Source organism: Mustelus asterias, chromosome 10 (assembly GCF_964213995.1).
Source record: "Mustelus asterias chromosome 10, sMusAst1.hap1.1, whole genome shotgun sequence".
Lineage (NCBI taxonomy): Eukaryota > Metazoa > Chordata > Chondrichthyes > Carcharhiniformes > Triakidae > Mustelus > Mustelus asterias.
The window spans coordinates 105017831-105135627 of NC_135810.1; the positions used below are offsets into that span (position 1 = coordinate 105017831).

At 41.6% G+C, this 117797-nt stretch overlaps 1 protein-coding gene across 1 annotated transcript; it reads right to left on the reverse strand.

Annotated features, from left to right (window-relative positions):
- Window positions 1–4268: 4268 nt before the first annotated feature.
- On the reverse strand, window positions 4269–117216 carry c2cd3 (C2 domain containing 3 centriole elongation regulator). The gene is made up of 33 exons (XM_078222361.1): window positions 116999–117216; window positions 112260–112529; window positions 106228–106385; window positions 98715–98944; window positions 96927–97108; window positions 93292–93427; window positions 89965–90120; window positions 89133–89280; window positions 86647–86825; window positions 83992–84201; window positions 79925–80040; window positions 79017–79135; window positions 70520–70654; window positions 65906–66409; window positions 64948–65099; window positions 60885–61128; window positions 59816–59993; window positions 57462–57645; window positions 55758–55927; window positions 55103–55238; window positions 45352–45620; window positions 44308–44400; window positions 42738–43346; window positions 41732–42052; window positions 28205–28343; window positions 25982–26046; window positions 25156–25358; window positions 24029–24156; window positions 23628–23759; window positions 20454–20665; window positions 17867–18923; window positions 16042–16150; window positions 4269–6498 (listed from the first exon to the last, which is right to left on the reverse strand). The coding sequence occupies exons 1-33, from the start codon at window positions 117045–117047 to the stop codon at window positions 6358–6360; spliced, it is 7134 nt and encodes a 2377-aa protein (XP_078078487.1). The 5' UTR covers window positions 117048–117216; the 3' UTR covers window positions 4269–6357.
- Between the last annotated feature and the right edge of the window lie 581 nt (window positions 117217–117797).

Below are 117797 nucleotides of genomic sequence, written 5' to 3' on the forward strand. Positions count from 1 at the left end.
CAAATTTTCGAATTCATTATCAAGGACATTATAGCGGAGCATTTAGAAAGCAGTGGCAGGATCAGACAGTCAGCATGGATTTATGAAGGGGAAATTATGCTTGACAAATCTGTTGGTATTCTTTGAAGATGTAACTAGTAGAGTTGACAAGGGGGAGCCAGTCGACATGGTATGTTTGGACTTTCAGAAAGCGTTTGACAAAGTTTCGCATAAGAAATTATAGTGCAAGATTAAAGCACATTCGATGGGGGGGCTATTGAGATGGATAGAAAACTAGTTGGCAGAGAGGAAACAAAGAGTAGGAATTAATGGGTGCTTTTCAAATTGGCAGGCAGTAACTAGTGGGGTGCCACAGGGATCAGTGCTGGGACCTCAGCTATTCACAATATATATTGACTTGGGTGAGGGAACAAAATGTAACATCTCTAAGTTTGCCGATGATACCAAGTTGGATGGGAGAGTGAACTGTGACGAGGATGCAGAGATCCTTCAGAATGATCTGGACAGGTTGAGTGAGTGAGCAAATCAATGACAGATGCAGTATAATTTGGATAAATGTGAGGCTATTCACTTTGGAAGAAAAAAACAAGGTGGCAGATTACTACCCGAATGGCTGTAAATTGGGAGAAGGGAGTGTGCAGCAGGACCTGGGTGTCCTTGTGCAGCAGTTGCTGAAGATAAGCATGCAGGTGCAGCAGGCGGTAAAGAAGGCAAATGGTATGCTGGCCTTCATTGCGAGAGGTTTTGAGAACAGGAGCAGGGATGTGTTGTTGCAATTATACAGGGCCTTGGTGAGGCCACACCTAGAATATTGTGTGCAGTTTTGGTCTCCTTTTCTGAGGAAGGATGTTCTTGCTCTCAAGGGAGTGCAGCGAAGGTTTACCAGGTTGATTACGGGGATGGCAGGACTGATGTATGAAACATTGACTAGGTTAGGATTGTTTTTGCTGGAGTTCAGATGAATGAGGGGGGATCTCATAGACACTTATAAAATTCTAACAGGATTAGAGAGGGTAGATGCAGGAAGGATGTTCCCGATGGTGGGGTGGTGTGTCCAGAACCAGGGGTCACAGTCTTACGATACAAGGTAGACCATTAAGGACAGAGATGAGGAGACATTTCTTCACTCAGAGTGATGAACCTGTGGAATTCATTACCACAGGAAGTATTGATGCCAAAACATTGAATGTATTCAAGAGGCGGCTGGATATAGCACTTGGGGCAAATGGGATCAAAGGTAATGAGGAGAAAGCAGGATTAGGCTATCGAGTTGGACAATCAGCCATGATCGTAATGAATGGTGGAGCAGGCTTGAAGGACCAAATGGCCTCCTCCTGCTCCTATCTTCTATGTGTCACACTACAAGCCCTACTAACAATCTTAAATTGGTCGCCAGCGTTTTTCTTAGCACAGTGAGGATAATTTAGCAAATTGCAGAATCATGTTGCTGTTTGATGTGATCCGTCAGTCTTTGGGACTTACAGCCTACACACCTAGCAGCACCCTAGCACTGAATCAAACAGCACTTGCTCCACATACAGTATAAATTGTTGATTTCTCCTTATGTTGGTATTCTTGATGAGTGCAAGATGGAAAGCTTTGATGTGTCTCTTTTCAGCAATACAAGTAAATTCTATTCATGCAGCAGAACACAGCGGACATTGAATTAAGGTGATTGGTGAAGGAAGTACCAATATTATGAGGAATAACTTTTTACACAGCGGTTAGGTCTTGCTCCCAGAAGTTCAAAATAGTCACACTTTTAGATTCAAAATGTTGGAGCTTTATTGAGAGTATTTTGTGCTGTTCCCCATGTGGTTGGTGGACTGATACATTCTTACTCTGTGCATGACTGCTGTGTGACAGTGAATGTGGCATTCCAGGATATATATTCACATAACAATTGGTTCCTATCTCTTTGCAAATATTATAGCAATATAACACCAACAATTGTTCAGGATTTACCACTCGCTGCCTAAGAATGTGGTGCAGTCAGATTCAACATTGACCTTCAAAAGACAATTGGATAATTATCTGAAGAGAAAAAAAATGCAGGGCTTTGGGAGGGAAGGTGGGTGGGGTGGGACAAGGCAAGTTGCTCTTGCAGAGAAATGGCAGGCCATGATGGGCCAAATGGCCTCCTTTTATGCTGTAACCATCTATGATCCTGAGATTCTAGTCAAACTAGTTTCTCCAAACTATAGCAAAGAGAATATACAACAATGTTTCTCAATTAAAACTTGTTGATTTTTCCAGCAGAATGGTGTATAGATACATTGTACAAATTGCGTGTCTAAAATTAATCCCAAACAGTGTGATCAAACATGATTGATGGGGGAAATTGTCCAACCATCTCCACTCTGGCTGGCAAGACTGCTGCCAGATTATACAGCCAGTTTTCCAGTGATATGGTAGAAAATGTCCAATAAAATATTTCCAATGTTTTCATCTGAATAGAAAATTGAACAAAAAATAACCAAACAAGAGTCAAAGTGAAAGAAAAATGAGTAATTGTGTGTGCGTGTAGGGGGGGGGGGGAGGGATTGGAAGAACAAAAATACAGAAGAGTAATAACTTTCGAACTCCAAAGAACAATATTGTTTGTGCATTTGATTTTGGGGATAACAGTGTGATTGAAGAGGTGACTTTTAAAATGAATGTGTGTATCAAAACCAGCATTATCTAGCATTGTTGAGCTTCTAATTAAGAGTCACAATCTGAAAAGAAGCGATTCCCAGAATACAACCCCACACTGCAGCTGCCATTGGGTAATATTGTGTGCTCCTGATTACAATCTTGATACGATGGAGGGCTATCAAATCTAGTCCTGCCTCTTCTCACAGCTCAAAAGAAATGGTACATCTCGACTGATCCCTTTTCATATGAAGCATGGAAACTGTATTCCCTTTCCTTTATTGAGTGATGGGGCAACCCTGGATACAGTGAGAGTGGGGTCAAGTAGTGGGTGGCCGTTTTAGATGAACTGAAGTTTATGGAGGTTGGAGGCTGGGAGGGAGAACAAGTGCAAAAGACAGTTTGTGAGCGACAAAGGACTGGAGAAAGGCTTCGCTGGTGCGATAGGGCAGAAACATCTGATGTCGTGAAGAAAAGTGAGATTTTGATGGTGGGTAATGCTCTTTGTCTCTTTAAGACAGCACAGCAGAAGGGAGTCACCTGACTTGAGGAACCAAGAGTAAGTGATCACACCACTGGGTGAAGTCCTCTCGGGGAGAATCAATCATCACAAAGACTGGAACACCACTCCAAGGCAGCCTGGGGCTGCAAACCCCTTCAATTGCAGGATTGATTCTTAAAATACTGCTTGCGGTATGCGGATGGTGAAACAACAGACAGAGCTAAAGTCTGCAGGATGGACAGAGGGAGAGTGCCTACTCAGGATTATTCTTTTTCTCAATCTTCTTCTATTCTCTCTGGCCTTGAGAAAGTTTAACACAAAGGAACTCAACACATGATTCCCCCCCCCTCAAAAACTGACCAGTTATCCAATAATTGTCATAGCAAGTCAATTCCAAGTTCATGCTTAGGCATGATTAGATTATGGCTGGAAGAGTGCCCTACTCAACCATGGTCCATTGTCAAAAGTGACTGTGTCTAATACAAGAACACAAGAAATAAGAGTGGGAGTGGATGCCATAAGGCTCATCATGCATGTTCCCTCCACCATTCAATATGATCTTGGGCTTCAGCTCAGCATTTCTGCCTGCTCCCCCAATCCCTTGGATGCCTCAGAGAAATGTACAAGACGGATCAACACATCCTCTGATTTCTCATTCAACTGGTTGTGGTAAAGCATCTCTTCTAAACACCCAAGATCAGAAACAAAAACAGATGACAGAAATCTGAACTGAAGATCAGAAATTCAACGAGGAACCGTACATGTCAATCTACATTTCACTATACTTGTTACAATGTCCTAGAGTGACAACAATTCATCATCCGTATGAATTAATTTGCTGCACCATTGAATTAATTTGCTGCACTATTGTAAAGATTGGGTACTCTTGCAAAATAAAGGGTGGAGCAATTAATTGCACAGGTTAAATAATAGACTTCAAAAATTGATGCCATCCAGTACAAACTTATTCGTCATTTGCCGTAGGCACAATAGGCATTGAAAATGTGATACTTGCAACACAAAGCCACACTTGTTATTTTACTGACATCATATCTCAAAAAGGAAACCAACAACAACAGCGAGAGGTTCTAAATGGTTTCACACAACCAGGTGAACTGTTACAAACAAGAAGTACCACAATGAAAAATAATTTATTACTGCACTGCAACATTTTTGTGAAAAACCACAGACATAATTCTGACTGATACAAAAGAATGTTAAAATTTAGTAGCTTACTTTACAAGATTTAAATAAGTTCATACAAATAAAAAATACATTAAAACAACATCAACAGAATGAAATCCTCCTATCCACGTACAGGAAAGTCTGTGCATTGCTGCCCTTTGATTTTTACTCTCTGTACTTTAAGACAGCATGCATTACCAGATGGGATTATCCAGCCGCGTTCACCCCGAGACTGGAAAATCCCAACAGAGGTCAACAGACCTTTCCATGGTCCACCCCTCGCCCGCTACGATTCCTGAGACAGGTGGAACGGGAAAATTCGCTCGCAAATCTTATTTAAAAGGAACCTGTTTACAGTTTATTACTAATGGTACAATTTGCTTTTTGTTAGCACTCCAAAACAACATTACCGAATGTGCATTTGAAAACTATCGAGTCATCTTTCCCTTTCCCCTATATAGTACTCAAATACCAAACAAGTACAGTACAGATTAATTTTAGCATGAGTGTGCATTGTTAAAAGTACGAGAAAGAGACATTCAAGTTGTTTAAGTGGGCTCAGAGGCCATGAGAGTAAGTAATCACTGTTATATTGGACCACTGAAGTGGGGTCAATGTAAAAAAGACAAACTAACTGGTATACGGGTTTGAATAAATTAGCGTCCATTTAAAATCTGGTCCATTTGTTCTTGTACCCTGGTTTTTATTGCAAATCAAACAGCAGTTTCGAAACTGCCTCCAGGACCAATATAATTGTATTGCAAAGTGGATGAGAACAATTATTCAATGCTGGTTTCTGTCCAGTCCATCCTGAAACTGGCAGACGTAATATGTTGAATAGTTTCATTTCTATATTATACACTGGACTAATACCAAAACACTTATTTCAATGTTGTGCCAACTTTGCCCACTGGTAAGTTTTTAAAAAAAATTCGAACATTTATAGAATCATAGAAACCCTACAGTGCAGAAGGAGGCCATTCGGCCCATCGAGTCTGCACCGACCACAATCCCACCCACATATTTAACCACTAATCCCTCTAACCTACGCATCCCAGGACTTTAAGGGGCAATTTTTAACCTGGCCAATCAACCTAACCCGCACATCTTTGGACTGTGGGAGGAAACCGGAGCACCCGGAGGAAACCCACGCAGACACGAGGAGAATGTGCAAACTCCACACAGACAGTGACCTGAGCCGGGAATTGAACCTGGGACCCTGGAGCTGTGAAGCAGCAGTGCTAACCACTGTGCTACCGTGCCGCCCTACCTATACATTTAGGTATACATGATCAGTATTTTTCATCCAGTTACTGAGATTTTTGCCAATTCATGAGTGGGATTGTTTTCAGTTCAAGCAGAAGAAGCCTGTACAGCTGAGGTCATGGACAACAACAAGTAAAATCTAATTGTCAAGCATTGTTAGAGGAGAATTGGTTTCTTCTGCGATTTGGCCTCTGATGCTGATTATGCGTGCCAGAACTATCATGATTTTTAAAAATTTACAAGTGGGTAATGAAATCATTGTATTGAAATAAGTATTGCCATTGTATTATGGCAGTGCTTTACAGAGAATGTAAAAAAAGACACTACTTTGCAGATGTATGCTGTGTGCTTTACACTGCCCCAATATCTTCTGTTCTGGACCGTTGTGCACATCATTTATACCGCTGTGCGACAAGGAGGATAACTTTCAATGGGTAATGTGGAAGATAGAAACTCAAGTTTGTATTTTTATCTCAAGTAGAATCTCTCCATACTCACATCCATGAGAAACGAGGACTGATGGACCACATGGGCTGAATAGACGTGTATTAATAGTACATAGGTGCAAATCAATTATGTATTTTCTTCCCAGGAGCAAAAAGGTATCAGTGGTAATAAACTTCATTGCATTTGTTGTTCAGGTCCTGGTAGTAAGCAGCCGGAGTCTACATGCAGCATTAACTGTCAGGGGCAATTTATGTGAACATTTCCAATTTTTGTTGCAAATTATGTTATTACTTCAAAAAGAATAACAACTGTAAAATACTTTTTCAGCTTTCTTCTACAAAGTGTCCTGCAAAAATCTTAGCAATTCTTTCAGTTTCTTCTTTAGGTAGTTCCGTTGATGCTAATCTTGGTCTTTGACGATTGCTGCGACGGGGACCAGTTCGAGTCAAACTTGAAACATCTCTCTGAAAAGGGAAATTTAGAAATATTTTTAAAGTGTGATTTCAAAACCCACAAGGGTGTTTTTCTTCTCTCTGCAATTCTCATTAATAAAATTACTGGAAAGCAAATCAAATTAACGCTTAGATCAAAGTCCACTGCAGCAATTCCACAATTACCAGCTAGAAATTTTCCATCCGTCAAAGGAGATCGAAGGCTGCCGAGTACAGAAGTGAAAAAACCTGGGCCAGAACCTTTTAATGGAAATATTAGTATGTTACGCCATCTCTGCTCTGCGGGTTAGTGTCTATTACACTCTATAATGTTAAGTGTTCTACTGAAGCAGGTCAATTAATGTCCCTCAGCTTCACATCGAGTTGTATGTGTTATACTGCTAATGATCAACTGGAAAAAGTTCTTCTGTCAATTTGACTCCACTCAATCTTCAGAGCACAAAGGCTAAAATCACTTCATCAGCAGCAATATTGGCTGGTCAGCCATCACTGCTTTGATCATCACCAAGACAGTTTCTGGGATGTGGTTATTGCTCCTTGGAACAAACACCACACAGCAACAGGTCAGTGTTGGTCAGCTTTGGAAACAAATGCTTTGAGCTTTGTCAAGGACATAACACTCTTACCCTGAAGAGGGTTATTTTACACAAACAGAGGGAATTGACAAGGGAGAATGTGAAAGAAATTGAAAGAAAAAAAAATCGTTCCAGCAATATTCTTTTGACAAATGAGCAGCTTCTCATCCTTCATATTCTGCTTTAATTCAGTTACAATATCTCTGAATTGCAAGGGAAGGGAAAGTTCAGAGGGAGTCTTATGATGAGATGTGCAGATGGTGAAAAGGTTTAAGTAGGGGGCAAGGCTTGGTAGGTAAATGGGTAAAGGTGCATTTTTGGCAGCAAAGAAGAAATTCCAGGAAGATTAACACAATTCCACAGATTGGGATCTAGGCTGCTGAAGGCGGAGCCTCTACCTCAGCCTTCAGCAGCCTAGATCCCAATCTGTGGAATTGTGTTAATCTTCCTGGAATTTCTTCTTTGCTGCCAAAAATGTACCTTTACCCATAAAAATAAGGGAAAATGCACTAAAGGCCACAGTCAGAGTAGTAGGGAGTTTATGGGGTTTTCTGACTGGAATAGGTTACAAAGGATAGGACTGGAAGAGTCATGGAGAGATTTAAACACGAGGATGAGAATTTTTAAGTTAAGAGGTTTCAGGGTTGGGAACCATTACAGGTGACTGAGGATAGAGGCGGCAATCATTGAGTCAAAGAGGTTTACAGCATGGAAACAGGCCTTCGGCCAACTTGTCCATGCTGCCCAGTTTTTAACCATTAAGCTGATCCCAATTGCCCGTGTTTGGCTCATATCTCTCTATACCAATCTTAACCATGCAACTGACTAAATGCTTTTTAAAAGACAAAATTGTACCTGCCTCTACCATGACCTCTGGCAACTTGTTCCAGACACTCGCCACCCTCTGTGTGAAACAAATTTCCCCTCTGGACCCTTTTGTATCTCTCCCCTCTCACCTTAAATCTATGCCCTCTAGTTTTAGACTCCCCTACCTTTGGGAAAAGGTGTTGACTACCTGACTTATCTTTGCCCCTCATTATTTTATAGACCTCTAGAAGATCCCCCCCAAGCCTCCTACGCTCCAGGGAAGGAAGTCCCAGTCTAGCCAGCCTCTTTTTATAACTCAGACCATTAAGGCCCAGTAGCAACCTAGTAAGTCTTTTCTGCACTCTTTCTAGTTTAATAATATCATTTCAATCATAAGGTGACCAGAACTGTACACAGTTCTGTACATCTTTGATCCAAGTTTCAGTCAAAGTCAGGATGTTAATGCAACTATCCACAATAAGATCACAGATTGAAAGGGTCTTGTGCCCAAGCGAATGGACATTTCAGACAAAAATGTGAAGAAGGGCTGTACTCATTCTTCTATTGATAGTGCCAAGGGGACAGTAATGATTGGGGCGAGTGGAACAGAAAGGTTTGATCCAACAGTAGGGGACAAGAGGATAGGTCTCCAAATATTACTATTTATTAGGATGCAGTAACAGGTAGTGAGATGCATCCATTGGAGCATATTGAGAGCATTATCAAGGGTAACAATATACTTGTTCAAGGTGATTCAAGCCTTGGAACAAAGAAAAGTACAGCATAGGAACAGGTCCTTCGGCCCTCCAAGCTTGTGCTGATCACGTCGCCCTAACTAAACTATAAAAAAAAACCTTCTGCCCTTACTTGGTCTGTATTCCACTATTCCCTCCCTATTCATGTACCCATCCAGATGCCTCTTAAATATTGCTAATGTGCCTGCTTCCACAACTATGCCTGAAAAACTTCTCCTGCGCATCTCCCTTAAACTTTCCCCCTCTCACCTTGAACCTGTGCCCCCTTGTAATTGACATTTCCACCCTGGGAAAAAACCTCTGACTATCCACCCTACCTATGCCTCTCAATTTTGTAGACCGCTATCAGGTCTCCCCTCAGCCTCTGTCTTTCCAGTGAAAACAATCCTAGTTTATTCAACCTTCCCTCATAATCAACACCCTTGAGACCAGGCAACATCCTGGTGAATCTTTTTTGCACTCTCTCCAAAGCTTCCAGATCCTCTTGGTAGTGTGGTGGCCAAAATTGCACGCAATACTCCAAATTGGCCTAACCAAGGTTTTACAGAGTTGCAACACGATTTGCTAACTCTTGTTCTCAATGCCTCGGCCAATGAAGGCAAGCATGCCATATATCTTCTTAATCACCTTGGAAACCCATGTTGCCACATTTCGGGAACTGTGGACCTGCACGCCCAGATCCCTTTGATGACAATAAGAGAGAAGGAAGACAGTGTTGTAATGAATTTGATTAGGTGTTGAGGGAGTAGGGTGGATGAAAAACATTTGAAAAAATGAATGGTTGCTTGACTGAGTGATAGAGTAGAGGGGACTTGGAGGTGAGAATAGTTATCGCCTGAGGGAGGCCAAAGAAAGACAGAAATTATTAATTGTTCTGGGCCTAGAATGCTAGTCAAACGTGCATGTGAATGGAAAGTAAATTAATTTTGAGTTCTAACAGAGATTAGGCAAGTCATGTAGCAGTGAAGTAACAGAGAACAGGAAGGAAAATGAGTTTAGACCATCATTTTCACAACTGACTTCCTCAGATTAGATAGGTTGATAAATCAGATGCAATACAAGTACATATATTTTGAACCACAGCACGCTCAGTCATTGCCCTCTGGAGCAAATTGCTGAGTACAAGGTTGTCACAATTGTTTAAAAGGAAACGTGATAAATTTCTGGGAAAGGAGAACTTTTGCAAATAAAGTTGGTGGTTAGTTGAGATTGCAACGAGTCATGGGTAGATGTGGTCTCTGGAGATTGCACGATTGGAGTTGAAGAGGAATTCCTAATTTTATTCTGAATTCGCCACTATTATTTCTTGTTTGAAGAGATAGTATTTTCACAGGAGGAGTAAATGGTATTTAAAGTTTCACCGTGAAGTAAATGGAGTGGGTTTAGTGAGGTAATAGCTGCTATTGAAAAAAGCTGATATTGGCTGAAGCATTTGCAACCAGCTTTAGTCAGAAGTGGTAGGTAGATGGTCATTCATATGTCCCCACCTTGCACATGCCAATATTCAGCCATTTAATTCTTCTGTGTGATATTAAGAAATAGTTGAGTGCATTGAAAACAAAGAGCTCGATTTTACCATTGCGTTGTGCCCGTTTTCGGGCGTGAAAACTTGGTAAAGTGGGGCGTGAGGCGAGTAGCGCGATCCGTGCCAACCTCCACGCCGGTTCCCCCTTTACCAAGACCCGAAAATGGCCGCCATTGGGACCGCACACGAAATGGGCACGATGGCCATTTAAATTGACCTTAACTGCACTTCCCCCTTTACCACTGCATTCACCCATCCAGAATCAATGCGAAACAGGCATGCTCCATACAAGTTCAATTTGGGTGGGGGAGGTGGGTCCGACAGCTCTCTGCTTGAGATCAGTGGGGGGGTGGAGGGGGGGAGGCTACAAACTGTAGCGAGGCCTGAAATCAAGGTTCTGAGAAATACAAACTGAGCATTGGTAAGAAGGTTATGTGAGAGCTTATGCTGCTTAATAGCATTGCTTTTTTTTGGTGACTCTTTCCATCAGTTTTGAGAATTGGCCAATTTAAATGGCTTTTGTGAACAGGTGATAACCGGACAATTGATGCCAGTGTTATAACGGTTCTGGAACAGCTTGGCTGGAGGAACAACTGGGAGCACAGGTCTTCAAGCACAACAGCCTGGCTGCTAATGCATGGAGACTGTGTGTTCAACGCACTCAGCTTGGGATTACCATCACCTTCAACTTTCTCTCCAAGTCACAACACCACCCTGACTCAAATTTAAAAAAAAAAGTACATGGAAATACAATAGTTATAACAGAGCAAAAGTGTGGGATAAATCAATACCTGTCTTATTTAATTTAATACTATGAAAATATACTTTTAATCTGCGAACACTGATAGAAATATGTGTATAATACAAATTCATGAAGCAATGTGGCCGTAACCCATATTTTTAATGCATTTCTCTTTCATTTCAATTAAATATCTTAAAATATTCAAATTATCAAGTGTGCATAATGAAGTCGCCTCAGAATAAAATTCAACGCTGGAAACATAATGGAAACCATTTTTAAACTGAAAAATCTCACTCATGTTTAGCTTGATATAGACTTACAGCTGAAGACGGGCACATATTTCTGTGGAATTTAAAATTATCTCAAGATTTACTCCAAGTAAACTCGATATGATTTAAGACTAATACTATTTATAACATTTACAATTTCATTTGACAAATAATGAATTACTAGCTTGCAGAACAGAAACTAGCAAGAGTCATCAGAAAACTGGGTTCTTTCCCTCCCCGATACGCCCGACTACCTTCCTGATCAGCTGACTTGCAAAAAAAAGTTTGGCTTCAACCAGCAGAACAGCTGATGACATCTTAGCCTTCAAAACAAGCATATCTGGCTGCAACTGGTTTTAATTATCAATGTGTGACCTTTATGCCTGTAAAGGCTACAAAGTGAAACCTGATTAACAGGATGTCTATCCTCAAATCATACGCAAACTCCATTTTCTGCCATAAATTAACTCAGCCACTTAAGCAATGAGGAGCAGTAACAGTTTCGCAAAAGAAAATACAGTTTACCTTCTAGCAGAGGGTAAGAATTGTACTGAACGGAGGAAGATAACTTGCTCTGCTGGTGAATAAATATTGCTTCTTTAAGACTATTCCACCCCCTCCCTCCACAAGTTCTTTTTTATGCTCAAGGCGCTTAGGTAGCAAATGGCAGGTGGTGATTAGACGTGGGGAGGGCTCATAAATCAACCTGTATCCTGTCCTTGTCCAATACCCACCAGGAATGGGAACCCTACTAATTCCTCTCCTTCCATAGTCCCCAACATATTCAACTTGGCAGTGATGCCAGATGTAGTGCATCAACTGTCACCTTGAACGGAATCAGCTATTTAGGAACAAGTTTGTGATTTGAATGGGGTATTTTTGTATTGGTTATTAGCACAAATATAATCTTCTGCACATTGTTCATGATTGCCAACAGAAATAGTTTTTTAAACTGCGAATGTCACAATCGTACTTTATTCATCGGTTCTTAGTGTAGCACGATGGAGTTACACACAGATTTTGATCATTAAAGCTTTATGCAAATTTAATAATCCCATGTACCTATAACTTCAGTAAGAAGTTTAACAACACCAGGTTAAAGTCCAACAGGTTTATTTGGTAGCAAAAGCCACACAAGCTTTCGGAGCTGCAAGCCCCTTCTTCAGGTGAGTGGGAATTCTGTTCACAAACAGAATTCTGTGTGTCTATACTCCTGATGGTTCTGCCATTTATTGTATAACTCCCCCCTACATTAGATCTACCAAAATGCATCACTTCGCATTTATCTGGATTAAATTCCATCTGCCATTTCTCCGCCCAATTTTCTAGCCATTCTATATCCTGCCGTATTCTCTGACAACGTTCATCACTATCTGCAACTCCAGCAATCTTTGTGTCGTCCGCAAACTTACTAATCAGACCAGCTACATCTTCTTCCAAATCATTTATATATATCACAAACAGCAGAGGTCCCAGTACAGAGCCCTGCGGAACACCACTAGTCACAGACCTCCAATCAGAAAAAGATCCCTCCACTGCTACCCTCTGTCTTCTATGGCCAAGCCAGTTCTGTACCCATCTAGCTAATTCACCTTTGATCCCGTGAGATTTAACCTTTTGCACCAGCCTGCCATGAGGGACCTTGTCAAATGCTTACTAAAATCTATGTAGATGACATCCACAGCCCTTCCCTCGTCAATCATTTTGGTCACCTCCTCAAAAAAACTCAACCAAATTTGTGAGGCATGACCTCCCTTGTACAAAACCATGTTGTCTATCACTAATGAGACTATTCAGTTCTAAATGTGTATAGATCCTATCTCTAAGAATCTTCTCCAACAATTTCCCCACCATGACGTTAAGCTCACTGGCCTATAATTATCCGGGTTATCCTTGCTACCCTTCTTAAATAATGGGACCACATTTGCTATCATCCAATGCTCTGGGACCTCACCTGTGTCCAATGAAGAAACAAAGATTTCTGTTAGAGGCCCAGCAATTTCATCTCTTGTCTCACTCAGTAATCTAGGACAGATGCCATCTGGCCCTGGGGACTTGTCTACCTTAATGCTTCCTAAAACACCTAACACTTCCTCCCTTGTAATTGCGATTTGTTCTAATGGGTCTACACATCCCTCTGAGACACTACCAATCAATGTGTCCCTCTCCTTTGTGAATACTGATGCAAAGTATTCATTTAGGATCTCACCTACTTCCTTGGGTTCTAAGCATAATTCCCCTCCTTTGTTCTTGAGAGGTCCGACTCTTTCTCTGACAATCCTCTTGTTCCTAATGTATGTATAAAATGCCTTGGGATTCTCCTTAATCCTGTCTGCCAAGGACATTTCGTGACCCCTTTTTGTATCCTGTATACATTGGAAACTTATTATAAATGCTAACATTTTATAACTGTAAGCATTCACATTAAATTAATAAAAGCCTTAAACTTAAGTTAGATTGGAATGCAATATTTTTAATTGTTGGCAATTAAAGAAGTATTTTTGTGGCTCAGCACCATGTTAACATCTAAAATAAAAAAAGAGAATGGTGTGCTTGTAAAACATTTTGGAGAACCAAAGCATATTATCAACACTGCAGTGGGATGAAGGTTTGATTTATTGCATTGCCCTATTCTTGATCTCAGTTGTGGTGCTGCTGCGTTGCTACTACGTGGCACCTGAACCAGTTAAAAATAACATTTGGAAAAGCAACGGAGTGTTCCCACATATGTGCTGTCACCAGCTACTTGATCACAATTAGGAGCAGGAATACTAGCATCTGACCTCCATCCCATCCCTTTCAACCCAGAGTTATTCAAGTCAGTTGTAGCACCTCAAACTCCAGCATGTCTCAAATCAGTTAATATACCAGGAACTGTGGATTAAAACCAGGGGTTTAAAGCATTTATCCTTTAAGCTGTGAAAATTAAATATCAGTGGAATTTAATACATGAGCAATATATACCAAATCATAAATGTAAATTTTAAAAAAGTGTATAAAAGCAATCTGTTTACTGTGTGCTAAATATATATTGCCTGCTGTAGTTAGCTCATAACAGATATGATTGCAACACTGAGGCTTCAGGGCAGCCTGAATGAAGTAAACAGTACTAATGGAATATTGTATGTCAGAATACTGTAATAAGAACCCAGTTACGTAAGAAAACTGCATAATAATCTTCCTGCATAGCAGAATGAGCCTGCCAAGAAGCATAAAAGGCCAGGTTATTTTGAGCACTTAGTTGGCACAAACATGTTTTTAATCCACAGTGCAAAGGAGCTCACCAACCACTTAAGGATGGACAAAATGTTCATGTTTAAGTTCTTGCTGGAGGTATTCCCCAGAAGGTATATTAAAAATAATTGCACTGGGGAAAGGCAATTGATTTTTCTTCTCCCTCAAAATATCAGTGGATGGTGTCAATACTATTTAGATATGAGCAATGATGGACAGGAAAAGACCCAATAGCCCATTTAGCAGTCCCACACAACTGTGGTGGTTTCTGCATTACTCCCTATCTCATCGGAAAGTCATGCAATCTGCTGGGACAGAGGAAAACCTAGAAAATAACCCCGGCCAATTAGACAAAACAAATATGGAAAATTCAAAAATAGCCCAGGCAACCACTCTGGCCTTGATTTAACAAAACAAGCCTATTAAATGATGTTTAATTTGCTTAAAAGTGCTACATTATGGGCGGCACAGTGGTTAGCACTGCCGCCTCACAGCACCAGGGACTAGAGTTCAATTCCAGCTTCGGGTGACTGTCTGTGTGGAGTTTGCACGTTCTCCCCGTGTCTGCGTGGGTTTCCTCTGGGTGCTCTGGTTTCCTCCCAGAGTCCGAAAGACGTGCTGGTTAGGTGCATTGGCCATGCTAAATTCTCCCTCAGTGTACCTGAACAGGTGCTGGAATGTGGCGACTCGGGGATTTTCACAGTAACTTCATTGCGTTGTTAATGTAAGCCTACTTGTGACACTAATAAATAAATTTTAAACTTTACATTAACTTGATTTACAAAACAAATGGCACAGCTATAAAACTAATAAAACAGTGAACAGGCAGGCAAAGAGTAAGGAGCCAGAAGCATAGCAGGTAAGTTTGTACAAGTTAGTAGCACTTCAGTTGAATCCAGAACCCAAACTGTAGCTTCTAAGTACAAAATGCATCTCTTCCCAAGGAATAAAAGTATTGAGATACAGGCAGTAATTCAATTCGAAAAATAAGAAAGCACTCATGCGAGATCTAGGATCTGAAGGAGGTGAAGTGTTGAGTGAAGTTCCAGAGAATCAATGAATGGGCTTTTTCTAATTGAAACACTACCTCGCACCATCCCTTTCACTGCTTCCCATTTCGTTTTCACGTCCATCTCCGACATACAAGCAAAGTGTACTACCTCACATATTCCTCTATCCACTTGTAAAAGTCTAGCTAATAGTTGTTTTCTCCTTTCCAATACTTTCTAACCTGGTCTAATACATGAACATACAGAAAGAATTTACAAGAAGGGTGGTCAAAAATTCTCAGGCCTACCTGACCTGGTAAATAGCATGAACTTACAAAACATTCACCCACTACTTAGAAATGCAACCTTCGTCACAGGTAAAACAAAAAGGACAGAACTGCAGCCAAATCAGGAAAGATTCTAGGAAATTCTCTAACTTTTTAAGACAATTTAACTATCATCAGTACATAAAGCTACTTGAGAGAACAAACAGGTCTCCTTCATTATGTATGTACAATCGATTATTAATGCCTGCCACCACAACTTTCACCTAGCCAATAAGATAATTTTGCTCTCACATAGTTAATATACAAATTTATATTAAAGTGGATGCAATTTCTGACCAGTGTAACAAATGCAAGGTAACAACTGTGACTTACTGGATTTGCTGCAGCTGTATGGAATGACTGTGCGACATTTAGCACCCGCATTGAAGCTTCTAAATGACTTGGTGGGAGAAAAAAGTTTGGAATTATAACTGGATTAGATCTGAATGAAGATGTTAAAGATTATTAACATCAGTGACCTTTTTAAGAACACAAAATATATAGCTTCTTCAGTATAACCTAATTTACAATGCGAACGTGCTACATTTTTCCCCAACTCCAATCTTTGTGACCAGACTGTCTACAGAATCACACTGTGCAAATGAGCCCCTTCAGTTCATCGCATCTGCACTGACACGTGAGGAAGCCCCGAGCTATCTACCTAATTCTATTTACCAGCACTTGGCCAACAGCTTTGAATGTTATGATGTGCCAAGTAATCATCCAGGAACTTTTTAAAAGGATGTGAGACAACTCGTCTCTGCACCTTCCAGACAGCACATTCCAGACTGCCATCACCCTCTGGGTAAAAAAAGCTTTTCCTTACATCTCCTGCCCCTCATCTTGAACTTGTGTCCCCTCATGACTGACCCTTCAATTAAGGAAACCAGCTGCTCCCTCTCCACTCTGTCCATGCCCCTCAATCTTGTACACCTTGATGAGGTCGTCCCCCAATCTTCTCGGCTCCAACGAAAATAACCCAAGCCTATCCAACCCCTCTTCATAATTTAAATGTTCCATCCCAGGTAACATCCTGGTGAATCTTCTCTGCACCTCCTCCAGTGCAATCACATCCTTCCTATAATGTGGCAACCAGAACAACACACAGTACTCCAGTTGTGGCCTCACCAAAGTTCTACACAACTCCAACATGACCTTAACCAAAAACACAAAAATGCTGGAAAATCTCATCAGGTCTGACAGCATCTGTGGAGAGTAGAGCCAACATTTTGAGTCTAGATGACTCTTTGTCAGAGCCAACATGACCTCCCTACTTTTGTTATCTACGCTTCATTGGATAAAGGCAAGTGTCCCATATGCCTTTTCCACCACCCCACTAACACGCCCTTCCACCTTCAGAGATCAATAGACAAATACACCAAGGTCTCTTTGTTCCTCAGAACATTCTTTTGTCATGCCATTCATTGAATACTTCCTCACCAAATACTCCTTCCAAAATGCATTACTTCATACTTTTCAGGGTTAAAGTCTATCTGCTGCTTGTCTTCCCATTTGATCGTCCAGTTTGAACATTCCTATAGCCCAAGACACTCAACCTCACTGTTAACCACCTGGCCAATCTTTGTGTCATTCGCAAGCTTACTAATACTACCCCCCATATCGTCATCTATGTCATTTATATAAATGATGAATAATAGGGGGCCTGGGGTCAAATCCTGTGAGAATCGAAAAGTTGCTCACTTTGGTGTGACCGCGCTTTCCAATTTCATTGGTTCTCTTGATGACGCAATCAGGACAGGGTACCTAATATCTTTGTGGTGGTGGTTAAATTTTCTGTTCCGATCAGGGTGCCCTTTCCTGTGCAGTTGGCTTTGCTGGCTCTAAGAATCACTGCCCTGCCAGAGTGAGAGCACAAACCCCGCACACTTTTTTTTGTTGCTGCCAAAGTGTGAATATTCCAGGAGAAACCAGGCCAATGGGGCTGGAGAGCTCCACACCGGTTTTCTCGCCAGAAATGACACTTCGCCAAATTCTAGTAAGATTCCGCCCAAAGTGCCATGGTATTTGGCTAACTACACACAAATAATATTTCACAAATGCTTTTCACAGCAGTCTTTCATTGGAAGATTTGAGGAACAAATATGTGTCTGAATAAAAGTTCACTAAAAAAAAATAAGTTACAGTTACAAAAGGATACAATCTGATTGAATGAGTATCTTCTGATGAATCTGTATCTTCACTCTCCTCATGTCTCCTCTGAACACATTCCCCACCAGCTTTAGAGAACTGTGCGTCTTCATGGTTCTGCCTTTCGAATAACTCTTGGTTTTCATTTCCACTCTCTCTATTTCTGTTGTTGTGGTGGTAGCCTTCATGAATACTCTTTATTTTTAGGCTTCCTTTCTCTGTATCTGTAAGTGAAGATTCTCCACTGGGAAGAATATCACATTCTGTAACATCTCCATTTTCTTGCATCAAATCATCTTCTTCATCAGGGTTTGAGGAAAACAAATCTCGATCATCTGAGGATTGTATTTCTGGTAACTCTGTTTCTGTGAATTGTCCACCTTGGAGAATTAAATTTCTGTCTGGCACATTGAGGTTTATTCCTTCATTTACTGATGATGATCTTTCGGTATGTGGCGGCTCACCAGCTGCGATACTGCCAGGTAGACGGCAATTCTTATTTTGCAATCTCTTAGTAAACAGCTCATCACGTACATGGACAGGAATTGCTTGTTCTTCCTCAGCCAGATTTCCATTTCTAGTTGGCTCCTGGGTCTCTCTCACACCTTCACATTCAGGCTTACAACTCTCTTCTAAATCGGAGAAGATACTTGACCAAGGGCTGGTCCTGTCAGTCATAGCAGTCAGGTCATTTAAGGTTCTTGGCAGTATCACATCTTCCTCATATCCTTCTTCACTACACGCCTCACTGCTATTGTCACTTTGCTGGTTTCCCATTTCTACATTGGATCTAATATTCTGGAAATCTATCTGCTGTTGATCAAAGTATTCATCAGGTATAGTTTGTCTCAACTCTGAATTTCCTTGCATACAGAACTGAGGAATGTAGGTCTTCAGATTTTCCCTCGCTGGTGACTGCAGATATGGGAAAACTTCACTCTCGCTTCTGTTTCTTTCATTTTCTAATTGCTGTGGTTCATCTTCAGCAAATTTCTCCCAATCTTTTTCTGTACCTTGAGAAGACCGTGTTGGAGAAGTAATGTCAGCTTTACTTCCTTTTTGCAGTCCTGTTGTATTTAAAGTGCAAACATGGGCATGAATACAAAAGTAATTTGACCAATATTTTTCACTCGTCAATAAGATTTTTTTGGTGAGCTGTTAATACGGTATCTGAAGCCAATGCATAGATTTAGTATAGAATAGTATAGTATATAAATGGATCTGGTTGTTGGATTGAGATTGCACCTCAATATATCAAGAGATAATGCTAAAAACATGATTTACCCACAATGAAGCAGCTATATGCATCATAGCCACCCCACCCCAGAGTAGGAGGAAGGTGAGATTATAAGGGTCTTATCAAAGAAGTAAAATTGGTGAATGAAATTATAATTAGGTTAATTCTCTCCTAATGTAAAAAAAGCATGCGGGGGAAAAGCTATTTAGGATTTCAATCGCTGCCTTTCAGCAAAGCAGACTACTCAAAGTAATACTGCAAGTAGCTAAAACCAATATTTCAAACTCTTGTGAGAATGTGCAATATCATGTGGCACAACACTGAGGAAACACATAACTAGGGCAGAAGATATCAGACTGGAGAATAGTACGGCTATCCAGTAGCATTGGCCTGCAAAAAGCACATAATCATAAATTATTTGCAGATTATTGCAAATTAACCGGCCTAACAGAAGTTGATGTTTATCCTATTCCTCCAGAGGATATGCATTTTAAAAAATATCGTTGTTACATATAAATGACAAAAACACGTCAAATTCAGAGCTATGGCAGCTATGGACATACAAATCATTCTAACAAGGGCGGCACGGTGGTTAGCACTGCTGCCTCACAGCACCAAGGACCCGGGTTTGATTCCCGGATTGGGTCACTGTCTGTGTGGAGTTTGCACTTTCTCCCCATGTCTGTCCTCCGGGTGCTCCAGTTTCCTCCCACAGTCTGAAAGATGTGCTGGTTAGGTACATTGGCCATGCTAAATTCTCCCTCAGTGTACCCGAACAGGTGCTGGAGTGTGGTGACTAGGGGATTTCCACAGTAACTTCATTGTAGTGTTAATGCATGCCTACTTGTGACACTAATAATCAAATAAATAACTGCTGTTTGTACATGGGATGACGAAGACCATTTCAATTGCACTTTTTTTTCTGCAGATGGCAATTATTACCCTTTAACTAGGTTGTGTGGAAATAAAGATACAAGGTGCAAAGAACCAGAGAGACAACCATCCATACTTATCATTCACAAGTAAGGCTTACATTAACACTGCAATTAAGTTACTGCGAAATTCCCCTAGTCGCCACAGTCCGGTGTTTGTTCGTGTCAATGCACCTAACCAGCATGTCTTTCAGAATGTGGGAGGAAACTGAAGCACCCGGAGGAAACCCACGCAGACACGGGGAGAACGTGCAAACTCCACACAGACAGTGACCCCAGGCCGGGAACGGGAATCAAACCTGGGTCCCTGGCGCTCTGAAGCAGCAGTGTTAACCACTGTGCTGCCCAATAATCGTGATTTGTGAAATTGGATAAGAAACTAAGAGTGCTGTAATCAAATAAATAATATAAGACTTGCTTCTGCTCACCACTGATGAAGTCGTGAGTTTCAGAGACCAGTTTACTTGACTTCTTCAAGAGATTTTGTTCATCATCAGAATTTGATGATCTATGTTGAAAACTCACTGCATTTTCATTTGCTCTTTGCACTGGGGTGGGATTTATCATTTGAGAAAATGGGGATGTAGACAGCTTCTGACTGAAGTATCTTTGTATATCATCCAGCTCACTGAGATTCCTCCTGCACATATTAAAATTAAAAAACATAACATTTCAGGTGCAGTAAACAAAATCAGTTTTATTTAGTTCACGATGACAGGCACATATATGAATGACACTTGATCTAAGAATAAAACTACATAGCAGCTAAGTTGCTTTTAATTTTCTTCCTTTAAAATTCATGCTAAGATTGTTATTAGAATGATGCCTGATAGCCCGCCTTCACATTGAATGGAGAACATGTAATTATGGACAATGTAATTATTTTTCTGAGAATTATTACTCCTCCACCATTTGGTCTTGCTCAACTTTTGTGGTCAAGAGGACTAGGAGGTGACCTGTTGCTTGATTTCAAACTTTGGTAACTGTTCACCACACCTGTTAGATCAATATGGCAAAGGTGGGTTAACAGCAGAGCACTGTGGCAGAGGTGCAGTTTATTGGCTTTGGGGGAAGGGGAAGAATACACCATTGTAAAGAACTGATGTGGTGTATGTCAGCATTCTAATGCTTTGCAAAAGACATACAAGATTACTTTTAACTTTTACGTGGTCTTTCTTTAGGACAAAGTAATCCAAATTTGATAATCCTTTAAACACAGAAAGCTTCTTAATTAGTCCTCTTCCATAGTGTAGTTATAGTTCGATTCCCAGCTTGGATCATTGTCTGTGCGGAGTTTGCACGTTCTCCCCGTATCTGCGTGGGTTTCCTCTGGGTGCTCCGGTTTCCTCCCACAATCTGAAAGACGTGCTGGTTAGGTGCATTGGCTGTGCTAAATTCTCCCTCAGTGTACCCGAACAGGTGTGGCGACTCGGGGATTTGCACAGTAACTTCATTGTCGTGTTAATGTAAGCCTGCTTGTGACAATAATAAATAAACTTTAAACTTTAACTTCAGTTACTATAGGCAGGGTTAGCAAAAAATTATGAAAGATGCTTGATCTTTCCAAACAGTAACAGGGTTCCGGTAAATTATGTTGGGTGGGATTCTCCCAAAAAGTTTCGAAGTGTCGAATTTGTGTAAAAATTGGAGTACATCCTGAGGAGTAATAATTCTCAGAAAAATAATTACCATCATCACATGTTCTCCATCCAATGTGAAGGCGGACTATCAGGCATTCTAATAACAATCTTAACATGAATTTAAAAAGAAGAAAATTAAAAGCAACTTGGCTGCTATGTAGTTTTATTCTTTGGTCAAGTGTCATTCACATACGTATCATCCCACACTCTGCATCACATGTTGTGGGACATGCTAATGAGATTCTCAGGAAATTCCAGGCTACCACATTATTACCGGGTGATGTACCCTTAGCATCTTTATGACCTTGATGTAGTGATGCAATCAAATACAATACATGCCTTACCTTATGCTGGATTACAAGAGCAAAATAATCACATCACATAAATGGACATACTGGGTTCTCCTTAACCTGCCCATAAATGGAGAGGATTTCATGCATAATATTTTGCTACAGTATTTCGACAAACTGCTATCTCTGAACTAAAGAGCGGGTTAGATTTTCCAAAGAGACTCGGGTCCTTAAGGTCAGGATAACCGATAGCATTCTTCATGAATCAATAGTAAAAATAATAGCATTGTCAAAATTAATAAATTCTTATTCTGTGTATTACCACTAATTGGCTGCTACTGCATTCACCATCCTTAATAGCTCTTGATGTCCTGCAGAGCTGGAGCCTTGGTAACCCCCCCCCCCACAGGGAAGGTGGGCACTACTGAGGCAGATAAGCAACTTGAAGGAAATTTCAACAGGGAGACATTCTCACTCGCCTTCACAGCAGTAAGTAAATAAACAGGAGCAAGGCTGGTAGATCCATTGGGACGGAGGGGGAACTCTTTTGCTGAATTTGGGCTTAGCTGCTACTGAGTCCTGTTATGCACATGCCTCGTCTTGTTGGATATGGAGCTTCCAACCGCAATGGCCACTGCCTCTATCGTACTTAGCGGTGTGGCTCCTCCACCCACATAGCTGCAAAAATTGCTCCTAACTGGGGCCTTAATCACGTTCATTGGCTGCCTGTCGCTGTGGAGTGGGCTGCCGGTCCTGTTCCCAGCCCACCCCTTGGAAATTTCCCTGGCAGCAAGTATGCTTCGTGGAGCCTCCCAATGGGGCTCCCGCTAATTTCCTGGCCTCTCCCCTTACACCCCTACCCAAGGGGCTGGGAAAATGTAGCCCAAAGTCTCTAATACAGTATAAATCTAATATAAATCTAGCCCAAAGGTACATTTTCAGGCTTGAGCAATAAAAATATTAGTATCTGGCTAACAATTAAATTCTGTGAAGAGACTACATCAAGGTTCTGAAGTGGTGATTACATATGATATTCCTTTCAGGACTATTCAAGCCTCCTCTACTTGCCCAGGTTGAGTCAAATGAAACTAAACACTGACACAATGGTTATTTTGAAGACTGATGCTTAGAAAAGAGAATTAGATGAACAATTCTGGCATGGGATTGTACCTTTATCTGTCGTGACCGCCAAGGTATTAACTATTCTTAAAAAGGACAGTAGATTGAATTAAATATTGTGAATATTCCAATTGTGTAAAGATGAGTTGGTATCATAGATTTAATGTAACCAGCAAAAGAACCAGAGGAGATATGAAGAAAAATAAATTTAGGATGCAAGTTGTTATGATCTGTTATGCATTGCCCTAAAGGATGGTGGAAGCAAATTCAGTAATAAATATCAAAAGGGAATTGAGTAAATACTCAAAGCAGTAACATCTGTAAGATTATGGAGAAAGAACAGAGGAGTGGGACTAATTGGGACAAAGAGTTGGCACACATGCTGGGCTGTTTGACCTCCTGCTGTGTTATATCATTCTATGAACGAGAAGCTGTAGAACTATTTTAATACGATTGGAAGGGTACTTGGGTTTTTTCAGGTCTCCATCATTTGCAGTATTTCGCTTTTACACAAATGTAATTACAAACTTTAACTTAGAAACAATTGGTTTACCTTAGAGCACTGAAAAGTGAAGTCCGTGAAAGTGATTCAGAGTACCCAGCGTTTTGCAAGGACTGATGGAACCTACGAATATTTTTCATATGTTCCTCGTGGCGGGAGGTTTGGATTTCTGCGTTGATTGATCTGTTGAGAAGTTGGAAACACCATTTCAATGATAGTTTGCATTAGCCCCATTTGATTAATTAAGTTTAGCATGAAAGATAACTCTGTACATGACTGAAACAAAGTTCACTGTTTAATCTCTCTACTTGTCAAGCCTGCCAAAAGTTTCTAAAGTAATTGTATCATCAGGCACAAATCTTTTCTTTTCCAAATTAGCAGTTTACATTTTCTTTACCCTAACAGCACAATCTTATTTTTTTAAAAAGTACAATCTTAGTGCAATTGCGTACCTGTCATTGCCAGACAAAGCATCCGCATTCAGAGATGTGATGAATTGTTCTGAATAGTTGGAGATATGACTGGGAAACGAATTATACATGGCGCTCGTCCTATATGACAATGATTCAAGGGTAGTTGCCTGTAATATTAAAGTCAAATTATTATATGTAATGCACTAAATCGCTTTCTTAGCATACCATTTGGAAAAAAATAAACTTTTCTACTATAAACACTTCATAAATGCCTCCTCCTGCATTCCCTCATCTCCTTCTCATTTGGAACAGTATGTAAACTTCTCTGCCATTTCCTGTTGATATATGCTTGAATGATACTAACCTGGTTAGGATTAAACAGATTAACTTTGTCAGCAGGTGGAGAGCAAGGTGAGACAATATTAATGGAATTCCCCAAGATTTATTTGCAGTCCTCTGCTGTTTATTGATTTACAAATCACACGAAGACAAATGCTCCCTGTAATGTCATGAAGAGTTTAAATAACAGCAGACCATTTAATAAATTTAAGGGACATTGTGATGTTTGAATGAATTTTGTCCAATTAAACAATGGGGACGCAGTGGTGTTGTGGTATTTTCACTAGACTAGTAATCCAGAGATCCAGGGTAATACCCTGGGGGACCTGGATTTGAATCCAACCATGGCAGGTGGTGAAATTTGAATTCACTACAAAACCTGGAATTAAAAGTCTAATGATGACCATGAAACCACTATCAATTGTTGTAAAAACCCATCTAATTCACTGATGTCCTTAAGGGAAGGAAATCTGTCACCCTCACCTGGTTTGGCCTACGTTTGGCTCCATACCCACAGCAATGTGGTTGACTCTTATACCACTCAGTTAAAGGGCCATTAGCGGTGAGCAATAAATGCTGGCCCAGCCAGCGATGCCCACATCCCCTGAACGAATAAAGAAAAACAAGTAGGCTGAGGATGACAAACAGGATTTTGATGCCAGTAAGTGCGTCTTCTGCCAGCCTACAGTAATGATTTAATGCTAATTCATTGCACTACCTTTGGTGTCGAATGGAAATGATCTATATTCAGACCAATTATTTTTCTCAGGTTGCACCTTCAGTGTCCAAGCTTTACTTTTTGCCACCAAATCAATAAAAATACTTACGGAACCTGCTGACTGTTTGTGTCTCTTGATCCATCTCTTCCCTCTCAGGTGATGGATATTCTCCAAAGGGGTGATTGCTACTTTGAGTTGTCCTTGGCACTGGCCACTAAAGTCAGTGATATTGTACCAGCCACAAATAGATAGGAATCCGGATAATAAAGCAGAAAGATCTACAGTGGCAAATCCTATAACCCGGTCAATATCTAGGACACAAAGCACTGCATTTAATAAGAATTGATAATGCACTGATGTGAACATAATGTGCCTTATGAATGTTATTATTTACATTTTATATAGTGTTTTCATTGACCATAGAAAGAACCTTTTCTTTCCAATGATTCAAGTTTGGTGCATCAGTGTGTAGGTCAAGTGTACCATTTTAGTGCAACACTCAAGACCTGTTGACTCAACATGGCTGGAACTCAGGGATTTCTCACAGAGTACTTTGTTGGGCTGAGTTGTTTACAAATTCTGCACAAGTGTTTTTCTTTTAAGGCTATTGCCTTATTAGTTTCCTTGTCGACTCCTTTCACATACACATTTTTTCCAGTTTACTACCAGATCAATATATAAATCTTACTCAAGAGGGTGCATGATGAAATTCAATTAAGTACACTGTGGGTAGAATTTTGCATCCACCCGACTTTACAGTGTATATTACACTCGTAACATGTTCTGGTTAAGTAATTTACAGATTTAAAACGACACTTTTACTTGTGTCAGTTTAGTTTCTATTACGTCCTAGGCATATCGGTAGCAATGACTAAGTTTTAAAGAAACAGAACAACTTAAATGGATAAACAGAATAAAATTTTTAAACAGTTACCTGCTTTATGCCACACTTTGAAAACCAGAGTTTGCTGTGGGTCCAGTAATAACTCTTTGGGCAGCCTGCAATTGTATAAATGGAAGTCACTGCAAACAACAAAATTAATCACTGTTCTACTCACTATTATAGTGTTAATTCCCCAGATAAATAAATGGCCCTCATCCCAACAGCAGAAATCAATGCTCTCTCTTTGACTTCCCCACGCAGCTCACATTGTTCTCTACCTTCACCGTACACAATGACTTTGCTCGATGCTCTTTTTAGTTTCCTAATTTCCCATCTTCTGGAAGTGAACAAGGTAACAGTGATATCTGCTGCTTTCCATGTTGAATGGAGCACATCTAAGTAACACGCCTGATGGGACATTTGATACAACTTGTAATAGAATAAACTTCTCCCTTTAAAGCAAAGCCAAAATATTCTTTGATGAGTACTCTCATCTCTGCATGGCCGTCCCTTGAACTGAGAAAAATTCAGATGAAAATGAAAATTATGCTCTTGCTTCACTTTCACAAGTTGTTGAGCCGTCCAAGAAGTCAATTAGAATTGGTCCGATCGTTTTGCTATTGTTTCTTATAAATTTCCAACATCTTAAGTATTCCAAGGTGCTTCAGAGGAGCATCACCAAAATATGACACTGAGCCACATCGAGCAAGTTTTTGGTCAGCAGTTTGCTCTAAGAGGTAGATTTTAAAGGAGTAGAGAGGCAGATAGGTTTAGGGAGGCAATCCCAGAGTCGGTGGTCTGGACACATAAAGGCACAGGGCTGAACAGGAGTTGGTGCAAGTCAGGATGTGGATGAGCTAATTTAATGAAGGTGCAAAATATGAGGCTGGTTAGGAATGCATTGAAACCATTGAACCAAGTTACAGATTAGAACTTCAACAGCAGGGCAGAGATGTGCGATGTTATTGACATGGGGTAGGTAGTCTTGGTGATAGAGTGGATCAGGGTGTCGGAAATTCATCAAATTGGTCAAACAGATGCCAAAATATCCGACTCTTCCTCAAACAGTGGCCAATATTTAGTTATGTAGAAACATAGAAAATAGGAGGAGGATGCCATCTGGCCCTTCGAGCCTGCTCCGCCATTCTTCATGATCATGGCTGATCATCCATCATTCAGGCTGATCAACAGCCTGACCCTTCCCCCCCCCAAATCCTTTGATCCCCTTTGCCTCAAGTGCTATATCTAAGTACTTCTTGAAAACACACAATGTTTTGGCCTCAATTACTTTAGCGAATTCCATAGGCTGGCTGCTCTATTGGTAAAGAAATTTTTCCTCAAATCTGTCCTAAACAGTCTACCATGTATCCTCAGATTGTGATCTCTGGTTCTGGATATTCCCACCATCGGGAACATCATTCTTGCATCTATCCTGCATAGCAAAGTTAGAATTTGATAGGTCTGTATGAGATCCCCTCTCATTCATCCGAATTCCAGCGAATACAATCCTACCTGACTCAATCTCTCCTCATACGTCAGTCTGGTAAACCTTCTCACACTCCCTCCAGAGCAAGAACATCCTTTCTCAGATAAGGAGACCAAAACTGCACACAATATTCCAGGTGTGGCCTTACCAATGCTCTGTATAATCGCATCAAGACATCCCTGCTCCTGTACTTGAATCCTCTCACCTTGAAGGCCAATATCATTCTCCTGTTTTACTGCCTAAAGCATGCTTACCTTCTGTGACTGGTGCACACGGACGCCCAGGTCTTGTTGCACATTCCCCCGTCCTCATTTATGGTTGGAGAAAATTTCAGTAGTGGATGTCAGGCGAGCAATGGTGGATCAAGAAAGGTGGTACTGAGATAGAGTGGGTGCTGCCAGTGTACATGTGGAACCTAATGTATTATTGGATGATGTCACTGAGGGACAGGAAGGGCATACGAGATAGGAAGGGACCAAGAATAGATCCTTGAGCGATTGAGGGATATGGGGAGTAAGTGGGGAAGTGGAGAGAGGCTAAAAGATCAACTATGATCATGTTGAATGCGGGGGCAGGCTTGATGGGCTGTGTGGTCTACTCCTGTTCCTTAACATATAGGAACCAGGTTTTGTTTGGGAGTAATAATCCTGGTGGAACAATAGGAGGTTAGTCCATTTACTCTGGAAGATTTGGGGAATGTATTACTCTTTCAAACTGCTGGTGCTCTTACTTCTCCTAAAAACCTGACTTAAGTTACATCTTCAAATATCATACAATACATACAGTACCTTGTTTGCTGTTGGTGGTCCCACACAGGGCTGTATGCATTTTCTATCAGATGAGTTGTTATAGGAGTGGGACTGACTGGTGTAGCGTATGACACATAACAACTGGGTTTAACACCAGTTTGTTCTGTCAAGGGACATCCTTAAAAATAAAAACACCATTATAAAAAAAGTTGCAGTTGAACAAATAAAATGAACTTGATAAATATTGTTGAGACTTTACAGAAATAAATGTCTACTAACATTGTAATATCAAAAGCAAACTTGCGCTCAATTCTGTATCAAACAACTGCCTGTAAAGGCTAAGATCCAAACGTGCCCAGTGTAGATATTACAGACATTCCACATTTTAACACTCTTGCGCTCACATGACCAAATACAGGTTCTGACCATCTTATACACAACAACTTCACTTATCCTTTTCAACCACCACCCCAGTGATTGCAATCTCCAACTGTTCTTAAATTATACCACCACTTGTTTCAAGTTTTTAAGGTGTCCAGATCACCAACAACCTGTCCTGGTCCCCCCCCCCCCCCCCCCCCCCATGCTGACACGATAGTTAAGAAAGCCCACCAACGCCTCTACTTTCTCAGAAGACTAAGGAAATTTGGCATGTCAGCTACAACTCTCACCACCTTTTACAGATGCACCATAGAAAGCATTCTTTCTGGTTGTATCATAGCTTGGTATGGCTCCTGCTCTGCCCAAGACCGCAAGAAACTACAAAAGGTCGTGAATGTAGCCCAATCAATCACGCAAACCAGCCTCCCATCCATTGACTCTGTCTACACTTGCCGCTGCCTTGGAAAAGCAGCCAGCATAATTAAGGACTCCACACACCCCGAATCTACTCTCTTCCACCTTCTTCCTTCGGGACAAAGATACAAAAGAACAGCTTCTTCCCTGCTCGCCATCAGACCTTTGAATGGGCCTACCTTACACTAAGTTGATCTTTGCTACACCCTAGCTATGATTGTAACACTACATTCTGCACTCTCCCCTTTCCTTCTCTATGAACGGTATGCTTTGTCTGTATAGCGCACAAGAAACAATACTTTACACTGCATACTAATACACGTGACAATAATAAATCAAATCAAACCAAACCACTCAATCAGAGCTCAGTCCTCATACAGAAAAACAGCTTCCTGACATGAGTCATTATTCATCGTTTATTGTTTTGAACAAGTGGCCACTCTTCTATCTCCTGATTTGATTTGGAAATAATTTTCTAGACTTGGCTTTTCCAGACTATTTACTACCTTAAATACTTCAACAAGAACACTTCTCAGTTGCCTCCTTTTCAGACAGAAAAACTCAAGTTTAACCAATCTTTTCCCATAAATCAGTGGATTGACACTGACTCTTCTCTTCATTGCCTCCAGTGCCTGAATCCCTCTATGTGTCTTGATGGCTCGAACTGGACACAATTATTCAATTTGTCAAATTTCACATTAAATGCAAATGCCCTAGAATAGTTTTTTAAAAATTGGGCCATAATTCCCACCCAGTGTAAAGTGATGACCCGCTGGAATTACAAGAGTACAAGTGCACGGAATATTCTGGAAGTACTGGAAGTTCCATCCTCCACTGGCTGGAGCTGTTAACAGCCTGCATCACGAGAGGCCCCAAAGGCCACAGCACAATACAAACTCAGGCTGCACTGGCTGCTGCAAAGCAGATAGCTTCAAAGGGTCCAGTGAAACTGTCAGGCCAGAGAAGTGTCCAGGTAAGCGGATGGAATTTGACTGGTTGGGTCTGCTTGCATGGGAGGGAGGGGGGGAGCCCTGCGCAACTGGGGGAATCACAATAAGAAGTCTCACAACACCAGGTTAAAGTCCAACAGGTTTATTTGGTAGCACAAACTTTCGGAGAACTACCCCTTCATCAGGTGAGTGGGACACAAACTCAATTTACAAGATAATGGTTGGAATGCGAGTCTTTACAGGTAATCAAGCCTTAAAGGTATAGACAATGTGAATGGAGAGAGGGTTAAGCACAGGTTAAAGATATTGTCTCTCCAGCCAGGATAGTTAGTGAGATTTTGCAGGTCCAGGCAAGTCGTGGGGGTTACAGATAGTGTGACATGAACCCAAGATCCCGGTTGAGGCCGTCCTCATGTGTGTGGAACTTGGCTATCAGTTTTTGCTCAGCGATTCTGCGTTGTGTGTCATGAAGGCTTGGAGAACGCTTACCCGAAGATCAGAGGCTGAATGCCCATGACTCCACGTCTTGGCTAACTTTAACCTGGTGTTGTGACACTTCTTACTGTGCTTACCCCAGTCCAACGCCGGCATCTCCATAACTGGGGGAATCCCATGGGAGTGGTGGTGGTAGGTGCGATCTGGAGTGTGGACGGTGTCCTGTGTGGGGCTTAGTCTGGGTGTTTAAAATAGTTGTGCTGAACTTAAAAGTGGTTTTATTTCTTCTAGCTCTTTCAGAATAACTATTGGTGTAAAACTGGCAGAGCCATCCAAAGTTAGTGATTTAAATTGCTTTGTCGGATGGTTCCCAGTGCAGCACAAATGTCCAGGGAATGTCCGCCTCTGGACAACTGCCGCATAAAGTCTTATCTGGGAACTTCCAAGATGGGTCGCCAAGGGCACCTCTTTGGGGTACTCCCCAAATCCAATGCTGGGGAGCCAGGAAGTTCCAGGCATTAAATTTATATAATGCTCAGTGTGATACTTTTCATATTGTGCAATTCAAGGGGGAAAAAAGAAGCCATCCCAGTTAAATACTTGTCAATGCTGATGAGTCAGTTTCAGACTATGCAATTTCAGGTAATACAAACTGGATTCCAGGCATCACAATGTTGTCATGCAAACAGAAATAACATTCGCCGTTTGACTGAGTCACAAAAGAACAGAAGGTAAAAATCATTTCTCAAGAACAAAATGTTGAAAAAAATCACGAACATTTGGAATAAAAACAAAATACTGCGGATGCTGGGATCTGAAACAAAAACAGAAAATGCTAGAAAATCTCAGCAGGTCTGAGAGCATCTGTGGGGAGAGAATAGAGCCAACGTTTTAAATATAAATCTGGTATAAATCTCTGCTGATTTTCTTTGATCCCAGCTCAAACGAAGGCTCATCTAGGCTCGAAACGTTGGCTCTATTCTCTCCCCACAGATGTTATCAGACCTGCTGAGATTTTCCAGCATTCTCTGTTTTTGCTTAACATTTGAAATACTGGTCAGCAATTTCTTTCCCAAAGACAGTTATTCATTAAGTTACAATTGGACCTCATTTCTAGGTTTGGTGGTTACAAACCCTTTGTTTAGATGTCCCTCTTCCATCAAATAGAACATTCAATACAAACATTTGTATGAACGATTTTGTACACAAGACTTTGCAATATTGAATGTACACAACTTTTGATTATGAAGTATCGCACCATACTGCATGCTTAATATCTTGCTGAGCTCTCGAAACAGTTCTCCAAACAGTAAGCACCATCATTTTCAACAGTGTCATGTCCTCTACAGACAAGACTTAACAGTTGCCACATTATGTACAGTACAAATCCTTTTGTTACCATCAAGCCATTGAATGTAAAGCGCCTCCTGAAACATTGCGAATGGCTCAAAGATCCATTAATGTAATGCCATTAATTAGGATTAGCCGTGGGGGACTCTGACGAAGGGTCATCTAGGCTCGAAACGTTGGCTCTATTCTTTCTCCACAGATGCTGTCAGACCCGCTGAGATTTTCCAGCATTTTCTGTTTTTGTGTGGGGGACTCTTGTTCCCTGTATGTTATGATGCTGCCACCTTCAGAATTTTACTTTCTTGTAATGCTGTTCTTATTCTTGCCAATTCAAGGGAACTCTTATGCCCATTTATATTCTATTGATAAAGCGCTAAACTGTGACATTAATGCAGCAATAAAATTGCAATGTTGGCTTTATGGCTTCTGGAATCTGGCATTGTTTCAAATTACGAGTGGACAGTGTTTTGGTGAAAGCTAGCAGGAAGGGTTTTGGCATTGATAGTAGCAGGAAGGTTTTTCACAAAATCTTTGAGCAATTTCACCTGCCCCCTTTCTTACTGGAAGCCATTCATAATTTTTTGAATTGCAGTTTTAAAATTTTAGGTTTGGTGATTTTTAATTGTTACTTGTTGATCAGTATGTCCCTGGCTGTACTGTTGTCACTTTTTGTTTGCACAGAGCTAGGAGGGGGCATGAGAAGTCCTTGGCGGGTTGGATCAAGGAAAACCCCAAGGCTTTTTACTCTTATGTGAGGAATAAAAGAATGACCAGGGTGAGGTTTGGGCCGGTCAAGGACAGTAGTGGGAATTTGTGCATAGAGTCAGGAGAGATAGGAGAGGTGATGAATGAATACTTTTCTTCGGTGTTCACCAAGGAGAGGGGCCATGTTTTTGATGAAGAGAGGGTGTCACAGGCTGATAGGCTGGAGGAAGATGATGTTCGGAGGGAAGATGTACTAGCAATTTTGAATAAACTGAAGGTTGACAAGTCCCCTGAGCCTGATGAAATATACCTTAGGATTCTTTGGGAGGCAAGGGATGAGATAGCAGAGCCTTTGGCATTGATCTTTGGGTCCTCACTGTCCACGGGGGTGGTGCCAGAGGACTGGAGAGTGGCGAATGTTGTTCCTCTGTTTAAGAAAGGGAATAGAAATGACCCTGGTAATTATAGGCCGGTTAGTCTTACTTCGGTGGTCGGTAAGTTGATGGAAAAGGTCCTTAGGGATAGGATTTACGACCATTTAGAAAGATGCAGCTTAATCAGCACGGATTCGTGAAGGGCAAGTCTTGCCTCACAAATTTGACAGAATTTTTTGAGGAGGTAACTAAGTGTGTTGATGAAGGTAGTGCAGTTGATGTCATATACATGGATTTTAGTAAGGCGTTTGATAAAGTCCCCCATGGTCGGCTTATGGAGAAAGGATTTGTGGGATAGAGGGAAGTTTGGTCGATTGGATAGGTAACTGGCTATCTAACAGAAGACAGACGGTGGTGGTGGATGGAAAATTTTCAGACTGGAAACCGGTTACCAGCGGAGTGCCACAGGGATCAGTGCTTGGTCCTCTGCTATTTGTAATTTTCATAAATGACTTGGAGGAGGGGGCTGAAGGGTGGATCAGTAAATTTGCTGATGACATCAAAATTGGAGGAGTAGTGGATGAGGTGGAGGGCTGTTGTAGGCTGCAGAGATATACAGATAGGATGCAGAGCTGGGCTGAAAAATGGCAAATGGAGTTTAACCCTGATAAATGTGAGGTGATTCATTTTGGTAGGACAAATTTGAATGTGGATTACAGGGTCAAAGGTAGGGTTCTGAAGAATGTGGAGGAACAGAGAGATCTTGGGGTTCATATCCACAGATCTCTGAAGGGTGCCACTCAAGTGGATAGATCCGTGAAGAAGGCGTTCATTAGCAGGGGATTTGAGTTTAAGAGCCGTGGGGTTATGCTGCAACTGTATAGGACCTTGGTGAGACCACATTTGGAATATTGCATGCAGTTCTGGTCACCTCACTATAAGAAGGATGTGGAGACACTGGAAAGAGTGCAAAGGAGATTTACCAGGATGCTGCCTGGTTTGGACAGTAGGTCTTATGAGGAAAGGTTGAGGGAACTTGGGCTTTTCTCTTTGGAGCGGAGGAGGTTGAGAGGAGACTTGATAGAGGTTTATAAGATGATGAGGGGGATAGATAGAGTGAATGTTCAAAGACTATTTCCTCGGGTGAATGGAGTGGTAACTAGGTGGCATAACTATAGGGTTCATGGTGGGAGATATAGGAAGCTATAGGTAGGTTTTTTACTCGGAGAGTGGTTGGGGTGTGGAATGGACTGCCTGCAGGGATAGTGGAGTCAGAATCTTTAGGAACATTTAAGAAGCTATTGGATAGGCACATGGAGCACTTCGGGATGATAGGGAGGAAATAGCTTGATCTGGGTTTCAGACAAAGCTCGGCAGAACATCGTGGGCCGAAGGGCCTGTTCTGTGCTGTACTGTTCTACGTAGAACCATAGAAAAGTTATGGGGCTGAAAGAGGCCATTCAGCCCATCCTGTCTGCACCAGCCAAAAAAAAAGAAAAGCTGCTCATTTTAATCCCACTTTCTTGTACCTGTTCCATAGCTTTGCAGCTTACAGCACTTCAGATGCAGACTCAGGAACCTTTTAAATGAGTTGATTATTTCGGCTTCAACCACCAACTTAGGCAGTGAATTCCAGAAGCTCACTAACTCTGGGCAAAATACATTTTCGAACTATAAAATATTTTTTTTAAAAGAAACTAAAAATGAAAATATTTAAATTGAGTTGCATGAATTGAAGTAGTTGCTGCATTTTTACACATGGGAATTTTTATAATGTTAATTGAGATTCAGTTTATCATTATGCTAGCAGAAGTCCTGCTTGCCAATGTTTTTGAAGAAATAATGCAAGCATCACTAACGGCTATATTTTAGAGCAACAAAGCAACATTATATTCCCTTAAAAGTCCAGAATGTTAAGGAGATAGCAACACTACAGGAATCACCATCAATCCTTTACACTAGCATGTGGATCACCTCAGCCGTTCAGTGGCACAGTGGTTAGCACTGCTGTCTCACAGTGCCAGGGATCCGGGTTCGATTCCCGGCTTGGGTCACTGTCTGTGCGGAGTTTGCACGTTCTCCCCATGCCTGCTTTGATTTCCTCCCACAGTCCGAAAGACTGGTTAGGTGCTTCGGCCATGCTAAATTCTCCCTCATGTACCTGAACAGCCGCTGGAGTGTGGCGACGAGGGGATTTTCACAGTAACTTCATTGCCATGTTAATGTAAGCTTACTTGTGACACTAATAAATAAGCTTTAACACCCATTATTACACCTTGTAAAGTGGAATGGCCTTAGTGAGTATTTTGTGCTGGCAGACATTCAAATGATTCCTGGTCTGCACTAGTTAATCTTAAAAGGGCAGCACTGTTAATGTTTCTACTGTCCTCCATACTCAGGCTGCAGAAATAAAATATTAAGATAATGTTTTCGGTAAGGACAGGCCTGGAGTTGGCTTGGTTGCCAACACTCAATCTTCAGGCTCATAAGGTACTGGCAGGTTGCTGCTGCCACTTCTGACAGGACCGCACTGCAGCATGGGTTATTCCCTGCACAATACCAGAGGGGTGAAAAACTACTGGAAATTTGACAAAAAGAAAAAGAATCACTTAACTCTGATCTAACAGTTCCCATCAACTGTCTTGTTATTCAAATCTAAAGTTGAACCGTGGTTTATTTTTCACCCTCACTTTCCCACAGTATAAATGGATTGGTTGCACAAAGCGGAAGATTGTGCTGCAAAATACACACAGATCCCGTTTCCCCTTTTGTACACGAGCACAAACACAGCACGGGATGGGAGCCAGGATTACTGGCTTACGCTCGACTGTTACAGATTGGCAAAAGTACACTGTTTCAATGAAACTTGCGCACGTAAGACAACTGAATTTGGATCAGAAAAAAAGCTGACGAAAGACTGCAACAACCTTCTGACGGTTCATAACTGAAAGCAGCACATAAACCATTAATGTGTACATTACAAAGAGTGGCTCAATTTGCCTCAATTTATTCCGGTCAGCATGTGCGTGGGAAACTGATTTCTGAAAAACGTGAATCACGTATTTGATTATTTATCCAACTCTTGAAAAAGCCACATTCTTTCATTTGAGAATAGCACGTTGGAAACAGGTCGATAGGTTTTGAGGAAACAGGTAGCATTATTTTACGCATTAAATAAAGGCCATTAGGTACTTTCTAGAGGCACGTGTACCCATAAACAGATGAACCAAACAAGGGCTCTGGCTCATTTCCCAAATGAGGAATAATTAATTATAGAACTGGAAATATTTAAATTCAGTTGCATGGCTGCTGTAATTTTACACAAGGGAAATTATGTAATGTTACCCGAGGTCCAGTTTACCATTGTGCTGCTGTAGTGTTCACACAAAGGATGTATTTCATGTAGCTAGCAGAAGTCCTGCTCGCCAACATGTTTGAAGAAATAGTGCAAGCATTACTAACTGGAGTTATGCAAACAAAGGAAACCCCTCCCAGACCCATCCATGAAGAGCTGGCCTGAATGGATGACCAAAGTTAGTTATGGGTGATAGCGTCAACAAAGTAGATGATGAATTGTACTTTTTGAATAAATCAGTCAGGTATTTTGCTGTTGCATCCCAAAAATGGCTATCAGACTTGGAACTAATTAAAGGACAGGCGGAGTGCATGGGCGTACTGGGCGGCACGGTAGCACAGTGGCTAGCACTGCTGCTTCACAGCTCCAGGGTCCCGGGTTCGATTCCCGGCTCGGGTCACTGTCTGTGTGGAGTTTGCACATTCTCCTCGTGTCTGCGTGGGTTTCCTCCCACAGTCCAAAGATGTGCGGGTTAGGTTGATTGGCAAAGTTAAAAAAATTGCCCCTTAGAGTCCTGGGATGCGATGCGTAGGTTAGAGGGATTAGTGGGTAAAATATGTGGGGGTAGGGCCTGGGTGGGATTGTGGTCGGTGCAGACTCGATGGGCCGAATGGCCTCCTTCTGCACTGTAGGGTTTCTATGATTTCTATGATTTCAGACAGGAAGGGTCCATCTTTCAAGTTTTTACAGTAGCAGTATGGAACACATGAAAATTGTTAATATTCACATTCCAAGCAGTAAAGATGAGTTGATTTTTGAACTTTATAACAGCTCTTCATGTGCATGAGTGGAACACAAAAAATACAAATAACCACTGTAATAGCAAGTTAGATCATCGCATGGTCATCGAGCTTAATAAGTTCACAACGGTCAGTACGATAAACTGCATGATAAATATGAGAAAGCAACTGTATCATGTAACTTAGTAGCTGCTGTTTAAATAGTATTCAATATCAATAGCAGCATGGTAAATGGTGTTGCTAACTTCATAAAAAGATATTATTTGATGGGAAGCTGGCAAGCTAGGGATCCAGGTGAGCAAATCATTAAAACAGCATTACAGGTCGGTAAAGCGATTAAAAACACTAACAAAATACTGGGATTTATTTCTTCAGATATAGAATTCAAAAGTAGGGGAGCTACTTAAAACTTGTTTGGATCCTGGTCAGACTGCACTTCAAGTACTGTGCATAATTCTGGTTTCCATACTTTTAAAGGACTAGAAGCTCGGAGAGATCACAGCTATTGGGAAAGCTGTGGCTTTTATCTTAAGAAATCGGAAGATTTTGAGGTGTTTAAATTAATAAATGGGCTGGACAGGGTTTAGATGTGCAGAGAACAGCTCCACTTGTAGGATAATTCAAATGGCATGGTATAAATATAAGATATTTACTGACACATTCAATAGGGAAATAAGGAGAAACTTCTTTACTCAGGATGGTTAGATTGTGGAAGCAACTACCACGCAAAATGGTACTGACGAACAGCTTAGGTGATTTTAGAAAGGAAACCAGAGGTGTGCAAGGGAAACAGAAAGATATGCTGAAAGATTGAGATCAGGTAGACAGAATTGGAGGAGACTCGTACAAAAGCAAAATACTACGGATGTTGGAAATACTCAGCATGTCAGGCAGCATCTGTGGAAAAATGGTTTCTCTCTGCACAGATGCTGCCAGGCCTACTAAATATTTCCACAGCATTTTCTGTTTTTAATATTGGAGGAGGTTTGTGTTGAGTTTAAACACCAGCACAGACCAGTTGGGCAGAATGGGCCGCTTTTGTGCTCTATATCCTCGGCTTTTGTTCTCGGGTGAATGGAGCGGTAACTAGGGGGCATAACTATAGGGTTCATGGTGGGAGATATAGGAAGGATGTCTGAGGTAGGTTTTTTACTCAGAGAGTGGTTGGGGTGTGGAATGGACTGCCTGCAGGGATAGTGGAGTCAGAAACTTTAGGAACATTTAAGAAGCTATTGGATAGGCACATGGAGTACTTTGGGATGATAGGGAGGAAATAGCTTGATCTGGCTTTCAGACAAAGCTCGGCACAACATCGTGGGCCGAAGGGCCTGTTCTGTGCTGTACTGTTCTATGTTCTATATTCCAAGTAATCCTTGTGTTTCATTATACTTCATGATAAATTCAGCATCTTGTTCCTCCCAGGATTATATAAAAGAAATAGAGGGATATTCGAAGGTTTGAAAGTGAGCAAGTGAGCGGAATTAGACTCGATGGCTCGTTGAAATACTCGATGCATACTGGATCACGTTGTTACAGTACAGAAACAAGCCATTCTATGATGAACACAACATTAATTTGAGCATAATTTGACCAAATCTAATCAGCATTAAAACAGGTTGTGAGTAACAGATTGTGAGTTATGTAAATACATGGTTAGAGCCCAAAATGCTGTTAACCATCAAACTGCAATAAGGCCAAGTTATTTAAATTGGGCCAAAAGTCAGTCTCCCAGTTGCAGAAAAATGGTTTTCTGTCCAGGCTTCTCATCAACGCCTTTATGTTTGACAAACTTACTGGAGTTCTTTTTTGAGGATATAACCAGTAGAATACATAAGGGCGAACCAGTGGATTTTCAGAAATTTTTTGATAAAGTTCCACATAAGGGGCTAGTGTGCAAAATTAAAGTGCATGGGATTGGGGGTAACATATTAGCAGGCATTGAGAATTTTGAGAATTGGTTAACTGACAGGAAACAGAGTACAGAGTAGGAATAAATGGGTACTTTTTCAAATTGGCAGGCAGTGACTAGTGAGGTCCCGCAGGGAACAGTGCTTGAACCCCAACTATTCACAATATGCATCAGTGATTTGGATGAGGGAACTAAAAGTGATAGCTCTAAGTTTATCAATGACACGAAACTTGGTAGGAAGGCGAGTGGTGAGGAGGATGTTAAGAGACTTCAAGGTGATTTCGACAAGTTGAGCGAGTGCACGAATACTTGGCAGATGCAGCATAAAACATGGATAAATGTGAAGTTATTCACTTCGGATGGAGAAACAGAATGGCAGAGTATTATTTAAATGATGATAGACTGGAAAATGTTGACGTACAAAGGGTCCTGGGTATCCTAGTATACCAGTCACTGAAAGCTGACTGTTAGTACAGGAAACAGTTAGCACAGCAAATGGGATGTCGGCCTTCATTGCAAGAAGACTGGAGTATAGGAACAAGGATATCTTACTGCAGCTGTCCAGGGCCTTTGTGAGACCACACCTGAAATATCGTGTGCAGTTTTGGTTTCCTTATCCAAGATATACTTTCCATTGAAGGGTTGTAATGAAGGTTCACCAGACTGCTTCCTGGGATGGCAGGATTATCATATAAGAGAAGAGACTGGGTCAATTGGGCCTGTATTCACTGGAACATTTGAAGAATCTGAGGGGATCTAATTGAAATGCGTAAAGTTTTGACAAGACTGGATGCAGGGACATTGTTTCCTCTGGTTAGAGGGTCTAGAACAAGGGATCACAGTCTCAGGACACAGGGTAGACCATTTACGACTGGGATGAGGACTGGGTTTCCTCACCCAAGAGGGTGGATGAACCGGTGGAATTCTCTACCACAGAAGGCTGTGGAGGCCAAATCACTGAATATTCTTAAGAGGGAAACAGATAGATCTCTAGACCCTAAAGTTGGAGTATGGCATTGAGATAGAGGATTAGCCATGACCATGTTGAATGGCAGAGCACACTCAAAGGGCTGATTGGCCAGCTCCTGTTTTCCATGTTTCTATGAAAAATTGGTATAGGACAAAAGGTAATCAATAGATGAAAGGGATTATATTTTTGACTAAGATTATTATTTATAGCCTCTCTGCCATAACCTAATCAGAGTACATCAAAGTTGTTGTTGGTGGACCCACCTAGCAATTCAAACCGATATTACAAAGTTTGCAGTATATGAATTCTGAAGTGTGAGACAGAATACTGTGAATTCCAACCTTTTTCAGTGATTTAATAGTTCAACCCAGAATCAAAATGGATTTTGGACTTATTTCAACCCTATGCCCCAATCCATAGTTTGACCGAAGGGTTTGATGCTGCAGTTGTCAGTAAGCAGGATATTGTAAAGATAGAAGCATACTATTTTTAATGATATTTTCTAATATTTGATCTTTTGCATTCTATTTTTAGCTTATGTACTGGTAAATAAAATAAGAGCCCAGGGAATCAGACAAATAGAGACATGTGATAACCGGAGTGGGGCAACCCTCAAAGAAACATGGTAAGTAGTCTCACAACACAGGGTTAAAGTCCAACAGGTTTATTTGATACCACGAGCTTTCGGAATGACGCTCCTTTTCTGCAGAAACTGATAGCCAAGTTCCGCACAAGAGGACGGCCTCAACCAGGATCTTGGGTTCATGTTACACTGTCTGTAACCCCCACGATTTGCCTGGGCTCGCAAAATCTCACTAACTGTCCTGGCTGGAGACAATTCACACCTCTTTAACCTGTACTTAACCCTCTCTCCACTCACATTGTCTGTTCCTTTGAGACTTGATTATCTGTTAAGACTCGCATTCCAACCATTATCTTGTAATTGAGCTTGTGTCTATATATGCCCTGTTTGTGAAACAAATCCTGCACTCACCTGATGAAGTGGAGTTGCCTGCATTGGACTGGGATGGGTACAGTAAGTAGTCGCACAACACCAGGTTAAAGTCCAACAGGTTTATTTGGTAGCACGAGCTTTCGGAGCGCTGCTCCTTCATCAGGCGAGTGCAGGATTTGCTACCTGTGCAGCTCATGCTACCAAATAAACCTGTTGGACTTTAACCTGGTGTTGAGAGACTATTTACTGCGCCTACCCAGTCCAACACCAGCAATTCCACATCAAAGAAACATGGACAGCATTCCAAATGGAAGTCAAACAGATTTGGTAATTACCTGCTGAGAATGCAGTGCTAATCAGCAGTAATGGGCCAACAATTTAAAACAATGACTCAGAGAGCAAGCAATGTTGAGGATGATCTGACAACATCCAAAACAACTCTCAAGTAGGGTTCAAAAATTTCAAAAATCTCAGATCACGACAGAAGGCTTGGAAGCTTAGACTACACCAACAAGTCTGCCTTAGCCGCAATAAAACAGAATCAAGAGCCTCATTACAAATTTAAAGCTGTCAGGTATTAAAAGGATACTGTAGTCAGCTCCTTCAGCTTCAACTCAAAGGCATTAGCCGCCATTTTGTGCTTCGTACGACCTCCACCAGCTCGTGTTTAAAAATTTCAAGGGACTATTGAGAAACTGGGGCAGAACTGGTTACCCTCACTCACACTGGATGGAAGAAAATCCTTTCATTTATACCTTTCCCCCATATCACAAGTACTTCAGAACCCACACACCATTTTATACAGTATCAAAGCAGCAGCAAAACCATAGAGTGCTAAAAAAAGAGAGTCAACTCATATCATGCTACATTATAAATGAGATGCTCTATGCTCGCTCTACTGATATACAATTACCCGAAGTTAATAAATTATCTGGGGCCTGGAGAAAATGATATTAATCACTGGCTGCAACTCAACATCATGAGAGATAGCACATACATGTATTTTTGGAATGATGAAAAATTCTTACCTTTCAAGCTTAGATGCATAGCTCTCTCTACTACAACATTCACTGCAAATGTGTTAGCCAGGTCCACCTCAGAAGTCTCATTTGCCAGTTTTTTACATTCAGTATTAGAACCTGTGGACATTTCTTTATCAATAGGTGGTTCTGACATTTGTTCTCTCTCAATAATGGGTGGAACATCTTCTTGATCATCCTCAATATCACTTATTCTTGGTGAAGCATAGTCATCAGTGGAAGACAGATCATGAGGTACCAGTGCGACATGGAACCTTAGAGCAGCACCTGACAGGTCAGAAGCACCTCGCTTAAACAGCGGATAAACACCTGTAAAGAAATGGATACATCAAATGGAGAAATATATTCATTTTGGAATTTCTCTGGCCCTTCCTTCACTATTATTATAAATTTGCAACATTTCTAACATCTCAACAACATGGACAAGCTGAAAACAATGTGAGCTTGCAAGTAATGAATGCATTTATCTCTACTTTGAATCACTCATGTTTTTGTTACACTGACCCTTTTGTTGCCTGATGCATGCTTTCACTAACAAAATCCTTTTCAAAGATGGACTGTACTTATTATATACATACAGGGAAAAAATGGGCACATACAAGTTCTAACTTGCTGAGTAGCAAGTAATTTAAAATATTCTTTTGGCTTTGCAACATTAGAAATATCAGGGTGATAGATAACTTCAAAATGTTACTGATTTCCTCTGATCAAAAAAATGAACTAGTTTTCTTTCTCCATGTAAAATCATCTTGCAATTATAAAGTACTTTAAGCATCAGAAAGATTCCTAGGTTTTACTGATTGGACTCTGAAAAAGACAATACAAAGGCAAAAAAATAGGTAGAATGTACTTCAGAGGTGGGGGCTAAGAGAGCAGTTAAAGGCAAATCCTTTGACAGCTTTTAAAAGCAGGAAAGAAGAAGAAGCAAGGGACAAAGATTTAGGGAAGATTAAGACTCCTCAAATTATTAAATATTTAAACTAAGTTGGCTTACCACTAACTGTAAGCTTTCTTGAAGGTTTCTCCGCCAGAGTCGATAGATCTATGAATGAATATCCAATTAGCCGATCGGTATCACAAGGTCTTCGAGTCTTGTTGTCTTTCCCATATGCCAGCCATGCTTGCACTTCTAGTCTTTCTTCCTTTAGGTACCAGAGCAACGATTGGGTTCGTTTCAGATATATAGTCTTTGCTTGGTCGAAGTTCACTGTTACACGACTTCCGTTCTCAATCAGGACTGGTTTTTGAAGTGATGTGCAAATGGCCTCTCTATCATACAGTTTATACCGGAGATAACAGAAAGTGGATTTATCCAGATGTGCACGTCCAGCCAACACTACACAGTGCAATGGGAGCCATATCCGTGACACAGTTAGCATTATTGATATGCTACTTTCTGAGGATTGTCCCTCTTTACTTTCTTCCTCACTTGTTCCATACTTCCAATCTAATGTCTCTGCAGCCTTTATGACCTGCTCTCTATCACTGGGATGTGCAAAGTGGATTGAAATCTCGAGCCCACCACCCAACTTCTGTAGAGATCCACAAGATTGAGCAGAAGCCGTAATTTCTGGAAGACTCACTGCATACCAACCAGAGATGCCTTAAATATATAATACAAAATAAATATTTTGAGAGCCCATTCAATATACAGTTGCAGGTTTTAGAAATATAATAGAATGTAAATCAAGAATATGTAATTAATTGACATATTGACAACATGGATATAGCAGTTTAGCGGTTAAAGTACTGGACAAACAACCTGGAGATCATAAATTCAAATCCTACCAAAACAAATTGAATTTTTAAAAATCTAGTAATTTTTGGAGAAAAACCCAGAAAATGACCATAAAAGTTTCTGACAAAAATTCACTCTTTCACGAATGTCCTTTAGAGAAGGGAATTTGCTAGATTTACTTAGTCCACTTGCACATTGTGCGGATGACTCAGGGCCTTGCCATTTTCCAAAATCAAATGATAAAAATATGAAAGCTCACCTGGTGTATCAGTATGAAATTCCTGAAGGGAAACTTTTCAATGTTTCTGAATGCAAGATGGATTATTATCGCATTTCTTTGTAGAGGCTAAATCTGAAGTTGGAGGAACATCATACCTACACTAGGGAATTGGCACTCCAACTAAGATTTATTTCCTTTCTGTTCGGTCCTGTTTCCTAGCAAAGAGCAGGGAGGAGGGCTGTTCCAGTGTCCTGTTACTTTAACAAAACATGCTAATGTGTTTCAGATTGAATCACCCTCCAATGTTCTTTTCTTTCCATCTCTTCTCACTCCATTCATTCTCTCTCAACTTGCTGAGTCAAGCAATCATATTGTGAATCATTTTGGCAGGTCCCTTAAAGGTTGATGGTCTCATTTTTATGCAGTTAATTTTTTTAAAAGTAGCCTTTGTAACTAAACTGATCTATTTAACCAAACATTTTGAACAGCAAATAAAATTAAGTTACTCCTTTACAACTATTGAACTATCCAAATCTTCTACCTAAATAGGTTCTATCTCCTAGTGGTAATAAACCAATACATTTATTGCATCAGATTCCTCATTACCTGTCCGCTTAGACAGCAGGTCTGCCAGTGGAATTCGTACAGATCCCAATAGAATGTCCCTTGATGAACCAATTAAAATCGTGCTTGGCTTAGCTGTCAACGGAAAGAATGAAGAAAACATTGAAGTTTAGAATTATAAGGAAAATAACGAGCACTGCTGCCTCACAGCGTCAGTGACCCAGTTCAATTTTGGCCTTGGACGAGTATGTGTGGTGTTTGTATGTTCTCCCAGTGTCTGTGTGGGTTTTCTTTGCGTGCTCTGGCTTCCTCCCACAGTCCAAAAATGTGCAGGTTAGGAGGATTGGCTATGCAAATCGCCCCTTAGTGTCCAGGGATGTGTAGGTTAGGGGGATTAGCCATGGTGGATGTGTGGGGTTACATACATTTGTACACAAACGTACACATTTTTCAGAGCCTACCTGCTGCAATGTGGTGCCACAGCATGATAATGTACCAATATGCTACATGGAATGATTGGTCTTTGACCACAATTTTCCCAAATAAGTTCTGCATTTTAACCAGACTGTGGGAGAGGAAAGGGCGCAGTGGTTAGTACTGTTGCCTCACGGTGCCAGAGACCCAGGTTCAATTCCAGCTCAGGTCACTTTCTCCCCATGTCTGCGTGAGTTTCCTCCGGGTGCTCCGGTTTCCAAAGATGTGTGGGTTAGGTTGATTGGCCATGTTAAATTGACCCTAGGTGTCAGGGGGATTAGCAGGGTAAATGAGGGTTTAGGGAATGTGGTCTGGGTGTGATTGCGGTCAGTAGACTTGATGGGCTGAGTTGCTTCCTTTTGTATTGTAGGGATTCTATGATTCCCACAAGGTAGGAAAGAAGCATCAATGAGAAATTTCTTCTGGGCCACCAGGCTCACTTCATGATAATTAGTTACAGCAGCACCAGCAGTGGCCAGAAAGTAATTCACCTACCCATCAGCTGAGCCATGGAATTTTGCAGGTCGGTGAAAATCTAATCGTGAGGGGGTGGTGCGGAGAGGTCAGCGGTAAACAGTATCATGCACACTTAAAAAGACAAAAACAGAATACCTGCTGTGATAGACTGATGATAGACGGTAAACACGGCCTCTGAGGATTCAAGCAGTTCAGCCAAGCTGAAACGCTCCCCAGTGGATCTCTGGATGACGAGGTTGCATGGAAACTCAGAGCAATGATCAAATTCTGGGCAGAATGAACGGGCCACCACCTTAGTGCGTCGTTTTTCATTTTCCAACAAAAATGAAATATGAATTGTGATGTAAGTATTCACACCAATTTCAGATTGGTATTTTAGTGTGTGGATCCTTTCTGCTGCAGCCCTGCATTCGAAGAAACAGAGAAATGTTTCTCAACTTCCAAAGTTACGCAACTACTAAAGAATTAGATATGAAGTTTTTCAGAAATTACTATTATGAAACTTCAACCAATACAGTAGCTCTATTTGTTAGATTGACTTCAAAAAATCAGTTGATAAGTTCAGAAATTTTGCACCTACACCTGACATGTGCATCCAAATTGTCACTTGAGAAACCTCATGCAGATATAATATTGTATTTCATTATGCAGAGAGCATCAAAATCTCCTGTAAAAAAGGTGGAGATGTCGGCATTGGACTGGGGTGGGCACAGTAAGAAGTCTCACAGCACCAGTTTCATGTCCAACAGGTTTATTTGGAATCACGAGCTTTCAGAGCACTGCTCCTTCATCACTCACCTGAGAAAGGAGCAGCGCTCCGAAAGTTCGTGATTCCAAATAAACCTGTTGGACTTTAACCCGGTGTTGAGAGACTTCTTACTGTCTCCTGTAAAACATGTTATACTGATTTACCATGTTGAAAGAAAATGAAATGTCCTTATTTTTGTTAGAGCCCCAGTGATTCATTGAATGTTTAGGATGGAGCCATTGCCAAGCTCAAGAAAAGTCCTAAACCTTTGGTCTGTGTCAAGTTATCTGCTTACTCACTTTCTCATTAAAGAAAACTGAGTGAAAATTGTGTATTTTATTTACTTTTCATAAAGAGTTGATCCCTTAATTGGGAATTTTGTAGGGGTAAAGAAAGGGAGAGATAAATTGAAATTATAAAGTGCCTTTCACACGCATGAGTTATCCCAATGTGTTTTATAGCCAGTTAATTATTTTAAAACATAGCCAGTGTTGCAATTAGAAGGAAACCCAACCAACAATCTGCATGCAGTAAGGTTCCACAAACAGAAACAAGATAAATGACCCATTTTATCGTGATTTCAGTGACAACTATTGGCCAGGACACCAGGAGGCTTTCCTTATGCTTTGAATAGCTATAGGATTGTTTATTTCCACTTGAGAGGGCAGACAGACACAGATTTAGGTTTCATCTGAAAATTACAGCACTCTCATAGGTGCAATTAAGTGTCAGCCTAGGTTGTCAATGTCATGGAATGAGACAGAATGCAACCTCATATATGATCCTTTAAAAACTAATGTGCCTCAAAATAGCACATATTTTTAAATCAAAATGAGAGTGCTAATTATTCCAATTATTCTCAATGGGTTTGAACTGGTAAATTCTGTCATGAACGCCAGCAGATTAAAAGCCACCAACATTTCCAAAGGTATTTCACAGAATGAGATTAGAAGCTTTAGGGACCAGATGAGAAACTCCAAGATATATTATGCAGTTAGCCTAGACCCTAACCTTTTTACTGATTTTGGCAGTAGGACGAGCATTGCTCCAGCTTTGATTCAATTGACCCACTAGAAAGCTTTTATTAAAACAAAATTTAAGAACACAGTTAGAATGTAACAAAAAGAATTAGCATAACTTTTACCAGTTAAAATACATAAACTTGACAAAGTATAATTCTTAACAGCTATCTAATCTCTATAGTTCCAATGTAAGCAGTATCCTCACAGACATAAATCCCTCTTCAGAATCAGCACAAAACAGATATGCTCATGTGGGTGCTATGTTTCCAGTATTTTAATCCCTCTGGAAAGATAAAGAAAGAGACCTGGCTTTTGATTCGCATACAGCAATTTCCAGAGAAGGATACATCCTCAAACAGCAGAACTTCAGAAAAATAAACCTAATCTCTCGCTGATCCCAGTCTCCAGGGACAGAAAGACCTACTTCTCTTTTCAGCTTCCAAGCAGCAACTGACTTTGATTTTTCTGTATAAGCCTAGCTCCACCAAGTCACATGACCTTACTTGTCAATTAACCTAATCAAACCCTTCTCTGTAAAACCCAGGGGAAAATACTAAAATAATTCTGCACATGTCCAGATTAACACAAGCACTTTAGCAATTAAGATCAATTATGCTGCTACAGTAACAGAGACTGCCAGAAGCAGACAAAACGGCAGCAATAATAAAACAAATTGCTAAAACAGATTCTGCACAAGAAACATGACTCAAATACATTTCTTAAAGGCACAGTATTGCTATAGAAGCCACCAGCATTTCAAAAGTGTTCCACAGGATGGGAATCCCAATCCCAGTTATAGACAGGTCAAAAAAAAAAATCATACTGCTATTAGGAAAAACTTTGGGGTAAACGATGATACCATTCAGGGAAGACATACATATGCTAATGTTAAAACTAACAGATGGGGCATCACGGTGGCAAGTGGTCAGCACTGCTGCCTCACAATGACAGGGACCTGCGTTCAGTGTCTACGTGGGTTTCTTCTGGGTGCTCCGGTTTCCTCCCATAGTCCAAAGATGTGCGGGTTAGGAAGATTAGCAGGTTAGCTGAATGGGGTTGTGGGAATGAGGTGGGGGGAGGGCCAGAGTAAGATACTGCATCAGTTCCGAATGGCCTCCTTCAGCACAGTAGGGATTCTATGATTATAAGCTGAGGGGAAAGGCAGCCAAATATAGAGACAGATTATCTTCAGAGGGAAACAATGATATAATTGGCAATCTTTTTGTGGAAGCAAGAGGCAGTATCCATCTAGCAGCCTGTAAGCTGGTGCTGGTTAGTAGCCATGATCTCATGGCTACCATCGACACCGCAAACTGCCGGCTCCAAGTGGATCTCCAAGAAGATGGTGCACATCAACACAGACATCAAGTTTCTACAAAGATGCAAGAAAGCAGACAAGATACCGAAAGGACTACAGATCACGACCCCACTCAGGTCAACCTATCACACAGATTACGCTGAGACTTTGCCGTCGCACCTCTCTCACACTCCTCAACCACCTCATACACCAGCTCGACAGCAGATACCACAACCTGGAAACCAAGATCGAATCCATATTCTCAACTTGCGCTCAGGACGCAGACCAGCTGCGAAACACTGCCAAGCAGACGAGATAACGGAACTACGCCATCTACATGCACACCAAGAACAGGAAACTTGAGAAACTCGGCATCATCACCAGCAGCAACCAAGCCTCCCCCGGTACCACAGTAGAAAACAGTACCACTACAGGGATGTCCATTGTCAACTTGTCAGACTACATACTTCAACTAGATGAAATCGAAGTTCTCAGCTGAGGGCTCAATTTCTACCCCACCACCAAAATGGACCCCATCAGTCTCTCAGCGGACTCAGGAGGCTGCGGGAGTTCTTCCACAAACCCCAAGAAGCCAACAGCGAACACAATGAGACAGCCAATGAACCGGAACAGCCGACAGAGAGATCTGCGGTGCAGCAACCGAAGAGGAAAGAATTGAATTGGACTCCTCCGGAAGGTCACTGCCCTTGACTCGACATGTATGCCCAAGCCGTCAGGAGGTGCGTCAATGCCAGATTCATCAGCCGCAATCACAAAACAGCCCGAAGGTCACCCAAGCACAACTCAACGCCATCCGCGCTCTCAAGACCAACTGCAACATTGTCATCAAACCAGCAGGCAAAGGAGGGGCCACCGTCACACTGAACAGAACGGATTACTGCAAAGAAGTGTACCAACAACTGAACAACAAGGAACACTACAAACAGTTGCCCGCAGAGCCGACCAAAGAAAACACCGGTCAACTCAACAGACTGATCAAGACTTTTGATCCGGACCTTCAGAGCACCCTCTGTGCTCTCATCTACGTACTCCCTGTGTTGGAGATCTCTACTGCCTCCCGAAGAAACACAAGGCCAACACACTTGGCCGTCCCATCGTATCAGGCAATGGGACTGTGTGAGAACCTCTCCGGCTATGTCCAGGGCATCCTGAAACCCATTGTACAAAGAACCCCCAGCTTCTGTTGCGGCACTATGGACTTCCCACAGAAACTCAGCACACATGGATCAGTTGAACCAGGAGCATTCCTCGTCACAATGGATGTCTCGGCACTCTACACTTGCATCCCCCACGACGACGGCATTGCTGCAACTGCCTCAGTACTCAACGCCGACAACTGCCCATCTCCAGATGCAATTCTACAACTCATCCGCTTCATCCTGGACCACAACATCTTCACCTTCAACAACCAGTTCTTCATCCACACACACAGAACAGCCATGGGGACTAAATTCTCACCTCAATATGCCAACATCTTCATGCACAGGTTCGAACAAGACCTCTTCACCGCATAGGACCTTCAACCGACGCTTACACTAGGTACATCGATGACATTTTCTTCCTTTGGACTCATGGTGAACAATCACTGAAACAACTATATGACGACATCAACAAGTTCCATCCCATCATCAGACTCACCATGGACTACTCTCCGGAATCGGTTGCATTCTTGGACATTTGCATCTCCATCAAGGACGGTCACCTCTGCACTTCGTTGTACCGCAAACCCACGGATAACCTCACGATGCTCCACTTCTCCAACTTCCATCCTAAACACGTTAAAGAAGCCATCCCCTGTAGACAAGCCCTCCGTATACACAGGATCTGCTCAGATGAGGAGGATCACAATAGACACCTACAGACACTGAAAGATGCCCTCATAAGAACAGGATATGGCGCTCGACTCATCGATCGACAGTTCCAACGTGCCACAGCGAAAAACCGCACCGACAATCACGGGACACGGCGGACAGAGTACCCTTCGTCGTCCAGTACTTCCCTGGAGCGGAGAAATCATAGAAACCCTACAGTGCAGAAGGAGGCCATTCGGCCCATCGAGTCTGCACCGACCACAATCCCACCCAGGCCCTAGCCCCACATATTTACCCGCTAATCCCTCTAACCTACACATCCCAGGACTCTAAGGGGCAATTTTTAACCTGGCCAATCAACCTAACCCGCACATCTTTGGACTGTGGGAGGAAACCGGAGCACCCGGAGGAAACCCACGCAGACACGAGGAGAATGTGCAAACTCCACACAGACAGTGACCCGAGCCGGGAATCGAACCCGGGACCCTGGAGCTGTGAAGCAGCAGTGCTAACCACTGTGCTACCGTGCTACGACATCTTCTCTGGAGCCTTCAACATGTTATCAATGAAACAAACATCTCGCCAAGGCCATCCCCACACCCCCACTTCTTGCCTTCAAACAACTGCACAACCTCAAACAGAACATTGTCCGCAGCAAACTACCCAGCCTCAAGGAGAACAGTGACACCACACAACGCTGCCACAGCAACCTCTGCAAGACGTGCCGGATCATTGACATGGATGCCATCATCTCACGTGAGAACACCATCCACCAGGTACATGGTACATACTCTTGCGATTCGGCCAACGTTGTCTACCTGATAAGCTGCAGGAAAGGATGTCCCGAGGCATGGTATATTGGGGAAACCATGCAGACGCTACAACAACGGATGAATGAACACCGCTCGACAATCACCAGGCAGGAGTGTTCTCTTCCTGCCGAAGACGAACATCTCGCCAAGGCCATCCCCACACCCCCACTTCTTGCCTTCAAACAACCACGCAACCTCAAACAGACCATTGTCCGCAGCAAGCTACCCAGCCTTCAGGAGAACAGTGACCACGACACCACACAACCCTGCCACAGCAACCTCTGCAAGACGTGCTGGATCATCAACACGGATGCCATCATCTCACGTGAGAACACCATCTACCAGGTACACGGTACCTACTCTTGCAACTCGGCCAACGTTGTCTACCTGATACGCTGCAAGAAAGGATGTCCCGAGGCATGGTACATTGGGGAAACCATGCAGACGCTACGACAACGGATGAATGAACACCGCTCAACAATCACCAGGCAAGACTGTTCTCTTCCTGTGGGGGAGCACTTCAGCAGTCACGGGCATTCAGCCTTGGATCTTCAGGTAAGCGTTCTCCAAGGCGGCCTTCACGACACACGACAGCGCAGAGTCACTGAGCAGAAACTGATAGCCAAGTTCCGCACACATGAGGACGGTCTAAACCGGGATGTTGGATTTATGTCACATTATCAGTAACCCCCCACAGCTTGCCTCCTGGACTTGCACAATTTCACAAGCTGCACTGTCTGGAGACAATACATATCTCTTTAACCTGTGTTGAATGCTCCCTCCACCCACATTGTCTGTACATTTAAGACCTGGCTGGCTGTAGAGATTTGCATTCTAATCAGTATTCTGTAATTTGATTTCTGTGTCTGTGCCCTGTTTGAGAACAGAGACCACTCCATCTGACGAAGGAGCATTGCTCCGAAAGCTTATGGTATTTGCTACCAAATAAACCTGTTGGACTTTAACCTGGTGTTGTGAGACTTCTTACTGTGGGAACACTTCAACAGTCACGGGCATTCAGCCTCTGATCTTCGAGTAAGCGTTCTCCAAGGCAGCCTTCACGACAACGCAGAATCACTGAGCAGAAACTGATAGCCAAGTTCCGGACACGAGGACGGCCTCAACCGGGATCTTGGGTTCATGCCACACTATCTGTAACTCCCACGACTTGCCTGGACTTGCAAAATCTCACTAACAGTCCTGGCTAGAGACAATACACACCTCTTTAACCTGTGCTTAACTCTCTCTCTACTCGCATTGTCTATACCTTTAAGACTTGATTACCTGTAAAGACTCGCATTCCAATCATTATCTGGTAAATTGAGTTTGTGTCTATATGTGCCCTGTTTGTGAACACAACTCCCACTCATCTGAAGGAGGAGTGACACTCCGAAAGCTTGTGCTACCAAATAAACCTGTTGGACTTTAACCTGGTGTTATGAGACTACTTACGCTGGTTAGTAGACCAGAAGCAAGTGTGCAGAGTACCTTTTGTGGAGGCAGTTAAAACCCCATATCATTGCTGAACTAAGAAGAGACATTCCCCAGAATAACTACTCAATCGTGAACAGGGTGGTAACTATAAGCTAGTCTTTAATTATAGATCTATTAGAGTGGATGTTGTTTGGGCAGTCCTGAAAGAGTTCAGATCTTATAAATGTACTTTGAATCAGAAGGTTAATTCCTACTTAAACTGCATGGGTGTGTTAAGTGGTCTTGTACATAACTGTCTTAGATTATTATAGTCCTGTTTGTGTATATGTGTCTTTTCTTCGTTGTGCTAAATAATCTTTAATAAGTGTTATACTACGACTTGGCTGGTACTGTTCTCACTGGGTATCACACGTGGCCCCTTACACTGTTCCTGTAGACAAAACTATATACCATACTTGCAGTTAACATCAGCCGGGTTTATAACAATTCAATCAACATTTTAAAAAATGGAATTGCTTTAAAGAAAAAGGAATTGAAGGCTGGAGAAAGTGTGCTGTGTAGGCTGCAAGATTGGAGAAGAATGTTTTGCTGCACAGGCCTCACATTTAAAGGATAATAAACTGGTGCAGAGGTCACAAAGATAGGGAAATGCCTAATACTATGCTGAATTTGAATGCAATATGTGCTCATTTTAAATGATTAACCAGGTAAACAAGTGGATACTCGTTTATTATTGGGCACATATGGCTCTTTAAAAGCTTTATTTTGTTTGAAATTGGTTTCTAATTAGTAGGGAAATCATTAATCCAAAAGGTTGTCTGATTTCAAGAAGAAATTACATACAGCTCTTGGGGCTAAAGGGATCAAGGGATATGGGGAGGATCGGGATATTGAATTCAATGATCAGACATGATCATAATGAATGGCGGAGCAGTCACGAAGGGCCCAATGGCCTACTCCTGCTCCTAGTTTCTATTAATGTTTTTGGAAGTCTCTACAAAGGGAGAAAACATGGGTGGGAGAGTTAATTCAGAATTTTGCCGTCTGTTCAACCGAGATCTGACTTCAATCATCTTTTGAGAATAAAATGATTCTGTGCTGTTACTTTGTTGAGAGATACAGTAAACTATTACCAGTCGCATTTCAAAAGTACGAGCATTATCTCTCAATAACTCAATTTGTATTGAAAAAGCTCACAAGTCCTGTACATTTCCATGAAGTGCCATTCTATAGTACTGAATGAGCCAGTACAGTGCACACGTGGACCCACTTTCATCATTCCACTCAGCAAGATGCCAGGCTCCTAGAACTTGTGGAACCAGATCTCAGAAAAAAGTTATACCATTCAAATGAGGGGTAAGAAAAAAATAATGGTGGGTAAAAGAGCACAAAAACTCTGCCTTCATTAATCTGCAGATAGCTGCCGATAAAACAATACTCCAAATGTCGGTTTTGAACCTACAGACTGGTGGTGATTTGTCCCGACATCTCACCGCTTTACAACTCTCACCGTCCCGAAGGCTTGTCACTTTTCAATTCTGTATCTGAATTCTGGTATCAGTAACACCTCTGATATTTTTTCAAAAATTCAACTAAACACCAAAGCCAACGGTGAAGGATACGTTCCAGACTGGAAATAAGATTAAATAGATCAAGAAGCAATTGTTAACATATTTGCCTTCAGAAAGTTCAGAGTGAAGTTGCAGACAATTTTGATTCACAACTTACTTAAGCATTAAACAGGTTGGATGACAGAAGACTCTCCATAAGAGTCTTGGAGCTATTGAACAAGTTGCTATACTAGGGAGTAAATATTCATTGCAAACTTTCAAAAGAAAACTGAATACTGACATCACAGCTTATAAAAGACAGGTGGGAATGATGGAAATCAAGTTTTGTGAGAGTTGGACTCTGACAATATTGGACAAGTTTGATAGATCTGATTTTCCTCTTCATTATTTTCCAAATATATCCAAATTACCCTCCACCTTAAAAGTTACTTAAGGTAAAGCAGTCCATTTTCTAACAACCTACTGTGTGAAATATGTTTTCTAATATTGTCATACATTCCTCTAGTGATTATTTCCCAACGTAACAATTCCTCCATTTCAAAGTACATCATTGGCTATGAAGTGATTTGGGACATCCTGAGGTTGTGAAAAATGCCACTTAAACACAAACTAAAGGGTATAATTTGAAAAGGCGTGCAGGAATAGACAGACTTGGGTGTATATGTGCATAAATCTTAATCAGTGCTCTAAGAATTATCTTTTTATGGACTTTTCCATTTGTACTCCCACTTATAAAGGTCTCGGCATTTGAAATCTTACCAAAAAATGGCAGTGTTGTTTCTGGTGAGAAAACCGGTATGTTTTGCTTGGTTGGTTTTCTCTCCAGATCTTACTGCCAAGAAATAAAATCAAGGTGGGTGTACTAGGATGCCCTCACAGGGCAGCGGGCCTCAACACCGTCAAACCCCCGCTGCTCGGAGATCAGGGCGCCCCGATCAGAACCGGAGTTAATCCCGCTACTCCCCTCAGCCCACCACGAATGTTTTAGGAGCCCCTCCTCCCCACCCCCTGATCAGAGTTGGCACTCCCCACACCCACCCCACCCCCAAAATGGCCATTGCTGATTTTTAAAATGGGACTTGGATAATGAAGATCCCATTCGAAATTCAGTATTAATAAAATCAAAGAGATGAATTATCAGAACATGAAATATTACTTCATTTTCCTCACCTTGCTGCAGCTTGTAGACCTGAAGCCCGGAGCAGCTGTACCGAAAGGGACACAGCACGAGATGCTATTACACCTTTACTGGGATCCTCAGTTGTTTGCACTGAACATCCGTATCTTATACTAACATCCAATATGCCTGAAATAAAGGTGAAGGAATTACATTAAATTCAAGTTAAGCTACACTAATTCGATGCTGTAGCATTGATTGTACGATGTTCAGAGTCTAATCGAGCTTTGTAATCTCGTAGAGGAAAAAGAATGTGGGAAATTGGTATTGTATGATTATTTGATGTCACATTTTAACTTTTAGAAAATGTTAATTATTTTTAATTTGGGCAATTTATTTCACCACTCATGGAACAGTAACTACTTTCCTCAATAGTAAACAAGATAACTCAGCAGTATCACATCATAGGTTTATAATTAGAGCAATTCAAGCTGTTTACCTTTTTGGAGCTCACGTTAGCTTTATGAAGCTGTTTGTCAGATTATTTTCTAGGTTGGTATGTATCAACATTTTGCTATGGCATTCCCATCTGAATAATGTAGCTCCACCAAGTGTTGTCATAAAGAATAGTTATTGGATATGGATCAATTCAACTGTTTGCTTAATCCTCTCTGATGTAGATTAAAGAAATTAAAAAGTTTCACATACCAGCAGAACATGGAGGATGTCCTTCATTTTCTGTTCTCGGCATTAGGGGTATGCCGAATGTCTGAACTCCAACTTCCTTGTGATGTTGCATAGTCACCATAGCACAAAGCTTAGACAAAGGGAGGACACCCCTGGCAACAACCTGGTCTCTCACATTCGGGTAATAATACCTAAGAGAACAAAATGACCGTTGTAATGTATTAATTCCTTAAAGCCTTTCCATCAGCATGGCAAAAGTCAAGAGTGTGATGGAATACTCGACACCATTCCAATTGATTAGCATCCCATCTACCAACTTAAATATTCACCCCCCCATCACAGACACACTGTGGTAACAAGTGTGTACCACCTACAAAGTGCACTGCAGCAACTCACCAAGGCTCCTTTGATAGCACTGACCAAACCCGCAACCTCTACCATCTAGGACAAGGGCAGCAGATGCATGGGAACACCACCACCTGCAGTTTCTCTTCCAAGCCGCACAGTATCCCGACTTGTAACATATCACTGTTCCTTCATTTTCAGGTCAAAATCCTGGAATTCCCTTCTAAACAACATTGGGGTGTACCTACACCACGTAGATTGCAGTGATTCAAGAGTTAGCTCACCATATCTGCTCAAGGGCAATTAGAGATGGGGAACAAATGTTGACCTTGCCAATGATGCTCAAATCCCATGAAACATTTAAAACAAATTGTACTTAACCACCAGTTTAAGAAAATTGTAATAATTTAAGAGTTTGTAATGTTACACTTGTCCGAAGCAACATACATTCACATGCAGGGGCTTACTACCTGCAAACAAAATGAATATGTTCAAGCGTTGTACCTTCTCTGAATTACCAGGGTGTTTGTAGACTCTATTGTTCCCAGTTGCTTATTCCATGCCAATGCCTCAGCGAGTCAGAATCGACTAACCAATCTATCCAACTAAGAAAGGAGGTCCAACAACAGCTTGCTCTCCCAGACCAACTCACCCAGAATCAAGGCGCTAATTACTCAAAGCCAGCACTGCTGGTTGGGACACACCACTTGTATGACTGACACCAGATTCACAAAGCAATTGCTCTACTCGGACCTTGTTTGTGGCAGGACACTGCAGGAATGCTTTAGGGATGTCCTCAAAACATCCTTCAAGAGACCAAGCATCCTGCTAACTCATGAGAGACTCTCGTTTGTGACCAAACGAAATGGAGAAGGCTCATTCAGGAAGGCACCAAGCACACAAGAGACTTCATAGAAAGCATATAGAGGCAAAGTCAAGGCATCAGAGAGAGTGTACAAACCTCAAAATAGACCATCTACCCAACCCTTCAAGCATACCTACTGCACTGGCAGAGTTGGCAGATTGTGCGCAGGACTTACTGGCAATTTCAAAGCCCATCAAAGCAGAATGGGCACAAGTCATCCTCTATCCCAAAGGATTGCCCCAAGAAGAAGAACCCTTTTCTACTGTGGCATAAATTGCTGCAATCGTTTCAAATTTGGCATTCATATGTTTGTCCTCAGGAGTGAAAGACAAAAAGAATTTTGACATCACGTCTCTCCTTTCAACAATAAACACAAGTTCACATGTTCAGCATAAAACAGTTTTAAATTTGGTGCAGTTGAATGCACATCTCACTTTGAACATCCACACACTTAAGTCTCCATCTTATTTCAGTACTGCTTGAGATCTACTTGTTTCTATGGTTTCAGCACTTACCTACACCAAACCTCAAACTGAATACCACCACTGCCTGCAAACTTTTCTTTTGAGCAAGCATTCAGCAGTATTCTCTGAACTGGAAGGTCCGGTGGGATGAGAAGAGAGTGACTTTGACAGTCATTAAATAGGGGATCTGGTACACACAATGTTGTTAGTGTGCGAAAAGGCTTTAGGATGATGTCTGCAGCAAAACAACAAATACAAAAGCAATTTAACACAATTATGCAGGAACCAATTACTACTGCATTTAAAAACAAGAACTAGTTTAATAATCAAGGCTAATTTAAATAGAAGACATTCCAGATCATCTGGCACGAGGCTTAAAAATCTTAACACTGGAAAAAAACCATAAGACATTTTAAAATGCAGTTTTATGCAATTAGTCCACATCTGACGTAATATAGTAGAAACTTTTTATTTATTATTTTCCCAGGGTGCAGGCATTGCTGACAAGAAAATGTTTATTGTTCATTCTTAGTTGCTCTGAGAGGATGCTAGTGGTGGGCCCTCTTTATGAGCTGCTTTAACTTTAGTAGTTTGATGCAACTGAGCAGCTTACTAGGGTACTTCAAGGTCAGTTAGAAGAGAGAAGACATTTAGCTGATCTTGCTTGTCCTTCACACAAAGCTGCAATTCCACTATCACACCATCAGGCCCAATTTTACCATCGCATTGCGCCTGTTTTCAGGGGCGAAAACTTGGTAAAATGTCGGGCGTGAGGAGAGTAACGCGATCCACGCCCACTCAGCACCGGTTCCCCCTTTATCAAGGCCCAAAAATGGCCATGATTGGGACCGCGCCCGAAATGGGCGTGACAGCCATTTGCATGCATTTAAATTGACTTAATGGGCTGCACGCCCAACTTTACCGGCACTTCCTCCTTTACCACCACGTTCACCCATCCAGAATCGACGTGAAACAGGCATGCTCCATACAAGGCCAATTTGGGCATTCTAACAGCAAAGGTTAGTGAGGAGGCAAGAGCCGAGTGTCTGACGGCGCTCGAGATTGGTTTGGGGGGGGGGGGGGCGTGTTCGGTAATGTTGTGGGGGTGGGGCAATGTCTGTGGGGAGGGGGGGGGTGGTGGAGGCGTTATCCAGCCCAGGAGGGATGTGGCAGGGGAGCAGCATTCTATCCTTCTTTGTCTGCGCATGTGCAGTTGGAGGCACTGATCGGAGCTGCAGGGTTTCAGGCACATTAAGCTCCGTCCACAGGCTTGTGCAGCACGATTCGGACTCGCTGATATTTTTTCAGGCAGAGTGCGTATGGGGATGCCTCAGAACGGGTCTAAAAGTCGGATCTGAAACACTCCCAGTTTCAAGTCTGCCCAGCACTTAGAATCGAAATGGTAAAATAGGGCCCATCATCTCTACTAGCGAAGATTGTTCCAACAACAATGAAGACTGAAGTTATCATTACAGGCCCCGATCACAAACTCTACACCCTTGACACCAATTCTTTCCCCTCCTTGGCCACTGTTTCAAATAATACGCATTTAAGTAGCACCTTCAATGTTAAAGAAAACTCATGGCATTTTACAGAACTATAGTCCAACAAAAATGTACACCAATGCAAAGATGGTGCTATGAGGAGGACTGACCAAATCTTTGTCAAAAGTAGTGAGTTTCAAAGAAGGCATTAAGCAAGGCAAGGGACTTAGAAAGAGCTTTAGGAAGGAAATTCTAATGTGGGTGACTGAAGACATAGCTGTCAATGACAGGATGAAAGTCAGGGTGGATGCACAAATGGTCAGTATTAAAGGCATGTAGAATGCATCTGGGGAATTGTACTGTTGGAGAAGGTTACAGAGTAGTGAGGAGAAAACCTGTGATGAAATTTAAGTAAGGGGATGGGTTTTTAAAAATTATGCAGTGGTGGGGACTGGAAGTTAACGTAGGTCAGCAAAGACAGGAGTGATATGTCAGTAGGATTTGATGATGATTAGATAGGCAAGTGCAAAACAAAATGAGGGCAATCCTACCAAGCTAGAGTGTTGGAAAATGTACTGGAGGAGGAAGGAGGGGTTGGCTATGTTACTTAGTATATATAACTAATCTTAGTTCATTATCACTGTCATACCCGTTTGGATTCATAAGTCATCCCAATTCCTTCTGATAATCCATTTCCTGTTATACTGAAAGCTTTTTTTAAAACAGTTGCCAAGTTCATTTCGAGTTGACATTTTGTCTTTTGATGGTCTGTTTTACATTTTTGGAAGTTCCTGCACTCTTTCCATTTGTGCCAATTTCTTCTTTGAATTTACAATTTATTTATAAGAGCTACAAAATGATTACTGCATCATGTTATATGCAGATTGGAAAACAGGGTTCTAAAAATATGAAATAACTTACCATTTACAAATGGCAATGTCTCAGTTATGGCATCTGCATCTTGAGTTGGAAAATAATATTGTATGTAGCAGTCTGCTTCGCCCCAGACAGTGGATTGCAAAGGAGTCAATCCTTTAAGTTGCACCACATTTATCTCAAATGTGTGTTCCATCAGTGATTCTGTGACACCTCTGCCCAACTGGGAAAACATACATTAGTGTATCAGAATGGTGTGGTTATATTTTTGAACCTTAAAACCTTTGCACACATTTAGTAAAATAAAACTGTTTACACCACACTAGTATGATAGTGAATGGTTTCTGAAGAATGCAAGCAAGGTATTTCCCTGGAAGTAATTATTTCAGCAACCTCAATGTAAACTAATATCTTGGTGCACTGGAAATAGTTGGCACTAGTTTCTGGCTATGGGCTTTAGGGCTGCATTTCTGCTGCACTTTTCCATTGACATGAAGTGATTTCACCAGTACACTGACACAGGAAGTGGTGACATAATATTGGAGGCAGCTGCCTATCTAACTCCACAAGTCCAGCAGCACAACCACTTTGCCAGGATAGTGTCTCATTCTGCTTCTCACTGTCCAATCTGGCATGAAGCTGGATTTAAAAGGTGGTCAGGGGGATTTGCTAATTTTGCAAACACTTTGTATTCTTACCACAGAAAGGTGTTCTAATGTTATTAGAAAGTGGGCAACCCAACTGTTTTCTCCCAATGGGAGATGAGTCACTGATAAATCAAGTTCTGCACCTAACCTCAGGTGGCACAGCTTTCTCTTGGGAGGCAGGGTGACTCACAAACAAATGAAACTCTTAATAATTTTCATGCTATTAGCTACATATTGACCCTATAGGTACTGATCAGAGACTACTAATATATTATCACTACAACTCAGACTGGATGAAATGAGAAAGGTTTCAGAGACTGGCACCAATTAGCAAGCACCAAACCCTCATCTGGTTCCTTATGCAAATGAAAAGAGTGCGTTAGGAATGTATCTTTGTCAAGATCATTTAAACACATGCACTTCAACTGCATTATAACACACATTTCACATTATAAATAATAACAAACCTTTGAAGGAACTGAAGGCACTTGTTCCAGAAAATGAGGTGTCCGCTGGAAGCCAGGGGCAGAAGTCCCCTCCTCATTTTTTAGTCTCTGAAGTTCTATTATTTGGTTTGCTTCACCCATTGCTAGTAAAACGCGAAGGCTGCCCCTTTGGCTGCCTGTGAAAACATCCATCATTGGCATATAGCTGTCTACAGCAACCACAGGATATTGAGCTTGGAGCAGCAAATGTGAAATCTTAGGATCCCTTTTGATTTCCAGAAAAAAAAATCAATGCGTCAAATGGAAAGTGGTCACAACTTTCAGTCAATAACTTTTCCCCCTAAATGTTACTAGCTTTCATTTACCACACATAATTTAATTTTTAAAAACTGGAAGCTTTTACACACCAGACTAAATTAGATAGACAATGGGTACAATTTTAACATTAAAAAAACCTATCCATGAAAACAATTACCCATTTTCGTCAAATCCCAAACTTTACACAGGAACTATAATTACATCAAATATGTCAAATGTTTTAATTGCATTTTTTAAATATTTTGCATTCCAGCTATCCAGAACTCCTCCTGCCATTTCTCTATTTTTGTGTTAACACCTAGCAGCTACTTGACATTTCTTTTACTCAGACTGGGAATTAAAGCATGAATAATGAAGAGCACAACCTTCATCCTACCAGTCTACGGTAAATTCTGTGTGTTTGTCTGAAGAGGGTACACTCTCAAGAGGCTAAACAGTTGCTTTTTAGATTTCACTGCAGCTATTTGGTATGCATTCTAGACTTGGGTTACAATGACTTTTATTTCTGCACAAAATACATTGACAGGTGGCATGACTTTTGAAGATGGTAATAAAATTAATATACTTTAATGGAACATGGAGAAGTATTTTAATGGAACGCAGAGGAGAAAAATGACAATAGAAAACAAATTTTTAAAAAACCCATTCATCCTAATTGAGAAATTAGGTCAGAAAGCCAACAGAAACAGAAAACTTTCCAATGCACCACCACATTGACATAAAGGCCCAGACTTTCACAGACCATAGAGACTCAAAAATGACAGAAATAGCCTGGATTTCAAAGTCCCACCCGTTTCTGATTTCAAGTCCTGAGTTCAAACAGACCCCATTTTCGCTGAAGCAAGGGCTTTAACCTGCTGTGAGAAATATAGCTTTTAGAGCAGTTGTAAATACATCTAGGGACAGATAAGGTCTGTAAAACTGCTCAGTTATTTAAGTTCCCAACTCTTTAAAAAATGCACCCTCCTAATATCAGTGAATTTAAAAATAATACAAGCTGTCAAGTTATTTAAATCTGCTGCCCTTTTAAAAAATAGGCTGCCTATTTCAGAGAGAAGTGAAGGAATTATGTTCTTGTGGTTATAATGGCCGTTTGTTGACATAACCCCAAGGGCTAGCTTTATATTATTATTGATTAGCTGCTTTCTACAACCTATAATCACACTAGGGGCTTTTATGTTCACAGGATGATTGAAAGAAACTATTACTAGATTGGCTATGGGATTATATATGGAACTGCTTGCTTTTATAAGGGATTAAGTAACTGAGGAAATTTACATGTTCAAATGGACATTTTTAAAAATACAGTAAAGGATGTAATAGATATTAGGAGCAGAAGTAGGCAATTCAGCCCTTCAAGCCTGTAGCACCATTCAATCAGACCATGGCTGATCTCTTCATAGTCTCAAATCCACCTCCCCACATGTTCCAAATATCCCTTTAACACAAAAAAAAATCAGAAATATATCTAACCCCTTCTTGAAACCATTTAATGATTCAGACTCCACCGCACTATAGGGCAACGAGTTCCACAAATTCACTATCCTCATCTCAGCTTTAATAGATATTTAGAACTTTATTTTATTTAATCTTAACATGACTCCTGAGGTTTACCCATGGTAGATCTGGGGTGGTTTAACATAGATGGCTTAAGGGCAAAGGGTGGTGGGTGAGTTGGCACGCATGGACATCTGGACTATAGGAGGCTTTGGAGTGGGAGATGGTATGGGTTGGCTTGAGGAGCGGGTGGGGGAGAGAGGGCTAGAGGGCCTTACACCTAACAGAATAACTGGGACAAAGGACGCCTTTTAAACAGCCCACCTTGACACTCGGCAGCCCACATCTGCCTCCAATCAGCATCTGGGGGCGACAGGCTCAAGTGAGATCCTGCCATTCAAGGGTCTTTCTTCTAAGTAGGTGCAGCAAGTTTGGAAATTTCCCAATCCGTGTTACCCAACTCTGGTGCAATGATCCAGGCCAAAGTTTTCATAGTTTGCAGAGTGGAAATAATTTGCATAAATAAATAATAAGAAACCCACGCTGGGTGATTAAATATTTAGAACTGTAAACATTTTGAAAAATAGAACATCATGTTCATTGTGGATTCAACTAAGTCATAAATTTGGATTCAACATACTTTACCAAAGAAACAGGAGTACCCCGAATAAATTTGAATTTTAACTGACAGGCATTCATATAGTTACATCCAACACATACTTTTGGAATGTGGTCACTATTGCAATGTAGGAATGTAGCACTAATTGATACGCAGTAAACTCTCACAAACAGCAATAGAATAATCATTGGATAATCTGTTTTTGTGATGTTGATTGAGGGATACGTATTGGTCATAAAAACTGGAGATACTTCAAAATAGTGCCGTCCGCCAGATTTGGCAGATGGGGCCTCAGTTTAATGCATCACCCAACCATTTAGCACTCCCTCAGTACTGCACTTGTATGACGATCTTGATTTTTACGTTCAAGCCCTGTAGTGAACCTTGTGAATCAGAGGCAAGATTGTGACCAACTGAGCCACAGCTGACATTGATCCTACAAAGTAGAGAAATGGCTGCTTGATGATTTATGTTATTTGTTCATGACTAAAATTCAACAGCAAAATTCAGTCTGAAAGCTTCTGCAGAACCATAAAAAGAATAAAAGTAAGGAGTTTCACTCTAGAAGGCTCAGTTCTCCTATACTAGTGTTGTATGTAAGATCTATACCAATTGTGTTTTCAACCTACATTTCTGCGCTCCCAAATTTCACCCCGAATCTCCTCACTTTCAAATTAACTGGTAGCCTTCAGCAAATGTGTTTTGGAAGAACACCATGTCGCAGGGCTTTCCACAGTTAGGTGGCACAGTGGTTAGCACTGCTGCCTCACAGTGCCAGGGACCCGGGTTCTATTCTGACCTGGGTCACTGTCTTTGTGGAGTTTGTACGTTCTCCCTGTGTTTGCGTGGGTTTCCTCTGGCTGCTCCAGTTTCCTCCCACAGTCCGAAAGACATGCTGGTTAGGCGGATTGGTCATGCTAAATTCTCCCTCAGTGTACCCAAACAAGCGCCGGAGTGTGATGACTAAGGGATTTTCACAGTAACTTCATTGCAGTGTTAATATAAACCTACTTGTGGCACTAATAAACTTTAAACTAGTTCACTTAATTGAAAAAGTGAAGGAAGTTCTCCCTTTCTGAATTTACTATGGCTGCTGATCATCATCACCACCAGACATGTAATCCTTAAATCTACATCTGATTACTTCACATAATGGATTTAGTTATTTAAAATGTGCATTGACAAGTTCTGCAATTTTGGATGGTCAATTCTAAAGTTCAGATTCAAAATTCAAAGGTAAATGGACATCACTCTCCAGGAACGTATGTACGCCCATTCCTGTCTCCTTCTAGCCCTGTCAAGCCACTAACAACTGACGTCTAATGGAAGTTGTTGCCTCAGCTTACAAATAATCTCAAATGAACAAGACAAGCATTTTAGCACTTATTATTATGCCATTGAAACAGTAACAGCAAAAGGCAGCTGCCCTTGGGTGGTGAAGAAGAGGAATAAACAGGAAAAGGCAACCAGGTCAGGATGCAATGGGGATAGCAGAGGTAGTGGTGTAGGATAAGGCAGTGGTGGGTGGCAGGCAGCATTCTTTGAGTGCAGTGTCAGGGCGTGCAATCCTGTTAAAGGTCTTAGATTGGCCAATCTATTTGTGGTTACGCTTAAACAAATATGCCATTTCATCTGGTGAATGCTACTTACCTAAAAGATAAGTAAAATTGATGAAGAGGAAGCTTCACAAGGCCAAGTAGCTTTTCCTGCCCTGTGTTAGTCACTTTATTCCAGATCTCGATAATCATCATGTTATTTTTCATCCTCTCTAGTAATCTGGAAGTCAATGTGATTGGAGCTACCTAGCAAAAAAAACCCAAAAAATCTACCTAATACTTGAAATAGTTCTGAAAGTGAATCCATCAATAATTAAGTACAGTTCACATCACAGGCTGGGTTGTCCAATCAAAATTCATAGTCTAATTTTTCTTTCTTACACCCTTCGCATGTAAATGGCAGAGTTGCTGCAAAATTACATTTCTTTAAATTATGATTACACTACTATACTGAAATGAACAAAATCTAGGGCGGCACGGTAGCACAGTGGTTAGCACTACTGCTTCACAGCTCCAGGGACCTGGGTTCGATTCCCGGCTTGGGTCACTGTCTGTGTGGAGTTTGCACATTCTCCTCGTGTCTGCGTGGGTTTCCTCCGGGTGCTCCGGTTTCCTCCCACAGTCCAAAAATGTGCGGGTTAGGTTGATTGGCCATGCTAAAATTGCCCCTTAGTGTCCTGAGATGTGTAAATTAGAGGGATTAGCGGGTAAATATGTAGGGATATGGGAGTAGGGCCTGGGTGGGATTGTGGTCGGTGTAGACTCGATGGGCCCAATGGCCTCTTTCTGCACTGTAGGGTTTCTATGATAAAATAAAAATTCTGCATGAAGAACTAGAATAGTTTTTAGGTTAATTTACAGTAATCAGAAGGTGTACTGAACAACAGTTTTTCTCCTCCCGCAGCCACAGCACACATTCTCCAATGGCCTATTGGCCATGTACATTTTTATAGCAATGAAAAAAAACAAAAATCTTCTTAACATCTTATCCAAAATGTTAGTGTATGTGATCTGTTAATATTTGCTGAATCTCTATATTAAAAAAATCTTACCAGTGAAAAGTTAAAAACTGGGCAGCTTGTGCTCCAGCTAACAGGGGACCTCGTCACCTCATCTGTGCTGAAAAGCTTACACTTTAAGTAGATATTGTACTGTTGCTGCATCGTGCCATCTCCCATGACAAAGTCTTTTCCATTAGGCACCATCAGCAGAACATGCAATAAGAAACCCTCTTCTTCCTCTACTGAGGAACTGAATTGTCCTATTAAATTTTGCACTGCAGGTACAGAGGAAGGATAGGAATGCTCTGACTGGTAAATTCTGGGTACATCTTGCACATGACTTTGCTTCAACTGAACTTTGATATTTTGTTTAGATGAATCAGGGGCATGAGGTCTAACAGGACTTGGATCCACTGGACACACATCAACACCTTTGGGCTCCGGTGGCAAATTTGGTCCAGGGCTGGATACAACATAAGCAATCTTAGGAGAAGCAGCTAATCTGGCATTAGCGCTGGTGAAATCTTTGTTGTCAGCTGCAAGCTCCACAGACACCTACAAAACAAACCAAGTTATAACTTTAATGAATAAAGTAAAAAGATAATAAATCAATAAACCTTTCAGACTCAAGTATTAATATTTTCATTCCTCTGTTCTGTCAATACCCTTCCCTGCCGCTCTCCTAAAACTGACTCCTTGCTGGGCATCAAGTCATAATCCAGAACGCTCCTTGCCAAAATGACCATCATTTACATGCGTCTAGATGAGCAGATCGGTAAACTATTTTACTTGAAAAGGTTATCACAGCCTCACCTCGGCCCAGATTTTCATTGAGTCAGGTGCGCAGTCAGGAGACTTCCCAGCCCTGTGAACCCAACCTTTAAAAAATATCTGCCTGCACTTACAATTTCCAGTTGAGGGGAGGGTCTGTCAGGTTCGGATGACTGGGGCGGATAGAAAAAGCCCCTCAATGCAATACTTCCCAAATTTTGAAGGAGACATCTCTGGGTTATCAGTCTAGTGTCAAAGTTGTAAATGATGTCCAACTGTTAGCTAACCCAGTGGCCAAGACTCGGTGGATGAATGTTGACAATGCTATGTTCATCATCCCATCCATTTGTCTTCTTGCCATCCATCTAACCAATGCACCCACACCGTGGGCCTGTTTAAGTCCCTGATATCTGCATACCAACATGGCATAACAGTCTGACTAAGAGGAATTAAACCAGTAGGGCTCGGTGGTTGCTGAGCACAGTATGCTACCTTGGAGTCACAACCACAACATACATGGCAACAAGCATATGTGCAGAGCCATTCCCTTCACCATACCACAAGCAGTATTCCTTGATGAAATGTTGAAAGTGGTTAGTGTATGTAGGCACAAGAAAGTGAATGAGAGCAATGTAATCTGAATTGCACATGACCATTTCACCTTACCTTAAGACCATAAGACATAGGAGCGGAAGCAAGGCCATTCGGCCCATCGAGTCCACTCCACCATTCAATCATGGTAGATTTCAACTCCACTTACCCGCTCTCTCCCCATAGCCCTTAATTCCTCGAGAAATCAAGAATTTATCAATTTCTGTCTTGAAGACGCTTAACGTCTCGGCCTCCACAGCCCTCTGTGGCAATGAATTCCACAGACCTACCACTCTCTGGCTGAAGAAATTTCTCCTCATCTCTGTTCTAAAGTGACTCCCTTTTATTCTAAGGCTGTGCCCCCGCATCCTAGTCTCCCCTGCTAATGGAAACAACTTCCCTACGTCCATCCTATCTAAGCCGTTCATTATCTTGTAAGTTTCTATTAGATCTCCCCTCAACCTCCTAAACTCCAATGAATACAATCCCACGATCCTCAGACGTTCATCATATGTCAGGCCTACCATTCCCGGGATCATCCGTGTGAATCTCCGCTGGACCCGCTCCAGTGCCAGTATGTCCTTCCTGAGGTGTGGGGCCCAAAATTGCTCACAGTACTCCAAATGGGGCCTAACCAGTGCTTTATAAAGCCTCAGAATTCTCATGAATAGAATGTTGCACAGAGGAGCCATGGAGGAAAAGAGGGGACAGTGGCCTCGCAATTCTCAGATCAGGACCGGCAAGTCTTATTTGAGGAAATCCAGAGGAGAAAAATAGTCATATACCCTTCTGGTTATCAGAATCCACCCGCCGCAACCAAGAAGGCACGTATGGAAATTGCGGCTGCAGTGAGACGACCAGATGTTCGCCAGCAAGTGCATCTCCAGCGTGAGTGCTGGGTGGAAGACTTTTGTCCACACTGCAGTTTCGCACTTTGACTTAGCTGTGGGCATTGCAGTTTGGTAGGCCATGTATGATTTAGGCAGTACTGGTCATTTACTGTGCCCACAGTTGTGGCTGCACTGGCATCCCAAGTGCCACAGGATCTGATTTGTGCAGTGTGCGGAGTTGTTCATGAAAGTCAGGAATGGACATGTTGGTGGCATAGGCGCCTCGGTTACAGTCAATGGGCATTCATGTGTGGAGGGCAGGTTGTTACGGCCTTATTACCGTGTTTGAAATATGAAGAGCAATGTGTATGATGGAGGATATCAGCCACACGAATGTGACTGAGTCAAAGTCTTTGATGTTCATTTGCTCCCTTGCAAAGGCTGGGCAGTCCTTTGACGAATTGTGGCGAGAATTTTTATATGGAAATATGACACCAGGGACTGGCTGGTGGTGTGTTATATGGGTGGACTTCATGAAAATCTATTTTGAACAAGGGCCCATCTGGCAATGAACCCCTCCTGCACAGTGAGAGCCCTGGCCACGTGGCAATACCTCCCTGCTTCTCTACCATTGGCAGGCTCCTCGTCAATATCCATTTCAGAATTAGCAGAATGTACTGGGATTTCCTCCTCCTCCGACGTAGCAGTCCTGCCCATGGCCTTGTCATCATCAATTTGGAGGTCTCCCTGCAGCACAACGTTGTGCAGTATGCAACAACTATTCTGAGAACCCTAGCTGGGGCATATTGCGGAACTCCACTTGAACAATCAAAGCACCCAAATCTTATCTTTAAAACGCCAATGGCCTGCTCAATGTGGTCCTGTTGAGGTCTTGGTGAGTCCTGATAGTTCTAGTTGCATTTCGGATTGTGGGTTTCGAAAAGGAGTGATCAGCCACGTTCTTTACTGGTAGCCTTTCTCCTCGAGTCTACCCAGATGTGTGTTGGCAGCTGAAATAGATGGGGTAGTTGCAAGCTCTTTTGTGTGAAGGAGTCGTGGCAGCTGCCCAGGAACCTTGCACACACTTGAAGAGCAACCTTGTCATCACAAACCACATGGAAATTGATCAGAGTGGAAGGACTTCCAGTTGACAGAGGTGTCCGCATGCTGAGGTGGGGTTCAACATGGGTGCACTTTATTACACCCTGTACCTGAGGCAAGCCTGCAACTAGGATAAAGGCTGTGGCTCTCTACATCCGAGATGCTAAACCTAAAAGGAAACTAATTTGCTCGTCCATATGATCAAGCAGGGCATTAGTCACTGCCTGAATGCAGTGTGCTGCTGACTAGAATATGCCAGCTTGGTCTCCAAATGAGCCCTGGAGAGGCATAGGAATTTTGTGTGACAGTTAACTTCACATCCACTGACAGGGCTTGATGTGGATTGTGACACCAGTTGCTGCTGGACCATTTGTCACAACCTAACGTCTCAACCCAAATCTGCTTTGGCACTGGTTTCCATCAGATTGAGATATGATGTCTTAGGTCTGTACACCCTCCCACAGGGCGGAAACTGGTTTTCCTCTCACTCGCCCAACACTTTCCTGGTGCCGGTGTCACAGGCTCTTCCTCCTGACCGTCAGCCTTCCTGCTGGACTCAGGCTGCTCACATTGACTAACTTCTACAGCGTATATGTGAGGGAGTGCCATGCCATCAACAGAAATCAGCCTGGTCTGTTCTGCACACATTGAGCTCCACATTACAGGGACGCCAAAACCTGAATTCACAGTTGATGATTTAAATGGCCAGCAGCCTGTGAACTGTGCCCATGCAAACCCCAGCTCATCACTCCTCGTGGTTCCTGTCCCAGCAAAAATAGGGAGAGTCATGTTTGAGGGAAGGAATTAGGATTTCTGCCTTCATCCACCAATTTGGCCATGGAGAGGTTCTCTCTCCACCTTGATAAAAATTCAGGCCCTATTGCCCACAATCATGCATTTGAACCAAGGAATGCTGTTGATTAGAGAGCAGGAACGGGAACCTGGCTACCTCTGTAACATGGGGGCATTGCCACTGCAACCAATTAGAGATCAGTTAACAGTACAGACTAGATATTGAGCCTAAAACCTCCCTGGTCTGGGCAGCATGGGTACACACTGCATTAACCAGATGAGTCACCGGATAAATTCACCAAGTACTTTCTTTCTGCAAATTTTTTTAAATTTCTATCATCTAATTTAATATTAGTTATTTGACAGTTAAAAACAGTTCAATACAATGAATGTGGTTTTGCCTAGCATTGCTGCAGATGGCAAACCATATTCTTTACTTATTTTGGCCTTTTTGAATGCTTTTTTCTTGCAACTTTCTATTACATACAATTCATCAACCAAGAAAGGACACAGGTGAGGTGATCTGCACTGCAGCTTTCAATTCTCCCTCTCAAACCACTATATAAATTTGAAGGCTTACCTTTAAAGGGCCAATCTGTTGCTGCTTCCCTTTATTGTCACACACCATTTCCACAGGCAATTCACTGGTTACAGTTAACAAATCTGACTGAATGACAGATCGAAGAGCAAGACTAGCTGTGCCGATCAAAACAGGCTTCAGTGAAGGAAAGGAAAAATATAATTTGGTTAGAACGGCTTAAACAAATTATTTCACACAAGATTATTTATACACATTATAAAATGCCTGTTGCTGCAATAAATGCAGTGTGTTATTTGTGCGTTTTAAATATGTATCTTTGATAACACTGCGCACATTAGAAAGAGTTTGCTCAGTTTTCAGGGAGAGAAGAAATCAGAATCTGGTTCCTCATCTGTTCACAGATGCCTCCTTGTGGTCAGCTCCTGATATCATGGCAGAAATCCGAGAGCAATTCAGGCTCCGCTCTCTTAGCTTTTGGTCATGCTCATACTAATATCAACAGGTGATCAGAGAACAAACAAAGTCACCAATAATGCATTAAGTTATATTCATTGGACAAAAAAATGCTCCAAAGTGCTGGTTTAGTCACAAGTTTTGCTGAATTGACAGTCCAAGCTATCCATTCCGATTGTGGGAATATAGGAGCAGGAATAGACCATTCAGCACCCCGAGCCTCCTCTGCCATTCAACTAGATCATAGCTGATAGTCTAACTCAATGCCATTCTGTCACCGATCCCTTGAGGTCATTAGTATCTAGAATCTCTATATCTTAACCATACTCAAGCTTCCACAACCCTTTGGGACAGAGAATTCCAAAAATTCATCACCCGCTGGGTGAAGAAATTCCTCCTCATCTCAGTCCTAAATGGCTTGCCATTTATTCTGAGACTGTGTCCCTGGTTCTGGACTTAACGATCAGGAGAAACATCCTTCCTGCATCTACCCTGTCTAGCTCCTTAAGAATTTTGTAAGTTTCTGTGGTAACTTACTGCTGGACCATCTGTCACAACCTAATGTCTCAACTTGGCCATAAAAAGGTAGTCGAACGCATTGCGATATTTAATATTCCTCTGCTAGGAAGATGACCCAAAGTGGAAGACAACTCAAAGCATTTGTGTTTGCATTGTTCGTCCCTGTACTGTACACAATTTTACACAGGGCAATCATCGAGGGCTTAGGATTGTGGTGATTTTGAATGAGTGCAACTAAATGTGTGGGTTAGGTGGACTAGCCATACTAAATTGACTCTTAGTGCCAGGGGGATTAGTGGGGTAAATACATGGGATCATGGGGATAAGGCCTGGGTGGGATTGTTATCAGTGTAGACTCAATGGGCCAAAGGGCCTCCTTCTGCACTGTAGGGATTCTGTGATCATCCAACTGTACTAAATCCCCAAATGAAATGTCCCCCTGGTTTTCATGGTGTTGCTAAATTCCTCACTAGCTTGTAAGTCTTTGCCCAGCACACACACACAGGAATTGAGCACTTTTTAGTCATCTGCAATTCTGGTCACCAAGAAAAAAACCTTTCCACATATTCAGTCCAACCCCTGTTCTTGTCCATTAACTCACTAATAGTCCTGAACATAGTCATGGTACTGCTAACCTGTTTTTCAACGGTGAACTCATCAACCCCCTGATCAGAGCCCTTGACCACCGCTCACTTTGTAAACTAGCTACTACTTGCACTACTCATTGTGCAAATCTTTGTAATCCATGCTAAACCACAAATTTTTCTTTCCTTTTTATTTTGCTATTTTCTCCTTGTCGCCAAAAATATGTGGTAACTTGGTCATAAAAAAAGTAGTCAAATGTGTTGTGATATTCAATCTTTTTTACGTATAAAAATGTTGAGATACAATACAGCATGAACTCAGAATTGGAGGCAGCTAATTACACAGGTCCCTCGTAGTTATGACTAAGCCCGCAAAAACCAGCACTACTGATGACACCACTCACACATGCTCATACCCACTAAAGACATCAGTATATACTCCAAAATAGGAAGATGCTTACTATAACAGTTTATAACAATTTCAATTAGGTCAAACCTTATTCTCCTGAAAAAAATATAGGTTCAGTGTCCTCAATTTCTCTTCAAAGGACAACCCTGCCATCTCAAGAATTAGTCTGGTGAACCTCTGCTGCACCCCCTCTATGCTAAGTACATCCATGCTTAGGTAAGAGGACCAAAATTGTATGTAATGCTCCACATGTGGTCTAACCAAAGTTCTATGCAACTGAAGAAAGACATTGTTATATATTGTATGTGTTACCTGGCTTGCCGTACTTTGCAAGCCAGTGCATTATTCAACTGCTGAAGCAGTTAAGGATAGTTACGATGTTAATCACTTCCTGTGCTTCAAGTGTACTGATTGATCTTGAAAGGTACCAGGACCAATTACTGCCATACTCAAATCTAACATACAAGGCCAAAATACCATTTGCAGTCCTAATTGCCTGCTGCATCTGCATGCTAGCCTTCAGTGACTTATGAACAGGGAAATCCAAGTCCCTTAGGATACCAACATTTCTTAATCTCTCATCATTTAAGAAATATGCTGTACCTCCATTCCTCCTACCCAAGTGGATAACATCTGCCATTTTCTTGCCAATCACCAAGTCTGTCAAAATTCACTTGAAGCCTCTTTGCACCATCCTTAACACATATTCCCATCTAGTTTTGTGTCATCCACAAACTTGGGCATATTACGTTTGGTCCCCATTTTCAAATCGTTGATAAAGATTCTGAACAGCTGGGGCCCAAGTACTGATTCAGCTTGTCAACTTGACAATGACCCATTTATTGCTACTCTCTAGTGTTTTGTCCATTAACCCATCCATTCAAGTATATTATTCCCTATTCAATGTGTTCTAATTTTGTGTACTAACCTCCTGTGTGGGACTATATTAAAAACCTTCTGAAAATCCAAATACACCAAATCCATTGGTTCCCCCTTATCTCTTCTGCTGGTAATGTCCTTAAAAAACCTCCAACAGGTTTGTCAAACATGATTTCCCATTTGTAAATCAATTGTGATTCTGTCCAATTATTTTTTTTTTTTAAGGGTCCAGTTATCACATCCTTTATAATAGATTTTAGTATGTTCCCCAACTACTGACATCAATCTAACAAGTCTGTAGTTCCCTGTTCTCTTCTCCCTTCTTTCCTAAAACAGTGGGGTTGCATTTATAACATTCAAAATGCATCCACCTCTTTCAACACTCCAAGATGTAAAGTTTAAAGTTTTAAAGTTTATTTTTTATTCGTCACAAGTAAGGCTTACATTATTGCAATGAAGTTACTGTGAAATTCCCCTAGTTGCCACATTCCGGCGCCTGTTCGGGTCAATGTACCTAACCAGCACGTCTTTCAAACAGTGGGAGGAAACCGGAGCACCTGGAGGAAACCCACGCAGACACGGGGAGAACGTGCAAACTCCGCACAGACAGTGACCCAAGCCGGGAATCAAACCCGGGTTCCTGGTGCTGTGAGGCAGCAGTGCTAACCACTGTGTCACTGTGCCGCCCCCGTGTAGCTCATCTGGATCCTGGGGCATTTAACTTGCAGTCAGTCCCATTAATTTCTCTAGTATTACTGTTTTCACTAATATTCATTTCTTTCAGTTACTCATTCTCACAAGTCCTTGGTGTTCTATTACTTCTGAGAGTTTTTTTTGTATCTTTCCCCGCGAAGACAGACACAAAACAATTATTTAACTTCTCTGCCATTTCCGATTATAAATTCTCCTGTCTCTGCTTGCAATGGACCTATATTCGTCTTTGCTAAGGTTTTCATTTTTACATAATGATAGAAGCTATCACAGACCATGTTTATGTTTTTTGCTAGCTTAAATTCATATTCTATTCTCCCTTTATCAGTTTATTGGTCCTCTTTTGCTGAATTTGAAAATGCTCCCAATCCTGAGGTTTACTACTTTTTTGACAACTTTATAAGCCTCTTCCCTTTGATCTAATACAATTTTTAACTTCCTTTGTTAGCCACATTTGACTCAATTTTCCTATTGGACTTTTGTGCCTTAAAAGGAAGGGATATTTATTTTAAACCACATATCAATTCTTTAAATACAAGCCATTGCCTGCTACTATTATATCTTTTAGTGTATTTTCCTAATCCACCACAGCTAACACATCCCTCATACCTTTATAGTTTCCTTTGTTTAGACTTAAGACTCTAGTTTTGGATCAAATTACATAGTTTTCAAACTTAATGGAAAATTCCTATCATATTATGGTCACTCTTCCCTAAAGGTTCTTACAATGAGATTGTCTTTTTTTTTCATTGCATACATAATACTATATCTAAAATAGCTTATATGTAGATTGAAGTCAGCCATGATTATTGTATTACTCTTGTTACACGTGCTTCTAATTTCCTGATTTATATTACACCCTACATCTGGTTTAGTGGCCAATAAACAACTCCCAGCAATGTCTGCTGCCCCTTGATAATAAGAGCTGAGATCAGTACATCAGTGAGAGGGGATATTGTTCTTCAGATTGAAGATCCTCTCTCCTGTAACAATCTCATCCCTTAATATTAATGCTGACTCCACCTCCTTTTTCTTTCTGTCTGTCCTTCCTAGGTGGAGGAGAGATTATGAACTGCCTTCTAAGGTTCTAAATAGGAATTCACTGAACTGACATTTCCATCCTTATCCTTCTGCTCACAATCACGGTGGCTACATGCTTTTATTGATCCAAGCTGGAGATCCAAATTTAACAGTAAATCTCACCACAGCGTGATTTCTAGAAAAGCCTAGTGCCACCAACTGTTCTGACAAAGTCAAGATGAAAATGTACTGTCCTTTATGATCACGCCAACAGGTTTGGGTTAAAATTGCCAATTGTAGCTGGATCTTTTCTTGGAAGATTCATGAAATAACCTTAATCAAAATAACGATGCAAATTGATTGAATGCTAAATTGAAGTCAACTTGATTTTTTTTTCTTGTTCTCAAAATATGTTTTTCAATTGAACTTCAGAGCAGTGGTTAACACTGCTGCTTCACAGCACCAGGAACCCGGGTTCAATTCCCGACTTGTGTCAGTGTGTGTGTGGAGTCTGCACGATCTCCCCATGTCGGCGTGGGTTTCCTCCGGGTGCTCCAGTTTCCTCCCACAAGTCTGAAAGACGTGTCGGTTAGGTGCATTGGCCATGTTAAATTCTCCCTCCGTGTACCTGAACAGGTGCCGGAGTGTGGCGACTAGGAGATTTTCACAGTAACTTCATTACAGTGTTAATGTAAGCCTAACTGTGACACTAATAAATAAACTTTAAAAAGCAAAAGATGAAAGATGTTTTTGCAGGAATTGAAAAACAAACAAAATTGGAAATTATGAAATCAAAGAACAAAGAACAGTACGGCACAGGAACAGGCCTTTCGGCCCTCCAAGCCTGCGCGATCATGATGCCTGCTTAAACTAAAACCGTATGCACTTATGGAGTCCGTATCCTTCCATTCCCATCCTATTCATGTATTCGTCTAGATGCTCCTTAAATACCGCGATTGTACCATCCCCCACCACTTCCCCAGGCAGCGTGTCCCAGACCTTCACCACCCTGTGTAAAAGACTTGCCTTGCACATTTTCTCTAAACTTTTCCCCATGCACCTTAAGGCTATGTCCCCTAGTACCTGACTTTTCTACTTGGGAAAAAGCATCTGACTATCCACTCTGTCCATGCCACTCAACCATGTAAACCTTTATCAGGTCACCCCTCAAATCCAAGAATATCGGATGCAATTTCATTTCCTAACATCTCACTGGCTGAGATTTGTCCCTCCATGTGATCACCATCCATCATTTTGCAATCAGATTGGTCACTGATGAGGAGTGGCAAGGAGGTTGAGGGGTGTGATTGGAGGATGCAGTTATTAATCAGAGGCTGGAGAAAGGGAGGCGGAGTAGATCAAGATGTCCTGCTGATTTTTCTACTAGGTAATCTGCAACAGTGTCCATTTGGGAGAGTCCAGAACAATCTGGTATTGTTGACAACCCAAATGATATTGCTTGGCAATGTTGAATTAAAACTTCAGCCACTTCAAATTATTGATCCAGATTTTGAGACCAGTAGCAAAGAAACAGCAAATGCTAATCTCATCGATGACATTTGTCAATAAACGTTTTGCAGGTTTTAACACACAAATTTGCTTTAATCTGGCACCCGTTTTGGAGTAACGTCCTCTAAAGAGGATGTGTGATATCTGCAAACTGGGCAAAAAAAACGCCAAGCCAATTTCTTTGAAGAATTCTTACTGAGTCATGCAGAGTTTAAAGCAGAAGTAGAAAGCAGAAAGAGGCAGAAAAAGAGCAAAAGGATTTTTTTAAAATACAAAGTATGTTTCCCCTGTGAGAGAGATTAGAATTAGGGTACAGTGTTTAAAAATAAGAGGTTTCCAAGACAGAGACAAGGAGAATTATTTTCTCTCAGACGGTTTTAGTAAATTAAATTCTCTTCCCCAGAGAGCAGTGGTCATTGAATATTTTAAAGGTTGAGTTAAATGGGATTCTTGATTAACAGGGAATCAAAGGATTGTCGCTGCGCAGGAGGTTGTCATTTGGCCCACCATGTCTGCATCAGTTCTCCAAATGAGCAACTCACCTGGTGCCATTCTCCTGCTTTTTCCCCGTAACCCTGCACATTCTTCCTTTTCAGATAACAGTCTGGTTCCCTTTTGAATGTTTCAGTTGACGCTGCCTCCACCACACTCTTATCATAGTGTATTCCAGACCATAACCACTCATGATGTGAAAACATTTTTCCTCATGTTGCTTTTCCTTCTTTTACCAATTACTTTAAATCGGCATCCTTTGATTTGATTTATTATTGTCACATGTATTAGCATACAGTGAAAAGTATTGTTTCTTGCGTGCTATACAGACAAAGCATACCGTTCATAGAGAAGGAAAAGAGATAGTGCAGAATGTGTTACAGTCATAGCTAGGGTGTAGAGAAAGATCAACTTAATGCAAGGTAGGTCCATTCAAAAGTCTGATGGCAGCAGGGAAGAAGCTATTCTTGAGTCAGTTGGTACATGACCTCAGACTTTTGTATCTTTTTCTTGACGGAAGAAGCTGGAAAAGAGAATGTCTGGGGTGCGTGGGGTTCTTAATTATGATGGTTACTTTGCCAAGGCAGCAGGAAGTGTAGACAGGGTCAGTGGATGGGAGACTGGTTTGCGTGATGAACTGGGCTACATTCATGACCGTTTGTAGTTTCTTGCAGTCTTGGGCAGAGCAAGAGCCATACCAAGCTGTGATACAACCAGAAAGGACGCTTTCTACGGTGCATCTGTAAATGTTGGTGAGAGTCGTAGCCAACATGCCAAATTTCCTTAGTCTTCTGAGAAAGTAGAGGTGTTGGTGGGCGTTCCTAACTATAGTCAGCATAGGGAGATCAGGACAGGTTGTTGGTGATCTGGACACCTAAAAGCTTGAAGCTCTCGATCATTTCTACTTCGTCCCCGTTGATGTAGACAGGGACATGTTCTCCACTGCACTTCTTGAAGTCGATGACAATCTCCTTCGTTTTGTTGGCATTGAAGGAGAGATTATTGTCGTCACACCAATTCACCACGGTGATGTTGTCAGCAAACTTGGAGGGCAATTTGGCCACACAGTCATAGGTGTATAAGTAGTAAAGTAGGGGGCTGAGAACACAGCCTTGTGGGGCACTGGTGTTGAGGATGATTGTGGACCGATGTTGAGGATGATCATACGTCATCATCTTGCTTTCAATCCTTTCAAAGTTTCTCCCTATCTACTCTGTCCAGGCCCCTCATGAATTTGAATACCTCGATCAAATCTCATATTGATCATCTTCGCCCCAAGGAAAACAATCCGAGCTTTTCCATTCTATCTTCATTACTAAAGTTCCTCACCCCTGGAATCACTCTTGCAATTCTTTTCTTTTTGAACTGAGCCTGCTAATACCTTCACATCCTTCCTGAAATGTGATACCCAGAACTAGTTGCAATATTCCAGCTGAAGCTGAACTAGTGACCAATACAAATTCAATACAAACCTCTTTGCTCTTGTACACTGTGCCCTTATTAATTAAGTCCAACATACTTTACGCTTTATTAACTGCTAACTCAACATAGGTTTTTAGGGGGTAGGCAGGAAAATAGATTTGAGACAACAATCAGATCAACTACAATCTTATCAAATGGCAGTGCAAGCTCAGGGCGGAATGGCCTACATCTGTTCCTAATTCTTGAGTTCTTATGAGTACATTGACAACTGTGCGCTTTGGCATGGAGCGGGGCTATCTTGCACAGACATTTCTGGATCTGTTGTTTAATTGTTCATTTGCTGATGCCAGAAGTGGCTGCCAAATTGACCCCGTTATAGTGTTGTTAGTTTCACTGTTAATCTCATCATAAAATCTGACCCAACATTGATTATGGGGTAAATTTCAAATTAGCTTGGCTTAAAAATTTTAAGAACATACCAGGTCACAAATTAAATATTTACATTATCAAGTCTTTTGAAATGTAGTTGAAGTCTAACCTTTTTCTGTGTACTCTTCCTGGAGTAAATTTTGAACAGAAGATCTGAGTTCCACCATCGCTCTATCATTAAACCACTAAAACAGATAGGAAAAACAAAGCGCTGCTGGAACTTAACAGCTGTAGAAAATAGAAAACAATTATTTTTTTAAAAAAAGTAACTATAATCCCTAGTATTGAACCTTTAAATATCCACTGTTACCTCCTGCCACAATTAGCTAGCTCAGGACAACCTTAGCAATAATTTTCTCTTTCGCCATTGTCAAGGTGACCATTGGGTTTTGCTTCCATCATCCAAGCCAAGGATTCCTTGGTTCTACCCAGCATGGAGCTCACAAGAGCAAGATGTTAGGAGACCTACTGTACTACATCTTTTCTTCCTCCTCCTCATACCAAAAATAAATTTCAATAACTTCAGGAAGAAACTTCAGCTAATTTTTCTGAAGGCTCAATTCAAAAAGAAATGGAAAAAATAAACTTCACTTAAAATCAATAAAATACGGCTGCACTAGCTATACTGTGACATTTACCATAGACTTGAATACCAATATTGTGTCTCAAATACAAGTTAAGGCCTTTTTAAAATTACCATTTCAATATTTTATCCTACTCTAAGGTTTCTCCAAGACTCATAAAATTCCCTATCCAGCAATGTGGAAAATGTGGCCTCTTGTCAATTTTGAGATAGCAAAGCAAGTTGGCAGCTCAGAGAAGTTCATTGTTTATTCTCTAGTAGGGACGGACGCCACAATAATTTCATGCCTTTCATTCATTACCTCTGTCTCCAGCTGACATGGTTAAGAACACAAAAAAATTACCTAAAGACAGAATTATATTTTGGGATATAATGTTAACCATACACAATTTTTAATTAAATGCACAACCAACGTGTTTGTCTATTTGTCTTACCTTCTCTTGTAACTTTACTGGAGGCTACCCGTGTAATTTCAGAGGCCATTGACACACCTCTAGCTCCACCTCTTGAAGGTGTGGCTACAGGAAAGTCATACTCAACAAAGTAAGTGCTGCGGAAAGTTAAAAAAAAGGAATTGGGATTTAATTCTTGAAATAATTATTTTCTTCAAATGAAGTCAATAAATTGTCTGTAGCTTTATCATTAATGAATCTATTGAACCATAAAATCCCTGCAGTGCATAAAGAGGTCCAACGAGTCTGCACCAACTCTTGGAAGAGCACCATACCCAGCCCCTCCCGCCCCCTCCCAATCCCCATAACTCTGCACATTTAGAACGTAAGAACTAGGAGCAGGAGTAGGCCATCTGGCCCTTTGAGCCTGCTCTGCCATTCAATAAGATCATGGCTGATCTTTTTGTGGACTCAGCTCCACTTACCCGCCCGCTCACCATAACCCTTAATTCCTTTACTGTTCAAACATTTATCTATCCTTGTCTTAAAAACATTCAATGAGGTAGCCTCAACTGCTTCACTGGGCAGGGAATTCCACAGAATCACAACCCTTTGTGTGAAGAAGTTCCTCCTCAACTCAGTCCTAAATCTGCTTCCCCTTATTTTGAGGCCATGCCCCTTAGTTCTAGTTTCACCTGCTAGTGGAAACAACTTCCCTGCTTCTATCTTATCTATTCCCTTCATAATCTTATATGATTCTATAAGATCTCCCCTCATTCTCTGAATTCCAATGAGTAAGCCCCAGTCTACTCAGTCTCTCCTCATAAGCCAACCCTCTCAACTCCGGAATCAACCTAGTGAATTTCCTCTGCACCCCCTCCAGTGCTAGCATATCCTTTCTCAAGTAAGGAGACCAAAACTGTACACAATACTCCAGGTGTGGCCTCACCAGCACCTTATACAGCTGCAACATAACCTCGCTGTTTTAAACTCCATCCCTCTAGCAATGAAGACAAAATTCCATTTGCCTTCTTAATTACCTGCTGCACCTGCAAATCAACTCCTTGTGATTCTTACACAAGGACACCCAGGTCCCTCTGCACAGCAGCATTTACCCTGCTAATCCACTTAACCTACACATCTTTGGACACCAAGGGGCAATCTAACATGGCCAATCCCCCTAATCTGCATATCTTTGGACTATGGGAGGAAATCGGAGCACCCGGAGAAAACACACACAGGCACGGGGAGAACGTGCAAATTCCACACAGACAGATAGTCACATAAGGGAATCTGGGTTCCTGGCGAAGTGAGGCAGCAGTGCTAACCACTGTGCTGCCCTATATCCCCCAGCAACATACTGGGAGTCACCACTCACCAGAAACTAAAAGTAACAAAGCCCATACAAATGACTTCCAAAAAATGAAATACATTAATTTCTATGGATCTGCTGCTGGAACTATTTTAACCACACTGACTGGTCTGCGACATTATACCCTCATATACTCGAGGGTCATCCAAAACTGTTGCTAGTATTTTAACACACAGCAAGTCCCATTCTCCTATCACCTCGGGACCAGATCAGAAACTCCAAGGTATATTATGAAGTTAGCCTCGACCCCCAACTTTTATGATTTTGGCATTAGGGTGAGCATAACATATTCTGCTCTAGGTATGAATCAATTGACCCACTAGGAAGCTTTTATCAAAACAAATTTTATGTAAGAACACAGTTAGAATATAACAAAAAGAATCAGCATAACTCTTACCAATGCATATACTTAAACATGACAAGTTATAATTCTTAACAGCTAACTATCTTTATAGTTCCAATGTAAGCAGTACCCATAGACATTAATCCCTTCTTCAGAATCAGTTGGCACCAGATATGCTCACGTGGATGCTAGATTTCCAGCCTTTTAACACCTCTGGACAGAAATCCAGGCAGACACATGTCTTCTGACTCTCATATAACCACCTCCAGAGAAACAGCAGAATCTCAGAGACAGAAGCATATTTCCTGACAGATTCCAGTCTCCAACTCGAGAAAGAGACACAGAGAAAGCAACCTCCCTCTAAAGATCCCAAGCAGCAAACTGAGCTGGATTTTTCTGTGTGAGCCTAGCTCCACCCAGTCACCTGATTTTTCTGTCAATCAACCTAATCAAGTCCTACTTTGCAAAACCCCAGGGGAAAACTCAAAAAACAGAAAAGCATTAGTCCAGATTAAAACAAATATTCTAGTAATTAGGAGCAATTATGTTGCTGCAGTAACAATACAGGGACCCAGCAGCACCAGTTAGAATGGACTGTTAAAAACAATCCTGCACAGAAACATGACTCAAATATATTTCTTAACAGCACTGTATTGTCACACCCGTGTTTGATGACCTACATAGGTTTCTGGTCAAGCAATGTCTTAATTGTTAAATTATCTTAACTGTTTTCAAACCTATCCATGATCTTTTCTGTCTCTAATTTCCTTCAGCCCCACAACCTTCCAAGATATCTATATTTCTTTACGACTGGGCTCTTGTACATCCGCAACTTGAAGCGCTCCACCATCGGTGGCCTCAACATCAGTTGCATTCTACCTCCTGCTTTCCTCCTTTGAGACAGTTCCTAAAACATTTCTCTTTGACCAAGGTTTTTGGTTACCTGACCTAATATCTCCTTATATGGCTGGTTATCAAATTTTGTTTAATAATGCTACTGAAAAGCGCTTTGGGACATTTTATTATGTTAAAGTTGTTGTTGTTGATTCATGTTCCCCTAACTGATTGAACTGACTTAACTGTCGAGAGTTATCCCAGCCTTCAGTGATAATGCTTGCTTGCACTTCAAAAAAACCAATTTTACCAGGAACGGCTATGGTTAATTTGTCCTCTCCAAAAGATACATAATCACTGCATAACATTTTCTTATCTTTCCCTCTGCAATCATGTTATCCATTAGAACAAGGAGTAGCAGCAGGCCTGCTCAGCCATTCAACAAGATAATGGCTGATCTGACTGTGGCCTTACCTCCATTTTCCTGTATGCCTCCACCATAACCCTCAACTCTCTTGTCAATCAACAATCTGTAACTCAGCCTTCAATATTCAATAACCCAGCTTCCACTGCTTGCTGGGGAAGAGAATTCCAAATACTAATCACCCTCTGAGAAGAAACTCTTTCTCAACTCAGTCTTAAATGGAGACTTTTGCAGCCAAGTCATTTCAATGTGCAATTTCTTTTATGTAGGGATGAACTGCTTTTTTAACCAACCAAATCAATCACTTGGAGAATACAAGTAGATTCCCAGCCATTACTTTCAGACGTCCAGCACACAATAGAAAGGAGACTGATAAAGCAATCCATAAATATTAATAAGACACAAATACAAAATTCAGGTATGTCAGCCAAGAATCAATTGCATTTACACAGCAATGGTGGGGTATGCTCGACCAGCCTATTCTAAGATGTGAAAGAAAGAACTTGCATTCATACAGACTTTCAAAATGGTTGTTAGACAAAAGCCAACCAATGAACATCTCCAACAAGAGCTTTGCGGAAGTTTCCTCTTAACCTACGTTAGCATTGCCATTACAAAATCCCCCCCCCAGTAACTGACCAGAAACCTAACTAAACCAGCCACAAACATGCAGTGGCTACCAGACCAGATCAGGGGCTGGCGATTCTGCACATTCTGGCCCACCATCTGACTCTCTAAAGCTTCTCCATTATCTTTAAGATACAGTCAGGAATAGCCTCCGTTTGGCAGAATGAGTGCAGCGGCAACAATACTTTAGAAGTTCAACACTACGCAGGACATAGCAGTCTGTTGATTGACAACACATCTACCACACTGAACACCCACTTTCTTCACTACTAAAAGACTGCAACTGTGACAATGCAGCACTCTCTTAGTTATACACCAAAACAAAACTCTACATGATGTATTGAAGTGAGGTTTAAACCCACACCTGCTAATTCTGAGGGAAATGTGCTGACAAATGTGTCAATCTGACACCGCAAGGGCAACAATATTCTAGCTAACCACAAGTACATAGCTTTCCATTTTAGAGGCAAGCTTAAGAACTGCACATTCTGTGACATTTCTGAAATTACCATTTTCTTCCTGGAACAGGTCGAGGTGGCTTTCCACGACTGCCTTTTTGTTTTGGGGTTGTTTGAGTGCTATCTGGAGGAAGTTTTAGTGTTTCAATGATAACTCTGGCCAGATAAATGCGACCCAGCAGGGTTAGTCTATCAACACTCAATTCGATAGCTTGCATCCCCTGCTCAGCTAGTAGAGGGCCTTCTTGCACAGGGTAGGAGCTGTAGAGAAGAGACATTAAAATGATTAAACATGTGCAATTCATAAAAGCTAAGCAATTGCAAATCTTCACTCATCTTTATAAAGAGCAGATTGCTCTAGTGTATTCAGGGGATAAATGCATGACATAATTCTGAGCTATAATATTTAAGGTTGCCAAATACAATATCTTGTGAGAGGTAAGTAGCTTGAACTGAAGTGGTGGTGAGTGTACAACAAAACCCCAGGAGAAATTGGAAAGCCAAAATTCCCATTACTAACTGACACAAATAAACACTGGCTCATATATGAAGACTGACCGGTTGGTGCAGTTCCAATGGGCTACGTAGCAATAATTTCAGACAAGAGAATCATAGAATCCCTACAGTACAGATGGAGGCCATTTGGCCCACTGGACCTGCGCCAACAACAACAATCTCACCTAGGCCCTATCCCCATAACTCCACATATTTAACCTGCTAATCCCCCTTGACACTAAGGGGCAATTTAGCATGGCCAATCAACCTAACCCACACATCCTGTCCATCTAGAAACCTATCCTTGAGTAAATGTATGTCAGCACAATTCACCATCTTCTGAAGATGGAAAAAAGCCCAGACAAATATTGTTTGCGAAGGCAGGATGGTGGGTGGGTGGGTGGGTGGGTGGGACAGAAAGCATCTTTTATGTTCAAATATTTATCCAGTTACGTTTTAGAGAACATGGATAAGAGAATGAATTTTAAATCTTAAAATAATATTAATGATAATGAATGATTAAATATCAAAGTTGTCAATCACTTAAGAAAGGAACCTGTGTGGCAGATAGTTAGGCAGCATTGCAGTCAGCATAAAAGATAATCAACAGCAATACATGGTGGTTATTCTTTTTAAACTTAGTGATGACAGAACCATCAAAACAAATTCAGCTCTGGACATTAGTTGATTCTGTTTGAATCAATTACACCGTTAAAAAGATTTATACAAAACCACATTATTAAACACTAAATATGAATATATGTTATGCTTACATTAAGTATGTAGCTTTTTTGTTTATTAATTCATGGGATGCCACTGGCTAGGCCAGCATTTATCGCCCATCCCTAATTGCCCTTGAGAAAATGGTGGTGAACTGTCTTCGTTAACCACTGCAGTCTCTGTGGTGCAGCACACCCACAGTGCTATTGGGGAGGGGGCTCCAGGATTTTGATCCATTTTGAAAATTATAGAATACTGGGAACATGTTTATTTTCACCAACGTTTCAATTCTACTTCTATTATTTCAGCTAAATCAGGTAACAGGAATGTTCAGTTTAGAAGTTCAGACTAATCTTAGTGGTGCAGTGCATTAGGGCACGACATACTAAAGTAAAGTTAAAGTTTATTCATTAGTCACAAGTAGGCTTACATTCACACTGCAATGAAGTTACTGTGAAAATCCCCTAGTCGCCACACTCTGGCGCTTATTCAGGAAGAATTTAGCATGGCCAATGCACCTAACCTGCACATCTTTGGCCTGTTGGAGGAAACTGGAGCACCCGGATGAAACCCACGCAGACACAGGCAGAACGTGCAAACTCCACACAGACAGTGACCCAAGCCGAGAATCAAACCTGGGTCCCTGGCGCTTTGAGGCAGCAGTGCTAACCACTGTGCTGTTAGGATTCGGGACCTGAACCCCAAGGTACTGAATGAAGCTAAACAAGACCGTAACAATTTTTTAATTTTGGCATAAATGTGAGGATAAGATGTTCTGCTCCAGGAGTAACTCCACTGACAAATTAGAGATCTTTTATCAAAACAAGCTTTATTCATAATCCAGTCTAAATATAGCTTTAACAAAATGAAACAGCTTAGCTTTTAACAGTTGAACAATAAAAAAAGGAAACTCTAATTTCTAACTTAACACTATTTCAGTTCCAAATAAGCAACAGTCTCTTAAGACTCAAATGCTACTTTAAATATAGTTAGCTAACCCAGTATACTTGCTATAAATTAGGTGAACACCCTTGAAGCTTTCAGAAAGGTTTTGATTTTCAGAGTAGCTTGCAGACTTCTGTTTTTAAACAACCTCAGCCAGAAATTGAACAGAAAGCTGTTTCTCTCTCTGCTACGTACCTAGCTCCTCCTATTAACCACAGTATCACATGACCCCGTATACCTAAACAAAAACCCCAGCTTCCACTCCTTTAATCAAAAAACCCAGGTGGCCTTTTCATTTGTAAACAAGAGCCGTTAGTCCTCTCCTAAGTAAACACTACATGGTTAAAATGAATAATTATCCCGCTTTCCCAACATCTGAGCTGTATTGCTTCCACACATACTGACTGCCTGTAAAACAAAAACTCAATCTTAAACATTTCCCTTAAACCTAAAATATATCAATAGGACAGTGTCATCACAATACTGTGCTACACATTGCCGCATGCGAGTTCAGAATGGCTTAAATTCTGTAAAATAGCGTATTACCTGACATTCCTTGCTGCCTCATTTTGATTCAAATCAATAACATTGTGATCTGATGCAAGGCGGGACAATCCGTGCTGGTTATGGATATCAGCTTTGTGAAGGGATTGTTGTCTCATTTTTGTCTTCGAGGTATCCAACTCATCTTCACTAGTAAAATCACTTGCACTACTTTCATATTTCTACGTAAAAATAAATAATGGATAAGAACTCAAATTAATACGTTTGAAGGATTAATTTCAAGATTGCAGTAATGTGCCATAGTTCACCTGACATCAAAAGTCAGCTTTTCCAGGTGTACAAAACTTGTATTAAAATCATTATCATGGGGCAGCATGGTGACACAGTGATTAGCACCGCTGCCTCACAGCACCAGGGACCTGGGTTCGATTCCTGGCTTGGATACTTGGGTTGTGGAGTCTGCACATTCTCCCTGTGTCGGCGTGGGTTTCCTCCGGCTGCTCCGGTTTCCTGCCAGTCCGAAAGACTTGCTGGTGAGGTGCACTGGCCATGCTAAATTCTCCCTCAGTGTACCTGAACAGGTGCTGGAGTGTGGCGACTATTCATTGCAGTGTTGATGCAAGCCTACTTGTGACACTAATAAATAAACTTTAAAATAAAACTATATTTCTATTGCAGAAATGGAAAATTAGAGAATACAGGGAACATGATCATTTTCACTCATAGTTTAATACTACTTTCATTTGATTCTATTATTTCAGATAAATCATAGCAGGAATGGTCAATTTAGGAGTTTGGGCTAATCTCAGTGGAGGAGTACGTAAGGGCACAGCATACTGTGTTGCAGTTAGCTACATGCAAGCTCAGAATGGCTCACATTCTTTAAAATATTAATGAAGTGCACGTTATTAGTTGCATCGAAAATATTTGTTGAGCAACCGAGGTAATAATTTTGATGACTGCACTATTTCCATTTCACAATAAAAAATTATACAATTAAATGCCATGCATGTCAACATCTAACATCCCCATGCATATATCCTGATTAGGTTTGTTGTTGCAGGTCAAATCCATTCTCAGCAGCTAAAATATTGATGTCAGCTGATTCTAGAGACCAGCTGAAAACATTTGCTCTACAATTGGTAGCATATATGGAGATGCATTTGATACCTCACGAAAGTGGGTGCAGGTACAGAGAGCCCTGTGGGTATAGGTGCATAAATAATTGAAGGTGACAAGGTAGGTCGAGAAAGTAGTTAAGGGGGAACATCAGGTCCTGGCTTAATTTCACAAGCAAGAAAATTATGAGGCACCTTAATAAAGCGCTGATTTGGCCTGAGCTGGAGTTGTGTCCAATTCTGCTCACCTCATTTTAGAAAGGATGTGAACTCTTTAGAGAGGGTGCAGAAAAAACTTATGAGGCTAGTTCCAGGGATAAAGGACTTCAGTTGCATGCATAGATTGGAGAAGCTGCGTTGTTCTCCTTCGAGAAGGTTGAGAGTTAATAAAAGTGACCAAAATAATGAGACATCTAGAGAGTAGATAGACAGAAGCTTTTCCTACTGGTGAAAAAGAGTCAAGAATGAGTGGAAACAAAAACAGGGAATGCTAGAAAAACTCAGCAGGTCCAGCAGCATCCGCAAGGAGAGAAAGCAGACAGAATGCCTTGGACGAAGGGTCATCCAGACTCGAAACATTGGCTCTATTCTCTCCCTACAGATGCTGCCAGACCTGCTGAGTTTTTCCAGCATTCTTGTTTTGGATTCCAGCCTCTGTATTATTTTGCTTATTTTAGAATGAGCGGACACCAATTTAAGAAGATTGGCAAAAAGTTCAACGGTGACACGAGAAAGAAAAAAAATTACGCAATGAGTTTGATTTATTATCACATGTATTGGTACACAGTGAAAAGTATTGTTTCTTGCGTGCTATAGTGGCAAGGATTTGAAATGCTTTGATGTAATCAGGGGTTTCAACACAGAATTGGATATGCACCTGAGAAGAAAATAAATTGCCCAAACAGAGGAAAGGGCCAAGCATTAGGACTAGCTGAGTTACGCTTGCAGAGGGACGGCATGAGCAAAGAACAGTACAGCACAGGAACAGGCCCTTCGGCTCACCAAGCCTGTGCTGACAAATGATGTCTTTCTAGACAGCACATTCAGAAAGCACAAAAGGTTTTGCATATATATTGGGGTCCAGTTGTCAGTACCACGAAGGTAGTGGTTGAACAAATCTTACTCTAGTGCACTTTCCTGGACTGGATGGAACTGGTAGCAACCAAGGAGCAGGTGCTTAACTGGCCTCTTAGTCGAAAGAAAAAGTGTGGTTTTTCAGCATAATTTCCAGCTAACGGCATAAAGGTGGAAACCATCCGTTTTTAAACATTCCAAATCATTTTGCATTGGAGCATAAAGCACAAGTTTATGGTACATAAAATTATCCATGGCTATTATTAGCCAGAGTCAAATAGTAATATGCTGGCATTAGTTAGTAATTCCTAGGATCTCTGGACCCTTATGACTCACAGGATTCTTGTAAAAGAGATGTTCCAAAAGGCTCTGATCATAATGAGGGTCATTCAGTTCACTTTCATCTAAAACACTACTTCCTGCAGATGGAGTCTCTGGAGGGGAGCCAATGCCATCCCAGTAATGGAGAGGGATAGAGTCAGTACTGTAGGCAAAATAAGAGCAGGTTAAAGTTGTACCAAACAGTAGTGTGTATTACTAATATACAGCAACTTGTCTTCAGCACTAATGGGAGTGAGGGCAGGGGCAGCTCTTGCCAACAGGGATCTCAGTGTGTCAGAGTGCCTGATCAGGAAAGCCGCACTCTCTCCCACTGACCCCCGCATAGAGACCACCAGAGTTTGATGAGTGTCCTCTCCGTGTGGCAGAAGCAGGGAAGAGTCCCTAAAATGGTATTTAATTGGCCAATGAAGAATTTCAATTGTCCTCTGTGGGAGGGGTGGTTAGAATGCTGCCTTCCCCGCTGTTGATCAAATTCCATGGCGTGGAACAGCAATGTTATGCCACCTCCACATTCTATTTTATACCGACCACACTCTACTTCCCAACCTTACCCCGAGGCCCCAGTAAATTCTTCTGCATCTTGGTGAATTAGTTTAAATCCACTATTACAACACTGATTCTGATCAGTATCCAATCCCAAATTGAAAGTCTGAATTTCATCTCAATTTGGGATCAGTACCAAGGGCAGACTGAACAGGGCCAACAAGCAAGGGCTTCAATAGCTAAACCTTCCCGTCGGCATAAAAATACCAGGTTTGCCGATGGAAACGAATGCAAAGTTACAAGTACAAGGCAAGTCAAAATGAAAACCACTGCCTACATTTACCTCCCTAGGAGTAACTTGATGGCTGTGGCTTCTGTGTTAGGATGAACTTCTTTTAATGGGTGTTCAGGAGAAGGTTGTAAAGAATCTTTGGTTGGCGAAGTAGCTTCAGATTCCAGCAAATTATGAAGCAACTTTCCAGATTGAGATCGGAGCGTTCTGACAGGGAGAAAAAAGAATGATTATTGTAGCTAAAAGACAGTTACAATATGTTAAGATGTAATGTTTGTAAATATAAAGTGACTAGCAATTAGGAGAATATGCCCATGGCAGTTGAGAGATACAATATTCATCTACAGAAGTGTGACTGATCAGATAACTCAAGTAACAAGCTCATTGATAAATCCATCAGTACAAATATTTAACATATCAAACCGCCGTCCAGGGAAGATTCCTTCTTAAAATAACTGGGTACTTTCATATTAGAATGAAAAAAAAGTAGTTTGTTAAAATAAGTTGTTTCTTGATATTTCTGTGATGTGTTAAAATGGAAATAATACTTTGAAAATTATTTCCATTGAGTATTTTCTTTAAACGCAAATGCAGAAAGTTGACAATGAACAGATACTAAAAGATGCAGAGAAGAAATCTTACCGTGTGGTTGATGTAATGAGAAATATTGACATCCAAAATAGCTGATTTACAAGGTCATAGATGCTCGAGGATTAACAATTATGATGCAATTACAAGTTAATGGTATACTTTGTCTGTACAGCGTACAAGAAACAATACTTTTCACTGTGTGCCAATTCTTGTGACAATAATAAATCAAATAAATTATCTGCAATCAAGTTTGGAAATTAAATCAGTTACATATTGCATCTGTAAAAACAAATACTTTAGAAAATAGCTTGCAAGTTAGCACCCTCAACCTTCTAACGGTTCTGTAAACATATTTTCACTTCAAACAACTTGCATTGCAGTATTGCTTTCCATTGACATTTGTTCAATATTCATAATTTTTTATTTGATATTAATAAAGCAGACTGAACTTCAAATCAAAGATAGAATAAAAGCAATCTTCCTATAAAAGTCACACTCAGAAGATTCAAAATTATTCAAGTTTAGTATGTGCACTGTCAGACCAAAGCAAATGATTCATGGTGCAGTGGAATAAATGCTGACTGTGCACTGCAGCACCATTACCATCTGCCTGGCTGTGTAACTGTCCACCGAGGTCTCACACACTACAAGCAGAAAATTGAATTCAATGTAATTGGAATTGAATTTTTAAAAAAACGATACAATGAGAAACTCTCTCAATTTTCACCCATCTTTCAATAAAAGCTAGATTGCACATCAGATAGCATATCTCTCCTTTCATCTTTTGTTTGTACTGATCTGCAGTATATTCAATTTTAACGGACATTTAAGGACTGATCTATTAGCAATTACAAAGGGAGTATATCAAGTGCAGACCTTTCACGATGTTAACCTATCTTTTCCACCAAGAATTGATGGAATTATTCTAGCATCTTGGTTATATTTCCTTACACAGCCTATCATTCACCTTGATTGTTGTTTAAAATCATTGGGCTATACTTTGCTCTCAAAGTAACTGAGTTATTGCGGTTCTCCATTATTTATGCACAAACTGTACCTCAGCTTCAAGTACGAGATAGACATCAAAAACCCATATGCTGCTGTCCAAGGTGTGGCATTCCAGCAATAGCATCCTGAAAACAGCATCCTGCTGCTTGCTTTATTATTGAGATGTATTGTGAAGTGCTGTACTTGTGAGGTACATCTGAATTAAATCTTGTCCATTTCAGTCTAATTACCTTTCTTACGATATAATGAATGTTAATTACTTCCAGTCAACCTCTCCGGCACTGAAAATTAACCATTGTAAGTGTGGAGACTCAGTCCTTCAAGTTTAAATTGTAGAATTACAATTTTCAAATAAGTTACCTTTCCTTGCTGTCTCCGATTTTTTAAATCTTTCTTAATCCAATCTTTCTTTCCCTCACTTTGTTTCTCTTTTATGTCTGACTTGGTATTCCATTCACTCACTTTAACTTATGCTTTGTCACCTAGTCCTTATGCAGCTGATTTCACAACGCTTCGATTTGGTTGTTTGAGATGTACAGCTTCTTGCCACATTCACTCTGGTTCCAGGTGTTCGGTTTTCCTCACTGCAAGATTATCTCTCACTTCAGCAACTTGCCATGTAATATCTTTGAATCTACTAATGCAACAATAAGTCTGACTGTCAGATACCCTACCATGATAAAATATGATCCATTATTTATTACTCATTCTTAATGGATTTGGTTGGTTATTTCCTTCCTAGTTTGCTCCTTTACTCGCCTATAGGTGCTGAGTCTTGCTAACCCAAACTGTGTTCAGAACCAATTCAAAATTGTTCAAGTCCAGTTCATATAAAGCCCTTACATAATTCTGCCAGCATCCATGGAAGTTATGACATGTTGCCCAGATGGCTATGCATCATGTGCGAGCTTAGAGAGCAAATGCTGACAAATGGTTTGATCATGCAGCCACTCACAATTCGGTCTTCATGCCACCCACACACCCCTTCCAAGAGCTCCTGTCAAATGGTCAGTGGAAAGCAACTAGGCAGGTATTTTTCTTTCAGTAGTGCAGGGATGGCAAGAGCAACTATAATATCTTACACAGGTCCACTGGAGATCAGTCCTCTCAGATGGAAACTAAATCTGCTTTCGTAGAACCGGCCTCACTCGCTTCTAGCTAGTAGTCTCACTCTTTATCATTATCTAGTGATTCCTATTAGAATACATAGTTTTAAATACAGGTTCAGGACACAATCTAACAAGACTGCGATGTACCTCAAATCAAATTACCTAATGAAATATTGATACTTCACCCTAATGGCTATTTTACGAGTACTGATGCCATCCACGGACTGGGGGGAAAAAAAACTTTGTTTCCCCCAGACAATGTTTATGTTTTGTATCTATCTCATCATGGAAACTAGAAGCAGGAGTAGGCCATTTGGCCCTTCGAGCCTGCACCGCCATTAACTTTGATCACGGCTGATCATCAGATTCAATCCCCCCTGCCCCCAATATCCTTTGATCCCTTTAGCCCCACGAGCTATCTCTAATATCTTACTATCAGAGTATGAAACCAAAACCATAAGTGCTTTACATCAAAAGCAAAACTAGATGAGTTGGTAGTTTTGGCGAGTAGTGTGAAGAGGAAATCACTCCAGCCACTCCTACTCTTCATGTCTCTACAAAAAAGTTGTCTTAATTCTTCTGGTTAGCTCTCAGGTTAAAAATGATGATTGCTTCAAATTCAAAGGCACAAAAACAGCACTTCAACTATTGAAAATTTCATCAAGCTTACTTTGATTTTGACATGCCAATGTCCGGGCATGGAACCATGTAAGGACTGTCCTCCAATCCAGTCACACCATTGGGAACTGTTTTCATAGCAGAAATCACCATTGCATTTCGCAGTTTGCTCCCTCGGTCCAACAAAACTAGAAGCAAGAATACATAATGAACAAACAGGCAGCTGCAAAGACTGACTTCTCCTACAACAGCAATGTGCATTTATACAGCATTTTACATAGAAATGTCTCAAGGTGCCTAATCGAAGGGGTGGGTTTCAAGGATGGTATTAAATGAACGGAGAACTAGACAACTGAAAACTCAGTAGTCAATGGTGAGGCAAATGGGTGGGGACTGCACAGCTCTGGTCTACTCAGGCTTTTCTGATAGTTGTACATTGTACTTCCAATATCATGCTTATAAATCTTTTTTTTAAACATTTTCTCTAATGCTTCATATCCTTCTGGTAATATGACAATCAGAACTGTATGCAGTACTCTAAGCATGTTTCAACACATCTTGCTGCAGAAAGGATAGAAACTTTATTGGTGGGGTTTAAACAAATAAGTTGTGGAAGAAATGGGCATGGATCATGTTTACTGAAAGTGACAATGAAAGAAATGTTGTAAACAGGGTGGTAATTGCAAGAACATAACAAATGTGGTCTACTTAGGGAATGGCATTGAGGAAAGAGGACTGCAGAGAGGGATGGTGGGACTATGAGAGCAGAGAGGAAATGGATGAGGGAAGCAGAGAGGATGTCATACTAACTTGTTACAAACAATTCATTTGTGGCTTGTTATTAAAAATGCACAAGAAAATACCAATAATTCTGGAAAACAATAACAGGCCAAGTTTTGTTAGTCTATTGTATTAAGTGGTGTTTGCTGCCATCTGCTGGTAACTCAACTTAAACATGTAACGTGTTGATAAGTGACCAGAATGTGCTGGAAACGATGCGCTTAAACGTCCAGCAATTTGTGGCAAGGCAACAATACCCCGTCAGTTGTGTATGATCACAAATCACTGGATCATTTGTGCTCCACTGTCCACCACGGAAAGCAGCATTTCGCCAACTTTCACAGAACTGCAGTCATTTTAATTAATCATGCATTAAACCTGCCACGTGAAGTTACAGCTGGTACTCAATAGCATAAGTACCTTTTTAATAGTGAGATTCATGTCACTGAAGTGTCATTCAACCCTTCCATCCCAGAAAGGGAACATGTGAAACTAAAAAATTATGTATTGTTCTTGGACATTTAAAAAATAATATTTTTTCCTTTCTGCCTCTTTCGTCTTCCCCTTAATCCAATTTTTCTGTATCTGATTTGATCCTAATGCATTCTATTTATTTCACTCTTGTTCCTGTTTCTCTCTCCTTAAATTACATTAGCTAAGGAGATAGATTCGTCCCATTGCTCACCAAGGTCACCGAAGCCCTGATGTCTTCACTGCACCATTACCAGTTTGAGCTTCCAGTAGTTTGAGATTAAGGTGGTTTTTGGACTGGAAGATGAGAGAAGAAATCTAATGGAGTATGCTGTGAATTATCTAATCCAGAAAATTCTGGGCCAACACATCTAGTTAAATCTAATTCATCCCAAATCCTTAAGGCAAATGAATTGGTGCAAATTCAGCAACAATTTTCAAGAATATCTAAATCCACTGCATAGTGCAATCTTGTGCTGAATCATACCTTCAAGGATATGAAATGTTAGTTTCTGACAAGATGAAATTATAAAGAAAGACACAACTATCATGATTAAAGGACAGGAAAAATGCATGGGTTCCATGTTCCAACTGGTGTAATATTTTCTCTCCTCATTACTGCTCTGTTTCTGCTTCTATTCTTTGAAAAGACCTCCAAACTATTTAATTGCATTCTCAAAACTGACTTTTTAGTAAAAAGTGCCCCACATCCTGAATGTGAGGCAATGCCCTGGAAAACAAACCCAAGATACTTATTGGAACTCAACATTTCTTGTCAGATGGACAAAAGAATTGAGGACTCAGAAATAGTTTATTAGTGAGCCATAAAGGTTCCATATGACATTTGATCCATTATGGTTAGGAGAATAAGTAGAATACGATGTGTCCAGGTATGCATGCCTTTGTAACTTTGACATCTTCCAGATCATACAGGAAATAAATGGCACTAAAAGGTGCGAGCCACTACATGACCCACAGACTGGTCAACTGACTGAGAATATATTTTCTTTGAATTTTCGTGCTCAACACATCTTTCCACAGAATCTCTGAGGATAGAATTCTCCCATGCTCCACCATCGTGTTTAGTAGCAGGCACGGTGGGAGAACATGGTGGGAGACCCAGAAATAGTTTTCACGGCAGCATAAATTTACAGCGGGATCTTCCACTGGTGCCCGCCATGGCAAAACCCGGCAGAGGCCAGCATGAACCTCATTTGCATCTCGTTAATAGTATACAAATGAAGGCCCAAGCCCCCACACCAGATTCTCTGCAGGGGCAGCAGGAGAACGTGCCAACATGAAACATGTTCGGAACAATGTACGTGGCGTGCAGTTGTTGGCACTCATCTAAACAATGCTTGGGGCTGCCTCCAGAGTTCAGCATAGAGGCCGTCCACAACCCTGCAACACCACAGCAGTGGGTCGGGGGGACATCTGTAGGTGGATCTTCCAGATTAGGTGTATTGGACAGGTCTATCTTCCTGATTAGGTGTCTTGGACAGGTCTATCTTCCAGCTGCAGAATGTTCTAGAAGATCCATCTTCATTCTCAAGAGGTCCATTATCTTTTTTCCAGTAACAGATCAGTGATGTTGGATGCCTTTCAATATGGTGCCATCCAGGCCTGCTCCTACCACTGAGGATGGCTTTAAACACCTGGGTACATAAGTAATGAGGCTGATGCCTGGTGATTTGCAATGTTTTCCCGTCGGCCACCACAGCGATAACACTCCACAATCCTGCCCCCGCCATGACACTTAGTCTCAAAATGGGAGAATTTCCCCCTTAGTTTCTGCTTCCAGGAAGGAACACGGGATCTTGGGAGTCATTAAAATGGTCAATATTCCTCAATTTGAGATTGCAAAGCTTAACCAAGATGCATCAGAAAATTGTACTTAGAAACAAAGTATAGGACGGAAAAGCCCAAAGAGACCAACTCGCCAACACCAAGGCCAGTACTGTTCAAATCAGCCACTTGAAGTTATCTATCTGATTCTTCCTTGCATTTTCCATGCTATCTGCTTGTCCAGGGTAGTTGATTCCAAATATTCATCACCCATTGTGTAAAATTATGAAATATAAACTGTGTGTACACTTTAACTTGTCTAAGCTTGAGCTTCAGTCCTGTGTTCTACGGTTTTTCACAATGTGAACATATCACCAGAATGCAATTTATCTGTGCCATTACGAATCCTGACTACATCGTCTGAAGCAATCAATCTCACGTTCGAGTGGAGTGTGTGTGTGTGTGTGTGTGTGTGTGTGTGTCTGTGTGTGTGTGTAGCGCAAGGTGCCCACTGGATTTAACATGCATGTCCCATGGGTGAATGTTAAATCCAGTGCACTGACTCTGCATAGTATTTGCAGTGCCTGACTTGCTGAGTATTTGCAGCATTTTCTGCCTCCATTTAAGAATTGTGCCAAGTTAGCAATGTACCTGAAATAAGGTTTTTGGTAGTCTGGCTATCTGTTGACAGTACCCGTGCTTCAACCCGCTCATCACCAGGCTCAAGAGTCGCCGCAGGAGCCAGGGGGTCTGAACTGAGGGGCTGCTTATTTTCGTAGGAAACAGTCTTAGTCATTTTGGTGTTTTCCTGGAAGTACACATGGTCTCTTCCTCTAGGGAAAAAACAGAAAATTATAGAGAGTTGAAAATTACTTTCTTACAGGTTTGGTTGCTTCGAATGAATTACATTGCAAGCTTTGCAACTTTACTTACTTCCATGTAATAAATAAATCTGCAATTTATAACCTGCGAACAAAAATAATTGTGCCCCTCCCTGAAAGCTTCCTGTGTCTTTCCCTAACTTTAACTTTTTCTCTCTCCTTTCTGTTTCTATCTCTGGTGTTTGCAACTTTCAAATTTTCACTGACTACTTTTCTTTCTTCATTTCAACAAGATTCTCCTGCCCTCACTCTTTGTTAAGATTGAATTTTTGTTTGGCTTTCACTCGTATACTCGATTTCTCCACCTTAACTTTTCTCTAAAGAACAGAGTCAGCAACATGATGAGTAACAACATGCATCTGTCTGGTTTTGAGGGAGAAGTGGTCAGAGAAGTGTTTCAAAATATATTTGGAGAGAGCAAATAGAGTTTGGAAGGTGTGGCACTGGGGATGGGGGATGTTATGATGGCCACGAAGGGTCATCAATAGGTCTCCCTTCGGGCTTTGTGGAGTATGAGCTGTCTTATTGAGCGAGCAGACGCTCACCCAATAGGAAGCAGTCAGTGAGGGTTTTTAAGCCTGTTACTTTACCCGGACCAGAGTTGTAGGTCCCGCGGTGAAGACTATCTACCTGTAAGCCACAGGCACGGCTCTTTCCTTTGGTGCACAATAAAGGATGTTGGTGATGAGAACCTGGCTTATGGCTGAATTATGACATTGGTGACAAGGAGAAAAAATTATTTTTTCCTCCAACTTTCCCCTCGGGGCAACCTCCAAACTTCAAGAATTTCACTGATAAGGAAAACGCCTCTCTTTGGGGAAATTCAAGCCTATGACGCCCGTGGGGAAGACTGTGCCCAATACATTGGGCGCATGCGTTACTTCTTCCGTGCTGACAACATTGAAGGAGACTAAATACAAAAAGTGATATTGTTAACAGTATGCGGGGCCCTGACATTGTCTGATAAGAAGTCTGACCTATTCGGATGTCCTCGACTCATTCAGTGAGCTAGTAGACCTGGTTAAAAAACATAATTCGACCAGAAACCCCGTGTTATACTCCAGACACATCACTTCTACATGGCTGAGAGAACTCCTGGGGAATCTGTCACTTGAGTTCTTGGATAAGTTGCAGAAATTAGCCAAGTACTGCAAGTTTGGACTGCCTCTCAATTAAATGTTGCTGGGACAGATTGGTATGTGACATAAATGACCTAACCATCCAAAGGGGGGCAGGCGATGGCCTAGTGGTATTATCACTAGGCTATTAATCCGTGAGGTTGGGGGGTCAGCCATAAGGACATGGGAATGGATCTCAGTTGGCAAGCCCCTGGCGAGTTCCCTGCCTGCTGCTAGTGAATACAGCCTCAATTGGTGGCAAGACTAAATCAGGGCAGAGGTGGGAAGGCAACCGGATCCCCATTTGCCACTCTCCCACCTGATCAAGTGCACCACTCACCACAAAGATGGGCACCAAATTCCACCCAATGTGACCACTGGCAAATATTATTGAAAACACTGACTCAAAACAGAAGCAGATTTATTTTGCTGCCATTTACCTTGGAGTATTACAGGTGCTACTGGACAGCGACTCCTTTCCACTTGCACTGGTTATGGACGATTTACGAGGTGCAGAAAGTTCAATGAGATTTTCAAAGGATCCTGTTTGTGAAGGATGCAGTACTGCAGAGCTTTGGACTAAAACAGCACCATCTACACTTGTGTCTGTATTTGGAACAGAACTGCTGCTGTCACAAGAGTCTGACAGAGATTCCAGAGCAAGTGATACCTAAAATTTGTACCAATTACAGCAGTTAGTTTGAATGATCAGCAAGAATGAAGTGTGATAATTCGTTGACATACTTTGTTAATTGCTTTAAAAATATGAAATGAAGAAACATGATATGGCTTCGCACATACTTAACAGATCATACCTCTTAAAAGGACTGGCTGAATTGATTTCCCTTTGTTATACTTGTGAACAAGTTTGAAAACCATGCTCAGTGCTAATCACACAACAATGCAGTCTGCTTTAGGATAGCATCATGTATAAAAAAAATCAAGTTTAAACCCTTGGAATCAAACATTGCAAGAATTAGGGGTATACACGAGACAATATTGTATGCAAAACCAGAGCAATTTACTTCACTTCAAACAAACGAGTTGTCTGTGTACTTATATCACAATAGAGAGAAATTATAATTCTGCTCGTGTCACCGGTACTAAGTGATGTATATTAAGAGGAATTCAGCTCTTTTGTCCATGTTTGGACTAGGATTATAATGAAGTCTGGAGACGAGAGATCCTCTCAGGACCCAAAATGAGCAACTACTGCTTGATAGCACTGTCAATGACTCCTTACATCCCTCTACTAATCATCAAACGTAGGCTGGTGGAGTAGTTATTGGCAGGTTGGATTGTCCCATTTGTGAACAGGACAAACTTGGGAAATCTTCCACTTCATTGGATAGATACCAGTTCATAACTGCGGTGTAATAGCTTGGCTTAAGGCACAACCAGTTCTGGAGTCCAAGTCTTCAGCATAGAGCCAAGAGTGGGGCCCATAGTCTTTGTGGTATCGAATGCCTTCAGCTGTTTGATATCACGTGGAGTGAATTGAATTGACTAGTGCCTGGCTTCAATAGTGGTAGGGACTGCAAAAGGCGGCCAGGATGGATCACCCACTCGGCACTGCTGGTTGAAGATGATTAAAGGTATTTCAGTTTTGTCCTTCGCACTTGTGGAGCTCCTCCATCCCAGAGGATGAGGCTGACCATGGAGTTTTCTCCTCCCAGTCATTATTTGATTTTCTACCAACATTCTCAACTGGATGTGGCAGAACTGTGAAGCTTTGATCTGATCTGTTAGCTGTAGGATCGCTTAGCTGACGATACCATGCTAACTTGCATGCAATCCTGTGTTCTAGCTTCTCCAAGTTGGCATTTCATTTCTATGTATGCTTGGTGCTATTCCTGGCAGACTCTTCAATACTACTCATTAAACCAAGGTTTGTCCCCTGGCTTGAGTGGAATGAGGGATGTGGAGTGTGACGAAGTTATGGATTACAGTGGAATACAATCAACAACATTTATTTACACTAAAGGGCTGTCAAAAAGGAAATTGCTGAGTGAAAAAACCTTATTTTCCATTCAGAGAATCCAAAAACAGACTAGCAACCTGTACTGGGATTCAAACTCAAGCATTCCAGTTGACAGTTAGACACAAACACTGTAAATATTTTATACATGTGGAAGTGAAATTATCAATTCTGATTTCCAAGCTTGATCAATAAACATCTTAAACATGTGGGAATACCTAAACATAAGCAGGTATTCTAAATCGTTATCCCTTCTTCCTAAATAGTATACTATTCATTAAACTAATATATAAACCAAGGGGAATTATACCCAGTCCACGGAAAACAGTACGAACTGAACTGTATGGTTCAAACTAGTGTACTGAGAAAGGCCACAAATGGACAACAAAATAGCATGTTTTTTTCTTTACTCAAGAATGTTTAATGATTTGCCTTTATTCTACACCTACAGCCTTCCCTTTCACATAACTGTCCTCAAGTTGAATTTTGTACATGATCACAGACCATGCTGATGTTATTTGCAAGGGCATCTCAACTCAAAACACCGGTTCACTTTTTAAAAATTCATTCATGGGACATGGGTGTTGCTGGCTGGCCAGCATTTATTGCCCATCTCTAGTTGCCCTTGAGAAGGTGATGGTGAGCTACCTTCTTGAATCGCTGCAGTCCATGTTCTGTGGGTTGACCCACAATACCGTTAGGGAGGGAATTCCAGGATTTTGACCCAGCGACTGCGAAGGAACGGCGATATATTTCCAAGTTAGGATGGTGAGTGGCTTGGAGGGGATCTTGCAGGTGGTGGTGTTCCCATTTACCTGCTGCCCTTGTCCTTCTAGATGGAAGTGGTTGTGGGTTTGGACAGTGCTGTCTAAGGATCTTTGGTGAATTGCTGCAGTGCATCTTGTAGATAGTACACACTGCTGCTACTGAGCGTTGGTTGTGGAGGGATTGAATGTTTGTAGATGTGGTGCCAATCAAGCGGGCTGCTTTGTCCTGGATGGTGCCAAGCTTCTTGAGTGTTGTTGGAGCTGCACCCTTCCAGGCAAGTGGGAAGTATTCCATCACACCCCTGACTTGTGCCTTGTAGATGGTGGATAGGCTTTGGGGAGTCAGGAGGTGAGTTACTCGCTGCAGTATTCCTAGCCTCTGACCTGCTCTTGTAGCCACCGTGTTTATGTGGTGAGTCCAGCTGAATTTCTGGTCAATGGTAACACTATTGAATGTCAAAGGGCGGTGGTTAGAGTGTCTCTTATTGGTGATGGTCATTGCCTGGCGTTTGTGTGGCGCAAATTACTTGCCACTTGTCAGCCCAAGCTTGGATATTGTCCAGATCTTGTTGCATTTGAACACGGACTGCTTCAGCATCTGAGGAGTCGAGAATGGTGCTGAACATTGTGCAATCATCAGCGAACATTCCCACTTCTGACTTTATAGAGTCATAGAGGTTTACAGCATGGAAACAGACCCTTTGGCCCAACTTGTCCACGCCGCCCTTTTTTTTTTTATAAACGCCTAAGCTAATCCCAATTGCCCGCATTTGGCCCATATCCCTCTATACCCATCTTACCCATGTAACTGTCTAAATGCTTTTTAAAAGACAAAATTGTACCTACTACCTCTGGCAGCTTGTTACAGACACTCACCACCCTCTGGACCCTTTCGTATCTCTCCCCTCTCACCTTAAACCTATGCCCTCTAGTTTTAGACTCCCCTACCTTTGGGAAAAGATATTGACTATCTAGCTGATCTGTGCCCCTCATTATTTTATAGATCTCTATAAGATCACCCCTCAGCCTTCTATGCTCCAGAGAAAAAAGTCCCAGTCTATCCAGCCTCTCCTTATAACTCAAACCACCAAGTCCCGGTAGCATCCTAGTAAATCTTTTCTGCACTCTTTCTAGTTTAATAATATCCTTTCTATAATAGGGTGACAGAACTGTACACAATATTCCAAGTGTGGCCTTACCAATGTCTAGTCCAAAGATGTGCGGGTTAGGTTGATTGGCCATGCTAAAAAAAAATTGCCCTTAGTGTCCTGAGATGCGTAGGTTAGAGGGATTAGTGGGTAAATATGTAGGGATATGAGGGTAGGGCCTGGGTGGGATTGTGGTTGGTGCAGATTCGATGGGCCGAATGGCCTCTTTCTGTACTGTAGGGTTTCTATGATTCTTGTACAACTTCAACAAGACGTCCCTGTATTCAGTGTTCTAACCAATGAACGTCCCAACTCCTGTATTCAATGTTCTGACCAATGATGGAGGGAAGGTCATTGATGAAGTTGGGCCTAGGACACTATCCTGGAGTTGAGATGACTGACCCTCCACAACCATAACCATCTTTCTATGTACCAGGTATGACTCCAACCAGCAGAGAGTTTGCTCCCTGATACCATCGATTCCAGTTTCACTAGGGCTCCTTGATGCCACACTCAGCCGAATGCGGCCTTGATGTCAAGGGCTGTCACTCTCACCTCACCTCTGGAATTCAGCTCTTTTGTCCATGTTTGAACTAAGGCTGTAATGAGGTCAGGAGCTGAATGACCCTGGTGAAACACAAACTGGGCGTCACTGAGCAGGTTATTGCTGAGCAGGTGCTGCTTGATAGTGCTGTTGATGGCCCCTTCCATCAGTTTACTGATGATCGAGAGTAGACTGATTGGGCAGTAATTGGCCGGGTTGGATTTGTCCTGCTTTTTGTGTACAGGACATACCCGGGCAATTTTCCACATTGTCAGGTAGATGCCAGTGTGTAGCTGTACTGGAAGAGCTTGGCGAGGCATGTTCTGGAGCACAAGTCTTCAATACTATTACCGGAATGTTATCAGGGCACATTGCCTTTGCAGTATCCAGTGCATCCAACCGTTTCTTGATATCACGTGGAGCGAATCAAATTGGCTGGAGATTGGCATCTGAGATGCTGGCGACCACTGGAGGAAGCCAAAATGGATCATCCACTCGGCACTTCCGGCTGAAGATTGTTGCAAATACTTCAGCCTTATCTTTTGCACTGATGTGCTGGGCTCCTCCATTATTTAGGATGGGGATATTTGTGGAGCCTCCTCCTCCAGTGAGTTGTTTAATTGTCCACCATCATTCACGACTCAATGTGGAAGGACTGCAGAGCATACATCTGATCCATTGGTTGTGGGATCGCTTAGCTCTGTCTATCACATAATGTTTTTGCCATTTGGCATGCAGCTTCACCAGGTTGACACCTCATTTTTAGATATGCCTGCTGCTGCTCCTGGCATGCCCTCCTGCACTCTCCATTGAACCAGGGTTGATCCCCTGACTTGATGGTAATGGTTGAATGGGGGATATGCCAGGCCTTGAGGTTGCAAATTGTGCTGGAGCACAATTCCACATCTGATGGCCCACAGCACCTCATGGATCCCTAGTCTTGAGCTGCTAGGTCGGTTCGAAGTCTGTCCCATTTAGCTCGGTGATAGTGCCACACAACATGATGGAGGTTATTCTCAATGTGAAGGCGGGACTTTGTCTCCACAAAGACTGTGTGGTGGTCACTCTTACCGATCCTATCATGGACAGATGCATCTGCAGCCAGCAGACTGATAAGGATGAGGTCAAGGATGTTATTTCCTCTTGTTGGTTCCTTCACCACCTGCTGCAGACCCAGTCTAGCAGTTAGGAACCGACCAGCTCGATCAGTAGTGCTGCTGCCGAGCCACTCTTGGTGGTGGACATTGAAATCCCCCACCCAGGGTACATTTTGTGCCCTTGCCACTCTCAGTGCTTCCTCCAAGTGTTGGTCAACATGGAGGAACACTGATTCAGCAGCCGAAGGAGGACAGTATGTGGTAACCAGTAAGAGGTTTCCTTGCCCATGTTTAACCTGAAGCTATGAGACTTTATGGGGTGCAGAGTCAATGTTAAGGACTCCCAGGGCAACTGCCTCCTGATTGTATACCATTGTGCTCCCACCTCTGCTGGGTCTGCCCTGCCGGTGGGACAGGAAATATCCAACGATGGTAATGGTGGTGTCTGGGGTGTTATCTGTAAGGTACGATTCCATGCGAATGACTATGTCAGGCTTTTGCTTGACTAGTCTGTGAGACAGCTCTCCCAATTTTGGCACTAGCCCCCAGATGTTAGTAAGCAGGACTTTGCAGGGTCGACAGGGCTGTTTGTTTTGCCATTGTCTTTTCCGGTGCCTCGGTCGATGCCAGGAGGTCCGGCCGGTTTCATTTCTTTGTTGAGACTTTGTAGCGACTGTTACAACTGAGTGGCTTGCTAGGCCATTTCAGAGGGCAGTTGAGAGTCAACCACATTGCTGTGGCTCTGGGGCACATGTAGGCCAGACCAGGTATGGACGGCAGATTTCCTTCCCTAAAGGACATTAGTGAACCAGATGAGTTTTTCCGACAATCGACAATGGTTTCATGGTCAGCAGTAGACTCTTAATTCCAGATATTTTTATTGAATTCAAATTCCACCATCTGCTGTGGTGGGATTCGAACCCAGGTCCCCAGAGCATTATCTGGGTTTCTGGATTAATAGTCGAGTGATAATACCACTAGGCCATCGCCTCCCATGGTGATGTATAGTCTTTTTTTGGAATGGTATGAGGGGCCATGTGAAACCCCCAGTGAGAATAACCAGCCCAGTTGTAGTGTAACAATTACTAAAAACGAGTCATTAACTAAAGAAATGACAAATACAGACGACTAGTACTCTCACACTCTTAAGACAATTACATATAAGAACTAAACACACTGTTTATATAGAAATTACCTATTGTTCCAAAATATATATATATCTGTGATCCAGGAACTCCTTTAAGATTTTCCCATTTCCAAACAACATCCAAATTAAATAAGTCAAATCCAGCTTATAGTTACCACATAATACAAGGAGGACATTAGAGTATGGGAAATGTATTTTCCTGGTCCAGCACTATCTTGGCTCTACGACGACTTAGATGTTAAAATGGCTTCTCAGACTCTGAGCTTTAAAACTGGTCTCTCCAGCTCTTAGATGTTGCAATGCCTTCTTGGCTGTTAGATGTTAGATGTTAAACTAGCCTGCCTGCTTCAGTAGGTGCTGGCCTGGTTTCTCTGTGATTTCCCCTGTGTACTCGGGCTGTCTGCATCTCTCATTCTGTAACTTTCAAAATTAGCATCTGCATACCTCCAGTGATCTCTTAGTCATCTAGGTAAGCTGTTTCCTGATTATGGTTATTTACACTTGATTCTGTATGCTAATCTTGTTACTGGGAAAGGTCGCATCTCCCCTTTGAATGCTGGCTATTGCTGTTGCTAGGCAAGTCTTTCCTATTGCTGGGCAGATCCATGACAACACAGACAAAATCTAATCAGTCCAAGTGCTTTGTACCCACTGAATTTTTTTTTGAAGTGCAGTCACTGTTATTATGTAAACACAAGCAGCAGCCAATTCACACTCAAAGATTCTAAAAACAGTTGAAGGGACCAGTTAATTTGTTTTTAATGTTGATCAAGGGGTGAAAATTGAACTGTCCGCTTGTTTTCAAAGTGCCACAGGTTCTTTAACAGCCAGAATGTGCCTTGCTTCACTGTTTAATCCTAGACAAATGTTCTCACAATGCAACATGCCACAAGCACGACTGAACCTAGAATATGTGCTGAAATTCCTGCAAGAGCTTGGATCCACAGATGCATGACACTCGAGATGGTGCTATCTAGTGACAGAAATCAACATTCATCGGATATTATGCTTTCTAGCCTTAGAGTTACATAACTAAAATTGGTAACTCAGCATGTAAAAAAACGTGAACAGCAAAGCTCTATAATATAGCATAGCCAAACTTTAAACACGCTTATCAATTTCTACACCATGCCAGTTTATATGTATTTTTAAGCAATTAAAATTATCTGTGAATATAATTTGTTTGGTTTATTCTAGTCAAGTCCCAAAAATAATGTTTGATCAGAACACAATTCTTAACTTAGAAATATCAGTAAGCATGACATTTCTAACCTGTAGCTCTCCGAGTTTCTCCGAGGTTGGTGAAATCACCGTGAAGAACCCACTAATACCATAGGTTGGTGAAAGTTGTGATATTCCATTTATTTGAACTCGACCAGTGGGAAGATGGTCAGGCTTCGCCATCACCTCCAACACCAGCATTCCCATATCTATCACATAAAAAAGTACACATTTGAACATAGTTAAATACCAGCATTTAGGAACTTTTCTACTGGACAAACAAAGCAAAAGATACAGAGAAAAACAATGTGAAGTCGTGATTTTGTTTTAAGAGGTTGTAAGCATGGTTGATTATTTTGTACACATCAGACTAGCTCCTCCAAACAAAAGCTGACATAAATTCCAACAGTAGGCAAAATTCTTCCATGTTTCAAATTAATTTCACCTCTTGCATAGTCAAAGCGACAGCAGTATCTTCCCATGTTTTCTTTTCAGATAGGTGCAGGGGCTTTGTGATGGTTATAGGGATGACATTTGATAGAATAAACAAAAGCACTTTCACCATTTTATTTTGCAACCCCTTGAGGCTCGAACCAGGTGAGAGTGTTTTAGGAATTCTGACGAAAGCAAATCTCGGTCACACACAAGCTTGGAGGAGGTTTGCAATTAGGGTTACAAACATTCATAAAAGTGGTTACATAGAATCAAATTTTATTATTAAATTTACTGATCAAAATCAGGACTTGCAAGCCATATTGAAAAACTGTAACAATCTTTGTTTGAAATAATTGACTTTAAATTTCCAAGTCAAGTCACTCTCATGAATGTTTGTGTCTATTTCAAACACGAATAATCAACTTACAAAATAATTGTTATGGCCGGGGGAAAAAAAAGACCTGCTTTTAAAGCTTTTCATCCTGCACTCATCAGGCTAGCTATGCAGGATAAATAGAAAAGGGAACAACAATTTATACTGCATGAGAAGAGTGTGTGCTGGTTGGTTGCCCAATGGGCTCTGACTAGTAGAGGCTTAGCCATGGAGAATGCAACAGAGACAGTTAACTCCAAGCTTTTGTTTCAAATTCAAATTATGCAAGTGGACTCTGATTGGTCAAGGCATTGCCGTGGACAATTAACCAGTGAATGGTGGCGAACCCACAAGCTTTTATTTAGTTGGAAAAGGCATAATGCGTGGACATGCTCCTTCTGTTAGGGACAAGGCCCTGTGTGCTAAATACATGTAGCTTCTAGAATGCATTACTGTCCCACTACAGGCTCGTCTGTTAATCTTAAATTGGTTTTCAGTGTAATTCTTAGCACAATCAGGATTGTTTAGCAAGTGATGTTTAATCATGGAATCACATCTAATGTTGGACACAATGTTTTGAGTTTCGCAAGCACAGGCTTGTTGAGTACTATCAGTACTTTGTCTGTTGCAAACAGCTGAGAGAATATATGGTTTGATATGATGAATTGTTGGAACGTATGGCATAGATACCTGGCATCACGCTGCCACTAAAGTTCATATACTACATTATTCACTTGTGTGATCGGTAGAATGGCCTTTCGGCTTGATGGCAGCATTCTGTTAGTGGTGAATAGCACTTATGTTGCTACTGCATAGTAACAATATGCAACAGATTTACCTGCTGCTTAAATTTCTGAGGTACCTTAGCCTTCCAGGGTAATCTGAGGTAGACTGGGCATCCTCCAGGGCTGAAGGTGATTGCCTTAGGCCATTCACAAGTCTGTTCAACATACAGCGAGCAACATTGGATATGAGTCAGCGACCGAACAACATTTGCTCAACAACCCTGACACGCACGCACACACACACGGCCCTGTCCTTTGCAGACAGAAGGATTACGTCCATGCATTATGCCTTTTCCAACTAAACAAGAGCTTGGGGGGACCATCATTCCCTGGTTCATTCTCCATGACAATGCTTTGACCAGAGGTGACCTGTCTGAAATGAATTTGAAACAAAAGCTTGGCGGTTAACTGCTTCCAACTGCATTTTCCATGGCAACACCTTTACCAATCAGAGTTCACTTTCCAAGTGATCAGCACTCTCTTCTCATGCAGAATACATTGTTCTCTTTACTGTTGGGTTTAGCTTGCGCAGCTGCCCTGATGAGTACAAGATGAGAAGCTTTGATAGCAAGTCTCTTTTTTCAAAAATACTCAAGATCTATGGTACCAAACAACTATAAATTCCTGATACACACCCAAGTGACAGGATGTTAAACTTTATAGCATTTTAAAATCTAATCTTACAAAAATATGCTTGTTTTCTATATGACAGTCAATACGAAATAAAGTATGATGTAACATTTGTTGTGATTCAAGTTATTTTTCGCATGATTGATTTACACTTCAAGGCATTGTCATGGGAATGAACAGTGTTTAACAGTACTGATATATGGTTGTACTGTAAATGTAATTACACACTGATTCTTACTAAAATGCAAAATCTATTTGCCTTTAACATCATTGATAACAAGCAGGCCCTGCATTTTATGGCATCGGTTGAGATTCCATTCTATTCTGTCAACATTTGAATGGCACAAAAGCTGTCTATCGATCTATATAAATATTGCAAAACTAAATTCAAACTAACCTTTTTCGTAACAATTTTTCTTTCTACACAATAATTGCACCCTCGACATAATTCTTTCATCATAAGAGATGCTCATGAATCTGCTTTTGTACTTTAAAAATAGGACGGGTTAGCAAAGGAAAGTTTGTATTATTTTGGTACTATTATTTGGTTCTAGTCAACGCTAGAACATGACTTTATAATGCAAATGAGCACAGATTTTTGAATATTGGTCACAGATGCTGCAATTGTATTTAAAGAAAGGCTCAATAGAACTAAAAATTTAATCTTCGTTATCTGAAGGTATGTGGGCCTGGAAATTTAGGAGCATCCAATTTTGCGCCAGAATGGAGTGAGGGGAAACCTGGATATTAGGCCTCAGAACTCATTACCATGAGGACAGTGTTACACAAGGAGGCCTGGAAAGATGGAACAAAGATCAGGCCAAAGTTAACATTGTAGCAACAGTCAGATAGATGTGGGATTGCGGACCTTATCAACAGGATCAATGGGGAAGAAAGGAGTCAGTACTTGTAGAGGGAATTAAGAAAGAGCCAGAGTTGGGGAGCGTGGAGGCATGACCCATTGGGAGGTTCAAGGCCAGCACAGTGTTTGCAGGTCAGGGAATGCAAATCCAGCATTGATTAGGATGGTGCTTTACAGGCAAGAAACACACCAGTTCCTGCCGGTGATTTATAGGGTTGATTTCCCTGAATATAGTCAGCAAATTTCAGTACACACTAATATTGCAGCAGAGAACTGAGGTAGACATTAGGCTCTTCAAGTCATGTAAAAAGCCTAAAACGTTGGATAAGCTGAGACTCTTCATTGACAAGAGGCAATAAGGCAGGTGATGGCTTAATGCCCATCCATTTGGGGGCCCATGCTTGAAGAACACACGTACTTTTGTTCCAAGGACTTAGGAGCAGGAGTAAGCCATTCAGCTCTTTGAACCTGCTCTGCCATTCGATAAGAACATGCCTGATCAGTTTGTGGACTCATGTCCACTTTCCTGGCTGCCCTCCATACCCCCTAACTCCCTTATCCATCAAAGATCTATCTAACTTATTCTTAAACTGTATCCTCCATAGTTCTCATCACCCTCACAAGGAAATATCCTTCTGGTATCCACTCTGTCCAGCCCCATCAGGATCTTATATGTTCCAATAAGATCAGTGCTCATTCTCCTACAATCCAATGGATATAGGCCCAACCTGTTCAACTTTTTTTTCATAAGATAAACCCTTGCTATAAGAAATTAGTTGAGTGGACCTATTCTGAGCTGCTTCCAATGCAATTATGTGCTTTCTCAAATATGGAGAACCCCAGGGGTGGGGGTTTCCCGTCCCACCTGCCACAGGAATCATAGCAGGTGAGGGACGGACCATGGAAAGGTCCGTTGACCTTGGGAGGGATTTTCCAGTTTTGGTGCGAGTGCAGCTGGAAATTCCCACCCCAAATCTCGACACAGTGCTCCAGTTGTGTTCTAACCAAGGTCCTCTATAGTAGCAGTAAAATTTCCCTGCTTCTGTATTCCATTCTCCGGGTACCAATGTCCCATTTGCCTTCTTAATCACTTGCATGTAGCTGTGTACTAACTTTTTGTGATTGTGATTCATGTCCCAGGATAAGCAGATCCCTCTGTAACATGGAGTTCTCCATTTAAATAATATACTGCTTTTCTGTACTTCCTGCCAAAGTGGACAAATTCATATTGTGCCACATTATGCTTTATTAGCCAATATTTTGCCCACTCACTTAACCTATCCATATCCCTTTATAGATCCTTTTAAAAACCACAGTAACAGTAAGTAAAGTCGCCATAGTCCCAGATGACCATTGGCTCAAAGGGGAGAACTGACTGATGGTGAATTAACCTGAGGATCAATACACCTTAGACGAGGGGCAAGTTTGAGAAGGTGGGCCTTCATGAGTAACCTCAGCTGGTACGGGAATTGAACCCACACTATTGGCATGGCTCTCCACTGGCTGTCCAACCAATTGAGCTAAACTGACAACTAATTTTCCGATCTATCTTGATGTCGTCAGCAAATTTAGCTACCATATATCCTTCGTCCCAGTCATTGATGTATGCTGCAAATAGCTGAGGCCCCAGTACTGACCCTGTAGCTCTCCACTAGTTACAGCTTGAAAACCTGAAAAAGCTACATTTACCCCTACTTTCTGCTTCCCATTCGCTAACCAATCCTTTATCAATGTTAATTTGTTACTGCCACGTGCTCTTATCTTTTATAGAAACTTTTGATATGGTACCTTATTAAATGCCTTTTCGAAATACAAGTACACAACATCTACAGGCTCCCCTTTATCCATTTAGCTTGTTACTTCCTCAAAAAAAACTAATAAATTAAAACAATCTTCGCTTTCACAAAACAATGTTGACTCTGCCTGATTTCATTATGAATCATGCTCTCACCTCCTTAATAACAGATTATAGCAATGTTAGGCTAACTGGCCTATAATTTCTGGTTTTCTATCTTCTTCTTGAATAAAAATGTTATTACACCTGCTATTTCCCAATCCACTAAAATCCTTCCAGAATCTAAGGAATTTGGGGCTTTTTTAATCAATGCTTCTCTATCGCTGCAGCCACTTCTTTTCAGATCCTCCAATTCAGGCCACCTGTCCTGAGCACTTGTCAGTCTTTAGGTTTAATACTTTCCTAGGCACCCTTTTGCTGGTGATGGTGATTGGTTTAAGCTCCACCTTCCTTTTCACCTCTTGATTTTGAAGAATCTTTGAGAAGTTTTCCAAGTCTTCTAAAATGAAGACAGACACAAAATGCCTCTGCCATTTCCCTATTTTCCATGATCAATTCCCCAGACACATTCTCTAGAGGACGAACATTGGAATGGACATTATGTGCCCCAACTTCCAGGCAAGATGTCAAGAAGTTTTTATTAGAATGTTGCAATAGCCTGAGACCTTCATTATCAGGAGTAGGCACAATGTGGTGTTCAAGCCACAATCAGTCATGATCATATTGAATGGTGCAGCAGGTTTGAGGGACCAAATGGCCTACTCCTGCTCCTAATGCAAATTCTGTAATAAACACAGCTTTAATTATAGTACAATCGATTTTAGGAACAGAAAGAAGCCATTTGGCTCAAACTAACCTACTTCTTCATTATAGATCAAGTTATCTTCATATCTTTCAATCCTTCTACCTCCCAGAAATTCATTGTTATTTTGAACACTATATTGTCTGCCTCAATTACTTTATTTCACAACTTAGGTATCCTTTGGCTGAAAAGACCTGTTTGACTTCCTTCCTAATTCCTAACAACACTTGGCATTTAAATACAAGTGAAGATACAATTCAATCTGGTACATAACTCAATTTTGTTTGTTCTTTAAGCATTTGACTGCTAACACAGATCTTGATCTCATTAGTGTTTGTCCTGCAGAGCACTGACTACTGTAATGAAATCCCCTTATCCAAGGAAGTATAGATGCAACCAACCTGTGAGGTACGAAGTGAACTGTTTTGGTCCACAGCGAACAGCATATCGTGCAGTTGTTTTCACAGACTTTTGTTCAGCATGTGAAGAATCTCTAGGGCGAAACAGAGTGCCATTGGAGGTTTCACCCCACCAGCGCAATCTAACAAGAGGGGAGGCTGGAGGTCTGGAAACAATCCACAAGATTTTACTGACTGTTATCCTTAGAAAACATTGAACTTGGCCTTCAACAAGTGGCGGCAGACTAGTAGATGGCAAGACGTCACTAATCCCTGTAACATGAATTTAACAAAATTAAAATTACAATGACTTTAAGGACCATGATCATTAAATAATTAATGGTGTTAGCACTTGGGATTCTAAACATTATATGTGTGCTGAATATTCAACATAAGCAAATTCTCCCTACAAAAAATAACCAGTGATACAAGAACAATTTTACCTTTCCAAACTTGAATTTTGGCAATTGAATAGGGTTTTATGTTAAATATCTCACAGTACGGACACTGGCAGGCATTTGAGGAGCGGAATTAAAAGTTTTGCACAAAATTAAAACATATTGGTACATCAATATTGGTTTAAATGCTCAAGGAATGCTCAAGTCCCCAAGGAAGGAGTATTTTTCCATTAGGCTGCTCATCAATTTGAGGCCTGCATTAATACTAACCAAGAATCAACAAGTTCTTGAAACTTAATTGAAATAAAATTTAAAGCTTTCTCAGAATAGGGTAAGAAAAACAATGTGCTTCTCATCAATGGGACAATAACACTGGACTACGATACCAGCAATTACATAGACTGGTGAAATGGGCAGATTTGATTTGTCACATATATTGGGGTACAGTGAAAAGTATCATTACTTGCGCACTCTACAGACAAGGCATACTGATCATAGAGTACATGGGGAGAAGGAAAAGATAGGGTGCAGATGTAGTGATGCAGTGACAGGTAGGGTGAAGAGAAAGATCAGCTTAATATAGGACAGGACCATTCAAAAGTCTGATGACAGCAGGGAATAAGCTTCTCGAGTCGGTAAGTGTTCTCAGACTTCTGTATCATTTTCCCGATGGAAGAAGGTGGAAGAGAGTATGTCCGTGGTGTGTGGGATCCTTGATTATGCTGGCTGCTTTCCCAAGGCAGCGGGAAGTGTAGACGGGGTCAATGGATGGGAGGCTGGTTTGCATGATGGGCTGGGCTACGTTTACAGCCCTTTGTAGTTTCTTGCGGTTTTGATCAGAGCAGGAGCCATACCAAGCTGTGATACATTCGGATAGGATGCTTTCTATGGTGCATCTGAAAAATTGTTAAGAGTTGTAGTGAACATGCCGAATTTCCTTAGCCTTTCGAGAAAGTAGAGACGTTAGTGGGCTTTCTTGGAGTTTGAGCATAATTTAGCCACGCAGTAATAAATATACAAGGAGTATGGAAAGGGGCTGGGGACACGGCCTTGCGCGGTATCGGCATTGAGGATAAGCATGGAAGAGGTGTTCCTACCTATCCTGACTGAATGGGGTCTATGGGTTAGGAAGTCGAGCACCCAGTCGCAGAAGGAGGAGCAGAACCCTAGGCCACGGAGTTTGGAGATGAGTTTTGTTGGAATTATGGTGTTGAAGGCTGAGCTGTCGTCAATAAATAGGCTCTGACAAAGGGTCATCTAGACTCGAAACGTTGGTTCTATTCTCTCTCCACAGATGCTGTCAGACCTGCTGAGATTTTCCAGCATTTTTCTGTTTTTGTTTCAGATTCCAGCATCCACAGTATTTTGCGTGTATCAATAAATGGGAGTCTAACATAAAAGTGTCCTTGTTATCCAGATGTTCCAGGATTGAGTGTCTGACCAGGGAGATAGCATCAGTTGTGGACCTGTTGTGGCAATAGGCGAACTGTAGTGGATCCAGGCAATCTGGTAAACTGGAGTTGATGTGTGCCCTGACTAACCTTTTGAAGCACTTCACAATAATGGATGTCAGAGCCACCAGCTGGTAGTCATTAAGGCACGCTGCCTGGCTTTTCTTTGGTGCAGGGATGATGGTCATCTTCTTGAAGCAGGTAGGAACCTCAGATCGGAGCAAGGAGAGGTTAAAGATGTCTGTGAATACCTCCGCCAGCCGATCTGCGCAGGATCTAAGTGCTAGTCTGGGAACCCCATCCGGGCCAGTTGCTTTCCGTGGGTTAACGTCTGCAATGGCAACCTCGGATACTGGTTCAACTGGGGCTGTTGGGCGGATGACGTCCTCTTGCTGACCTCTTGCTCAAAACGAGCATAGAATGCGTTGAGTTCATTGGGGAGGGGTGCATTGTTGCTGGCGATTCTACTTGTCTTCACCTTGTAGCCTGTTACGTTATGTAGATCTTGCCACAATCGAGGGGTGTTCGTGTGGCTAGCCTGAGACTCTAGCTTGGTCTGGTATTGTCTCTAGGCATCTCTGATGTTCTCTGTAGACCATATCTGGATTTCTTGTATAGGTTAGGGTAATCCGATTTGAATGCCTCACACCTGGACTTCGGTAGGCAGTGGATGTTCCTATTCATCCATGGTTTCCAGATGGAAACACTCGGATTAGCGTCTTTGACACATAGTCTTCTACACACTTACTAATGAAATCTGTTAGCGTAGTGGCGTACTCATTTTGGCTGGTCGATGTGTTCTTGATTATCGACCAGTCCACTGACTCGAAGCAATCCCATAGGATATCACCCATTGCTTCAGACCAACATTGCATGCCTTTCTTTATCGGATTGTCCTGCTTCAGTTTTTGCTTGTAAGCCAGGAACAGGAACACAGCCTTGTGGTCTAATTTGCCAAATTGAGGACGGGGGACTGAGCATGTTTGATGTTAGTGTAGCAGTGGTCAAGCGGGACAGGAGACATGTTGATGGTTGATACGGGGCCAATAAAATTCAAAGCAAAAATGTGAGGAGTTTTTAAAATGTGTGACAATATATGCTAAATGGTACAAATTTAAAGAGGGTACATGTGCAGAGAGGCCTGAAATGTTTGCATAATATTTTGACGATGACAACATAAGCTAACAAGACAGTTTAAAAAAGTAGGTATAATATTGGGTTTTGTAAACAGAAACACAGAATACAAATACCATGAAGCTATGTTAAACCTATATAAAACTATAGTTTGGACTCAGCTACAGTATCATGCCTAATTCCAGACACCATATTTCAGGATGGAAGTGAAGGCTTTGGAAAGCCTACAGAAGAAACTTATTAAAATAGCTTCATGGAAGAGGGATTACAATGACATGGACAGACTAGAAAGCAAGGGCTGTTCTCCTTCGAGCACAAGAGGCTAAAAGGAAGTTTGATGGAGGTGTTTAAAATCATGAAGGTTTAGATACAGTCACCAAAGAGAAACAGTTTCCCATTGCTGAAGGGTTTATATACGATTGGCAAATTAACCAGAAATGACAACGATTAGGATCGTAAGTCTTTGAAGGCAGTCAAATAGATGCAAAGCAATTTCGCAGCTGGGCTACGTTCATCATGATCTGGCCGGTTCTATTGGAGCCTAAACTTGCAAACCAAAACTGATTAACCAAGGTTTCAAAGGATAGACCTTCTCAGGCCAGAATCAGGAGTGACTTCTGAATGTTTTCAAGTTCTGCAATTCAAGATTCCAATCGTGCTCAATAATCCTAGAATTCCCTCCCTAACAGCACTGTGGATGTACCTGCGCCACATGGACTGCAACAATCGAAGAGGGCAACTCACCACCACCTTTGTAAGGGCAATTAGGGATGGACAATAAATGCTGGCCTGACCAGTAGCACCATTAAATGAACAAAAAGAGGGAGAAGGAATTAATGTTTCAAGTCCAACAGTACTGACAGTAAAACGAAGGAGATAGTCATCTACTTCAGGAGGCGTAGTGGAGGACATGCCCTTGTCTACATCAACAGGGATGAAGTGGAAATGGTCGAGAGCTTCATGTTTCTAGGTGTTCAGATCACCAACAACCTGTCCAGGTCCCTCCACGCCGACGTTATAGTTAAAAAAGCCCACCAACACCTCTACTCTCTCAGGAGGCTAAGCAAATTTGGCATGTCCGCTACGACTTTCACCAACCTTTACGGATGCACCATAGAAAGCATCCTTTTTGGTATGGCTCCTACTCTGACCAAGACTGCAAGATACTAAAAGGGTTAAGAACGAAGCCCAGTCCAACATGCAAACCAGCCTCCTATCCATTGACTCCGTCTACACTTCCCACTGCCTCAGAAAAGCAGCCAGTGCAATCAAGGACCCCACGCACCCCGAAAATTCTTTCTTCCACCCTCTCCCGTTGGGAAAAAGATACAAAATCTGGGGTCATGCACCAACGGACTCAAGAACAGCTTCTTCCCTGCTGCCATCAGAGTTTTGAATGGACTTACCCTATATTAAGTTGATCTTTCTCTGCCACCCTCCCCCCCCCAGCTCTGACTGTGACACTATATTCTGCACCCGCTCTTTTCCTTCTCCCCTATGTACTCTATGAATGGTATGCTTTGTCTGTATAGCGCGCAAGAAACAATATTTTTCACTGTGTACTAGTACATGTGACAACAATAAATCAAAATAAAAAACATGACTCCTTCGGAACTTCGTGATTCAGCACTGTTTTTATTTCTTACATTTCATTTCTTTTGGCAGCAGCCACTGATACCCAGTTACTATTTACAAGGCGGCCTAAAGAAGCAGCGTCCAAATGACAACATTTAAACTATAAGGGACGACGCGCTCTTACTTTTGTTTTTCTTTCCGAGTTTCACCGCTTTGGGTTTTTTAGTTTTCATTGTTTCCCGGCCCCTGTCCGGCACATGACGGTATTTGGAGTAATCTGGACCCCGCTTTGGTTAGTCCTCCAGCGGTAAACCGTATCCGCCGTTCAATCCCGCTCCTCGACCCAGCGCCGGCGGCAGCGACACGACCTGCGCAGCACTCTGGGATACTGGAGGACCAACAGCCAAGGCTGACTGATCAGTCTCTTTGTTTACAAAGCCCGCTCCCCCAGCAACAGACTCGGCTTTCAAACCCGCCGCCAGTCAGAGGCCACATGGGATGGCGGAGGACCGGAGTCGCGCTGCACTATGGGATAGCGGAGGACCAGAATCGCGCCGCACTATGGGATAGCGGATGGTCAGAGTCGTTGAATCGTCCGATGGCAGAGCAGCAGCATTGAATGTCTGTTGGCGATTGCTGTGTTTTCTCTCTGACGAACATAATATTTTGGAAAACTAATGTCATCATCGGGAAGGGAAGGTTGCGAATTTGAAATAAAACCCGTAAATGTTCAATCGGTCAATAGTCTGAACGAGGAAGGGTTAATCATAGAATCCCTACAGTGCAGAAGGAGGCCATTCGTCCCATCGAGTCTGCACGAGCACAATCCCACCCAGGTCCTATTCCTGGAACCCCACATATTTAACCTGCTAATCCCCCTGACACTAGGGTCAAATTAGCATAGCCAATCAACCAATCCCGCACATCTTTGGACTGTGGGAGGAAACCGGAGCACCCGGAGGAAACCCACGCAGACGCGGGGA

Excerpts from the sequence above, each read along its gene's own strand:
- c2cd3 (XM_078222361.1), bottom strand. The coding sequence starts at position 117,047 with ATGAAAACTAAAAAACCCAAAGCGGTGAAACTCGGAAAGAAAAACAAA. Across the intron at positions 80,041-83,991 it reads CCTGTTCCAGGAAGAAAATG|CACTTACTTTGTTGAGTATG; the intron begins GTAATTTCAGAA and ends AACTTTCCGCAG. Across the intron at positions 66,410-70,519 it reads AACAGATTGGCCCTTTAAAG|GTGTCTGTGGAGCTTGCAGC; the intron begins GTAAGCCTTCAA and ends TTTGTTTTGTAG.